Below are 135,806 nucleotides of genomic sequence, written 5' to 3'. Positions count from 1 at the left end.
CACCAACCCAGACGGGACCCCGAAATGCAAGTGACCGGCCCCTCCTCTCAACTTTTCACGTATGGCATACCACATGAAGGATTCTTGAGGTCTGCCCTTCCTTGCAACGAAGCTCGGGTGGAAGCTGCCTGCACCACGTAGCACGGTCAGGCGGGAATGACTCCAAGGGGACACGGACGGACGGACAAATAAAGGAGAGGTTGCCAGACACCCTCACAAGAAGTTGGCGTCCAGCTGCTTCAGCTTGGGCAGCATGTTCACGAGTTTACGCTTGTACTGGGGGTCGCTTGCCTGCAAAACCACGGGAAGAGGCAAAATCCGGAATTGAAAACCACAAGACTACAAGATCGAAGGAGGAAGCAAAACAAAGTAAAGCCAGGCTGCAGGGGTGCGCCTGACAGTAGCACGTACCGCCGGATTTCCCTCCAGGTAGATACACGTGAGGCTGTGCCGCACGGGGTCTAACACCCGGTCCAGTGCCGCGTCGATGGCCGGAATGCGGTTGTCATTGAGCCAGAGGTCCTCCAGCTGTGTGAGCGTGGCCAGGGCGCTGGGGTCCACCGCAGTCAGCCGGTTGGATGACACGTCCAGGATCTTAAGCCGTGTCAGGGGGCCCAGACCCTCCAGAGTGGCGATGCCATTGTGGCTTAGGTACAGCTCCTCTAGGGCCGTGCACGCCTCCAGACCCAGCATGGACGTCAAGCTGGAGTTGAAGGCCATGAAAGGGCAAAAGGGGTTCGGTGGAAGATGTCAAGCTGCGGGGTTCAGAACAAAAGAACAAGGCAAGCGAACCAAAACATTACTCCTCGCCCCCATAGCTGGAGGGATGAAGGAATGGATTCCGCCTAGCTGGCTGCCCAGTGGTGCGTGGGAAGGACTTGAGCACTTAAGCTTATGTGTGTGCGACAAAGGAGCAAAGTACCCTAACCCCACACCTGGCTTGCCTGGAATATGCGGTCCACAGCCTTCACGGATCCTTGTCCCAAAAGGCGCCACCCCGCACAACAGTCGCCCCCCAACCTCCACTTTTTGCAAGCTGTATGCAGTGTAGGTCCGTCCCGCGGCCGTCTTCCACCCCGCCGGCCTTTCCGGTTCCCTCTTCCCCGGCCCCCCACACCACATCATTTTGTACCGTACCCACCGGTTGCTTTGCAACGATATCCTGCGCAGGTTCACCAGAGTGGTCAACCCGTCAACGTTCGTAATGCGGTTGCGACCCAGCCATAGCTCCTGCAGCCCCGTCAGGCTTGCGATGCCCTCTATGACGCGGATGCGGTTGGAGCCCAGCTCCAGCAGCGTCAGCGACGTCAAGTGAGATAGCGCCGCGATAGCGGTCACCTTGTTGTTGGCGACGTACAGCTCTTCCAGCTTACTCGAGTTCAGGTCCGCCAGGGGGAGCAGGTTGCGGATCTGTGGCCGGAAGCGGGCGTTGTGCAGGGTTGCGGCCGGCGAACGATACGCAGGGAAGGATGCGCGAAGGATGTGTACGTATGGTTGTGACACGCTTAGTCCATCGCGAAGTAATGCAGTTAAGGGCTGAAGCTTAGGATTGCGGGAGCATGGGAAACAAGGTGGCAGCAGCAAGACGGCGCCCTCGGGGGCCTTCTTTGAGGACTAGGATGCAGACTAGGGTGCTGAACGTTGTTGCCGGCTGGGATGAGATGAGGTCTGAAACACGATGGATACAGGTGCGAGCTCTCAGGGCTTCGGTCCTCAATCCGTGCGGCTGGCTGCACAGGGTCCCTTACGGCGCATTGTGACGCGGATATGTCGGATACACGGACGGCGGCCCCGAATGCATTCCTGACCTTGCACACAAGACACAGCCCGAAGGACCCCGTGCACCCCTCAAGCCAAGATCTCATGCGCAAGAAAATTTAACAGGTGGTGATGCAGACAGCCACGTTCAAGTCTTTGGCGCGGCGCACATCGCAGTTCAGGGCCCGGCCTGCATCCTTGCAAAAGGCAAGATACATACATGACGGCGACTTCTGCCGTTGGTGGACTTGGTGCATTGGGGAGTTATAAAAACACCCAGAAGGGCAAGGTCGCCTGAGGACACTTGGTATAGGCGATAGATAGCAACCGTACCAGAGTAGGAGGAAGGCTAGAACACGTGCTCACACCTATTCGTTGGAAAGTTCCCAACAGATGCTTCAACGCCGGGGCCAACCTACCTGGTTGTAGGAACAGTCCAGCCTCCGTAATTGCAAGAAGCCTTGCAAGCATGGTATCTGCACGCGTGAGGATTTCCATAGCTCAACTTTCGTCAGCTGCGCCCCCATTCAAGTGTATGGTCAGCTTGTGCATGCTGCTTTTACGCATTTCCCGCGGTTCTCGCCAACGGTTGCAACCAAAAGCAAGGTTGCACCCTCGTTGGAACCCGCGCTTCCCCGTGCCGCCTCCCGGAAGCCCATTCTCTCCCCCGATCCCCAGGTCAGCGTATCACCGTCGATAAATGGTTGTCTCTAAACTCGAGGTCTTCAAGCGCGCCCTTGCATTCGCCAGTGCTCCAAGCCGATACGTTCGCAAGAAGGTTCTGGCGAAAGTTGATGCTACGCAGCCCTGAGCAAACAGTATGTACAGCTATAGTTACGCAATACATAAGTTAGCTAAGGATGGGATCGAATACCTTGGAGCTGGAGTATGCGCGGATCGATGGTCCGAAGACGGTTAGCAGTCAGGTCAATTGCCTGATGACAAGTAACCGTACAGGGTTAGGAAGACACCGACCTCAACCTCGATATCCATCATACATACCGTGAGCGACGACTCAATGTCCACACTAGTCAAGTCCGGAAGATGGTAATTTGTAAGATCTAGCTCCGTTGTCATTTTCATTTGTGCATAATTATCCCCCAGCATTCCAAGGATTTTTGGCTGCCTAAAGCCCTCGAAAAGAGGGCGATACTTTACATGACGGAAGCTTGGCGCAAGCACAAGGTTATGTAGGTACAACGCTCTTATGCATCTTATAAATGCAGGTCACTACACATTAGTTTAGCGCTTGACTGTACATATGGGGCCGTGGGATTGCATGACCGCTGGCAGTGCATTTGAAGTGAAGGGCGATCGCATTTATAATTTTGTCAGGTACATAGACAACCAACTGTCTATTGAATGTGGGACTGCACTAATACCTCGTAGGACAAATTATGAAAGACGTTCGCCTTGGCCACGGCCTTCGTCCTGTGTATCACAACGCGGGCTAGCCTATGACGTTTGGCACTTTTCCTTCACACATGATATATGGCTGCTTTAAATAATAGTATGCCTGCATGATGACCTAAAGATGGGAAACTTCGTGTCAACAACGGGAGGGGCCTTCACACCATCCGACGCCTTCTTTTTGTGTGAAGCGACCCGAACCGGATCGCTTGATATTGTGCGGCTCTTCCTTAAGAAGAATCCTGCATTGGTGTACGCAACGGATGCCAGTGAAAAATCAACACCCTGGCACGTCGCAGCGGCTGCGGGCCACGACGTGGTCGTTAGGGTATTAATCGATACCACCCGTGCGAACTCCTTATCCAACAACTTCGATCCTGTTTCAAAGGTTATCAACAAGCAGGTCAGGGGTGGATTCATTGCCGTGGCTAACTGCTTTGGAAAGCTCAGCACGCACACCCAGCAGCGTGCGTGGCGTGGGGCCCGCCCCAAGCTCTCTGCCGCCTTTCCTTTGTTCCCCCTCCCCAGAATGCCAAAGGACAGACGCCCCTCATGCTGGCGTGTGGCGGTGGACACAGCATATGTGTACGACTACTCCTCGAAAGCGGCGCGCTTTTACTAGTTGCAGATGCAACGGGACGGTCAGCGCTTCACTATGGTATGTTCCGCGGGCAGTTATTGCTTCACCCCGCTGTTGGCCTTTCGGCGCCGCCGCACCTCTGAAAGCTTCGAGTAACCCTCCCTCCCCTTCAACCGTGCAGCGGCCCTCCATTGCCGTGCGGACGGCAAGGGCAACGACTGCGTGGAGCTGCTGCTGGCGCACATGCAGCAGCAGCTTATTGCGCAGGGCCCGGCTGCAGCGCCCCCCCAAGTGCATGCCAACGTCATCCGAAAGTGAGTGCGTACCCGGGGAAACCCCTGGGTAGACGTGCGGTTGCGCCGGGGCCTTTCCTTCAACACTTTTTTCCATTCCAGATGACGGCACCTGCTAACAGTGCCTTTTGCTAGCTGTGCAGTGATAAGCATCGTGTGTGGGGGGTCCATGGTGTCCCGCAAATCCTTGTGTAAAGCGAACCCTAAGCCCCCGCACCACGGCGACCTGCGGTACGCGGTGCGCGCCCGCATGTCCTCCCTGCCCCACTCACCCAGATTTGCGGACACGGGCGACATGTACGGCAGGACCGCACTACACTGCGCCGCCTGGTCAGGCAACACACGCGCCGCACACGCGCTGTGGGCCGTGGGCGCGGATATTTGCGCCCGTACGGAGACAGACTGCTACGACGCGGAGTTGCCCTGCAATAACGGCACTACACCGCTCCACTTTGCAGCTATGCGCGGTCATCAGCCCGTGGTAGTGCTGCTGCTGGCGGCCTGGCATCGCATGGCCACGCGGCCCGGGTCGCCGCTTCCACGGCCAGCTTTTGCGAGGGCGTTGCTGCAGCCTCTCAAACTTCACGACCCAGCCTCGCTGCCGCTGCCGGGGCTGCCGTCCGCAGCGGCCGAGGGCCACGAGGGTCAAGTGCCGGCAAAGGAGGCGGAGGCTCAAGGTGAAAAGGATCAGCAGGACCAGGGCCCGGAGGCACAAACTACCAGCTCAGCTCCTGGACAGGCTGCTGGCGAGATGGAGCCAGCAGAGGCGCAACTGCATAACAAGGTGGATGGCCTGAAGCAGCAGCAGCCGCATGGGGATAGGAAGGTGGACAGCGAAGAGCGGGGTACGGACCAGGACAAAGTGGGTGAGAACACATCTGGGCAGGACGGTGCTAAGGAGTTCTCAGCTGGCGCCGGAACCTGCGGGGAGCAGCGGCAGCAAGAAGATGCTTCAGACGGAGTGCCCGCGGCACCGGCCGCCGGGGAAGACCAGCGGGCTGCGAATAGGACGTCCGCGCCGCAGTCGGGGCCAGCTTCGGAAAGCGGAAGGGCCGATGGCGGCGGCGACGACAGCAGCAGCCAGAGCGTCAAGAGCATGGACGTCACTCGGTCGGCACCCGCATTGGAGCTTCCACCGCCGCCCGAGCCGCGGGCGCCCGCCATGGACCCCCGGGTGATGGTGCGTTAACTAAGAACCATCCTTGGGGACAGGACAGGGAAGACTTGCAGGCCGGTGAAACGGTGTTTGTGGTGGCGCCCGTGTGAGCTGTGATCACTCCGGACATCCGCGCTGCGTTTGCGACAGCTGTCATAAAGTTCGCCGTGAAGACGTAGGATTCAAGACTGGGGCTTGCACTTTTTGCACCCGCTGCTTTACAGATGCTCGTGCGTTCTTTGTTTCAATCGCATGCACGTACACGAGTTTCACGTGGGCCCCTCTCTACACTTGGCGACCCAAGGGGGGGTGCTGCTAGGAGGGCTTGCCTGCGCGGTTAGCATGGAGGGAGTCAGGTGACCTCATCCCACATACCCTGAACCACATGTCGTACTTTCGTAGGTTGATGCGTACGGGATGACGCCATACACCATTGCATGCAAGCGCAAGCAAGAGCGCGGCTCTATGCTCATTGAGCTGTTAGACCCGGCCACGGACTTCGGTGGCGACGAGACGCCCTCGGAAGGTGACGATGGTGATGGCGACCGCGGCAGCGGCGCGGAGGGTGATGGAGGTGACGGGGAGGCAGCTGCTCGCGGGTCATCCGACCTGCTTAGGTACAGCGGCAAAGCTTACGGCGCAGACCCTGATGGTGACGACGACGACGACGCGGATTCGGACGCGGCCGCAGCGGGACCGCTTCTCTTATGGGAGGGCGTGGAGCTCGTTCGCGACATTGCGGCGAACCCGGATTCTTTTTTCAAGTTGCAGCAGACAGTGTCGCTTTTGCAGCCGCAGCTTGAGGACGACAAGCCCGGTGCCGGAGACGGGAGGGGCAGGTCCGCGGCTGGGATCTCCGATTCCGGCAGCGGTAGCACCCTTCCGATTGGTCGGGCAGCGAACGCCCCCTCGAGGTTGCCGGTCACCACCACGACGGAGGTTGTTCCGGACTGCTTCCTGTGTCCGTTGACCTGCAAGGTAAAGAGAAGAATCGCGGGGCCGGCGGGGCATTTGGCTGTCATCAGGAGGTCTGGCTTTGGGGGGTGTGCCTGGCGACCACGGCAGGCCAGCGCGCCATGACGACAGCGTACAGCGTGCTCTATCTTGCAAGGTTGGGGCAGCGGTTAGTGGCGGGCCTGCGACGCTCTGCACGTTTACAGAGAAGCCACTGGCGTACACGAGAGCGCCATTAACCGCCCACTCTGTTTCGTACAATCTTACATGGACCTTATATGGATCGTGCACTTTCCACTTCAGGTTACGTGGTTTGTCCTTTTCTTTTCCGTGCCTTGAAATTCGATCTAGGTATTCCGAAATCCAGTGGTAGCGGCGGACGGAGTTACGTACGAGCGCGAGGCCATCGAACGACACCTTCATCACGTCAACACGTCCCCGGTGACGAAGCAGCGTCTGCCCAGCAAGCAGTTGTACGACAACAACGCCCTCAGAAACGCCATCGAGCATTGGTCCGCTGGGTTGTTGCCACCCCGGGGCTCGGGGACTGGAGCTGGGGCCAGTGAAAGCAACTCCCATCGGGCCACCAGCACAGCGCTATTGGGGCGGCGCTGACCCCCGGCGTTGCAGTGCGTGGGAGAAAATAGCTAAGGCAGCATTGCGTGGTGCAGTTAATTGGATGTATACGTTTTATAACTGCAAATGCCTTATGCGCCAGTTTTTTGAGTCCGCGTTCAGCATGGCTTGTTTGCGGCTGAGGCATTGTGTACATACGAGGGATGCAGGGGCGTTGAGTTAAGCGTAATGCGATGCATGGCAGGCGGACAGAATTCGAAGCATGGCTACAATTCCAGGGAACAACCCTTGATTGTAAGGGGAGATTGATGAGGAACACATATCTGCGGAGGACATGGTGGGAAGTTTCGGTTACTATGGGAACCAAGAACCATCCGAACACCCACCACGCTACACGACCACCACGATTACCGCCACCACGGGTTAACTGTAATTGTTATTGTTGGCGGGCATGAGACTGCATGAAACTGGGGTTATCCTAGGGCGAGGCGGGCAGGTTGGTTGTGACTAGGCGGAATTTTCCGCCTAGCTCCTTCCGACTACCCCACCACAGGGGAAAAAGTTCCGAAGTCAATATGCCCACCTCTATACGGCTCTATACGGTCTGCGCCTTCAGATTGACGCTCGCGACCGCGTTCCGCAATCGTTGGCACCCCTAGATCCGTGAACACCCCAAATTCGGTCGTGATATGATACCTACGGTTGGGACACCGATTGGCCCGGTAACCTAGGTTTTCATAAAAATTATCAAACGTTACGAAGTGTACCTGCAAGCAATTGTGAAAAAAATCTTCCTTCGGTAGATAGGCCGGGTGGAGGCTCCAGCTACCGCGATGCAATCCACTATTCCTGGACACCTAACGCCTCACACAAGCGACCTAATGCAGCTACAACCCCCCCCAAAAACTCTAGCACACCAGAGCGACCTCCTTAACTGGCATTACATGCCGTACCAACACGCACAACCAACTCTTCTGTGTGTGTGTTACATGGTTGGGGGTGCGTGACCCCATACCTGTAAGACTACCCATACGAGCCGAAGGCCCAAGGGCAATACTACAACGCCTAAAAGCCAACTCTTCTGCGTCCACAGACAACCTCGGTTTTCTATCGTTACTCTCCGAAAACCTTCAGTATAGGGACGCATCTGCGCCATGGAATGTTTCGGTGGGCCCCTTTCAAGCCACCACAACGGACATTCGGTAGTCAGCAAGCAGCCAGCGACCAGCGGTCCATCACACGCCATTGCGTGACAGCTGTGGAAAATCCAGGAAAGGGCCGCAAACCCTTAGACACCCCGGCTGAATCCGTTTCTTCGTGTTCCAGTAACACATAAGGCGTGCAGGCGAGGTCTTGGCCTGCGTGATCCGGCGTACAAAGAAGATGGATACAGGTTTCCCATTGCATTTATGCCGTACCGTACGGCGCCATGGAAACGGTTATCAGCACAGCATCTAGGGAGATCCACACTTGTCACTTAAGAGTGCAAAGGAAAGGCAGCACAGATACAAGGAAAAGCTTATTTGTTACAGAGGGCTATAGGGTATGAGATCCATCATGTCGAGCTAACGCCCTGTGTACGGCACGGCAAGTTAATACATCCGCAGGGAACTGCAGGAAACACGTTCACTACTCCTTCCCGCAATGATCACGCTCATCATGAGGTCGAAGTGCAACCACTCTCTCCTCCTGCTTTCCACAGACGCCTCCCAGGTTCCAAGAAGCACTTAGTCCTTCATAGTCCAACGTGCATATTGCTGTCCCCAAGCCTCTTGTCAAGTAGCAAAGCTCTTAAGCATCGGGCCGCTGCACACAGTGCGCACAATGCACGTTAGTCACCAGGCGCTCATCGCAGGCCATAACGTACGCAACCAGTTTATTGTGTCTGATCAGCTTGTATCAGCTTAGGTTGAAGACTTGGATCCTCCACGCGCAACCCTAGCTTGTGGCTCTATTCATCCATCTATCCAAAATGGGTTACTTCCATGGTATATTTTATATGGGGTGTCGTACACGGGATCCTCCGTGAACTCCGTGCGATCCCCATAACGCCCCATAATGCTCCCTCAGCCTCACACTGGGACACCGCGGCACGCCCTTCCTCTTCCCCTTGGTGCTTTCCGGCGTCGCCAGCAGTCGGCAGGGCGGCAGAAAGCATGTTAAATGCAATGAAACTATCAAACTACTAAGGGTAGCGCAACCGAGGTGTAACACACCGGGAAGACGGTTAGGACTCTGACCAATATAACGCCCGCCCATTGGTGGAGTGCTTCGTTGGCAGTCGTTCCCGTTGGGGTACGGTTAGGTGCCCCTGGCCAACGTCAGGCCCGGATCAATATGTAACAGACACACAAGTCAAAAAACTAACACGTCCCGAAATGGAAGCACGTACATATGCGGAAATGCTTGCATTATTGGCAAGGATATTTTATTCTGCAAATTTGCAATTGGGGCGAAGCATGAAGGCAATAAAGCTCAGCCAGTAAAGACATGGAACTATGGCTCCAGCCAGGCGGGGCAGAAGAGCTCCCTCTTCCCCTTTTCTCTCCCCACTGGGCTTAGGTAGACCGAATGCCGACACAGAAGACCTCCAACGGCTGTAGTCTGGGCAAGCGACAGTTGCGCGGTGCATAGGATCCTGGCCTTGCCATCAGCCGCAACAGAGGTATCCACTATCCAGCTTGATGCATCATATTACCAAGCCTCTCCTCACGTTGCAATTCTGCATCCCTTCCATCCATTAATATGCTATTCTTTTGTTCATCATCATTATGGGAGTGCATAGCGCTTTTCCAAACAATTCTCACCATATTTTATTGAAATCAAAGGCATCATTCCTTTCCACTTCGTATTCCTAAGCCAAGCCCGAACCCCCCGGGATCTCCAAACCATGCGTGTGTCCTTTCCTCAGACTGCCGCACCTGCCGGCTGCCGGCCATGACTCTTAGGTGGCACATACACATCCTGACATGCCTCCCCCTGAGGACAACATCAGCCTCGTGCAAGGTGCAGGTTATATTTATTACCAAAATCAAAAAGACTTTTGCTTTGCATGCGTTTATCCTCATAACATGGGTTATACTTCTTTGTTAAAAAGACCAGCAGGCTTGTCCTCCTCTTCTCCCCTCCCTGGTATCGCCATCATCTCCCTCAGCTTGCAAGTACAGTCCAGTAACCAGCAGGTTGCCGACGACATAGCAATGGCACTCGGCTTTCAGTACTTTCGTCCGTCTGAGCATTGCGGCAACTACACCAGGAAGGAGCTCATAATAGAGCTTATCCTCGTATGACTGGACATGATGGAACACGAACTAAGCATTGCGACAGAGGCTATACATAGTACAAAAGCAGACATATCCACACCTACTCGCGCATATAGGCTTCGGAGCTTACCATCTTGCAGTCCCCGTGCACATACTGACCTGCCGTAGCGGGTAGAGTCAACGAGTTGGGGGATGTGTGGGGAGGCAGTCACTCACAGCTGGCAGCTGTTCACGCAGCGGTGTCTAGCTCCGGGTAATGTTTTCCCGGCCGCATCAACACGAGCAGTAACAGCAAAAGCAGCAACCATAGCCCCCGTATTGTTAGGTGCCGTGGGGGAAGAGGAGTGCCCCTCCGCACATTTCCAACATAACCCATGTTAGTGCTCCTGACGGACAAACCAGCACATGTGAAGGCCGTCAGGTAGTCGTAAGCCTCCAGACCTTCAACTCAGCCAACTGCGGATTATTTTGGCGGGTCACGTTGTGGCATCTCGCCGCGGCGTCGAAACACAGCAGCTCTCCAGGTAGCCGCCGCCAGCGCCGCCGCCGCGGCAACACCCCGCTGCAAGCATTGCCGTAAGGAGGGACGCGGTCATTGTCGTCGCACCCATCCAGATCCAGCTGCTCGGGGAGGTCAGCCTGCAAACATCAGCACAGCCAAATAACAAATCAACATGTGCACCGGCGCGACGTGGAAACGGGAAGGAGACGTCATCTGCCTTGACATGATTAACGTAGTGTATGTAAAAGTAAAGTGCATGTACAAGTACGGCGCACATTCATTCCTTCGTACAACAGGCGCTTCATCCAGTCGCACACAGTCCTGCACACGGATGGCCCAGCCGGGATGTACACGACGGCCTCTGCCTCGCAGCGCCGTGCCGCGGCTTCTCATTCCCCTTTCCCGCCATTGCCTTGCACAGTCCGGCCCAGATCGGCCCCGGTCTTATCCCAGGGCCCAGCCGCTTTCCTCGTACGCACCCGCGGTAGGAGAAGAACGCGGTCTGCAGGACCACCGCCCCCATGAGGCCGCCGCCACTCACAATGCCTACTACGGCCGTGTAGGACGGCCGGAGCCGCGGGGCCGGCAGCGGCGGCAGCAGCGCACACAGCGCTATCAGCATGCTTCCAGCCTGGGAACCAGTTGGCGATGGAGGCGGGCATGGGAAGGGGACGGGAAGGGGGACGGGAATGGGGCCGGATACCGAGGCTACCTACAGCCAACATCGTTCGTTTTGTTGGTCCGTTTCCTCGTCAGTCACGTTGATGCGACTGTGAGGATGAACATACAGATGTACAGACGTACAGATATACAGTTTCACAGATGCCAGTCGACGGTAAAATCGGCAACAGCATGGGGTCCATAAAAGGGGCCGATTTAGGGCTCAACGTGGACGGCCCATTTCCGGAGGCGCTGCAAGTGGCCTCTCACTGGGGGGAGCCTCCCTTGCTACTTGGGACAGCCTTGGCGATAAATATCTTAAGATACCGGTACCCTTAAGACACCGCCACACACCCGGGCACATGTGTGTGTACGTGTGTGTATACGTGTGCGTGTGTGTGCATATTGGGGGAGGTGGGGCCCTGGTGCGGCTGGTGGAGACGACACCGCTGGCGGCTACAGCCCTCCGTTCATACTGCAAACGGTTCATGGCTAACCCCCTTAAGTAGCTAGGCAATGGCGACATCGTCGAGACACAACCTGCCCAGCCGCGGTCCCTCTCTCTCTTCACTTATTCCCACTTTCCCGACCCTTCCGCCTCACCAGCTGGCTGGACGCAGCGAACAGCACCACACAGGTCGCGGTGACCGCCAGGCTGCCAGGTCCTACAGCGCCCAGCAGCAAGCAGAACATCCCCGCGGCCCCCTGACTACCCCACAGCACCCACAGACGACCGCGCAACCCCAGTCCCAGTCTTGAACCCGTGCCCTGGCCGCCTGTGCTGCCGCCGCCGCCGCAGCAACAGCAGCAGCACCAGGAGCAGTGCTTTCCCCCGCCTGACGACGGCGCTGCGTCCCCATCCTCCTTCTCCTCCTCGGCCTCGGGCCCCCGCCTCGTCCTCAGCCCCGTGACGGGCCCCACCAGCCCGTTTCCGGCGGGCCTCATGACCAGCTGCATAAGCCCCACCAGGCTGGCTAGCCCGCCCGCGCGCACGGGACTGAGTGCGAAGCGCTGAGCTAGGTAGATTGGTAGGCTGTTGAGGGCTACTAGCTGAGTACCGAAGCAGCAGCTGCCGGGGTGGTTGGGTGACGTGGGCGGATGGGTGTGGTATTGAGTTGCGGGTGAAGGGAAAGCGGACGAGTGAGTGGCTGCAAGCAGGTCCAGGTCCTGGTCTGGCGACCTGGAAACCTAGCGGGGTTTAGGCAGCTGCAGAGTGGACGCGAGCGGCTGCGGGTGCGGGTGCGGGTGTGGGTGTGGTGGAAAGGGGCTCCAGGGGCAGGGTGGATGTTTGAATCCTAGATCCAAGGTTTTGGATTAGAACGGTGAAACCACTGGGGACTGGGCATGAGGGCGAGACGATCTCCCAACCCCACACAAGGCAACAGAGCCAGCACGCACAACACCACAAAACTGATCTCGTAAAAGCCGCTTACCCATAGCCTACCGCCAGCACCAGCACGTACGGATTCAACAAGCTAGCCTTGGCGTCGTACGTCTGTACGTAGGGGGAAGTTAAGGAGTGATGGTAGTGGCTGTACGAGAGGTCGTCTGCGACCGGAGACTCCTGCCCCTCATTCAGCGCCGATTCGGATGTAGGTGGGTTCCAGAGGGCGGCGGAAGTACCAAAGGCGGCGCTGCTTCTCTCCCCAGCCGGAGGAAGCCCCTTCTTCTCAACTCCAACTCGGCTCGGTCTACGGTCGCTGCAACCGGCCAGCATTGCCTGAAACCCCGGCACAGGCGCATGCTCGGCTTCCTCCATCACCATGCCTCCCGCCGCGTACGCGTGCTGCTGCTGTCGCTGCTGCCGTTGCTGCTTCCCGACCGCCGGGTCGGGGTCGGGGTCGGGGTCGGGGTCGGAATCTGGATCCACCTCTCGGAGGGTGGCCAGCTCTGAAACCATGCAGGGCCCAGGTTGATGCGGATGCTGTAAAGGAGAGGAAGCGCCGGAGGCCACCAGCCCAAGCCGAGCAGCACTATTCGTTGCTGCCGATGCGGATGCTGAGGATGGTGCATACGCGTTGACGGGGGATGCAGCCTTGGGTTGTGGGCTGCTGCGGCTGTGGTCCTCCAGTTGTTGCCGCCTGGAGGAGCTGATGCTTTCTCGGCCGGCAACAGCGCGGCTGTGGAGGTTGTGACTGTACTGGTTGGGATAGGGCTGAGGGTGAGAGTGCCGCTGCTGGTGCTGCTGCTGCCGGTGGTGGTGCTGCTCATGATGGTGTATATTGCGTGCATTGCCAAGCGGTGACAACCGGCCACTCAGCAGTGCCCGCGTTGGCGCTTGGGAGACGAGTGGGGTTAGCGGCGCCGGCGGTAACAGTTGTGGCGCGGATGGTGGCGGTGGTGGTGCAACAGATGCCTGCGGCGCGGACGAGGAGGATGCAGCTATGGGTAGCTGAGGTGCACTCCCGCCGCGGCGGCTCGATAGCGGTGCAGCGGCCGTCTCCTTCCCCGAGCACTGTTCCCCAGCTCCTTGGCCGTCCGTGGCGGTGTCCATGTCCGAGGGCGGAGCGGAGTAGGGCGCAGAGGACATGGACTGACGGCTGCGGCAGTCGGCTGCTGAGAAAGAGCCGTCACTAGCTGCGGCCACCGGTGGTCCCAATCGTATCGCTACTTTGTTGCCTCCTGGCGGTGCCGTAACCGCCTGTTGAGTCCCATGCACCGCCTGGGCCTGCTCCCGCTCCCGCTCCTGTGGACTGCCGTGAAGTCCCGGTCCCGATCCCATTGTCAACGGTGACCCGGGCCCCGCGTCCACTTGTGCTTCAGTGCGTGCTGCAGCTGATAGCGGAGTCGCTTCCGCTGTCGACCAAGGTCTGACAGACCGCCGCAGACCGCCGCTCATCTGCGTGCCTACGCTGCGCAGTCGCTGCAGCGGCAGCGGCGGCGACTGCGGCGCGGCGCCCTCCATCTGCACGTGCTCATGGTCCCCAGTGCGCATGCTGCCGCCGCCGCCGCCTGCACCGCTGCTCTGCAGCAGCAATGGCGGCGGTAGCGACGGCAGCGACGGCCTTGCTTTGTCCACCGGCAGCGGCAGCGGCAGCTTTCGCCGATCAAGGAGGTCTCCAAAGCGGGTGTCCTGACCGAAGGCAAAAGTCGCAAACGCCAGTAGCACGAGCGCGGCGGCAGGGACGTAGAAGGCCGAGCGCCAGGCGGCGGACGGGGCAGTGGGGTAGCAGCAGCGCTGCAGCCCAGACGCCAGCAGGGGTAACACAAGGAGGGCCGCCCCCGCCCCCGCACTGCCCCAGCAGGTGCACAGGGCCAGGGCGCTGGGCAGCTCGTGGGGCCGGATGGTGGCAGCCAACCAGAACCTGCAGCCGGCGGCGGGTCAGGTGAGATGAGCGAGGGGCGGCGCAGTGTGATCTGGCGAACGATTGGAAAGCCTGGGGGAGGCCGCCAACTGCCAACCCGACCCAACCCGACCCGACCCAAACAAAATCAAAACAAACCAACGGCCCCGCAACCGCCCGCCAGGAATCAGAATGCAGAACCCAAAGCTCCGCCGTCAAGGTCCCCAACCCAGTGCCGTAAGTTTAGCCAGCAGTACTCACAACCGGCAGAGTGGAGCACAGCTCTAGGCACAGGTACCGCACACTCACTGCGTGCATGTTAAGGCCAGGAGCAAAATCCCCGAGATGATGCGTATCAGGATGAATGCGGAGGCAGAATCCACAAGGGCCATGCAAGCCAGCGCGGGAGCGGTCAGCAGCAAGAGGAGCACCTGTTTAGCGAGTGTAAGCACGGGGGGAGTCCTGCTGGGTTTGCTCATCACGAGCGCATCTCGGGGTTTTTGTATGTATGTCTGTGTGCATGGAACTGAGAAACGAAAACATGACAGCTGAAGTAAGGTCGCGGGGATAGGTAAACCACTTATGCACCAGCTAAAAATACTGTACATCTACCTACAATGATTTAGGCAGACCAGTATACGCTCGAAGATGCAATATATATAGCTAGATAAAAACATAACTATATATTCAAGAACCCCGGAGCAGGGGGACCTATGCACGTGTGGATTAAGGTGTGCCAGAATAACGCAAAGACTGAAGGAAGACGGGATGGGGAACGAAGACGAGAAGAACGGAGCGGCCGAACCAGGCAGTGTGCAGTTGTGCGCACGTGCACACGCGTCCATACACACACGCATGCAGGACAGCCGGGGCCCACCTGGGTGTATCGGGGGCCCAGTCGTCCCAACCACCACGCGGTCATGGGAAAATGAACCAGGGCTGGCAGCACCAGAGCCGCCGCTGCCGCGCCGCCGACCACAGCTGGGGACAATCCCAAATCGGGTTGGGCGGCCGGCAGCAGGGCCTGCAGGCAGGAGGTGAAGGCAGGTTGGCAGCAGGGCCATAGGGCCCAGGAGGCTGGGAATGGAAGATTTGAAAACCGGGCCATCTTAAGTAAGGTCCGTAATGGCAAGGGGGGCAGGAATGGTGAGTCGCTCGTCACCCGCAAAAGGTAACCATCGTCACCGTAAGAGACCCCACCTCCATACCAGTCTCCCTGCAACGCGCTTACCGAGGACGTAAACACGGACATGCACGCCACGAAGATGAATGCCGTTGCTAAATGGAAAGTCCGCGTCGGGACGTCGCTCAGCTTGGAGAACGGCCGAAACCGATGCCAATGTACGGCACTTATATGTCGGCGCGAAGCTGCTGCGCATGCACCCTCATCCTGCTTCCGGTTGAACGCGGCCCCTAACTGTTTTTGTAGCGCTCCCGACCTCACGGTTGCGTAGCTGCCGCAGCTGCCGCGGAGGGGCTCCGGGCTGCCACCTCCGCCACCTCCGCCACCTCCGCCATCGGCAGCTCCGCGGCTGGCGGCGGTGGTGGCGGCAGCTGCACCTTCAGCGCCCACCGCGGAGGCGCTGACAGGGCTGCAGCCCCCACTTGCTGTCCGGGTGTAGCTTGCAGGTGCGGGTGGCAGGTGGCTCATCCCGATACTGCCGTAGCATGGTGTGGATGCTGATACAGCAGCCATGGTTTTATCTTCATTGCAGCTGCTGCACGCCACGTCCGCCACTGACCCCTGGTTCACCACGGCCACGGAGCGCAGCGACTTCCAAGACCGGATGAGAAACTCACGCGGTTTATGCAAGGCTACCGCGCCGCCGGCAGCGGCGACGGCTGGGACATCCTCAGAGGCCACTGCCGCTGGCACTGCAAGCGCAGCTTCTGACGTTCTCCCACTGCACCCGCCTTGCACCACTTCCTCCTCCCCACGGCCAGCAGCAGCAACCGATACGCGCCCCTTGCTATCCACGCCTTGGGGCGCTGAGACGAAGAGGCGGGGCAAGTGGATCATCGATTTGGCCCTGCGGGCTTGACTGCTGATCGAAACAGTACGGAAAAAGTGCCCGCTGGTGCCGAGCAGATTAGCTCCATCACCGCCGGGGCTGGGCCTGAGCAGCTCCTCATCAGGATTACCCTTTTCACTGACACCGGGCCCAGTCCTAGCCGCAGCCCTAGTGGCCCCGCCGATGCCCTTGAGCTCCTTCAAGGAGAAGGACCACAGCCGGATGGACGCCGAATGACTGCGTTTAAGAGGGGGTCTGACATGGGACAGCGCGTGGGGTTGAGGCTGGGGGGAGGTGTGGCCTGGCCCGCGTGTTGCGTAGGGGATAGTTGGCACGTCGAAGCCTGCCAATTCGTGTAGGTTGTGGTAGGGACGGAAAGCGCCGTTGTCGAAGGCGGTCACTGAGGCACTGAGCCAGGGGGTGCGGTGGGAGGTTGCATGCATGGCGCCGCCGCATGGGTCGTTCGGGACCATGACTGCTCCCTGGGAAGTGAGGATTTGAGTCGCATATGCGTGAACGCATAAAGGCGGGGGTATGGGTCGCGGCATTGCTGGTACTTGTTGTGGGGGTAGGCTTGTTGAGGTGGGAAGGTCAGAAAGCGGCGGAGCCAGGAGGGAAGAGCGGTGGACGGCTGACACGCCGGAGCCGGCGGTCATTGAAGAAATGCGGCGATGTGGCCGTTCTTGAAGGCGGTGTATGGGCACCGGTGTCCAAGCACGCCTGGGCTCTCCCCCGAATGTTGAAGTTGCTTGCGGTAGCAACTCGCTCGGCCTTGATGAAATGGGCTGGGATAACAAGCTGGTAATACCAGTTTCTTTTGTATTGGTGTAACTGGTAGCGGTGTGCACATCGCGCGGCCCTGCAGGGTCCTGCGCTGGGCAGGTTAATGGATAGTAACTGCCTTTTGCGTCAAGGCTGCGGCGCACACAGTGCGTAGATGGACCATGACGTGAAGAATTAACATCTACTTCCATCTCTCTAGCAGTCACTAAGCTGCATTTGCGAGTTATTTTCTCACAGCAGCAGCAGCAGCAGCAGCAGCAAGCTTCTCTGAATTCTGGCGTGGAGTTACGATTATCCAGCCAAACGTCGCATTGCCTATATAGCTTATCCAGTGGTGTGTAACATAAAATGTTAAGAAGACGAAGCAATTATTTTGGTAGGTGAAGATAACTGTGACTCTACACGTGGCCGTCTTTAAAGTACAACTTACGGATTGCAAACAGAGACTCATGTCCCACTGAATAGTGGTTGTGTGATCTGTATGAGATGTCAGTCTTATATAAATCCATTTATGTCCTGCTGGCGGTCCTTACTTCCACACGTACTGACCCTAGACATGGCAATATTTTACTACTGCAGAAGCAGAAATGCCTCAGAAATCCAAGCTATGACGGTGTGCATGTAGTAGAACGTTTTATCAATGAAAGAGCGTAAATGATAAACAAATCTTGTAGGTACCTATCAGCGGACAGGTAACCGTAACCAAGTTATATTCATCAGTACATGTAAGTTACGTACCGCGAAATGTACTTTTCTCTGTAAGTACGTAAAGTACATTTTCCCTTTCCAGAATTTTGTTCCAGGGTCCAAGCAGTTGGTCAAAGTCCTAGGAAATATATGCCTTTCTACGAAAACTTATGAGGTGTACGTTGTGCAGCGTTCTAGGTTCCTAATTACTGCAAGGCTTGTGAATGTTTTAAGTATACGGTGCTTGAATGCTAGGAAATGAGTTCACGTGACCCGGGACCCTGGAATTTACTACAGGTTGCAGTACCTAATAAAACCTGAGGAGTGTTCAGAATTTCTGAATTTTGACGACATTAGAATTCCAATGCAGACGACTTCTCAATTTGCGTTCTCAAACGACTTGCCGAACAGCCGATGCGCCATGACTATCCTCAACACAAGGCAAGCCAGCTTTGTCTAAGAACAATGGGTTATACGTTTTGTTTTTGTGATTAGTTCCGCCTTACTTGTATATATATGGCCTCGATTATTACCGAAATTCACTCTAGGCGCTTTCTGTATAATTAGCTGCAAAGAAATGTACATATCAGATATTAAAGGATGGAAAATGGATTTGTTGAATGACTTCATGTTTAGGAAAAATCAGGCGGATCAGGCCAAATCAAGGATTCCTGGCCCCAAGGATCCTATTCGCCCTGATTGGAGTCCAATTTGCTCAAATAAACAGCGAATCAGCCCGAGTCGCCCACATGTGAACACCTCCAAAGTGGATATGCCTTGATAGGTTGTCGGCAGAAGGTTTTGCTCCAGGTCAAATTGTGAAGCGCAGTGGGCCACTTGTATTACCCGTTCCAGTCTCTGCACAACGGGCCAATGACCTCCGAGCTCCGAGTTCTTGTTAAAAGAAGGGCGGTCAACTTTGTCACCAAAAGATTTTAGCTTAGGCGGAAAGCAACCAGACATGAAGCACTGACCTGACTCTTGCCGGGACAACCTGGCTGAACCATGGCAACATGTTTATGCTTGTCGACAATAGAAATTTCCGGAAGAATGGTTTTCCCCATGCATAGGTTGGCTATTTTTCTCCGTCTGTAGCTGGCCGCTGGGGGTTGATCGGAGTTATAGTTAGGGAAGAAATAGCAGCTTTTGTAAGTTAGAAGACGCGGAGGGATGGAGATCAGGTAAGTTCTCCTGGGCGCATAGCTTGTGCAGGCTTTCAGTCGGATTACACGTCTGGTGACCGAGGTAACTTAAGATGTAGCACACATATACACACATAACCGGCAAACGTAACTGTCCCGTGCGTTGCAGCATAGCCATAGCCACCACCACCAGACCTACAACATACCTTCCGAGTGCTCACTCTGAAAGCCCAGACCTTCCCCAGACAGTGTCATGTCATCACCATCCTATCTGCGAATACCTGGCCGAAGCCGGGCAATCCCCTGTCCTTTCTCGACCATCCTATCTGCCGCTGCGACCTAAAGGAGGTGAATTGTAAGCACCGCCGCGCGGTCAGCTGGCCTTGCGGGCTGCCCAAGACAGTGTCAAGCCCTCACGCCACCTGGTCTAGTCTTCAGGCCCTGCCACACTCCATCATGTTATGACCGGTTGCGCCTCGAGAAGGATGACACCACCGCAGCAGCAGCAACAGCAGGACGGGAGCCAGCACTGTAAGCCGGCACGCAACATGCCCCTAGGCTAGTTAATAACCCCTGACACGTCCCACGAGGGCTCTTGCAGGCTCCTACAGCACCAAAGAGGACCCCAACCAAAAGCTGAATACCCTCAACGTGTTAATTCATTTTCCGCCTCCACTCATGCACGTGCGCACTGCCAAAAAATGCCACGCCGATCCGAGCAACCCCTCCGCCACCTGGAGGATAGATCTTTGCTCCCCTGGAGGCCCCAGGATGATACACACACACACCTGATTGATTTTACACAGCGGGCAACAAACTGTCACGAATTATTGGAACGGGAACGGCATCGGCATGCCGCCCATCGGGCCCTGCATCCCCATCGGGCCTTGCATTCCCTGCATTCCTTGCATCCCCATGGGACCCGGCATTCCCTGCATTCCCAAAATGCCCTGCATCCCCAGGGCCGCCGCAGCTGCGGCCGCGGCCTGCGGCATCATGTGCTGCCCGCCCGCTCCCGTCAGTGCGTTGAACATGGCTGCCGCCGCAGCTGCCTGCTGTGGCGCCATACCGGCAGCCATGCCCTGCATTTGCATGGCCAGTTGCTGCTGCTGCTGTTGTTGTTGTTGTTGTTGCTGCTGCTGCGAAGGCATGCCCGGCTGTCCCACAGGTGTCTGCATGGGCGGCGGCGGCGGGAGCTGTGGAGGCTGCGGGGGCGGTATCATCCGCGGCGGCGGCGGGTACTGCTGCTGTTGTTGGTGCTGTTGTGCTGCTGCTTGCTGTGCAGCTTGAATTGCATGATCCATCCTTAGGGGAGGCGGTGCCGGGGGCGCAGGCATTGGCCCGTGCTGTGGCTGCTGCTGTTGGGGTGGCTGCTGCTGTAGTTGTTGTTGCTGTTGTTGAGGCTGCGGTAATTGCTGCTGCTGTTGCTGCTGTTGGTGGTGCTGCTTGTGCTGCTGTTGCGACAGTTGAATGGGAGCCTGCTGCTGCTGCTGCTGCTGCTGTGATGGCATTTGTTGAGTTTGTTGAGCTGTGGCGGCCTGTTTGGGACGACCCGCATTGCGGATGGCTGCTGAGCTGAGCAATTGCTGGTGTGCACGGCGGGTGTGCGTCGCGAGGTCCTCCTCGCCTGGTATAGCGGGTGAGGTGAGGTGGGGACACAGCAGAACGAGGCGCCATTGAGGGCGGTACAAGGCTAGCGAAGACAGGGTAGCACAGATCAGGTTCCCTGTGTGACTTAGCAGTCGCGTCCCTCCGCATGTCGAAGTTCTGGTAGAGCCCCGTTGTTGGCGAGAAAAAGCGCCCTGCCGCCCCTTCGAGCCGGGTTACTTCCCCTCACACTTCTGTGGGATATGAGTGTTGATCACTCTCCAACACCCGCTCCAACCGTGGAGGCAATGAGGTGCAGCCCTCCTTCGCGACTGCCTCAGCGGCCGCTCCAAGGGCAGGTCCGAAGGGCGCCAGGAGGGATATCAAAACACCGTCCCGGTTCCCTTTAGGTTAGCTGTCCCTTCGTTGAGATCCCTTGCCCCTGCTCGGGGCACGCTACATGGCCGGTATAGGCGGAGCGCTGTGGTGCGCATACCGTAAGATCCTGGCGGATTCACGGGTATACGCAGAACCTACTTTTGAAGCTTTGGAGCGTCAGCGGTGAGATGAAGACCTTGTGCTCACGTGACTTGGGTATCCGTTCCAGCCTTGCTATGTTAGCCTGGCAGCTGCAGAGGACGCGAGGAAGTAAGGAGAAGGCAGGGGACCCGAGGCGTGATCCAAGCGCTAACGCGAGGGAAGAAGGGGAGGGCAGGCAGCGTTCTTAACGAGTGTGGAACTGTGGAGCAGGCCTTGTAACACAGGGGAGCTCCCATGGCACGTCAAGCCAGCATTGGACTCCTGGATCGCATTGCCACCTAGGAGGAGCCTCCGCGATGCGGCGTGTATCACCGCCCAACTCACAGGAAACAGGTGGCCATATCCGTCGCACATGCCAGGCAATATGTGTGGAGGCAGGGGTACAGACGCGCATACACTGCGATAGGAAACTGACATGACACACAGAAATGCGTCTTGTGCCCTGGCGGGGGCTCGTAGCTGTACCCAAGGCAGGGCTGCGGTGGTGCCGTCATTATTTCTTAAAGCCTTTGATACGATCTTATATAAGAACTTTATAACGGTGGAACATCATTGCAGGGGCGCAGGCAACGTAAAGTCGTTCGTGGTGCAACCTAGCATAGAAATAATTGTGAATAGTTGAGAAGTTGCTTTTTTGAATGATTCAGTTGCACCGGATTAGGAAATGTTATTTCTGATTTCCTCTGGTCTGGCAGCAAGCTCTGTACGGACCGTAATTCATTGCTGACATGCCAAGCTGCATGATTTCCGCTAGACCTAAGTTCCATAACACGGTGCGATTTGATATTACTTTAGCTGTAACATGCGCACCGGTAGCCAGTTTAATATGCCATCTTGGGCTCGGTGAGGGTGCCCTAGCTTACAAAATCCGCCTGAAAACTACCTATCATGTCAGAGGGAGCTACACAAGTTGTGAAATCCTTGTTTGTCACCCTTCGGCGAGGATTTGCCGGCACACCTTGGTTCCACCGCCGCATTTTAGACGCTTTAGGCTTGAAACGTAGGCATCAATGCGTTGAAAAGCCAAACAACCCGTCGATTAGGGGCATGCTGTCGAAGGTGCGGAAAGTTGTGTTTTCGTCGACACGGGATACATTGCAGGCTAGGACCAGGGCGCCTCCGTTGGAATCGTGCAAGTATTTAAGCTAATCCTGAAAATGGGGCTGTCAACCCGCTCCCTGGTGCCCTTCTCTCCGCACCCATCACGCAAACCTGCAATCAGCTGCCGTTGATGTCGTAACCCTTACTAAGAGAATACCTAACCCCGCAACCGAACCGCCCCTTCGCTTACAACAACGGGTCATCCCCATGCAGGTCCCTCACTTGGTCATCATTGAAACGGACCGAATGCGTTACCTGCGTGAGATGAAGGAGTACTACGAGCAGCTGCCGCGAACACCCTGGGTGTTGCACCACAGCCCCCTTCAAGCGGCTGCGCTACGGGGTGCTAGCAGTGCCAACGGCACTGACCCTGCCGCCACTGAAACATCAGCCGCGGGGACGCTGACACAGCTGCCGCCGCCTCCGCAGCCAGTCCGTGTGACTCCCTACGCGATGCAGCACCTCCGGGAGCACGTGATGGCCAAGGGCATGGAGGGGTACGACACACTGGCTCCGAAACCGCAAGTGCCACGGCAATACTTCTTAGAACAAGCCAAGGCCCGTCGGGTCAAGATCCTGACGGAACGGGGGCTGTTTGGCGCGGACGCGTGCCGGGAGCATGCGGAGGCGCTGCGACCTAAGGCTTACCGCCGCCGCATCGGGCTACGAGATTGAGAGCTCATGGCCACTGTCATAAGCTTCATGTCTGCACACATGCACACACGCACGGGAAATGCACTTAGCAGGCCCATGGGGGTTTTAGGGCTTAGGGAGGGCCATCGGAGCCAAAACCGGCTGAGACGACGGAATGGGACCTGACGCGTTCAGGTTTGGAGTGAAAAGAACTGTGAAAGGGTTATAGTAGCAGCTCCTTTTCGTCGGTAGGCCGCAAGTTAGGCAGGTAGGTTGTCAGGTGGTATCTGGGTGGCGCTTGGCGGGGTAATGAGGGCTTCTTGCCGGGCCGGCTGGGATAATGAGCCGCCACTCCCATCATGCATGCTTCAGGTGCTGCCTTTGCCGCAGCAGGAGGATCGAGAGCTTTGCAAAGCTGGGGATTGTTGAATATATGGTTTTTAGTTTAGTTGCTTCCTCCTTGTCGTGCTTACCAGCAGCGGTGGTGGTGATGTTGGAATGGGGGATAGGGCTATGGGCTGGAAAGAGAGCTATCTTCTTGTCCAAAGGAAAAGGGGGACAAGAGGGGAGGGGAAAGACGGGGTAACACGGTAAGATACTGCCGGGTGGAGTGCTGCCGAGCGTTTGATGTGCAAGTCGGGACGCCCCTGTGGGCGCTGATCTAGGAGTGCTGGAACGCGCCCTGAATTACTGGAGGGTGGGCGTGGTCACATTATGTTTTGCCGTACCGGGGAGCTGATATTCCGAGGCCACGGTTCGCCTCTCAAGTCCGCGGGACGCTTAGCCCTTGATACAACCCTCCGCCGTAAGGACGTGGGGCAGTATCGCAGTTTGGCCCGCACAGACCTGCCTGGGTGACTTTCAAACGCTTACCTTTTAAAAAGGTGTCCCTCCAGGGCTCTGCGAGCCTCTCTCTGCCCGAGCATGCCAGTGGACGACATGGAAGACTGCCGAAACGGGCTCGCCTGCGTTGCGACGAGATGGGGACAGAGTGGCGTTAGCACCTGCCGCTTTCCATAGATTTCATCGGTGTTTTCAGTTCTTGCATTGCATCCACACCCGCGAACACAAAGCGTTGGGAGGCGGTTTGAGGAGGGGTTTGTCTGATTGACAGCAGAGGCTGCGGATCCGGAGGGACGGAGCTGCGATGGAGCCGCACTCAACGCTGTATTTATTGTGCGGTATTATATGTGGTAACGATGTATACCACGTGTAGTAGAAGGTATTACAGCTTTGAGCCCCAGACCCCCAAGGGAAACCCCAGGGTAGGGCCATCGAGCCACAACGGACCGTGCACTGTACTGGGAAGCTTAAGACGAGAACCCACACCTTGAACAGCGATACATACAGCTCATTCAGAAGTTTGAGAGGCTCTGTATGCGATGCCCCAGCAGCCCACCATTCAAGAGGGTGGTAGCCTGAAGACCCCACCCCCAAAAAGCAGCAGAACGCGAGGTGAGATGTGGCAGGCAGCGCGTGGGGAGAGGAAGGCGACTTTTCTTATCCGCCCTGTCAAACAAACCTACGGGGCTCAACAACAGGTTGCTATAACCTGTATGACACACTTCAAACAGGACGATTCAGCCCCAAAAACGTTCTTAAACACTTGCAACGGAATGAAACGAACAACCGCAGTGCAACAAGCTGCGGTACCAACCGCGACCCTTTACGCCTAACCACCAAGCATTTAACATTTCACTGGCCGCGGCGTCCGACCGCGGGTCATGAAAAAAGCCATACTTTTTCCCTCCGACGCTCCCTGCTCTGCTCTATCATCGTTTTGATATTTCAACAGCAAGGCAAATGCAAACACGTGAAGCGGTGAAAATCAAGACCATCATCTGTTTAAGTCTTCTCGAGCAAAACAAGGACGAGGTTCGAGCCTACTCCCGCCAGGGACACATACCTGCAGACACGCATGAGCTGCTTCTATATTTCTAATCCCGCACGTACGAATCGCCCGTGTCGGAGCGTGCATGCACGGCTCAGGCCCGGGACACATCGTCTTGTCTTCAGACCTGCCTCGCGCTAACCTAAAGGGGAACCGAAGGGGACAACCCTAGTAAGACCTTGCTAAATCGGTGCGCACCATCAACTCAGATAATGTAACTCGTCATGGGTTGTCGTACCCGTCCTACCCATAACCAGCAGCGGAAAAACATTTGAAGAGATTTGAAGGGTTGCCTGTGACGCAGGCGCTTGGGAAAAACCTGGCCATATGCGATATTAGATACCACATCTGCACAGAGGATGGAAATGGCCACAGCATACCTTCACGGGTCCCGAGAAACGAGGTCTCGTCCCGACAAGGCCACCTAGGGAAGACCCACCCCGCGTGACGCGCCCAAACACTACACACTTGGCTCCTGCACGCGCTTTCCCGCCCACGACAGCATTTGAAATTGAAAAAATAATGCCTTGTAGGGCCCATAGCACAAAAACGAAATGAATTAAGAGAATGGCGCTCTGACCCCGCTCATGTTCATAGGTTCTCAGTTCAAGAGCTACAACACGGTTCACAGTTGACAATGGCCCAACCCAGCCCCGCGCTTCACCTGCCTGCTAAGAACTTGCCTAGATGCCCTCGGGGCCCGGAGGCAATCGCTGCCCCGCCTGCCAGCCTGTGCCGTCCACACATTCTGGAACTCGCCAGCCACAATAAGGCCAATAAGGCTGTAAGGGTGCCACTAAGCCATATGGTAGTTCTGTCACGCCAAAGAATGTTGTGCCCGGCAGCAAACCCATGCGTGATGTGTCTGCGTCGTGCTATGTGTACATATGTCTGTCTACGTGCGTGCCTCCTCAACAACCCTTAAAAGCCTCCTCGCCCGCCACCAGCCGCGCCGCCACGCCCTCCACCAGCTCCGCCGTCGTGTCGTACTCCGCACACATGGATTCCAGATCCGCCGGCGACAGTCGGTCGTCCACAAACACCGCCCGCAGGGCCGCCTCGTCCGCTGCACTCACAGGCCCGAAATAGTGGCGCATCATGGACAGTGCCTCCGTCACTCGGAGGCGGCCCATGTACACCTGCATGCAGCAGCGCCGCGTGATTGACCGTGAACACCCGAGGCCACCGACAACATGGCATGGCATGGCAGAGCAGGGCTGGGCTGGGCAGGGCAGGAGCTGCTAAGCTGAAGGGGCATTTCGGGTGTACGTTTGGAGACATGTGGGCGTATGGCGCATGGACACCGGTTGATTGTATGCGCGTCTCGCGCAGGTCCCGGCTACCTTGGCTTTAAAGGTGACGGGCTGCGGATGCAGCAGGGGGCCCCGGCACCACCGGGCAGTTCGTATTCCCCTTGTGCTCTGAGTCGGTTTCGAGGTGCGGCAGGGGAGAGGGGACTGCATGAATGACACTGCTGCGCGTGCACGGGTGCCGTGCGCGGTTTTGAGGACTTTATACGGCGGAAACGTTTGCCTTTACCAGCTGAAGTGTGGTCTGCTTTGCCCATACTTTGCAACTCACATCGCACAGCGCAAGCGGCATCTTTATCTCGGCACAGGGCAATCTGAGCACCATGCCCACCACCACCGAGGCGCAAAACGCAGTACCTTCAAATATACTGAACCGCGGGAAGAAAGAAGGTATACATGAATGTGTAGCCGGTACAAGTAGCGCGCGCGCGCGCGCGCCTTCGGCCCATCCGCCCCCAGAGCCCCGGACTACGTCACCAACCTTCTTGTTAATCCTCCCTGGACGAATGAGCGCAGGGTCGAGCTTCTCCGGGTGGTTCGTGGTCATGATGACGATGCGGTTGGGAGTGTCCACTACACCATCCAACACGTTCAGCAGCCCCGCTAGGTTGAGGTCATCATCGCCCTTGAATAAGCCCTTGCCAAAGGCACCCAGAGGAAGCGACGGCCCGATGGCAACACCTGGCCGCTCCCAGCCGCTGCCGCTGCTTACAGCGGCGGCGCCGTACGAGGCAGCGGCAGCAGCAGCGGCGGCGGCGCGGCGCGCGCCCGAGGAAGCTGTTGCGGGCTGGTTCCGGCTGCTGCCGCCGCCGTCCTCCGCTTCCTTGTCGCTATCCTGGTCGTCTGACTCTTCGCCGTCGTCCTTGGTGCTGGAGGCGTCGTGAGAGGAGTCGGCGGCAGAGGCCTTGGCGGCGATCGCCAGCTTGGCAGCTGCAAGCTGCTCCGCCAGCGCAAGGACCCCGACATTGTCGAGCGCAGCGGCGGCGGACGGCGACGCGGAGTCTTGGTTTCGGCGCTGCACCACGCTGCTTGCGGCGTCTACATCCTCCATGACAAAGATTGTCTTTTCGAACGGGAGTGAGATGGCGGAGTCGGAGCTGTTCTGAATCTGTAGCTTGTTGTCGAACACGATGTCCTGGTGAGGAACCGAAAGAGGGCGGGACAGGGGGAGGAAGAGGTCAATTAGAGGTGAGGAGCACGGCCTTATAGTCGTTGTTTGCACACTTCGCATCCTGGCCCACACGATGTTTGTCTTCTCTGTCTTTACCCCAAAAAGATGAAGTCCCCTCACGACCCTAGGGTTCCCAGCTCACCATGAGTTCCTGGTTAGTGGAGATCTTGGACAGCGGTACTGAGATAATCGAGCGCTTCGTGTGCTGCGCAAGCGCCTTAATTAGACTGGTCTTGCCTGATTAGGCGGGAGGAGCGAAGCGAACGGAATGAAGCAATGGATCAATCAGCGAGGCGCGAACGAAAGCAAAATAGTAATGGTTAGTTCGACTGTGAACCGATAACAAGTTTGAGAAAAGGAAAAAAAGATTCGCATCAGCACCTCCAAGTTGATCTCCAACAAACAGACCAAAAGCTAGACGTTTGCGAAACAATGCAGCTGGTTAGCTGTGTGCTCCGCTCTTCCTTGACCTCTAACCAGGGGCACGGCAGGAAGGCCTGTCTAGCGGTGCGCCGGAAGTATCAACAGTGAGATTAGCGGACGGTACGGCCTAATGGACAATACGGTAAGCAGGGGTTAAATTTGCAGGTGGCGGGCCTTACCTGTGCCGGGCGGGCCGTAAAGCAGGAAGCCCAGCTTCTGTGGGTAGCCGGGGATGGCGAACTTGCCGGTCTTATTCAGGAACTGCTCCACCTGTGCGCGGGTTTCGATGAGGGGTTTTGATTGCCCGGTTGGATAAAGGGGCGAGAGGGCGGAAGGACGACGACTACGACGGCAGTGGAGATGCGGCGGTGTACGACATCGCGGTGCGTGCGAGCAACATGGCGCGAGGACGAAGGGGCATTTCCGGGGTGGGAACGGCTGCGAGGTGGTGAATTGATGGGCTCCAAGAATACGGCTGTTGGCCCCCCCGGGACCTGCTTTTCATATCCCGCCTTCGCCATTGATCGCTTATCACATATCGCTCGCCTCGTGATGCAGTCTATTGTACCAAAACACACACGCTCGCAGCACACGCACCCTGTTGCCCGGCCCTCAACCAAACGCATATGCACGCACACACATACACACATACACACACACGCACACATACACACGCACACATACACACACACTCTCACGCACCAGCTTAAGAATGGCCTCCTTGTCAGGATGGAACAGAGACGCGAACGTCTTCTCCTCGCTCAGCTTGTAACGCTTATACACGGCGGAGGGTTTGGAGCCGGAGTCCCCATCCGCAGCTGCGGGCTCCCTGAAGCCCGACAGCACTGGCATGTACAGATAGCGAGCGGGGTCCACCCGAGCGGATTGCTCCCGCCGGTAGACCTGTGTGGGAGCGGGAGCGGGAGCGGGAACGAGGAAGGAGCGGTAGGAGAGGGCAGGGTGATATAAGGCATGAAAGAGGAGGCCTGGCATCTGCGACAGAGACAACCGTCAGAGTTTGAAATGAATGGCACAAATCTATGGAAAGTTCTATAGAACTGCTTTCGAGCATTTAAACACAGTCAGGGGAACACGGGCACGTAATCGCCGCGTGTTGCACGTAACGCACCCAACCAACCCACCCACGGAAGGGGCCCGTCCACCATCGCGAACCATCGAGTGGTCTATCCTGGCCTGTGACCTGATCTGTGCGAGTCTAAGGAGTCCATCCGCCTTCACCGCAACAAGCCACCACTATCATCCACCCAGACACCCACGGTTACCCCCACCTCCAGGGCCTCCTGCAGGAACGTCGTGATCCGCTTGTTGCCGTCCTTCTCTCTCGACTCCAGGTGGTAACGCACTTTGGTGGTCTTCTGTTTGTCATCCAGATTCTCAGTATTCAGCATGAACCTTCGCACGTGTGCGGTCATCAGGCAGATACGGCAGGCAGGCAGGCAGAAATGGCCAATAACGATTTCTCCCATCGAGTCGATCATGTGAGTGGCGACATGCAGGCGCGCGTTTTCGTGCACCCGGGCGAGCTCCCGGACACAGGGGGCGACCCTCGACACGGTTTTTTAACGTGACAGCGAGGGCTTTTTAATGGACTGTGTGTGGACTAGCAATGCATTTATAGCTCAGCAACTCAGCAAATCAAGCGGGCTTGATGATGTGTGTCGGGGAGAAGTTCGTCCACAGCCCTCCCCATATTGCCGCCGTTGAACCCCAAAATTGCCATGCCCTGGGACAATCTACCCCTGCAGGTCGGTCGTGGGGTGGTTATTGCTATGGTGGTGCACCGTTGAGGGCGGGCGGGACTGACCTGATGCCGTTCTTCAAGGCAACCCACTGCCCCGGCTTGGGCATCAAGTTGAAGCTGTACGCATGCTCCTTGCCTCTATCGTCATCGCTGCCGCTGTCCGTTTCATCCTCGCCCTTGTCCGCTGCAGCGACCTTGTTGTCCACATCGCCGTCCGCTGGCCTCGCGGGCTTCTTCCGTATGGCCACGTCCGCATCCGTTAACTCCCGCAGCGTTTGGACTTCACGGTTGATGAGGTTAAGTACGGCGCGTTGTAGGATGCTGTTGGGTGGTTGGCTGTCCGAGTCGTACCTATGGGTTAACCAAAAGGAAGGAGGGGGAATTTAATTGACCTAGGAGGCGGGCTCTGGGGCTTGTTGCTGTGGTGGGTTGGGGCCGGCCTTTCCTTATTGGTCTGTCCTGTGCATGGTCCATACGCCAGGACGGGAAATGCATTAGGACCCGCGAACACCACGTACCAGTAATAGGAAGAACGCTGGGTGTGCTCGATGCAGCGAGTGACGCACTTTGTCGCGGCCTTTGAAGGCCAGACACGTTGGGGCAACGATGTCAACACCGGCACCAGGTGCTTCAAGAGAAGAGGTACAAGCAAACAAAATACTACGTCCAGGTACGTGTTCCCAGTGCTGATCTTGCTCATGAGGCCATACTGTTGCAGCGGCAAGGCCAACGGGATAGGGGAAGGCCCAATTGGGCCCAGTTGTTCATTAGTCACTGGTGCCTAGCTTCCTACCTTTGAAGGAGCAAATTTTTAAAGTTATTGCGCCATGTTGAAAATTTACCTGAGTAATAAGCTCGGGAGTGATTTCCATGATAGTTGCCCGGTCTTAGAGGCTGGGCTTTGTTCCCAGAGCGATGTCCCGATGCCAATATAGGTGTTGCGTACTAAGGAGAATTAAAATGATACTGAAATGGCTCTTGTAAATTTGTAACACAGATATGGTGGGGCTTCAGAGGTCCGTTTCCTCTAGTTGTAATAGGGCAATATGTTGCAAGCCAGGGATAGGCTTTTCGATGAGGCAATTTTAAGCTGTAACTCACAATTCATCATGATGTTGAGGTAGGCACAGGCCAGGTCAGTGGCTTGGATTTGCCAGAGCTGGCTGGGCCCGCGTGGCCGCCTGGAAGTTGTACGGGATGCATTCCCACACAACCTGGGCATGTACTCAAAAAATGGAAACGCCTATGCATGTTAAGCAGCATTGTAAAGCCTCATCTGACATATCTTTTGCCTAGCGACCTGCCATCATCTTGGCGGCCATCAACCTGTGACCGCAACAATGAAGCCACGTGCTTGAACCAATTGACAAAAAGGGTTTTCGGCTCGTAATAATGCCGTTGTGTTACAGACGGTATGCTGGCACGTCCCCATTGTTTCAAGCTGAAACATGAAGGCTGTTGCAAAACAATTCCCATAAACGCAGGGTTCGCCAGCCAGACTTTTCGGCAAGCAGAGCATTTGCTTTGTTTTTCGTCTTTAACAACAGAAACAAAACAAGTGCCAGAACAGTTTGCTCGCAAATCCTTTGACCCGCCCGGGAGCTTGGGGAAAAGCTTGACACCGGCCCACAATTGCAATTTTAGCACTTTGATCTGAGCCTAATTCGTATTGTATATTTAAAAGATCAGGTGAAGATGACATCTTCACCGTTCTTTGCCGTAATGGCCAAATGTACAACGGTTAGCTGCGAATGGCGATACATCCCTAGTGTGCTTTGCAAGCCTGTGATGATCTGCTCTTTCAACTTATTACTTATTTTCCACAAGCTTTTGAACACATGATTCATTGAGCAATCGGAGACGTCACGTACTCCAAGCCGCGTAACGGAGGCAATTCTTCCAAAGTATAGGCGGCCTTTTCGGCATCTCAAGCCTTGCACGGAGCACTCGTTTCGAAAGCGGATTGGTCATTCCTCGGCATTAGCCTGCTTTCGGAAGTTCGACTAAACCCAAGCGAAAGGTAAGAGACGTGTGTCTCCGTGACAAACATTATACGGGATACTCAGTCTTTGATTTGCAATTTGCGGCCGTCGGTAGGACGTCTCTCTGTCTAGGAAATTGAGCGTAAGGCAAAGCTTATGGCGTCTGCCATAAGCGGTCACAAGCGACACTGCCTAACGAATAAGAATTATTCTCTCTCAGTGCTAATTTTGCGTCTTCGGGGTGCTCGTGGGGCTGCGGGTAGGCTATTGCCCTGGGAGCTCCAAACGCTGCAGCTCACAGCAAATGAGCTCGAACAACCTTTCAGTTTTGCAACAACTGTGTTAAGCTTTTGGCTCAGCGTTCCTTGCATTGATTTCTTACAATTCCGGCTGGGCCCTTCCGTGCTTCCGGTCGTTGTACTGGACGTGCTAGGCGTGCCTGCGGAAGTATGTAAGTCAGCATAACGGCAGCAAATTGTCGCGCTCCGTTACTCATATCCCGCTGTCAGGTTATTTTAGCGTACACTTACGCACCGGCTCCGATGGAAAGCGGCGAGGACAACGAGACTTGTTGGATATGCCTCGAAGGCGTGGAAGGGGTCGACATCAGCCCAGGTCCCCTCCAAAGCAACCGCCTGATCAAGCCATGCCGTTGCCCTCGAGTCGTACACAGCGTATGCCTGGCGAAATGGCAACTCAGCCAGAGCGGCAAGAGGTCAGTTACCCAAAGCTGGTAATCCGCCTGCACGTATCTGTACTTGTACTGACCTGCGATGCAACCTCTAACATCCCCAGGTTTTCCTCTCTTTCCTTCCTTCCTTCCTTCCACACCCTCTCTCTCTCTCTCTCTCTCTCTCTGTGTGTGTGTGTGTGTGTGGCAAGCAGCAGTGGCCTTGGCGGATGTGGCCTCAGCAGATTCCTCTGTCGCGGGCAACTCCTCCATTCCTCTGTATTGTTCCTCCACCGCACTTCACTGTGTCCCCACTGCGTTTCCCCACGGTGTTGTTGGCTTTGTGCGCCGCTTGTAACGCACAACCCAAATCCGGCTGCTGTCCATCACAAATCTCTGTCTGATCAGAATCCCCCGGATCTGACGCACAGTCCGCGGAAAGGTCCCGAGCGCCAGAGATTCCCGGCCACCCCGTGAACCCCCTGGGCCCTTTCTCACGCCCTGCCCACTCCGCTACGATAACCCGCCCTCACGCGGCGGCAAACCCGCCCCCAGCGAGGAGAAGTTTTGTCGCTTCTGCAAGGAGCGGCTCCCTGACTGGCAGGCCAACTTGGCCCTGCCCGGCATGGCGGCAGTGGAGCCCGTGATGTCGGTGCACTTCAACGGCCAGACCCACATGGTGAAGGTGAAGTCCGGGGAGGAGGGCCGCATGGCCTTCATCCAGGACGTCCGGCGGCTGCTGCGACTGCGGGACAGCCAGGAGTTCTCCATCACCTTCGAGTGCAAGGTCCCCGGACATGGTGGGTAGGAAGGGACAGACTACAGCGAGGGAGAGGGAGAGGGAGAGAACTAAGGGAGGTTGAGGCTCTCGTACGACATCGGAACGCGGGAAAAGCATTTACAGTTAGCAATCCAAGGGAGGGGGAAGGGAGGAGGAGGAGGAGAGGACGGCAGAGAATCCTCTTAGTTAGTGCGCGTTCTGATGTCACACTTCCTCCACGCGTACTTCCCCTCAGGCATGTTCCTGGACCTCAAGGGCCTGTCGTCGTACGATGCGGCGGTTTTCTGCGCCGCCATGACGGCCGTAGAACGCCAGCGCCTTGCTGCACAGAAGGCCGCACAGAAGTTGGTTGCCACATCTGGCTCGCGGCACGCCACCGCTGCTGTTGCCGGCACGCTGCTGCCCGTATGCTCCTCCGCCACACTCGCGACAAGCCTAGGGGCCGCAGAAAACAGCTCGGCTTCGAGTATCCTTTCTGGCGGCAGCAGCAGCAGGGGCAGCACTAATAATGGCGGAGACAATACCCAGAGAGAGACAAGCGCGCCTATCTCCGCAGCCACCCCCGCACCTGCCTCAACCTCGGTCCCGACCTCGTCATCGTCTCCGTCGCGGCAGAGGACCCTGCATGGCTCCAGCGCTGGTGCAGCGCAACCCGACCCCGACGTAAGGCCCAACAGGCCTCGTGCTGGCAGCGTTAGCGACGTCGATGGCCTCCACCCCGCTGAGAGTGCCCAGCGCCAGGCCGCAGGGCCGCAAACAGTCAGCGGCGGCATGGTTGTCGAGGCGGCGGCTAGTCCGTCGTCTGCCTCCGTACCGGCAGGTTCAGCTCGTCCCGTGCGCCCGCTGGGCTTGGTCCTCAGCGCAACGGACGGTGGCACGCTGGGCGGCGGCGCGGCAGCTGTAGCGGCAATGGGCCGTGCGAGCAGCAGCGGCCGTAGCGCCAGCTGCCCGCCGCAACAGAACCAGCAACAGCCGGCGGCCAGCGTCTGCCCGGCGCCCCGCGGGCCGACAGGCTGGGGCACTCACACGTACGACAGCGCGTGTGAAGTGGAGTCCGCGGCAGCCATGGAGAGGGCTGGCGCCTCCGGTGCACCTCCAGACGGCGGCGCCTTGACGGCGGCCGCCGGCGGGATTGGCGACGGGGATGCCCGGCATGGCAAGCCCTTTGCATGGCACGGGTTTCGCGGTATTGCGACGCAGGGCGACAGCGGCAGCAGCGGCGTGCCGCCGGCCGTGCCTGTGGACCTTTTTGAGAGGCGGCGCGGGGAGTACGGCAAAGGGACGTGGCTGAGCCGGTTGATGCTGTGCGCCAGCTTCGGCGGGGATGATGGTGAGCCGGTCGGTCATTGAGGGGGCGTGCAGCGGGCACAGACCTGACTTGCGAAGATATGTGCGCACTCGCAGCTCAATTGCCCGGCATTCGATATCTGTTGTCCCAAACAGATTGAAAAGGAAACAATCAGAAAATTATCAGTGTTCCTATAACCCAAATAAGCACTGTGTCGTGACGGAGATTTGAACTAAAGACCAATGTATGTTGTTGTGTTGATTTTGTTGATGTTGATGTCGTTATTATTGCGTATCATACGCACCATGGCAGGAGGGCATTGGCAATAATCAGTGGTGTGCCAGCTTTTGGGCGGCAAATTGCGGAGAAGCAAGTTATTTGTTGCCAAGAAACAATTTAGGATAACATGTGAACGTGGGTGGATTGCCTTCCGCATCCGTGAGCAAGATGCGTTGAGCATACCCAGCGATGCCCCCTGCCGGCCGGCATTGTCGCGGTCGCTTCTTCCGCCGTCTTCCTCTTCTACCGCTTCTGGTTCTCGGACGCGATTACGCTGTCCGTATCCGTAACTGCGTGCTATGTTCTACGCATGTGCGTAATGTTATTGTTGGTTCAATATACTTACAAGTCGTCGTACGACAAAACCCAGGTGACCCTATTCCGCCCCCGGGCCCGGCCGTGTCGGGCATAGTAGCTGGCCATTCGTCAATTTCCCGCGCGATTCCATGATTGTGATGACACGATGGTGGGTGTTATGACGTCTTACTATTTTTTCATTCGCGCAAATCATAAAACCAGCTGCGCGGTGAGCTTTTACTGCGGGTTAGGGGGCACCCATGCATTTTTGGTGCTCCTGGGCTCCTTGGTGCGGACTCCGTTGAGGTCTACAGCACCAAATACACACAGGGACGGCACTATCGGGGGGGTGGTGGGAAAGAAGCTTTTTGAGGCAGGGGTTAACGGTCGTGGCGGCTGCTGTGTCTCCGATGCGGCTGGTCGGATGGTGTGGCTGTCTTCGGTAAGCGCCTCGAGTGCACAGCAAAAGAGGGCGGGGACCCCGTAGAGCGACACATGTCGCTGTGACGTTTATGATGCTCGCTAACAGTGGGTAATAATAAGCGGGGCGGGGCGGGGCGGGGCGCACAAAAGGAAAAGTGCTGCCGTGGCAACATGCATTTGATTACATGATGAATGCTGTGGACGGCGACCCCCCGCCGCTGGATGTTGCAGCCCTGCATGCGCCTGCCGGCCCGACCGGGACTGGGTTGGCTGTGCGCTGGCGCTTCAGAACTCGATTTGCATGGGAGGTGAGGCTGTGAAGGATTGTTGTCTGAAAAGCATATGATAGCCTCCTTAAGGTGGAAGTGACGGCTCGGGAAGTGGATTGCGGTATTTGATAGTCACCTCACGGCGGGTATCGTAGTTGATGCTCGCATGCTGACCGCCTGCGACAGCAGTGGTTGCTTTTCGTTGTTGCCTTCTCTAAAATTCTTCAGGTCCAAGCTGGTGGCAGTGGTGGTGATCACGAAGGGATTATTCATGAGCTCGCACGGCAGCGCAGTGGCCATGATGCGTGCCAGCATGGAGCCCGGGATTTAGATGCCGCCCGTCGATGTGTGTATTTGGGGAGCTGCCCGAAGTTGGGCCGCTGTTACAGGCATGCTGGAGTTAAGACGCTGCACAGGAAAGTGCTCTGGAAAGCGTCATAATGGATGCCCTTTGCTGCACATGTATATGTACTGTTTCGTGTCATGTTTGTGGCAAAATGCGCAGGTATGGTGTGGAGTTGGATTGAACTCCCATCCTATTTTAGGACTATGTTTCACAATCCGCTTCGTCAGAACGTTCACGAATGTTTACGAAGAATGGGACACGAATAATGCTGGCCACCTGGCCCAGGGTTGTACTGGGGCTTGGGTAGTCGCGCGACGTTGGCATGCCTAGTACAGTCAGCAGGTGCGTTTCCTGTTCGCATAAAAGCCTGGTGGGAGAGCTTATGATGCAAATGATAACAGCAGGGCGCTTGGCGCAGAATAACCTCACATAACATTCTGAGCAAACACTGTAACTATGAACCTTGCTCGCATATCACAACTCTCCAGTGTAGCAGAAGTAGAGCAGGGTGGCAGCCTAAACCCCAGCGCCGTAATGCCCAGCGCCATTCCATTACCCATGGCAAAGAAGCCATCGCAACAGGCAGTGTGCAAGGTGTAACCAGATACGCTGTGAGCCGACCGGCACCCTCTACCTCTTTGCGCCCAGCGCACCTAAACGCCAAAGAGATTAAACGCCACCATGAGGCACATGGCAAGGCGCTGAGGCGCACCGCAGTACCAACTTAAACAAAGTGCACGTTGACATCAGTGCAATGCCGTGTGCATGAATACCAGGTCTCACTGCGCGGTCTTGAGCTTCTGCTGCTTGAGCCGCGCGCGCTGCTTCGGGTTCAGCCGCCGGGCAGTGGGCACCGCCCCCGCCTGCCGCAGCGCGTCGACTGTTCGTGCGAGGGAGACCCGCCACATGCTGTCATCATCGGCATCACCGCCATTGGCGTTGCTGCCGCTGCCACCTTTCCTCTTCGAGCCCGCGGTGGCTCCACCAGCTTGTGACGCCTGCCGAGCCTTACAGGCGCAGTAGATCGCCTCCGTCTGCTCCCCCAGCCCAATGTACCAGATGCTGTGTAACCGTCGTGAGAGAAAAGGGACACGGGAGCGAGCAAAAGGTACCGATGCTTTTGCGGCGCTTGTGCAGACCTTTAAAGACCGCCTGCCTGAACAAACGGATCACATTCCTAGCTATCGTGCAAGCTCTGTTGCGCCTGTGGGCTCAGTAACCGGTTCCGGCAATCGCTTTCCGCTACAGCCAAATAAAGGTAGCTTGCCAACACAGGCAGCGCGCAAACAACAACACCTGATACTTGTCAGCCTTGCAAACCTATGCTGGTATATTGTCTATTCGTTCATGTACCCACCGCATCCGGCAGACTGTACCCGCAGCACTCCTATTGACATGATCGAAAACATGTACAACCCATCACGGGGGTGCGAGGCTCAGCAACTTGCCAACCCTGCCTGCTTGACACCATCTGCCCATCAACCGACCTTCCCGCCCACCGGGGACCAGCTGTGGGGGTAAGCTGCAGCCAGGGTCGCACCTGAAGAAGGGCGACTCCAGGTGGCCCGTGCCCTCCGGGTGCTCGTAGCTGTAGCGTGCTTGTGGGGTCAGGAAAAAGGGGCGCTGGGAGGCCGCGGTGGTTGTGGAGTCCAACAGCTGGCCGAAGTAGGCCTGCATCCAGGCGCCAGGGCCAGAAGCCAGCAGGCACGGTGACCCAACAATGCATTTTGACTCCTGAATATCTGCATTAGGAACTCATGTACCATGGTGGTTTCCTGCTGCCGCCCATCCTGTGGTCCTGCCCCACCAGTGGGAGGATACCGGTGGTAGATGCGAGCACCTCATCCGACCCCTATTCGCCGAGGGTTGCGGGCTGGCCAAGGACGGCAGGAAAAAGCAGGGGTCGGGCTAAGGGTAGGGATAGGGGCCGAAGCCGGACTCCAAGGCAAGGCTAATATGTGGTTCCAGCCTCTCGGGCTGTACACGACCAGAAGCGAATTGTACCTTGGTGGCCACATAGTTTGGCAGCAGCAGTGCCCAGGGCTTGCCCGATCGAAGGCAGAACTCCAGGATGCGCTCCTTGTGATCGGCTGGCGGCCCCACGGGCGTCACATCAGGTGGGGTAGGCACGTTTTGAGTGAATGGGCGCCCGAAAGGAGCGGAAAAAGACACACGTCCAAATAACTTTTACATTCCCCATTGTGCTGCCATGTAGGTATTTCTAGTCGTGTCGACCCGGTAATTTAGGTCGTATAGATTTGAGAGAGGGATCCGGGTTACGATGGATTGCTGTAATCTGAGCAAGCCCAAGCGCGGGACATGAAGTAGCACGCTGACACGTTCAGTACTACGCGATACTGCACCTAAGCAAGGGTTGCGGAACCAGTTGGGAATGCGCATCGTGAAAGAATGTTTGTCCCGAAGCTTACCCGAGTACGGCGGGTTGGTCACTAAGATGTCGTACGGAGGCACGTCTCCGCATTTTACGTCCTGATAGAAGTCCCTGTTCCTGTGTACGTGTTTACCGGCACCAATGCACGGGTTACAACACTGGCCATGCCAGAGGTCTTCCTTGGCTGAGTTCCCCACGACGTGTCCTCTTCCCTACCTAGAGTCTTACCTGTGGATAAAGTTCATGAAGCCCAGATGCTCATAATGCCGTCGGATGCCGCCTTGACAGAAGAACGGATCATATATTGCTAGTTTTTGTCTCGAAATTTTAAGTTTCTTGCACAATAGGCGCAAAACTGGCGCAATGTCTTGCACCGCTTGCAGCGGGCTCTCAAAGTGGTCATTGTAATCAACTGAAGGCAGGTCACAAATCCACAGTCCATCAGTCAATCGGCAACTCACGAATTGGATGCATCTTGTCGCTTTACCTTCGAATTGCCAGAGGTTCTTGGTGGCACGCTGCGTCGCCTGCGAGCGGCTGCTATGCTGTGCGCTGTGGCCGTCCCCGGTGCTAGTCTTCGGCGTTTTGTTATGAACGTTGTAATCGTCTATGGAAACGCTATCTGCCTTCCGCTTAGGTGCCTTGCACGCATCAAGTATCAAACGGGAGGGCTGCTTGCCCTTAGCGACTCGCTTTCTTCCGGTTGGATGACCCGTTGAGGCGGCGGTTTCGCTTTGCGAGTGCTTCTTTGTGTTTCCTTTCTCGGAATTGTGCTTTGAAAAATGGCTAATGAAGTCAACCCCGTCATCCAGGTCATTCATTCATACGAAATTACGAGTGCAGCGAAGCTTAACCTCTTAATAAATTCTATGCCCGTCAACGGTGATTAAAATGTACCGTGCAGGTTCTAGCACCTGAAATCGTTTTGTTTTACTTCAAATACGACCCGAAACGGACATCGTACAGAACGAAACAATCCTAAGGCAGCGAGGAAAAGCCATTCTACCCCGTCCACCGAACCCAGCCCCACAAAATGGAGATTCAAAACCAGGGTCATTTCGTAAGCCAGATCAAGCATATAACAACCAAACGTCTTTGCAAAGGTCTCACAGATAGGTCCCCTTGGCTGTTTTGGTTCCCAGCGCACGACAAACGCTGAACCAGCTGTACACCACGCCCCTGTGTACGTACACGGCATCCGCCTGGCACATTATGAACAAGTTCGGCAGCTTCGAGTCATGACCCTCACACTCTTTTGAGTCCTCTACTACCTAAATCTCAAGTCCTCGACTAAATAGTTCCCCCTTCTGGTCGCCAAGTGTAAACAGGTCAATCCGCCGCACGCCTGCGAATACGTAAGCCTCCTGCTGTCAAGCACTTCCATCTTCCTCGCCACTTTCAGCACGGCCAACAATTACCGCTCACGTCAGTCACGACACCTCTACACCCCATACAGCGCCGGTAACAAGCCCAACTACCAACAACGGCGGCAACGCTGAGCGACCCACCACAACCTAGATTAGCTGCACGAGGTTGCTTCCATTACCTTACAACCGCCGCCCAGCCCGGAACCAGCAAGACAGTATTGGGGGACCACTTTCCCGCGTCCCCAAGCGCTCATGTAACATCCCGACTGCCCTGAACGCGCTAGGCTCGTCCATCTTCATGTATTGCCGTCGCAACCGGCCCCTGCCCTGTGGACGAATAACCGAGGAAATCCACAGCCGGTGGGCCATCGGCCACGCCTCGGCAAGTTCCGGCTGCTTCAGTATCAGCAAGCGGACCTACCGGTGCTGCAGCCGCAGCCGGTCCCGCCGTGGTGCCTGGCGCGGCAGCATCAACCAACTGGGCATGGCCAGTACAGTTTAAGCTTGGAGTCGGTACTTGAGAGCCCTGCGGGGCGCCCTGGTATCCCACGTTCATATCCGGCTGCAGCAGGGCATGCTGTCGAAGCTCCACCAAACGCTGCAGCTGCAATTGTAGGTCTTGGCCTTGCATAGGCTGTGGCTGCGACACAGGCTGGTGCAGCTCCAGCAGCGACGGCGAGGGCTGCGGGTCCTGGCATACCGGCTGCTGCTGCGGCCCACTCGACACGGCATGTGTGCCGCTGGGCTGGTGGTGCAGGGAAACGGGTCTGAGGAGTGGCTGCAGCTGGAGCCTTTGCTGAAGCGGCACAACTTCCGGCGCCTGCTGGGACAGCTGCAGAGACGGAGGCTGAGGCAACTGTAAGCTCACCGTTGGCGGTTGCTGTTGTAAGCATTGTAGCTGTTTTAGGGCGTTCAGTCGCTGCAGAAGCTCGAGGCCACTCGGCTGCTGCTGTTGCGGCTGCTGTGTTAGGTGTGCTAACTGCTGTAGCTGCACCAACTGTTGGAGCTGCTGGACCGCCTGCAGCGGCTGCTGCTGCTGCTGCTGGAAAAGCAACAGCTGAGGTTGCTGAACCGCTTGCATGAGCGTTGGCTGCTGCTGCTGTGGCGGCGATTTAACCAGACCGCCGAGCGCGAGCAAGCTAGGCTGGGCCAGCGGAAGGAGGGAAAGCGCGGGAGATCCCCCCGCCAGATGTCCCGTACCTGATGCGAGACCGAGCAGTAGCGCCAGAGAGCTTTGCCCCTGCGGAAGCGGCCCTTGGCCCTGGGGGCTGCAGCCCGCATCGCTGTATGACCCCGCGCGTGAGCCGCCGCCGCTGCCGCCTGTTCGGCTTCGACCCCGTCCTCGCCCCCTGCCCCGGTTTCCGGAACCACGGCCCTTGCCGCGCCCACGACCATTTCGGCGGCAGCGCCCATCCTCATCATCCTCGCCCTCGACATAGTCCTCATCGTCGGCATCATCCACGAAGAGCGGCCCAGCCTCTTCCCCTGCGTCGGACTCTCTAGGAGCCCTAGTGCTTCGTGTGGGGTGCCAAATGCGGGCTACTTTTGGCTCCGGCTCGGGGGTGCTACCCGTCGTAGATGCGTCCACCGAGGGTACAGCCCCTAAGCTTGGCCCGGAGCTTCCAGCACGTATGCCGATACCGGCGCAAAATTCAGGTGCAGCGTCTGCCTCCAGTTTTACGCCATTGTATCCCGGCATCTCCATTTTGGCGCTGAAGTCCACGTGCAACGCGGCCGCGCGGCCTACGCAATCTGCTTCCACTGATCGTGCTGGGGTTTCTATCCCGGGGGACACCGCAGCCCCTGGCACAGGCTCATCCATGACCGCAGCTGCAGCTGCCGCCGCACCTGCAGCCTGGGCATCATGGATACCACCATGGATACTGTTCATGAGCACAGCAGCTGATCCATTGTACTCGCCCTCTTCATGCATAATGGCCTCCCGAATCCTTTCCGCCATTGCAGGGAAGGCTATGTCGCTGGTTTCCCGTAAGTCCAGGAGCTGCAGCTCGTTAGGGTTCGACATCGCGGAGAGCACGTTGAAGTACGGCTCCTCGCTGGGGTTAATTAACACCTGCGTGCAATCTCGAAAGGTCAGGAGACAACCCTTAGTTCAACCGTCAAGCGGCGGAGAATCGCCGACTGAAATGGCGCAAACGAAAGCGTTTAGTGCAAAGCTGGAATTCTGAATGGGCCTTGGAAATGGTGTTGCGCATTGCGCAATGCAATGGGCCCGACCAAGTCGGCGAGACCCAGGAGCCCTCGACCCGTTCCAACCCAGTTCCAAGGGTGTAGGTAGAACCCAACGCTATACATCAGACACAGCCGTCACCACAACATTTATGTCGATTCTTCTGGACGCAATTAGTCGCTAAGGTTCTTTCCTCGGTTTAAGCCCGCAGCAACCGGCGTACCTGCGGTACTGCATTGAGGCGACCGAGCGTCCCCAACATGTGCCGTACGCGGCGAAAGTACTCCACAGATGCGGACTGCTGGAAGCTGATCCCGGCCCAGACCACCATGTCACAAACCTGGAAATAAAGAATGATGAAATGGAGGGCCTGCAATTGGCATGGTCTGATAGCAGAGGGGTCGTGGCTGAAGGCCGACGACCTAGACGGGGGTCCTGAAATCGATATCCCACGCCACTCTGTGTACACCCACTAATTGGTTCCCCATTTGTGATGCAACGTTACAGCGATACGTTAATACAGCAATTTGGCCAGGACATCCTGCATGTTCCGTACGACCTAATTGGGCGGTGCGCCGACAGCAGCAACAGTGCTGGGCACTGGACCGATAGATAGTGTGGATACCTTGAGGTCCTCCTCCAATACGTCAAAGACGTGCTCCGGAGTAATGCAATCGCCCTCGTCATCATCGTAAAGCATCACCTGCAGATTGCCAAAAATGGCCTTGGGTGTTCAAGACCTGACACTGGGTGGAAGAAAGCTACTTAATCCTACAACAAAAAAGGCCTCGGCATCCTATTAAATTTTACCCCGAACTTGCTTTGGTTGTATGTTGTACGTTGTATGCTGTATGTTGTACAAACAACTAGCTCGCCGGAACGAGGTAATGGAGGGACACCAGGTAACAGCACATTGCTTCCTTCCCGAGGCCTGTTCCAAACCCGGCCGAACTAAGTGCTACAATCTAATTAACGCGCGCAATGGGACGAGCCCTTGGCCCCACCGGTGCCCACCTTGAAGCGCAGCTGGTCCTGTCCGCAGGCGCTGCATGGCACTGGTTGCTGCGCCCGCATGAGGCTGATGTTGTGGCGGCTTAGCGGCTCCACAGCGTGGCAGGTGGGGCATACGAGCTGCCTGTACGCGGAAGCACGTCATAGCCACCAAGACACCAGTCATCTTCCAGCGGTTTTCGCGTGAATGCTGCAGTGAAATGCAGGGTACTACAGAAGGCAAGGGCAACGGAAATTTAACGACCCTTCCCTCAGGAACATCCTTACATACCATACCAAAGGCTGAAAACACACGAGTGAAACGTTACTCATGGACCTTACAACTCATTCGCCCACCTGGGATAATGTTTCCTAAAAAAAGCCTACCTGATGTTGCCGTGCATCTCCACGGTTGAGCCCTGGGCGTTTCGCTCATGATGCCAAGTGTCCATGCCCACCACCTGCCGGCATTTGTGCGTGGGTTTCAAAAAGGAGGCCAAACGATCGACGTGAGACAAATCATCGGCAGTACGTCCGCAAGGCCTGGGCAAATACGAATACGGCGGAATGCAGCAGCCAGCCACCGTTTTAAAGCAAGCGGACTCCCTGGCTTCACGCGTCATAGCCCACCTACTCGAGCACCAAACATCACACGCTCTAACAACAGCCCAACGTCTAAGTTGCGACCTAACACTTACGACCCAAATCCCAATTTGCTTGGTAATCATGTGTACCCATTGAGTCGTGGCTTTCAGAGTCGAGTATTAACCTTGTCCACAACTGAATTTCACATACCTCTGACAGACCATCGATGTTCAGCGTGTAATGTCGTTGCAGCGCTCCGAGCTGTAGCAGCTGCGCCATGGCGTAGTGGCCTGTAGCGGCTCGACTGGCCTGAGCTTCAGAGTAGATCTGTGCAAAAAAAGCCTGCAGTGGCAGACGAGTTGGGGAAACGTTCGTAGTCATTTACAAACCCAGTTTTTACTTGACGCACAAAGCAATGCCATCAGGCCCCATATAGCGTGGACTCCGCGACGCCGCAGAGACCGATGACACGAACGGTGAAGCTGGAGGAGTCACGCGGCGTGGTGTACGAGTACGATTCAACATTGGCGTGAAGGTCATTCCAACCTGCATGCAACGCTCCCGCCCCCCCTTGCCACTCTAGCTCGCGCTACCTGCACTTCTGCACGGCGCTGCCTGTAGAAGGAGTATGTGAACAATTTGATACCATCTTGCACCTTGAACTTCTTGCGCGCCCGCTCATACAGCCCGTTGCGCGTGCTGAACATAGACATGCCTGGTGGCAAACGGGTGCGAAGAGGCAGCCACATTCTTATCATACATCCGGACCATGATCTCACAGTGGCATGGGTGTTTGAGCATTGTTCCGCGCTGTTATATGCGAGGAGCTGTGCCGCCAAAACCAAGTAGGCGGGTAACCCAGGACCTTCCACAAACGGAAGCTCGAAACCCGTCCAAAACGCGTTCCCGCAAGCTGGCGTTTACCTGAGGCCGCCGATATTCCACTCCCAGTAAACATTATAATACGCCGGCATCGCTCCACGATATTAAGGACGACATCAAGCGTCACCGAGCTGCGCAAGGACATGACCGTTCCACAGGCGTCAACCAAAAGGCCGTCCCCGCGCACCCCGAAGCTTCAAAGGCTTCAAAGGCTTGACAAAACTTATCCATCGCCGAGTTCAGGAGCACGCGCAAGCTGGCCCCGACGGTCACGATACCTGCGCTTGGACCCGACTTACTCTCCAAAGCGTGCTGTTGGCCGCCGTTTACGGAGTTCCATAATATCTCACACCTAGAACTTTGGCTGGCTCATCACATCCAAAAGAGCAAGGTGTGCGCCATCAACGAGGTTACCCTTCCCGCAGGGCCAGGGCCTGAATGAAACCTATTTGTGCGCCATTTTGCACTACGGTCAGATAGGAATGCAGCCGTTCCCCTGGTCCTCGCGTTTCCAATCTAGGCGAATTTGCGGATTCAAGGTAACTGAGCCCTTTGCCAAAATTATCCGGTGCTAAGTATAGTCTGCAACCCTTTATACTGAGCTATATAGTTACCAGGAGATGAACGGTATCCATGCATGATGCATCACTACAATAAGCAAGAGTTCATTCATGTGGTGCCAGCCAACTACTGCTGTTCCAATATCAGAAACTAGCGTCCTGCATCGCACCATACCATCATGCAACGGTGCTTGGCATGTCGCCAATTGGAATCTTCTTGCGCGCCATGGCTGTACGGCAACCCAGGTTGGTTACCTATTACCCAGAACGTTAATCGGACAGGGTGATTTTGATACTGAAATGCATGCTGAAGCTAACAATGATATAAGGGACTCTTTTTTGATCATCTGATAAGCTTGGCCATAAGAAGGTACTCCAGTCTGCGCTGCGCAGGTTACTTCGCCAACTTTCTTCTGTATCACAATTTAATTCCCGGCGTACTCTACCACAATGGAAAGGCCATATTAGGGAAGTATTAGTCGGAAACTCCGCTGCCGAGTCCGCGACAGCCGGCTGCTGCAGCAGGGCTGGAGCAGCCATCAGCGGGAATTTATATGTTCACCAGTTTATTTCAAATCTGACGACCTTTCGACGGAATTACCTCCGGCATTTCTTTGCATTTGCCCGCCAAAGCCAGTCGTATGAAATTTCGTCAAGACATGCCTGATGCAATGTATCCCATCGCCTTGGCTTGAGTTGTGGACTCTGCTGCATGTCGCAGCGGGGATGTGCTGGCGGTTCTTAAAACTTGTTCCTCTCGTCTACTCTTCCTCCCGCAGTGCTTTGGCAGCGCCAATGGGGTAACTATGCTCTCCTATCTGGATAGGCCATGATGTGGTTCATCTTCATGGCTTGCTCTGAGTCGTCAGGTGCATAAGACTGTCCATGCACCGTGGACTGACTGTCCAGCCAAGGAGTGCAAACCCGCCGCTGAAATCAGGCCACCTGCTCCTATACCCTTATAAAATTGGATTTTTTGTCTAGTAGCCTGCGTCTCCACCTTCAGATGTACCGTTGCTGTGCGTAAGCTTCAGTTTCTCTGGATTGAGCCCAAACGTACCGCACGAAGGGATACATAAAAATGTTTTAATGCAGTGTTGTGTGCACACCTCCCAAACATGCCTCATTCAGCCGCAACCACCATTGCTGTGGCCTCTGCATAAGAAACGCGGGGTCAGTGGAGATACCTGCAAACTTGCAAACTTGGCTTGAAGTGCTTTACATGACCGCTAGAAAGGGAAATGCATTGCTTGCCGGATACTTGATAAGAGAGATCATCTGGCGTTGCAACATTCCCATCCTTGCTTCCTGGTTTTCGCTTTGCTTAGTGCCGTTGGCGAGGTTGACTTCCAAGGCGTGCTTTTTCTCCTGGTACTAACGCGGACGTGCCCGTTGTCATTAACTGGACATGCAAGTTCCGATTGATGTGGGTCCGCATCCTGACATCCCCTGTCTTCTCTTGGATTCGATGCACTCTGCACTGTGACGTTGCATGGGGAAGCAACGATTGGCAAGTGAATAGCGGCTGTACTCTGGCCAAATTCCTTACTAGCTGCACTAACTGCATTGTTTGTTGATACTATGTAGAGTAGCGTTGTTACCGTTATGCTGTGCTGTGTTACCTCTAGCTTTTGCTGGGTGCCATAGCTCTATTTCTGTCATGGATGCTCTTTACTACTAGCACACAAGCCCATCAGCAACGTCAAAGCCCTCAAGCCATCAGGCCTGTGTCATCGTCCAAACCGGTGTCGAGTTCCTCATGGCCTGCAACTATATACCGTTTGGGTTCGTTGGAAGTTGGGCTCGCTGATCGAGGTTGAAGGTGCAAAGTGCCTAACAGCGGCAAAATCGGAAGGAAAAAACGCGAAGTTCCCGTCACATTGATAGAATGTGATTGGCAGTAAACCAGCCGGGGCTCCCTTGGCCCGGGATGTAGTGAGGTGTGGGAGCCTTCCAGCAACCCGAGTCATTTAGCAAAGCGGTGAGCGAAACGAATCAGCGGCAGCAGAATCTGCGGCAGCAGCGGAAGGGTCAGCTACCAAATACTACGGATCCAACCGCCAAGGACAGCTGAACGCGTATCTTTATCACCCTTGCTAAGGACGCTTTCGAGCGCCTGGATTGAGCTGGACTGAACGCTTGCTAAATCATGTTACAATTAAGGGGCTGGACTCTCCATTTAAGCTGCGGCCAGTGCCAAGGTTCAGCGGCATGGTCCCAACACAGTTCCCCATCCTTTCCTCTCCACAGCACCTGCACGTCGTTGTCGCTCTTAACCTCTTGTCACAACAGTTCCCAAACGCCCGCACGCCTGCTGTAGGAGGACTAGATGCATTGCAGTAGCCCACCCCAGCTGATTTCTCTTTGTTCGCCTATTTTGTTCCACAAAACAATGTCCAGCCAAAACAGCAAATTGAGACATTCATCCGTCCTAAAAACAATAGAATCCATAGTCTTCCGGACACCCGGCGAGGCCCGCTTCTGATACCATCGTAGGGCAGGAATCGCTGCCGTATGCACCAGAACCTAGGTTGGGCCACGCAGGCATACATGTGCACCTCTTATTTTGGGCTTATTGATGCTTCGAACGCTCCACCCCCAGGCTCTGATGCAGAATACCCTTGTCAACCGCGCCTACAAGGGCTGTGCACGATGGGGCCTGCGCTCTCTGCTCCAGGGCTAATTAGTGCAGAGCGATAAGGCGATAACCATGGGAATACAGCGGCAAACTGCATGCGAATGTAGTACAGATAGTACACCCTTAGCTAGGATGGCAAGAGATCTGGGTCCAGGGAGGAACAACCAACATGCTGAGTTCCAGGACCCTTGCACGGTGAGGAGAACGATTCCCAACGGTACGAACGCTGGACCTAACACAGAATGTCGCGTGGATGCCCAACCCATGTCAAGAGGGACCACGGGGGCCCCAAGTTCCACAAGGCTTTCTGTCAACGCAACAGCTGCAAGCAGCATGAATCATATGAGCGTGCATGCGGCTGAACACCTGTAACATCAAAGCCGCAGTACCGCAATCGGCTCGGGCGTAAGCGGCACCCAACCCGGCCATATACGATCCAATGCATAACTAAAAGACCTAGCCACTTCGGACAACAGAACACACCCCGGATCAAGACAACAGTGCAGCGATAAACAGCACCAGTTTACCACCGGCGCATAAACGGACAACCCCCCAGCTAGTACACAGGTGCGGAGGCTCTTAGGCATGGTCTGCACCGCCACCAGGACTCCAAGTGTGCACCTCAGGCGGGCTGCCCTGCAGCTAGATGCAACAGCATCATTTGATACCGCATCAAACATGCAGAATGCCGATGCATAGATGGACCAAGCTCCTAAACCCTCGCGAGTCGAGATCTGCTTCGCCCGCTTCCAAACGGCGTTGCCTATACTGTGTGCCATATCGCCTTCCAATGCAGTCTCCAAAGCTGCTGCACACCGCGTTCGACGCATCACTCTGGCCTATGCAGTCTAGTCAATGCGGCCCGTGCTGAAGGTGCTACCCTATTGAAAGGTTTTCGTATGCCCACACAGTAGCCCAATGACGCCTGTAATCACCCCAAGTCCGGGTCCGCATCTGTGAACGCGATAAGAGGTCCGTTAATCGAGCTCATTCGGTCGATCGAGTAAGTGCTACGACGCGACCACGCACGAAGGTCGCCGTCCTAAACCACGTGCACTAAGTAATAAATACTTTGTCCATTCAGCAGTACAAACCAGACCTAACCAGCAAATCGCACACGCAAACCAGTCAGCCGCCATTGTCAGTCGTATGGGCATGGCGAGCCGCAAAAACGGGAAAACGACACCATAAGCGTCCTCGAGTCAGGTGTGCGCGCACTTCTTATGTTGGCACCGGGAACAGCTTGACCTCGCGTACCTGCGTCCATATCTGCGGTATTGCCAGAATACGATGCCTGACTATAATGCATACCTGCAATACATACATGCTTTCCAACACCAGAAACAGAGGGTGCTCTTCCACTTCGTCGCTCTGCGTACACAAACGTGAAGATACTACCAAACCCCCAAACGGCACACAATACAACCTGCGGGTCCCCCCAACTGCTATCAAACACCTGCCACAGCCCCCATATCCAAGCTCAACCACCTGCAGATATACTCCTATATCGCGTCCTCTATGGTGTCATCTCATGCTCATACGGTTTAAAGTTCTGGACTGCAATCTACGTCGACAATTGAATTTTTTTTCAAGCTTAGCATGCTGCCAGCCGCGTCCATCCATACTGCTGTCCCCAAAAACTTTACGCACTCCCAAGCGTCCACCCCGCCGTCACCAGTCCGTCTTACAGCAAACTGCGCGCGGGACATGGACTTGGAAGCTACTGGATAACGCGCATATGGAAGTACAGCCAGCAAGATACCGAATACGGCAGGTGGAAACACCAATACTGCGCAGTGTCGCATGGACGTGGGTGGCAGGGGCCAGCCTGCCCGGCAGGGACACGCAGACGCCAGCAGCCTAGCACGCTGTCCTCACCTCCCTCACATGAACTACATAGCCGCACCATGCGATCCACCCGGAAGGGCGCCTTTGCATAGCGCCCCATTTCGCCAACTCTTCGCTTGGTGACCGGGAACAGCTCCCACGCGCCAATGCTGCACCGTCCGAAAAGCGCCATAGTGGAAGCCCACTTTGTATGCTCGGCTCACCAAGGCGGACTTCTATAATAGCGCCCCAAGGTAACAGCATGCCGATGTTCGCGCCGGACGCCTGGCGCGGGTCCCTTCCCAACGCGAAGGTCATGTTTTGCTGATAAGGTTAGAGCCTCGCTGCAGGCGTCACTAGTCGGCCATATCCTCGTCGTGCGGCAGCCTTCCCTTGACGTACTCCGTAACCTTAGTGGCGATGGCGCCGTTAGCCAGCTTGCGTGCAAAAGCCGAGTTGACCGACGTAAACGAGCGTTGCGTCGCGACGGCGTGGCCAGCCGCTGCTGCTGCTGCTGTGCCCGCTGCTGTGCGTGCCAGCGCGGCGTCTGATCCCATCCGCGCCAGTGATGCTCCGGGCCCCCCACCATCCTCCATTGCCATCACACCGTTTAAGTTGCGGTTGACCAGGCTCTTGGTTTTGCCCAAGCCGCCCGTCGGGGTGTGAAACAGGCTCGAGGGATCTACCAGCTCGGCCTCGCGAGCCGCCAGTGCTGCACGGCCAATGCCAGGGACTTTGCCAGGGCGATGATAGATAGTCATGGACTGCTGCATCAGGTCCTCCCGCAGGCCGCTACCGCTGCTCTTGAACGACGAAGACAAGGAGCTCTCGCGCATCAGTGGCCGCGTCATCATCTCATCGGGCGTCATCATCCGAACGCGGGCAGTGGCGCGAGCGCCGCCCATGGCGGATGTCGGGCTCGCGCCGACAGCAGTGCCACCGCCGCGAATGGACATGCCGCCTGCGCTGCCCCCGGTGCTCCCTCCTCCGGGTGAGTCCAGCGGCGGATCGCTGCCGTACATTCCATTCGGCGACTGCGTACCCCCGGCGCTCAAAGGGTCCCGGGTCCATAGCTTGCTGAACACCCGTGCGCTGTTAGCACTGCCGGCAGGTGCGGTCATGAGTCCCCGATAAGAGCTGGACATGCGCAGCGCAAGCTCCTCCGGGGTCATGTCACCGTACTCGCCACTCATCAACTGCGGCAGCGGCATGGACGCCTGCTGCATCGCGGCGGCCGCAGCGCTCTGGGCGCTCGCGCCCTGACCCGCCTGGCTGACACTATTGCGACGGCTGTGGCTGGGGCTGTTCAGTCGGCTGCTAGGCCGTGGTGCCATCAACTGCGCCTGCAGAACGAGGATATAAATGTTTTTAGGAAAACAGGGCGCGTCAAAGGACGGGAGAGCCGCTTAGTGCGTGGGTACTCTAATTAACTCAGTGTACAAGTAGTAATCAAAGGGGCAGCATCGCGCACAACGGAAGAAACCGTCCGGGCAGAGAGCAGAAGGGATGAGCTAATCAGCTGGAAAACTGCAGAAGCGCGGGCTGCACCAGCTGCAGCGTCACCTACCGGAGCGACGGAAATCTCACCGGACACTAACGCCTCGATTTTGTCCCTGTCTCCCTACAAAGGCAGGCTGCACCAATAGCCCTACTATCACCCTTCCCTTAAGGCGCATCACCTGCAAGGGGCTGAGAAGCTGAGCCCCCACCGATACGGAGGGCGAGCGCGTGGGTGGCAGGAAGGAGTCGTCCGACAGCACTCCGCTGGCAGGCCGGTGGCAGCCTCCCGGCATTTCCGGGGTGGGTGGCTTTGGACTTACGGGTGGGGCGGGCATGTGCATCATGCGCGTTGAGGATCCCGACAGGGCCACAGCGCCAATGTTGACCGGCGGCACCATAGCGGCCACACGCAGCCGGGGTGGCACAATTGCGGCGCCTTGGCCCGGCGGCATGCCGCCAGCACCACCTAAACCGCCGCCACTGTGCGCCTGAGCACCCTGAGCGTACGACGGTGGATTCGTGCGACTCGCCATGGGCGTCCCCCCCGGAACTGTCCCGTTGGGAGCCCGCGCGGTAGACGGTGAGACGGGCATGTGGTCAGTGCTGGAAGCGCCACCAGCCGACACGTCGCTCATCGCCTCCGTCGGGTCCAGAGCTAACGGCGGCACCGGCCGGCTGGTGCTAGTGCTGGCCGTATGACTGCTGGTACTGGCCATGTGGCTATGACCTTGGGAAACGGCATGGGTCAAGCCGCGCAAGCCCTGCAGGCTGCCTGCAGGGGCCCCGCCCTGTAAGGAGGGGGTTCGGCAGCAGATAGGCAAGAAGGTTTGAAAGGGGATGTGCAAAACTTTGGTTGATTAAGGTTGACAGATAGCAAATAGGAGTGCCGGCGGTAGGCTGGAAACTAGGTGAAAATGCTTGAGGAGAGATGATATGCCTTGCCCATGCGTCCTGGTGTAATCCTAGGAAAGACGCTACCCGCAGCGGAAAACACGCAGCGAACTAGGCAGAAGCCATACATACCCTCCCGCCTCGTGGATACCCCTACCGTATGCCGCGCAGTGTGGGAGGGTCCTCCTTACTTATAGCTACGCAGAGCTTTCAATGCAGAACACCATTTGGCCCCGATGGTTCCAATCGGGCCCTGATCGCTGGTCCCGTAACCGGCATTCGGGCTGGCCAGGCCAATCTTACTGCTTTCTTACGGCGAACCCAGCTACATGGAGCGCTTCAGGCACTCACCGAATGTATTTGTAATGAACGGGCCGCCCCACTGCTGCTGGCACTGGCGTTGCTGCCCATGCTAGGGTTCTGGCTCTGGCTGGGAGAGCGATCCATGTCCGTGGGACCGTTGTTAGCGCCGCCACGGTTTCCAGCGCCGCCGGCACTGGCCGCACCACTGCCGCCGCTGTATAGCGACGCCGACGACGTCACGCCAGGCGGTTGCGGAATAGAGCTTTCAAACGCCCGTGCCGATGGATCCGATATAGAATCATGAATTCGCCCAACTTCGGCACCTGAGCCCGTAATAGTGGCGTCCTGTGACCCCTGAGACGGCTTTTCATGCAAGCTGACGCTCTGCTTTAGTGCCATGTTGGGTGAAAGCGCCTGCGGACGCGCAGCTGATCCAGACTGCGGTGGCTGCTGCTGGTGCTGCTGCTGCGAGTGAAGGTGGGACTGAGCTTGCAATTGGGAATGCGAGATATTCCCATGCGGGGCCCCCTGCCTGAAGGCGCCGCTATCCGCCGTGGATTGTTGCTGAGCTGACAGAGTCGTCGCAGACAACGCACTGGCCGGCGGTGCGGGGACGGGCATGAACAGGCGGCCGCCGGTGCCCATGGACATGCCCATGCCTGAACTCGCTGCCCCTGTTGACCCTGCCGCCACCATACCGGACGCCGAGATGGAGACGTGGTGCTGCGAGTGCGGCACCAGCATGCCATTAGTAGAGGTGCTGGTGGCGGGATCCCGAGGCCCCGTGTCGCCGTTGGTGTGCGACACGCTGTTGCGCAGTCGCGACGGCCCCGGCGTGGACGTGGACACCTGAGTGGGCTGTAGGTGGCGCATCATGTAGGGCTGTACCCAGGAGTGCTGCATTAGCTCGAAGACGGTGGGCCGTTGGGAGGCGTTCTGGGGTCCGGCGAACGCATCGGGTTGAAACAGTGTCTCAGGGAAGGGTTTGCGATGAGAGCAGGGAAGCAAGCACTTGAGATTACGGAATAAACCTTTCCGTTCAACTCGACTTTTGCTGCACCGGCAAACGCTCCGCCAATTCACTGTTTGTCGCACGTCCTTTTGTGAGCCCGCCTCGATCTCCCATCACAGCCACTGGGTTGCTTTGTATAGAAGCCATTACCTTGGGGTGCATCTTCCACAACACATACCTTGCACAGCGCCAGCCCAATAAACTTTTTAGCGTCCTCCGCCATCCAGCTCGGGAACTTGGGTTCCTTATACATAATGTGCTCGTAGGTAGCGGCTCGGCTCTCTTGCTCAAAGGGCGGATAGCCCACCAGCAGCTCGTACGCCAGGATACCTACAGCCCAGGAGTCCACCTACGGAAGAACAGAGGAACGATGGCGGGAAGGGGAAATACTGATCTGGAGCAGGTCCGGAAATGCCACCCTTATGGACGCCACCAGCGGAAACGATGAGATCAGGCGTACCGCCAGCAACCATGCGGCACGAAAAAGGCCTCGCTCATGAACAAAACACCTGTTTTTCCGCCATCTCGGGGCTAAGACCGACATGATAAACCCTCCCGTGTGAACCGGCATTCCACCGACATCAATCGGTCTCACCCCTCTTAAGTCTCACCTGTGCCGTATAACCCAGCAACACCTTGTCTTTGTTCTCCTCGGGACGTCGCTTATCCGGACACACCAGCACCTCCGGGGCCATGTAGTCCAGCGCTGAGGAGATGGACACGATAAGAAACGCGTAACCGTAAAGCGCTCGGAAATTCACACTTATGGACATACCTCAGGCATACACCAGCCCCCTCAAGCTTACGGTCGTCGCCCCCGTCCCCTGTTCGCACATCGCCAAACTCCAGCATACGCTTCATACTTACTTCCAGCTCTCGTCACGGGTCGTTCGTGGTTTATATTGATGGAAAGCCCGAAGTCCGCCACCTTGATGGCCTTGTTTGGCCCCAATAGGATGTTTTCCGGCTTGATGTCTCGGTGGATAATGCCCTGTAAGGACCAGAAGACCGGGGTTGGAGTCTTGACCGTGTGGTAATCGGACTGCTGACATTTGCCGCATTTCGAATGCCACGCCTGTAACCCTTTTCAACGCCCAAGTCCATTGCCGCCCGCCTCTGAGGGCTTCACTCCGAATTAAACCCTCTTTCATCACGACCTGCAAGCTCAGGACCACTGCCCTCCCCTGAAACTCCCAGTCCATCCTTGTTTCCATCTTTTACCTATGCTGACAGTCACCCCTGCATACGCTAGCGAGTACTGTTAAGGTTACTTACACCTAGAGCCTAGGCGCTGTTTCAGTCCTGTGATTAATACGAGGCTGACGGACCAATCCTGTCCTATTGCGCTTGCCCGTTCACCCGTCCGCCATGCAGCCAGCCTACGGATACGCACCTGGTTATGGAGGTATGCTAGTGCGGACAAGAACGGCACAATAACATCGCGCACGGCATATTTCTCCTTTAGCTGGCCGCCTCCTTTCTTCAGGTCCTCAAACAGGTCTCCACACACCGCAAACTCCTGCACCATGTAGACGTGCTTTTCGTCCTCAAAAGCCGCGAATAAGTGGATGATGTTCTCGTGGTGCAAATTTATGTGCAACCGGACTTCGCGCTCCACTTGGTATCTGCAGGCATCCCGGGTGCGGAAGGACGGTTTGCGAATAAAAGCTCCAGGAGTGGGTTTGGACATCCTGCCATAGGAGCATGCGGCTTGGGAGGGAACATGAGGGCAATCGGGTGCAGATTTTGAAAGTGGCTATCGCGTGGCAGTGGTCGGCATGATCGACCGGCTGCATCGTTGGCCCAGGACAAGTCATAACTTCACCCTTCCCTATTCCCCTCCGTGCCAACGTACCGGTTCAGCACGCTGAGCTTTCGCTTCCTGTACAACTTAAGGGCGACTTGCACGCCACTTATCTTGTCAGTTGCCATATAGAGCAGGGAAGTCTTCCCGCGGTACAACTCCTTATGGAGTTCAAATTGCTCAACGTGCCTGCGTGCAAGCGTTACACTCTGACCGCTTCCTAAGGTGTTGGTTAAGGAGGCAAGCTTCGAGTTCGTCCTACCATTCGCCGCTGCGAGCCATAGCCGGTGGGAGGTTTGGCGATGTACATATTGTACGTTGTTCTGGTCCCTCCGAGACGTAGATGCCGTCGTTTGGCCGGAAAACTGCAGCGACACAGTGAACAAACAGCACGCCAACGTCTACGTCCGCAGCAGCCCTTGTAGATACACGATCATTGGCCTTTACTTACAGTGCATATTTGCAGGATTAACTGCAGGCGATGGCTCGCCGCCATCGTCCGGCCCTCGAGCATCCTGAGTGGCCATGCTGCCCTGTGCAGCGCCACAGCGCTGTCACCTCCAGAGGATGAGCGGCCGCTCTCCGGCTGTATAGCTAAAGATATTCATGCCAGAAACTTCTATCCATCCTACGACGTGCTGAGCTCAAAAGAGCATGAAACGGAGGAAAGTGGGGCAGGAAGAGGGTAACCCCACTGCATAGGCACGCAGATGCACAGCAAGGACGATACGCGCATGAAGAAAAATGCCAGTTTGCAGGGAGTTGGGCCTGCCAGCAGGACTCCGCAAGCTGCAAGGGGTCACGACGCTGATACCAGAAACATTTGCACCTACCTGACTTTAAATCTAGGAGAAAATCGCTTCGCCAGCCCCTAGGCCTACACAGTTTGTGCCGCGCGTCCAGTTCGCTTACTGCCGAGCCGTCACCCGCACGCCATAGAATGCAACAGGCCGATGCTTTTTTAGTATCGCCATATAAGGCCAATAATACGAAGCTCTACGGAGCAATCACCGATGCTAGCGAGCGCAGCTGGACCTGTCCTTGAGATGGGAAAGAATTAATAATACTGCATATCTAAACAATAACTTGCCGCTGTTTTACATAACATCTACCGATAGAACTGACCTATCCATCGAAGATTTTCGTTGGTCAGGACTTCCTTGTACGCCACTGTCCCGTACACGGGAAAGGCAAATATCCATTGTGCCCAGTTGGAACGGTGAGCAATATGTGCTTAACTGCAGCTAAAAGCGAACACGTTTTGACGTCCAGGGAAACCGGAAGAGCAGCCGTAATGAACTCTCACAAAGGACGGCGCAAGACAACATGCTAAAGTTCAAGGGTTGTCAGCACTTTAGGCAACGCTTGGTCTGCGCAACTTTGTCCGGTCGTGCCATTCGGATTGATGACATCCGCGCCGCCGACCCTGAGAGTCCAGGGCTTCGCGATTTTGAGGCATCGTTCCTGCGCTTGCTAGAAAAGCTTACGAACGGCTGTGTAGTGGAAATAAATGAGACAGGTGAACGATTGTCTCCATTGAATGCAGCACTGGGGCTTTGGGCACTTGTAGGTTTTTCTCAAATCCTTGTCCCTTTTCGCCCAGTCACGACGAGAAACAACATAGATACTCGGGATTAGCCACTTGAAGCTGGACTGATTCATAATTCACTCCGCTACCCGTACCTTCCTTGTAGCTAGGAGTTCGAAACGCAGTTTCCTCGCAAACGTTGGGCCTTTTGATCGCCCCGACCGTTGTCCCTTGTGGCGTTGACTCTGTCTTGGACATATGATACATGATCGGCACTTTGCTCCCAACCACAAGTCTCTCATCGCGTGCTTCCTATACCCGGACACCACACGCCTTCTGTGGACTCCTAGACAACTAAACTGTGTGGTTCTCCTTCCTTGCAAACCCCGTCGCCGCTGCATCCCGTCTCAGGCACCTCCCTGCGCTACCGACCGGGCGTGGTGGTGTGCGGCGCCGGGCTGAGCCATGACTGCGGCACCTCCCGCAGCATCGGCTATTTTCTTGAGCCACTGCTGGTGCTTGGGCTTTACGGGAAGAAGGTACGGATAAAATTGTGTATCAATACACTGAGCCGATTGCTTTCGCGGCTCTCCGTGGCTCGGTCACGTCATGGCCCTGGGCTTACCAGCTCACCGTAAACCACTACTTACTATTTTAGAAAGTTTTCCATCCTGCGGCGGCACCTGTAGCGCCCGTGTGTGGCGTGACGCTATCAGATCACCCACCGGGCTATCACAGCTCCGGTGCTGCATAGGGATGGGGAGGGGAAGTGGTCGGTTTGTGCGCCACGTCTTGCCATTGGGCTGGCAGGTTAAGGTTGCTCCGAGAGCAGCAGGATTTATAAAATCCATCACGTACATCTGGGGGATGCCAGCGGGGGATACGAGGGTTCGGGTCGGCCGTAATGGGCTCGCGTGGGGGCTCTCCTGCAGCGGCTGCCTGCGCGGCTGCTGTACAGGGAAATACAGTCTATTAGTGAGTGGCAGCTTTAAGGGTTACCATCATCAATGGGTAAGGCCACAGCTACAGGGCTGGGCCCGGGACACGGCGGCGCCTGAAAGGGAAATATTCCCTTTCCGACCCACTCCTGGCCTACCTTGGCTACCGCACCGTGGGGTTAACCAGGTTGACCCACTTGAGAGCTGCCAGCCATTGCACACCACATTATCCGCGTCGTAATGAGTCCTTTGGACTCACTACTAAGTGGGAAGACTTGAGACTGTCATAGGGGCATGCGGGGCCTCCCAAATGCCCTCGCCTCTTCCTTGCCGCAGCTGCTATCGATAACCCTCCGGGGCGTTACCAACGACGAGACGGATCCGGGTGTCGACACCTTCCGCACTGTGACGCTGCCGCTCCTGCGCAAGACGCTGGGTAAGGATTTTGCAAGGACCGTGGCTCCGGAACCACGGGAAAACGTTTTTGCCTGCGGCTGCTGTTTCTGCCTAGCCATATTTTGCCATGATCGCGGGGCACTGATTATAGCAGTGCCCCGGTAAGGGCCATGATCGCGAAGACAGATTTTCGCGTGCCAGCCAGTTGATTGCCCAAACTGTTACAACGACTCGCAGCGAAGTCTTGAAGCGCTCTGTTGGAACCAGGAGGGATGTGGAAGTCAACTTGGCACTACAGTCATATGCGTGTGTGCTACGCCTCATCCACGTCTATTGAATCCTCGTCCACCTGCCGGCCATGTCTCCAGGTCTGGATGACGGTTTAGAGCTGCGGGTGGTGTCGCGGGGAGCAGCTCCCAGTGGCGGGGGTGAGGTGGTGCTCCGGTTGCCGCTGGTCAAGCAGCTGGGGCCCATCAAGATGGAGGATGAGGGTAGGGAGGGAGGGAGGGAGGGAGGGAGGGAAGCGGGTGGGAACTGGAAGAGGAGGGGATGAGGCAAGGACGGATGGTGCGGAACGCAGGTACCGACGGAATGGTGCTTGGGGTTCAGTTCGATGTTACATTATGCTTTAGCTGCATAGATTTTGTGGCGGATGGTGGCGCATTGGATCTTGACACAAAAGGCCGTGGACTGGTTTTACGAGGCGTTTGTCTGCATCCCGTCCGCAAGTCACGTGGCTTCCCCTTCATATCTCTCTCCCGTAGGCATGGTGAAGCGAATACGCGGGGTCGCATACAGCATGAAGGTCTCACCCCAGGTGCGCGCCGCGGGACGTGCACAGAAAATGTGTACGGCGATGGTACAAGGCAGACAATTCTGCTGTAGAGTGGAGCAGGCCGGAATGCATGGTTCACGTGATCAGCTTGCCCGAGCTGGCGATGAAGCCTGCTACGTCCGTCGTCCTTGCAGCTCTCTACCGGGCAGCTATTTCAGTTCCGCAATTTGTTTGTAGGATCCCCACCGCAACGGCTGTAGTGACTGGGACTGCTGCTGCGGCTGTCGTTTAACTTGATTGGCCAATGGCTCTGCTGCTGGTGCTGCTGCTGTTACCCGTGGTATGCCCTGGTTAGGTGACGAACCGCATGGTGGACGGGGCGCGTGGTGTACTCAACGCTCTCCTCGCTGATGTGTACGTCTTCACGGACGCCACAAGTGGGGCAGCTAGGTGCGCTAGGGGTGGGGAAGGAGGGGAGCGTGGCTTTGAGCATTGTGCGAGATGATGTCACCGGCCAGGGTCCCACTCTCACAGCTGGTGGGGAGCCATCAGGTGAATGAGCTCATGAAGACGCTCTGCTTGGCTGGGAGTCCGTGGGAATTCGTTTAGATTTGCTCCAACATAATCGAGAACTTTGGGGAGCGGATGGATGCAATTGTGTCTTGAAGAAGAAAGCATCGTGCAGTGCGCACCGGGATTGAACTGGTGGGAGCTTTTGACGGCGCCGTCGAGTGCCGTGACCACGTGCATAGCGAAGGTCATGCTGATGGGCGCCGTTGTGTGGCTGCCGTTTACCCTGGCCCTTGGGCTCGCCTGCCGCCCCGTATCCGGTACCCTTCGCGGCTGAGCTGCGAAGTAATACCTGGCCGAGCCTTTTCTCACACAGCCTTCACACCCAGTCAAACCAACCTCCTGCACTTGCAATGCAGTGGCAAGAGCCCGGGCTACGGCATCACGCTGGTGGCGGAAACCACTTCTGGTTGCCTCCTCAGCGCGGAGTCATGTTACGCAGCGAGGAGGAGCGAAGAGGTGGGGACATGTGGAGGGCTGTGGGCGTAACTGGGCGCACCTACCGTTGCATTTCCTTGCTATTTTTGCTTACTTACTGGGGTGGATGGGGACGCGAAGGTGCCGAGAATAGATAAGACGTGTTATGTGGATTTCACCAGGTTGATTTGGGGGCCCGGCTAGGTCAGAGCGGCCTTTGGGTTGTTAAAGAGAAAGCGTGTGGAGAACGGAATGCTGCCTGAGCTGTGAAGGGAGGGTTTTGCGGGACGTGAAGCAGCAGACGGAGGAGTCTTGACTGGCGGTAAGCTATACACGCGGCATGGCTTATGCGCATTTTGCGTTGTTTCGTGCAAACGGGCGGCCCTTGCTTACCTCCTGCTTGGCAGTCGGCGGTTGAAATGGTGGAGCAACATCAGCAACAAGTTCCGGAGGACATTGGCACCATGGCAGCCCACCTACTGCTGGAGGAGGTGCGGCCGTGTGGGGAGGGGAAGGGGGGTGATGCAGGACGCCTCGGAAAGAATCAGAGACGATACACAAATGGGGGGGGAAGACGCTTGCGAACGGGTCTTGCTTATGGGAGTGATCGCGGAAGGGCTGGGGAGGAAGGATGGAGGGCGGTGTTCTGTTGCCTTGCAACTGCTTTGCCACCTGTCAGATAATATGTCTTCTGGCGACGTTGTTTGCATTGGAAAATTGCATATACCAGTGTCTGGTGCATCTGGTGGTTTAGTCCCCGTGTGCAATCGGGCCATGGCGTTGCGCAGGTTCGGCGCGGCGGTGTTGTGGATGGCGGTCATCAGGGTCTGCTGCTGTTGCTGTGTGCGCTTGGGCCCGAGGTAAGGCGGGGGGGAGGGATGGCACCTTGGCGCGGACTCTAAATCGTTAGGAAGAGATCAGGGACGGGGACGGAGGAGGGCGCATACGGAGGACTCTTAAGCGTAAGTGTGCCGTGTGCCGGTTTTACCTCAGAATCAATTTCATTGCTAAGACCATATAAATCATAAAACGGGGCCCGGATGCCAACCGGCGGCGTGTGGATAAGCACAGGTTGGAGGCCACTATTTCCGATTTGCTTAGGGTTTCCTGACGGGATCCCTCTCTCCGCCCTGCCCTGCCACGTCCTCGCAGGAGGCGAATTCGGTGCGGCTGGGCCCCCTGACCCCTCACGCGGTGCGCACCCTGCGACACCTCCGCGATTTTTTCGGCGTGACATTTAGCTTACGGACGGAGCGCAGCTCCGGAACCATCTTTGCGACCTGTGTGGGTGCTAACGTGCGCAACGTAAGCCGCCGGGTTACATAATAATGGTCGCTAATGAACTCGGGATTTACGTGGCAAGAGCACCCGACGTGGCACACTGTAGTCCCGCTCGGCACGGCGAGGGCGCGGTTAGGCTGTGCGTGAGCTATGTGAGGATAGCACGCGGAAGCGGCCCCAGGCTAGGTGGTGTGGCACTGCAAAGCCAATGAGTATGCCAGTGGCAATGGCAGTGGCAATGACGTGACTTGGCTCGACAGGACTAGACGCCGCGCATGAGGGATGGACTGACAGTCCTTGGAAGGTGTCCTCAACGATCAGCGATGAGTACGGCAAACTTTGGGACCTCAAAGGATGGCGGCTTGCAAATGAGGTTTTTCTAAGCTCGGATGAATGCGCCTTCTTGGCGCAGTGCTTTTCGAGTGGTGTCTTCGATGGGTTGTCGAGGGTATAGAGTGGCGATGTGGCACAGTTCCTTCCCCTTTCTCTTAGCACGTCAGGCTAGATATTTTATTGTTGTATAACGAGGATATTGTAAGCTGAACGTAATGTGTTTCCTCCAACAATCTTTTGACACGTCGCGCATACTGATTCTGCTTGGTACGGTATCTCCGTTTAGGAAGTACAGGCAGGGTTTGCCCTAGGCCACCAGGAGGTCGCATGTTGTGCTATGGTGTTTCTCTTTTTTCCTGGTGTCTGGCCTGTACAACGTCGGTTTGCTCGAATGTGAAGGGATGGGCAACCCATGTCCACTGCTCGCGACCGAACCCTGCAGATGTTCCTGTGCACCTGCACGGTTACTTGGTAATTAAGAATTGCCTAGGCTTTGACGGATATATATGTCGCGCTGCATACCCACATGCCATGCCATGTCATATACCACCATCCTAGCTGCCTAACTTCGCGGTCTCCCTGCGTCTCCTTACAAGCAATTTTGCCAAATATGTCCGACATATTGGCAGAGTCTGCCAATTATCAACTCGTAGCTGCGGAAGGCTGTTTGTGCGGCTGTTTGTGCCTGCTGTAGCTCAAGGACCTTCACGGCGGATCACCGTCAGAACCAACTAACTCAAAAATCTTATTCCGTACGACATGAAGGTAACCACCGAAACTAGTCATTCGTGCACATATCAGTCAACGGCTTCGTCGCGCGTCATCAATAAAACTGGCGTCAGGACGTATCGCAGTGTGCGGTGTTATGTATGAGAAATATAAGCAAGGCTTTGGTAATAATTGTAGCTTAGATGCAGCAGGAGCGAAGCCTCTAAGCTAAGTTATGTTATGTACGGCAGCCGTATGGGTTGCAAAAATTTCGAATTTGCTATTCATCTGACAGCTCCATATACTAGGTTAGGCACTACTGGTAAGGCGCCACCATTGCCCCCGGGGGATCCCCGGATTGAGACTTGTCAAGGTCGAAAATTCTTCCGATGGTGGAAGGTATTGCGCCCCTAGTTGATGGACGGTGGAGACCTGGGGTAAAGCTAATCTGCGAGCCGATCAGGAATGGAATTGGGCCGCTGTCGACCCGGCAGATTCCGTTGGATGCTGGTGGTGGGTGCGGAACCTGAGCGATCCGCTGAGAAGTTGACAGAAGTTGACTAGGGTGACTGGATGAGGGTGCTCCGAAATACCGGGGAAAGCAGGGTTTCGCAGGGTACCTGCCAGGGGCGAAAATATACCCCCCTGTTTCACACACACACAAAGCTCCTTAGTTCCGGCATTCTGCCCACACTATTGGAGCTTATTGTTGATCTCACTTCTAATTCCAAGACCCTACCGACTACTTTCAAGACTCATCGACGCCCTACCACAACGATTCGACATCGCTGCGGACCGTAGGAAAGCACCAGGAGCCCCAGCACGAACGAACAATGATGGGTAAGAAGGCAAAGTCAACGGGAGATAATGTGGTCAACGCAAGAGCCGCCGAAGCAGCCGGTGAAGGGGGATCGGGCCAATTGCCGCCAGCCACTCAATGCGATCTAGAAGCCGCCTGGGAGCTTTTGAGCGGGAACATAGAATAGGCCACCCTGCAGCAGCTCTTGCTGGGCGTCTTGTCAGCCGCGCAGGGCCCCCCATAGCAATACCCACAATCTTCCACATGGCGCATGGGGGAGACATTCGTCTCCCCCATAGCAAATACCACAGCCCCCCACCCCACCCCGTAGCATTCCACCCCCATACTCCTATACCATTTTCCCCCTCCACCCCCTAGCATTACTCCCAATTGTCTATGTGGTTATGGGGGTAGAGAGCGAAATGGCCTCCACCATCCTATATCCCTTTAGTACTCTCTCAGTCGTTATGGTCTCACTTCGAGATAAAAAAGGGTTTGCGGACAGAATCGAGCCAACCAAAACACCTGATGCCAGCCCCACTTTTACAGCCTGCCTCCAAGCAACGCCCAACAACTTGTGCATCATGAGAGCATGCCGGTGCAGGTGTTGAGGGTAACAATTGTGCTGCCGGGTTATACAATGCGCGTACAATGGCACCAAAAGCCTCCTTCGCCTACAGCATGTGTGCACCGCCCAACACAATTAACGGCTCAAGCAGTGCAAAACACATCACCTGCCCCAGGCTGCCCACTCTAACTTCATTGTACAGAATGCTGGCGTGTGCAGCTGGCATGTCATGCAAGCTCTGCTGCAGCGTCTCCAGTGGCAGCGGCAAGGCGTAAGAAGAGTGGTCAGGTGTGTACGTGGTGTGTGCATCCTGGTCGTAGCAGACCACGTCCTGGCAGACCGTTAGTGGGAATTGGTGCACCCCACGGTGACGCTTAGGATTGGACGGGCCCGGGAACAGTCGTATGACGCGACACCCCCTCCACACACATCTATCTCACCTAGAAAGGTCACTCCTGAGGCATCTCGAGTTACCCTATTACGGACCACTCCCACAAGAGGTGGCGCATTGACGGGCACGGCGGAGAGTCAGATGCTGTGAAGGCAGCTGCGAAAGAGCGCAGGCGGCAGTCGGGTAGTGTAGTGGGGTATATCCGGGGGCTCCGGTACTGTCCAGTATGTCAGGAGAACCGGCACCACGACGAGGACGGAGCCGAGGGCACGTTTGTTCACTTCATGTGTGAGTGCGAGGTCACTGAGCTCCCCAAAATCTTCACGCCCGCTGAGCGCAAAGCTAGGGCGCAGGCTGCGGCGAAAGCCAAGCCCAAATACTTAAACAATAAATCAGGTACAAGTTATTGGGCCATGACAGCGCCTCTGGTTACATGGGGCTGTCCGGGCCGCGGTACGGGTCTCACCCCCTTACTAGGAACCTCTTAGGGCCGTTCCCGGCCAAAACAGTGTTATTGGGGGTATATGCGGGCAGCACCGGTCGGCCGCACTGCGACGCCATTCAGGCTTTTGCGCGCAGTGTTGGAATGTGTCCGGGAAGTGGCCCTGGTGGCCCGAATGGATGGGATTCACGCGCGGGAAACCAGATACCACAGCGGGGCAAAATCCTCCAAAGCAGCTACCGTTGATTTCACGAGGGTAAAATAATGCCGAACATTGCTGGGTCAGTGAACCATGGGTCTCTCTTACGTTGCGCCGTGGCAGTGAGGCACTTAGATGGTTCCGCCCCTCGGCAGCACATGTCCGGTAACAAAACATATGCCAAGTTCAAAGCTACACGATGCATCAACAGCAGATCCCGCAGCACTGTCCCCTGTCATCCCGCAGACGGCAGCCGTACCCCCACGGAATCGTTGGGTGCCAGCGCTCTTCAGTGTCGGCCTTGCATAGCTAGGACACCCCGTCTTCCAGCCATAGACCCTGAAGAGTGCCAGCTAGGACAGGGCCCTGCACGCGCCCATAAACACATGCTAGGACGCAGGCTCCCGCGATCACTTTGCTGACAACCGCATATTTCACATCTCCATGCTAGCCGCTGGCTGCTCGTACTGCGCTGTGGGGAGCAACCTAGTATACATGCATAATTTTTTCAGTTGCAAGAGGTGTTCTGGTCTTGCCTTCATTTGAGCTGGGCCTGTGAGTCATATCTCGGACAGAAGGCACTGGAGCAGAGGTCGGCAAATCCGGTGGGTCCTGCGGGTCCGTACCACAGTACCCGCAGCCGAAATTCGGGTTAAGGCCCCGGCTGCGGGACCCAAATGACCAAAATTCGACCAAAAGACGTGATTTGCAGCCTCTATTGCGGCCCGTAGGGCCGCGCGCTGGACGTGTCAAAGTCAGTAAAAGACGTCACGACCACCTCTACACAATTCTGTGACGGTTATCATTGATAAATTATTACATTTCTATCGTCTGTACCGATGGCTTGCAGCTGCCGCAGCACTTGACTTGGTCTTTGGCATACCAGATATTGGTCCCATGTGGCCTATCCCATACATAATCTTCAGCATATTGCTTGTATTTTCAGCATGCTTTCTAACTGCTGGCCGCGGCAAGTCGGCGGCATCTCGCCGGGGAACGAAGGAAACACGTGCGGTATTGCATCTTGTGCTGAATCTCCAGCGGTCGACAGCGCACGTTGGCCGGCATGCTGGCCGGTCGTAAAGCCACTGCTGAGCCCGCAGCAACAGATATTGAGGCGGAAGAGCCGTTACTTGGGCCATCGGGCAGCGCCGGTGAAGGTCCAGGTTTACTTTTCCCAGCACCACCACCTCCCAACTTCGGAAACGCCAGCACCGTGGCCCTTCCTCCACAGAAGAAAAGGCGCACTCAAGCCAACACCACCGCCACCGGTCCCACTCAGCAACCAGCACCTCTCCTGCCCGCCACCCCCAACACCACCGCCCCCGAACAGCAGCCGGCAACACTCCTGCCCGCCGCCACCCCCAATGCCAACTAACCCGCAACGGAAGCGCACCAAGTCCACCAACAAGATCGATGCTGTTGGTGTCCCCCCGGGGTTTGAGCGGCCTCATATTCCCAACGAGGACATTGTTTGGCTGACTGACGCTTGTGGTGGTGATTTCAAGAGCTGGGCCTATGCACTTCAGGGCTCGACGACGGTCATCTGCTTTTTTTGCGACACATATAAGAAGAGTAACGCCACCATTTCCCGCACGAACTGGGATCGCTCAGCTTACACCCGGCACGAGGCCTCCCACTCCCACAAAGCGGCTGTAGACCAGTATGCCCAGGATCATCATCAGCAGCAAACTAACAAGCACCTGGCCATGACCCAGGTTGCCGACAATGCCTTGTTGGCTCTGTTTGGTGGCGCATACATGGTCCTGTACCAAGCCATGCCTTTCACTCACTTCCCAGTGATCTGTGAATACATGGACTGGCTTAAAGTACCAAACATCACCACACTGTACAAAGATCCTCGAGCACTTGGGCGTATGGCAGCTTGCATTCACGACCACTTGGAAACAGAGCAAGCGTCGCGTATCGAGGCTGCCACTTTCATCGGCGTGCAGATGGACGAATCAACGTGCATCGCAGGTGCGCCTTGCCGTACATGTGTTAATAGTACAGCTGCGACCACCTGCCATATGGCTGTATTTACCAAAGCGTGTGCACAAGCCAGCGATGCACCACATTAATCTTATGATGCCTAAGCTCGCACGAAAGCAGCACCTGTTCTCGGAGATGTGGAAGCTCGCGCTGTTCTGTGTGCAAATTAAGCCCACGTCGGTCAATTGCGAGCGCGTCTTTTCCGCCCGTACCGTCATGAAGGGGGACCGGCGGACACGCTTGTCAGCTATCCGGCTTAACGAGAGTCTTTTCGTGAAGCTGAATACGTCGGGGTCTTTTAAGGAGGATGCAGTGTTGAAGGGGGCTATGGCCAAGTACAAGTCCTCCACTAGGATGCACCTCTACACGCACATCGCCGATAAGGTCGAGAATATCCTTCGCGACCCGCGCTTCAACCGCATGCGGTCGGCTTTGTGAGGATGGATAGCTCGGGGGGCGACACTAACTTCATGGCGCAAGAACTTGCCCGGCGACGACTTCCCCCCCTGTAAAACGATCAGTCTGCCATGTGTACGGAACGTGCAGCCCTGAAATGCTGTTTTTTGGCGCCGGAAGGCGCCCCAAAATTTTTTTTAGGTTTATTGACCGAAATTATGCCCTCCCGCAGCCGTAGAAACCGATTTGCCGACCTCTGCACTGGAGTAAAATAATTCTTCTTTACATACGTCGTTCTTTATTACTTCCTTTAAGACAAGTTTTCGCTAAGCATGGATGAACATGAACCCTGTCGATCCATATTACTGACGTAGCTAACTTCATCGTACGTAGCTAACTTCATCGTAGCTAACTTCTTCACCACCCATCTCTGCTAAGAAAATTTGGAAAGTTTTTATTTGGAAGCAAATCAATTTGAATTGTAAGCGTTGAAGGTCCCGGTTACCTGGATGGCGCGTGAACCGTTGTTCCGGTTAACGCTCTGCGTCTTTTACACCTTCAAGCTATGATTATCCTGGTTCATATAAGCTTAACGAAATTAAAATCATTGTATATCCATATACATGAGCCGGTAGGGCTCCGCTGCGAAAGCTGGGGCGACATTCACATCAACTAGCCAGTTTGAACGCTCTATGGTACCAACACTTCAGAGCCGCGCAATACCAGGATTGCTAAACATTCTACATGATGTGCAGTTGCAGTTCCATGAGCATCCCTGTCCCTTGTGGGGATCAGCTAGCGGAAACATTGCCCCTAAATCTAAGGGTTGCCATTCATGAATTCGCGGTCTTCGCCAACTGCAGCACAAACTTTCGCACTTAAACCTGTAATATGTACAAAATGACTGCCTGTTAACTTTACCAAGTTTATATACTTTAGGTTTTGGCAATTGGCCGGTACGTTTCGTTCAGATGTTACCCTGTCAGACCTGTGTCCCAAAGCTAGGCCCGTAGTCGGGCACCCTAACTACGAAGGCGATCAGGTGAACCACACAATAAAATCACACAAAACATCTGCAACTGTGTTGACGCACGCGCAAGAAGCACCTTGCAAAACATGTCGTTCCTCCTCCTGACTTCAGTTATCATCGCGCTGGTATCAGATCCAGCATGTGGTTCTTCAAATATCGGACGGCTTCAAGGACTCTACATTGGTTGGATCGCGCACGCAAACCTTGGCGATGAGCTGGTGCTGGACATTTTTGGATATTTGCTGCGCGACGTCCTGCTGGAACCTGGCATGTATCAACGGGCGACTTTAGAGTATCAGAAACCCTTCGTTTCAGGTCAAATCCAAAGGCTCAACTTTTCGGCTTACGGCTTTGCGGTACTTGGCGGTGGCTCGTTATTGGAGGCTAACCACAATTTGAGGACCGACCAATGTCACGGTGTGAGAAATGCTAATGTGCCGCTATATGTTCATGGAACAGGCACCCAGCTACCTCACTTGGAGTTCAACTCTCTGAATCTTTTGTGTGTACAGCCGCCTGTTTGGGGAGGTGTGCGCGGGCCCCTGACAAACGCGCTTCTGGCCAACATGTCGCAGCATCTCCAAAGCAACATTACTTATGAACTACCTGTATTTGGGGACTCGGGAATCCTCGCTGACAGAATTTTCCCTCGCGTGTCCTCCGCGGCTGTTGTCGCGAAGCTGGAGGATGCCCTTGGTACTGTGAGTTCTGACGGCGTCATCTGCATCAGCGGGGCCGTACGATCGGGCCATAAGGATACATCAAATTTTAAGGACACCGCTGATTTAATAAAGGCATGGGTGAGCAAATACATTGTCGTATTGCTGCCAGTGGACCCTGAAACAGCCGACAGACAGGTGGTCGTACACTGGAAATTGCTGACGTCGGACCCCAAGGCCAACGGCAAACTGTTTTTCAATCCGCAAGTTACCAATTACGGCGTCTGGCTGGCCCTCTTGTCCCGCTGTGATTTGGTCATAAGTAGACGGCTCCATGCGGCTGTGATGGCAGCAGCCGTCGGGGCGCCGTTTGTCGTGCTGTACGAGAATGCAAACACCCGGCTATACAGAAAGGCCAAGGATTTTGTGCTGGGGACCGTGGGGTCGGACGGTTGGGAGGAGTTTTTTGTACGGCGGGGCGATTTCAACGGATCGGTCGCTGCCTTGACCAGCCTCCTGGATACGATGCGCCGGCGGCATCCCCGGCAGAAGGCAGCCTTTGGCCGCGCCATAGAGCACGCACACTCGGTCTACATGAGCAGCTTGCGGGCGTTCGTCCGAACAGTCATTCCCGACAACTTGCGGTCCTTTAAGGACGTGCACATTCGTATATCTCGATACCTCGACAGCGCGAGGTTCGATTTAAGTTTTGAGTAAGGGTCCCATCGCATCGGACGGACCGTGTAACACGCTGCCTCTTCTCTTAACGAGAAGTAGCAGGAGGAGGTTTTTCTTGGCTGGACGACGGCACACGAGGGCCACCGGAGGACCCGACTCATGCCAGTGCGGTATTCGGTATGGTTCCGTTCGCACTAGGTTAGCCTCCTTAGAGCGCTGTATGTATTTTGGGATGTATATATATGTACGGATGGTGCTTAGCTGTTGATAAGCGAGGGGTGTTGTTCATGTCGCGAAGGTGGGTACCGGGGGAAAATCGGTTAGCTCTCGGTTTCGGTTGCGATGCCCTAGAGAGGAAGCGATAGGACCCGCTATCGGTGCATGCCACACGGATGTTTCTGACCGTGTTGGGCACATCGTGGGGACATCGCCCACGCCGTAACGCATTTCGGGAGAATCGTTGGTCATGTGTGGGCTGAGTTGAGTTGAGACGAGTCGAGTCGTGTTGACTTGAGTCGAGCTGAGTTGATTTGAATGATCGAAGTTAAAGCCTCCACGGTCAGGTCAGGAGAGTTGGGGCAGTTCTGTTTACCTAGGGCCTCAGCACTCACACGACTATTTTGTACAAATCTCCCCCACTCCGCAGAGCTCTCGTCGGTTTCTCCGTATTTCTTTCATTTTTATTTGTCTTGAGGTTGCGTTGTGGCGGTTTAGCGCGTGCACATCGTTCAGCTACCGGTGGGCTGCGGTCCGCAGTGCGCACCTGCACTACTGGGCTGCCCGCTCATCTCATTATTAATACTGAACACGTAGCACCGGAACTGGATAGTCATGTGTCATCTCTGGTTTACGCATTTGATGATTTGCGTGTTTTAAGCAGCAGTCTACGCAGATGTGCCTTTGGGGGCCAGGCTACAAGGTTTTCCAGGTCTTACAGGTGACAGAGCAGTTGATACTTGGGATAGCTCCAAGAGCCAGTTCGGATCCGTTGCTGCACTTTAAAAAGCAAATCCTTTACATTGTCCTCCTTCCCGTTGGCTCATCTGGCAGGGGAATTAGGACAGGTTTTGATTTACGTGTTCGGTGCTTACCTCAGCTGAAAGCACTTTGGTCGGAGCATTAATGCTCCGACCAATGATTGCTGTCATTCTGTAAAACAAATATTTGTTTTACAGAATGACAGCAGTTTGGCTTGGTTAATTACCTGGGCTGCTGATGGTCACTCCAAGTTGCTTTCCTAGGGAAACCCTTCTCCGGGACAATGACGATGATAAACGGGTTGGGAATCGACATGGACCTCCCAGTATTTTTTATCACAGCCGTTCAAACGCCTTCCGTATCCGCCAGCCCGTGAGCCCTATCCGCGTCGCCAGCAGCCGCCCGAAACCGTCCACTATCATGCACGTGGTCTGGAGGTCAATCCAACCCGCCCTTAGGTACCCTCTCAGGCACCCTCAGGGAAAACATGCCGTTGATGTGTGTGCATTTCGCCGTTGGCGGGGAAAAGCGGGCACATGGCCACTGACCCTCCTCCGAAGGGGGTGGGGTGGGGGGACTTCCTGGGCCCAACTGATGCCAATAGGGGCGGCCAATCGTGGCCAATAAGCTGCACATCGTGATAGAGGGCCCTACTCCTTACGGCGCACGTCGCGATGTCGGGTCGCTTATTGCAGTCCTTAGCTAGGTGTCGACTGTGTGCGCTAGCTAGCGAGGGTAAGACGGGGTAGGCGATAAACTTCAGAGCTATGAGGAGCATTTAAGGTTTAGCACAGTGGCCTGGCTTAATGGCTGATTGTTGCCTTGGCTATCTTTTGTTCATTTGCAGACGGTTGCAGAATGAGCAGGCCAACAGCACTACTTGCCGCTACGCTAGTTGGATAGGGACTGTTGCCAGGCACGACGACTCGGATATCCTCTGCTGGAGGTGTCTACTGCTGAGAGGATTGTATTGTGTGCAATTGCTGGGGCGGTGATAACTGGAGGCGTTAGTTAGCCTGCTGGCCCCCTAGGAAATTTGTCGCCTATCGCTTGAGGTTTGTGTGCCAGTCTGCTTGCGGTGTACCAGTACGCTGTACTTGTCGTTGGGGCTCGAAGTCATGGTCCGGAGCCCAGGGTCTTCGTTTTTGTTGGTGGGACCGAGGTGGGACCGAGGTGGGACCGAGGTGGGACCGAGGGGGGCCACGTAGGAACAGTTCCTGCGGACCCGCCCGCAAGTGTGCGGAACTTAACAATTGTAATTCTTAGTATTTGCTCAACGCTTCCCTTACAAAGCCTCCAGTCATGCGGCAGTCTTGTAGGCCGAAAACCCAACGTTGTCTCTGCCGAGTATTCCTCGTGTGTGTGCGTGTGTGTGTATGTGCGTGCGTGTGTGTGTGCGTGTGTGTATGTGCGTGCGTGTGTGTGCATGTGTGCGTGTGTGTATGTGTGTGTGCACGTGTGTGTGTATGTGTGCGCGCACGCGTGTGTGTGTGTGTGTGTGCGTGTGTGTGTGCGTGTGTGTGTGTGTGTGCGTGTGTGTGTGTGTGCGTGTGTGTGTGTGCGTGCGCGCGTGCGTGTGCGCGCGTGTGTGTGTGTGTGTGCGTGCGTGCGTGCGTGCGTGTGTGTGTGTATGTGTGTGTGTGTGTTTTATATACATTGTTGGGGGTGCGTGACCCCATACCTGTAAAACTACCCATACGAGCCGAAGGCCCAAGGGCAATACTACAACGCCTAAAAGCCACGGAGAAAAGGAAACACCGCACATCAGCCCAGGCTAGCGTCCAAAGGGGGTAACTGAGTTTCGGTGAGCTGACATACGTTCCAACATCCTCGCCAGACGTGCGGCTGGTTCCCATTTCATGGCCTCATCAACATGCTCTGTTGATGATCGAATCCCTCTTCAGCACGAATATCATTATAGGCTGGGCATTCCAATAACACGTGTTTTTCATCCTCGATTTGGCTATTTCTCTTGTCCGGCGGGGTTGTAACTGTTGTAAACGGTTTAGGGTCTGTCCTTCTCCCTCTGGTTGTGAAGTCCTGCAAGTGCCTTCCATCCTCCTTTCCTTCCCCGCATCTTACTACTGTAATGCTTGCTCGTGTCTGTCTGTGTTCAGTCTTCTGAAAAAGCATAATTACTTGCAGTTACATTTTGGTACCTTATTTTTCGACCAATTGACGACCTCACCTCCAAACGAGAGGAGTTCTTTGTTTTCTGCCTAAAGGGATGTTGTTCGCAGGTGACCGCAGGCATGACCTCCGGTTACGCCACCGGCTTTTGCCGGCGGCTCAAAACTTCAATTATTTTTGCAACGGATATCCTTATTCCATATCATGCAATCGGATTCATGATTGACATTTTATCTCGCCGGTCAACTCTAGACAGGTACTGATCATACAGTAGTATGACGGGACGATGACGGTCGTTGGTGGCGTCACTTGGTTCCGGGGCAAGCCTGCAAACCAGGAAAACTTCAATTATAAACATGAAATTACCTTTCCAAAGACATGCACCAATTGTTTCGCCGCGATTGACTCCGAAATGAACCCTAGCGCACCTACCCAGACCCTGCCCGACTGCTAGCTTCCTTGTAACGCTGGCCAGCGGCTCCTACGTGCAATTGGCGTAACGCATTTCATCTTTTCGAATTTATCCCTGGGATTCCTCTCGCTTTCCTCGTCTCTGCCGTCCAAGGGGGGCGCGCGTTCCGTGTCTGCCTTTGCTCGCATCCCGGACGAGCGGCTGCGACGCGCGCCACGCCGAGGGGTAGATTTCGGATTTTATAGATAAAATCAATCTTGATTGATTAACTATTCAAGTGATAAATTGTACTTCATGATGTTCGGTTGGGGTCGCGGCAACGACTCGCCGGAGCAGCTTGCTGCAACGTCTGAGGCCGGCGGGGACGCGCGTTTGACTCCTGGCCTGGCCGCCATGTCTGCTGGATCTGGTGCCGTCGGCTGGGCACCCCTTCCAGTCGGCAATGATACGCCCCGCAACAAGCAGCAGGGACAGCCACAGCCCTTCAAGCTGAAGGCTCATGACGTCAAGACATACTTGCAGGTGCCATTGCATGTCTGTCTGTTTGTCTGTCTGTGTATCTGGGTGTGGTTTTTACGAGCTGGGAAACACCGGGGCATTGATCGCCCGCATTCCCGCGCATATACGTGACCTGCTCATGCATGAGGTGTCTGTGCAGAATCCCCCAGCACGCGGTAGGGGGTAGCGGTGGATTCCCACATAGCGCCTCCCCACATAGCGCCTCCCGGGGAATCGATGTTCATGATGTTCGAACGTGCAACTGCGGGCCAGCCTCCCGGCGCTCCTCGCGTCCTTCATCCCTCGCCTTATACGAGGCCACCGCATTGCGATCTGACCTCCCCACACCAATCCATATCTGTCCTGGCCCCACCTTCCCCCTATGTTTCAATCATCGGTGGTTCGTCTTACCTCCCTCCCATCCCTTCCCTCCCTCCACACCCTCCTCCCTCCCCTCCCTCCACACCCGCCACCCTCAGGACCGCAGCACAGCGGTGGTGGACTTGTGCAGTCACGTGGACGCCCCCGCGGATGTGATATTCGACCTGCTGGCAGACCCGCACCAGCACGAGAGGATATTCGATGCCATCGAGGTGGGGAGCAGGGTGGGGAGCAGGCTAGGTTAGTTACAAGTGCCGCGCGAGTGCGGGGGGATCCGTCAAATCCGGGAGGCCATGGACTATGTATATTGAAAGTTGATTCCACCGTTCAATCAACAGTGGTTTCTGGTGTCTGCTACCTAGACACCATCTCATCCAGTCACCCGACATCCGTAGAGGCACATTAAGCCATAGGACCTATTGAGATTTTTGGGTTTCGAATGGATTAGTAATTAATAGGTACTAGTTTGCCCAGACACGCCCGCCAGCAACACAACTCACATGTGGGTGTTCATATCGCATATCGCCGCCGCCGCCGCCGTCATCGTGCGCAGTCCGCCAGTGCCGAGCTGGTTTCGGAGGAGGGTCCCGTTCGGAAGTGGCGGCTGGACTACCGGGCGAGGTGGAGGTTCTGGAAGGTTGGCGGCGTGTGTGACAACAGGTTGTGGATGACGACCGATCGGGAGCTAGGAACGGTGAGGGGGGGTGGGGGCATCCCGACATGACTGTGTGTTTTCATGATCTGAACCACCAGGAGGGAATCGCCGCAGTTGGTGGCCCTGTGTGGTGGTTTGGTGTTTGTGGGTACTTCAGCAGGCAATAAGCCGGGCGGCCGCGGCTATGTGACATGATGACAGGCAGGGCCGATGTGTGTGTGTGTGTGTGTGTGTTTGTGGGGGGAGTGGTTTGCTCTTGGGAGCTCCCCCCACCCCCACACACGCACATCATCACATAGCTCAGGTGTGCATCCGCAAGGTGCCAGGCAGGGGTTTACCCGACACACGGCCGGGTGGTGAGGGCGGGCGCACCTGGTGGCGAGGGAGTCGTTTATTTCTTCCCCAGCCACTAAGCTTTGGTACCGCACTCCTCTTACCACTGACCCACGGGTCTCTACTCCCCTTTCCTCCGCTGGTCTGTCCTTCCCCCCGCGCAGGTGTCCTTCGTCCTGCGGGAGCCCGGGTTCCTCCGCAAGTACGAGGGCACCTGGACCATAACCGGACCCGACGGCAGGGGCCCCGGAGCCGGAAGCCGAGGTGCACCTGGGGGCCCAACTCGCTCCAGGGGGCCAGCCGCCGCCGCCGCCGCTGCCGCCGCCGTCGCCGCCGACGGTGGAGTCGCCAACGCCACCAGTGACCAAGCGGACGCCGTTGGGGATCTGAGCCGCCTAAGACTGAGGCGAGAAGCGGCGGGCTTGGCGCCCCCGTCACCCTCCGCCTGCAGCGACACCTCCTCGGAGCCCCGCTCACATGCCTTGAGGCTGTCCTCCAGATGCAGCAGCGCGGGCAGTTTAACCAGCAGTAGCAGTAGCGGCAGTTTGGAACGCTGCAGCGCGGGGAGCGCATCTGCAGGCCGTAGCAGCAGCAGTAGCAGCGGCAATAATGGTGGGGGCGTCGGCGATTTTGCTGGGATGTTCGCTGCCATAAACAACCCCTTCACGACGACAACGGCGACGACGGCGCTGCCGCCGCTTCTTCTGACGATCTTTCGCAGCGTGCCAGGCAGTGCTGCCGCCACCTCCGCCGCCTCCGCCGGTGCGGGTGTTGGTATTGGTGTTGGCGCCACTGGTTTCGGGGCCTCCCATGCGGCGCAGTGCGCAGTGCAGCCACCGCTGACGCAGCAGCGGCTGCAGGCGCCTCCCCTCTACCCCACGACTATCCGGGTCCGCAAAGCCATCTCGCCGAAGGTCAGCCCGCCGTACCCCATTAACCAGGTGAAGTACGGCAGCGCGCGCCGTGTGGTGCCAGCTTCTGAACCGGTTGGTTTGAACCCCTCGAAATGAACCCCTGGGGGGTGGGCGGGACTGGTTTGAAGGGGTTAGTTCAGAACCGCCACGCCCCTCCAGCACCATCACATATAAGTTGCACGGCACCTAGCAGCTGCCGGCCCACTGCTTTAGGGTTGGGCAGAGTGCTGCCTAATGAGGATAGGACGGCTGTAAGTGGACAGTCTTACGTGCGACGACCCCCAAGTCCTCGTAGGATTCTCTCTCGCCACCCACATTGCCGTGCCTGGCTGCCATCCACCCAAACCCCCCCTCACACACAAACCCCACCACCACCATCACCATCACCACCACTACTACCACCGCTGCCACCACTGCCGCCACCACCCCCTTCAGTCGTCAGCCGCCCTCCGTCCCTCCTCCTCGTCTCTCTCTCTCACCCCGCCCTCCCCCGCCCTCCCCCGCCCTCCCCCGCCCCAGGTGCTCAAGGGCCACGCTGCGGGCCAGGTTAATGACATGCTGCAAGGCCTGCTGGTGGCTACAGCTCGGAAAATCGAGGAGGAGGAGCAAGTACTGCTGGGGCTGGGGCCGGGGCCGGGGTTCAAGGGCTGGTGAGTTAATCAGTTGCACGACGTAGGACGGCGAGCGCGGGTGACGGGGTTGGGGGGGGGAGCTGAGGGGATATGGTCGTGACAAGGCCCTTCATGAGTGGGGGCCTCATCTGAAAAATCCGAGGTATAGCCTGTTCAAGGGAAAAGGTGAAAAACCGTTTTCAAAACACCAGCACAGTCGCGAGGAGTGTTGCGGTGTATGTGTGCATATGTAGGGGGGCCCGACAGAGAGGGGACTTTCGTAATGCTGTCCTGGCTCCCGATAACGAAAAGTGTGTTTTTGAGGGCCTCGGGCGGGTTTTGTTTGTGTGAGTACGGCATGTTTGGGGTTTGCATGGGCGGACGTGCTGGCTGCTCTCAAGTTGTGTTGTATATAGAGGTATTGAAAACAAAATAAAATTTTGAATTGTTGGAAGTTTCAATAGGTTTGAGGTAGTGTGTAGCGAAATACGACAAACCTAGGTTCCCTATGTATTGATGACGATAGTGATGGTGGGGTTGTCCCCTTCAGGTTGTCCAGGGTGGGTGCAATTAAGTGGGGGGACTAAAAACGCACGACCGAAACGATCAGGCTGAGCGCCGTCCATGCAGAATTGTCGCCTGCTGCCGCCCGCATGTCTTAGCCCCTGGACTGGCTCTGCTTAGCTGCGGCACCTGTGCAACCTGGACGGGCTAGAGGGAAGAGCAACGCCGCCTGGTCGCCAACACGGACTGCCTGTGCCCCCAGAGCTTGGTTGCGGTGCACATATATACAGACACACACAATGCACACGCACACACACAGCACACACACACAATGCATACACGCACGCGCGGCACACATGTGACTCTTGGGGAATGTGCCCGCACGGCAAACGGCCCGTGGGCTGCGGCGCCGTTGGACATGCTATCAGGTGTCGGGGGGGATGTGGAGTGCCAACCACTTCCCGAGGAGCGCCCACGTCCGGAGAAGTGCATGTGCATGCTTAGATGTTGCATGCACGCCGGAGGCCTGCCAATGCGCGCATGCATTCTGATAGGGCTTACGTACGGCATGCGTACGGCAGCTTAAAAGTTAATGGTGCATGCAGCGGGGCATATTGATTCTATTGAGCGTTCGAACGATCCGAGCGTTTACGAGGAATGTTAGTTGCAGTTGCGGTTGGCGGTTGTACGTATGACACCATTGGGAGGGTACAGATTCCTGGTTGCAGTACATCACCGTACCCGAACGAGGTGGGGTGGGGAGGTGGAGAAGAACATGCCAGTGAAGCGGGCTGGAGGTGTTGAAGTTGTTCGGGACATTCGCTTCTAGGTAGGTGGTACGCACACCACGAAACTGCACCTTAGAGGGCCCAAGGAGAGGGATGAGAGGTAAAGGCGGAGGAGAGGATCACTGATTTGATTCCGACGGGGAACGAGTACTGCTGGTGGTGGTGGTGGTGGTGGTATTGGAGGTTAGGAGGAGGATGGGGAATATTTCTCATTGCTGAATTCATTGAGTGCGTTAGGAGCGGCTCCGGCGCAACCGAAACAACTCAACATGGATGCGCACGGCAACGTACAGCAAAGCTTAGGTCTGCTGTACGGCGCTGCTGAATGATAATTAGTTGATAGCCGTTGATGGTACGTGTCTGGCGTTGACGCTTCGGAAGCACTGGAACACCCCCCGTGAGGTCGGAGGGGGGGGATGTCCGTCGCACCTGTCGCGGCCGCAGCGCCGGGTCCCCTGCCTCCACCTCGCTGCCGGCACCTCACCAGCAGCTACCTCACCAGCAGCTTCAAAGGAAAGAGGCGCTGGCTGAGCCGCCTGCATGACATTCTGTGCAGGTGAGCCAAACTGAGTGTGCTGTTGGTAGCAGTAGCGGCGGTGGTGATGAGCTTGAGCTTGGTATGAATAGAATAGGAGTGGTGGTGGTGGGGTAAGGGAGGTTATGGATGTGTATATACATACGGATTAGGGTGCCCCTCTAGCAGGGGAGAGCAGGGACTGCCCCGGGAAAGGGGGCCGCTGGCGAAGTTAACCACCCTGTAACAACATACATACATACGGACAAATCTTGCGGAGTGGAGAGGTGTGGAGGGATAAGGGCATAAAATCTAAACCTGAAGGCTGTTGCTGCTGCTACGGTTGGTCTGGACTGTTGCATGGCTTCAACGTCCATCCCCTTTCAAATACTTTTTCTCCAATTTACACCTTCCTGCTAATCAACTATTTCACCCTGCTTTGTGGCTTTGTAAGTCCCTGGTCACCGGCGCCGACTTCTTTGCAATATCTCTAGCATTATAGTACAGCGGGTTCCGCGGTCTACTAAAACCTGGACTGCTCGTTCGCCTCGTCGTCACTGCACAGTTGCATTTGTGTGGCCGCTGTCGGTTTTTTTACCTCTAGAAGCAAAAGTTGCTTTTTGATTGCGTCATGGCTTTTACGGCCGAAAGGACGTATTACGTACAGATGCGAGTTCACACGGCAAGTAGGTCTCTCCCTCCCTGGAGTTGACATCGAATGAACTTCGACCTGAGAAGTGGTGTGTAGCCCTGTCCCTGTCTGTGCGTAAATGATAGCGGATTTCGTAGCTGGCGGTACTGTGCCAAAAACGAATGTGCAAATGAACTTGCCCTGCGCGAGGTGGCAGGCATTGCGGTAGAAGTTGTAAGGGTTGAAAGCTACAGCGCAATGCTCTGATGCTAGCGCCCCAGAAAACAACCAAAGTCTTGTTACAGACGCCGCCGCAACCTCGCTAGTAACGCTACAACATATTCGTACAAGCAAGCCATGCTTAACGTATAGCCCTAATCTACTCTTTCCCCCCTCCTCAACACACACACAGGCTTAGCTGTGGAGATCAGACATCGGCAAACGCTTCGGGAGTTTCGGGTTGTACCGAAACTCCTGAAAACAGAAATAGAGTTCCCGAAGCTGGCCGGCTTGCAAAAATAGGATTATACGCCGTATTCGAAAGGTGTTATGCGGCCCGACGACCAAAGTCCGACAGAAATAGACCCGTTCCCGAAACCAGAAATACCCCATTTGCCGATGTCTGGTGGAGATGCCCAACTGAATTGTTAACCACCAACTAGCAACTGTCGCCCACAACCACTAAGATATGAAAGGTCTTAGGCCGACCCGAGAGCCGACGTGAGACATCCGACTCCAATATTGTGCATATCCTTCTTCCATGCTTTCAATGCCGTTCCGACATCATTACTACAAATGCTATCGTTACGAGTTTATTTATTGGGGCCCCGAGCCGCACATAGACTTCAATAACAGGGTTTCCGCAACAGATACTAACACACGCACACATACCCAATACAATCCCTTGTACTCAGACGAATCCGGTCTCCCTGCCGTACAGCGGTCTACCGTACAGCGGATGGTGCAGGCTGCGTATCTCGTGGCTGATGCGGTACAGCAGCACCTCCTCATCCCCCTCCCCCTTCCCATCACCCTCAGCCCCCGGCTCCGTCGCAATTATGTCCTGAAAGCGGAACTGCCGGTTCCGGAGCGCGTCTTGAAGGTTGCCGTACTTGTCCCTGCGGGGGAAAGTACGAACGGCATGGCGGTTGACCGTTTTTGGGCGGGGCCCCAGCGCGAAGTGCCCAGGGGGGCCCCGACCTGTAGGATTGCCCATGTCCGTGTGTGTGTGTGTGTGTGTGTGTGTGTGTGTGTGTGTGTGTGCGTGTGTCTGTAACGGACCAAACATAATATCTCGCCTGGCTGAAACGCGTTATAGGTACTATATAGCATTCTCTATTGCAAGGTATCTCGCATGTAGCCAACAAAAATTGTAAGAGCGCAAACAAGTTTGGCTGCCTCAATTGACCGAGGCCAAAGTCACATCAACGCCTCTCGCGCTAGATTTCATCCCGAAAGGTACCGCGTATCTCATAATGGAATTCTGAGATGACGGCGTATGATAACTCGAACTCCCAGGCCTTGAGTGTGTAACGGACCAAACATAATATTTCACCCGGCTGAAACGCGTTATCGGTACTATACAGCATTCTCTATTGCAAGGTATCTCGCATGTAGCTAACAAAGACCGTATGAGCACAAACAAGTTTAGCTGCCTCCATTCACCGACCTCAAAAGTCACATCAACGCCTCTCGCGCTAGATTTCATCCCGAAAACTGCCGCGTATCTCATAATGGAATTCTGAGATGACGGCGTATGATAACTCGAACACCCAGCTTGTGTTACCATTTGCCGGCATGGGCAATCCGACTTGCCACCAGCAGGCCAACATAATTTGCTTTCATTTCTCTATGAAATACACAAGCTGCTTGTTTGTACATTTACTTTGGCCAATGCACGGGGCCTCTGGAGACTTGCGGTGTGCCCCGATGAAGCCCGCGGCTGTGGGGCGGATTGCTGAGGCCGCTGGCGCTTCGGGGATAAACATCACAGACAGCACCGAAATTCACCCAGCTTCCGTTACCATTTGCCCGCACGGGCATTCCGACTTGCGGTCTGCCGCACTGTCCATGCGGCATGCACCCGGGATGGATGCGATTCGCGTGGAGCCCGCAGGCGGTGCTGACGATTCCGCCGGTGCAAGCTTAGCTCTCACACCAACAACGCAACAAAGCACATCTCCCACTGCGTTGACACTACCCATCAATTGTCACACTTGCCACCCTTGCTACCGGCCTGTACGGATGCAGAGGGGCCCCGCCCTTTTTCCGGCTTCCTTGAAGCCGACACCCAATCTTGTCCTGCTAACCGCTTCCCGCTTCTGAGCCCCATAGCGGGCCCCACCTCACCTGTACGGGTGCTCGTTGAACGGCGGTCGGTTGGGGTGGTGTACGGCACGGAATGTACGGGAGAAGTCCGCCACGTACATGGCTAGGTGCCAGCCGCCGAACAAGGACGTCACTGCCTTTTGGGGGTTCAGGATGAAGCGGTTGGGTGGTGCCACATCCTGACATCGCGGTATAGGCTCTTCGGTGGGGTGGGTCCCTGGCTGAGAGGCCGTGACCGTGGGGTGTGTGTATGCGTGCTGTGTGCGCCGTCTGTGTGTGAGTGTGAGTGTGTATGTGTGTGTATGTGTGTATGTATGTGCCGCACTACTGCGGAGTGAACCCCGGATGGCTAAAACGACCCGAAAGGTGTGAAGGTGTGCATCATCTCCCTACCCCCTTTCCCGACCCCAACTGTCTGTCAGCAGCAACAGCAGCGGAAACAGCAGATGGGGGAGTGCGGTTGGGGGAGTGCGGTTGGGGGAGTGTGGTTGGGGGAGTGCGGTTGGGGGAGTGCGGTTGGGGGAGTGCGGTTGGGGGGAGGGGATTGCGACCCTCGCAAAGAATCTCTCCGGCCGATGGTGTCCCCCGGGGCCTGTCCTCCCTCCCGCGCCACCAGGAGGCTGTGCCAAGTATACCGTGATGGAGTGTTATCTATCGGCGCGTATGTATGTATGCATGTAGCGGTGACGGAAGTGGCGTTGTGCGGGTGCCCCACCTCCCGGGAGCCGGCTCCCAGGCGGCTCTGCTCCACAAACACCAGCTTCTGACCCGGGCCCACCACCACCTCGGCACGGAGGGGGAACCGGGACCCGCCACCGCCGCCACCGCCGCCACCGCCGCGGCCACTGCCCCTACTTGTGGCTGTAAGCGCTGCCGCCGGGGTCGTGGTAGCGGTGGTGGAGGTGGTGGAGGTGGTGGTGGGGTCTTGTTCACTGACGCGGCAGCGGGCACCCAGCCTGGTCGCGTAGAAGGTGGCGATGTGGCGCGCCGTGCCAGGGAAGCAGGGCAGCTGCACATACGCGATGCCCCGGCGGCCCCGGGGGAAGTACGGCAAGGAGGAATGTACGGCGAAGGTATTGCCGTACGGGTCGACGACCTCTAGGGTATCGCCTCCGGCGTGGGTGAGTGCCACGTCCCTGTTGAGGCGGTGACGGGGGGTGGGGTGCCAGGGGGTCTTTGGTGCCTCCGAAGCGGCCTATGGGGGGGGGGTTGTGGGACCGAGGGTGGAATGCAGGAATGAAGGGCGAGCAGTGGTGGCTGGCGACTAGATGTCAACAGCGCGCTCGGGGGTTGTATTTTCCGGCGCTCATCACCACCCGGTAAAGCAACACAAGTCCCTCCTCCCTCCTCCCTTCACTGCCGTCCCCACAAAGCCCGCCGGCCTCCACTCCTCCTCTCTCCAGCCCCCTCACAAAATTCGCCCTACCCCGCTGGGTTTGGATTCGTGGTTGCTCCTTCCTCGCCTAGCTCCGAAACCCAACCTCCCACCCCACTACCCACCCCAGCAGCTTCCGTACACCCTCCATCCTCTCCGCCACCTCCGCCACCTCCCCCGGCATCACCAGGCCCACCACGGAACCCCCGGAGGGCAGCACCTGGGGCCGCGGGCCGCGGGCGATGTGGAACTGCCATCACCCGCATCACCACCAGGAGGAGAGACACAGAGGGAGAGGGAGGGAAGGAGGAGGGGGAGGGAGGAGGGAGGGAGGGAGGGAAGGAGGGGGAGGGAGGAGGGAGGGAGAAAGACATTCGGCCAACCGGTTGTTGTTGTTGTTGATGATGATGATGATCTTGAAATGTTATGATATTGTAATGCGGAGGGAGTAGTTGGGAAGTAAGGTCATATGGCGTATATCCCTGCCTCACACAACCCCCCTCGTCCTCTCTCCCCCCCACCCCACCCCCTTGCCTCTCTCTCCCTCCCCTGCTACTCCCGTACATTCCTGCTCTGGACAGCGCGGTACGGCACCATAACGGCGGTTACGTGATCCCCCGGATTCCCCCGAGGGGGCCACCCACCTACCCACCTATCCGCCATCATACCCACACACACAACAAACTAGCACGGCAGTCAGCACCCAGTGCCTTATCACCCTCCACCCCGCCCATCCCCCCTTCTTATTCCTAGTTACACAGCACCGACTCACTCACCTGTTGCCTTCCGCAGTTGTACCACATCACATGCAGCCCCCCCCTCTGAGGCCCGGAGGTGCCAGGGTCGGCGGTGAGACCCAACCCCTCCCCGTAGAACAGCCGGGCCACCTCCAGATCCGGGACCTGTGTACGGAGGGTGCGCGCGAGGGGTGGGGGGGGAGGAAGGAGGTATGAAGAGGAGGAGGACGGGGGTCATTATTTGCAAAGTCAAGGAGGGTAAACAATGGCAGACGTGTCCAGATCCGCAGACGGCTGAAGGAGTCCACAGCAATGGCGCAGCTGCGAGATATATGTGTGCCGATATGTAGCGTGTCGTGCGCCACCATATAGTCGTTGTCCGCCATCAATCTGAGCATCTTGATGTCCAGGGGGGGAAGGGTGTCCAGAGGTGCGGAGTGCGACACGTGAGTAATCTAGTTCCTGGTTCTGAACCAATAGAGCTGTTTTGGGGCCCTTTCCAAGCCCTGGACCTTTTGTTTGCTTTGAGGTTCGCCACCGAGTGCACCACACAGGTTTTCCACTTGCTGCCTCCCCGAATCACACCTCGTCCCCAAAACCCCTTCTCCTCCCCTCCCCCCTATCACCCCCTTTATCCCTCTCCCCCTCCTAGGGGTAACTCCCACCTCCAGATTGATGTGTTCCATCATCGCAACATTACCAACATCCTGACAAACATCCTCCTCCTCCTCCCCCTCCTCCTCTTCCTGCTGTTGCCTCTCGGGATGCTCCCGGGTGGTGCTCCCGCGCAGCCCAACCTCCGTTCCCAGCTCGGCGCGCCAACTACCACCACCCGACACCTCCACGGGACCAACCTCCAACCGAACGTCGAAAAACGGCCAACGGGATCTGCACGACGAGGACACCCACAGGAGGTAGTAATTGCAAAATGGGGGAACGTGATGAACCGGTTTCGCAGTCCCCACATCACCGGGGTGGGTCCACCACGGGACACCACCACCACCACCACCGCCATCACAAGTGCCGAGGGAATAGGGATGCGGCTTCAGGCACAGCACCGCACCGGTTGCAAAGCGGGAGGGAGCGGAGCGGGTAACCGAGAGGGAGACGGGGCCGTGGTGGGTGCCCAGATGTGGACCACGAAGTGGGGTGGGGCAGGGGTTGCGGCCGGTTCGGCAGCGGCTCGTGATGAGGTCGAGGCCCCCAGGGGGCGGCATGAGTTGTAGCGGGGGTTACCGAAGGGGTTTGGGAAAGCGCGTTCCGGAATGCGGCGACCCTGGTGTCGGTCGAAAGGTGTCCCAGGAGGCTAGCAGCCAAGCAGGCCGCGGTAGGAGAATCCGCGTGTTCCAGATGCAGCCGATGTGGGATATTAACATTCACATGTGCTTTGCGAGGCAATTGATGTAATACATATGGGTTATAACGGTTATCTTACAGATGGGTTCAATGTATGGGGAAAAGAGAGGTGAGAGGGAGAGGGGCTGTCGCGACCACCGTGGATCAAGGCATGCATGCGCAGCAGGGCATGCCTTGCCTGGAGGCTATGACAACTGGCTTGTTAGATTCCGGAGTAGGCATGGTTGAGGTGGGATGTGGGAGTGAAGTAGCTGCAGACGCCATGCGGGGACGGCCTGCTTTAGGAAGCCAAAAAGCTAGCTGTCGTATTGGGAGACACGACGAGGTGGCAAAAGCACAAACTGCGCAAGGCTGTTTGTCTGTCGATAAGTTCCGTCGATATCTTCCTACTGAATTAGGTAAATGGTAACGAAGCGAGCAGGAAGGATTTGAAAGCATAGACATGGACAGGACGAATCACCGTTGTCCCGATAAAATGAAAGATGACCAGGTGTGAGCATGTGAGACACTCCGATGCAGCAACACATACGTGACTCCGTCGGTGCATAGGATGGCCCCTGGTAGTCCAAGGTAATAGTACTGCAACGGCTTTCATCAACTAATTCCGCTGAGGCCTACGCAACCAAGCAAGCTTTTAGCTTCCCTTTGTATGTACATTGCATGATTAATAATTTAATATGCGACTGCAAGCTGTACGTAGATAGCGCTGGTGTAGTTGTAACATGCCCGTTAATCAGGGTCCTCTGGACATATACTCCGTCAAGCTTTCCCTTCATATATGACACGAGATGGTGAGCTGTTTTGGAGGTGAACGCACCTTCTGCGGTTGCTTTGGCCCACCTGCGGCTGTCGACGACACGCTTAGCAGTCGAAACGTCAAGAATAGGCGCAGCGGCCGCGAGCCGCGCCCCGTGCGGGCGCGGGATCCAGCTGCAAACCAGGATTTGAATTGTCATCCAGCGGCCGAGGCACACAAATCTGGCAGGTGCGAACCCAGGATTGTACTGAAATCAAAACTCGCAACTCTCCTCCGTGCATGGCATTTATAAAGCCTGCGCGAAAGGATGAGAATGGCATATGACTGCAATAGTAAGGGGCTGTGGGCAATCCCTTGCCCACAACCCTTCCTACCGCAGTCACATGCCATTCGCGTCCTGTTCGAAGGTTAGCGTTTCCCACTTTGCTTCCTGCCCTCTATATCCCTTGTTGCAAGGCTTATAACGCGCCCACACACCCGCACCCCTCTGCTCTCCTTCCCGTGCAGTCTGGCCATCACCTTTAGTGGCGGCGGCTTCCTGTTGCCGTACTTTATCGGCGTCGCCGATACGCTGCTACAGCTGGGCGTCTTGCGGATCGGCAACACCGCTACCACGTACCTCGAATCTGTCCCAAGCCCAAACCCCGACTCCAACCCTGGCCCCGGCTCAAGCTCAGATGGCGATCCAAACCACAGCCCACATACCAACCCCGGCTCCGAACCTTCCAAAAACACAAACCCCACCACCGACCAATCCCTTTCCCCTAGTCCGCTACTCAGCCCGCCTCTCAGCCCCACTCGTCCCACACCCCTGGCGGGCTCCTCCGCGGGCAGCCTCATCGCCGTCAGCCTCGCCTGCGGCCTCACACCCACGCGGATACTCGACAGTTTCCTCGACTCCGTACATGACTGCCGTACCAACGGTTCGTACCGCCGCCTAGAGGAGGTGCTGCTGCGTCAGCTGCAGGCTAGTCTGCCAGCCGACGCGGCGGAGCGGTGCGCGGGTGTGGCCACTGTCAGCGTCACGCACCTGTTCCCGCGGCCCCGCACGCGGCGAGTGTCCTCCTTCGCCTCCCGCGAAGACCTCATCCGCGCGCTGATGGCGTCATGTCACATTCCCACCTATTTCAACGGGGATGTGACCACAACGTTTCGCGGCAAGAGGACGGTGGACGGGGGCGTCACGGAGCTGCTGCCCACGCCTGTAGCATCACATGCCTTCCTGCTCAAGGTACGGGGTGTACATCACCCGTAGGGTACATGGAATGGCCTTTCATCAAGCCGCCTCGGCCGGCTGTATCCGGCTCATCCCAGCAGGGCCGCACCCCACTCCACTCATTCGATGGGTGAACAGCTCCGAATCCTCTCAGGCTCCTCCCTTTTCTTTTTCCTTTTCCTTTTCCTACCCGCCTCCCACAACCCACATCAGACCTCTGCCCATTTATCTCACAACCCACACCGGTCTCACGGTTTCCGGAAGCGACGCTGAAACGTGGTCTTGCCGCCCTGTGTTGCTGGTCTTAGGGTTGCTTTGCCCGCACGCTTAATGGCCGCTTGATACCCCTTACCCAGGGGGTATTAGCCCCCCCCTTTCTCTCCACTCAGCTATATTCCCTGCTTTACAACCCGGGACGCTCCCACTTCCCTAACCCCGACCCCAACGCTTCAGGTGTGTTGCTTCCCACGTCAGCAAGTGGCCCGGCTGCCCATCTTCAACCGCGCACGGGCCCTTCATCAGCTGGACTTGGGAATTTCTCCAGACGCCTTCGGGCCCTGGCCGTACAAGTAAGGAATGGAAGGAAAGGGCGAGGAGCAGACACGGATTCAGGACCTTGTCAGTACGAAAGGGTGGTAGGCGGCCGCCGGTACGGAGGGTGATTTTAGGAAGGAAAGGGAATGTGGGCGTAGGGCGATGGCGATGGTGAGCACGCGGTTGGCAAAACCTTCAACCTTGATGCGCAGCATGAATCCGCGGTGCACTTCTACACGGCGCATTGTTAGGTCAGGGAACTTCGGCCTCCCGCCTGTACTTCTACGTGCTTTTTTCTCCCATGTGCTTTATGTTGTGCTACAACGTCTACAGCGAAATCCACCCTAGTGGGAGTACCATTTGGATGAGTGAAAACCGCCTGGCCTCCATGCAGCGGTTAACCCCCTTCCAGCGAAGTCCCACCCTAACTCCTGTCCTCCCTCCCCCTCCCCACGGTCCCGGTTCCTTCCCGGTCCACGCACAGCTTCCGCTACATGCTGGCAGCGGCCCTGCACCCCCGTAGCTACCGCTTCATCCGGGTGCTGCTGGAGGCGGGGCGCAACGACGCGGGGCGCTGGGCGGTGGCGGCAGGCATTGCCGAACCCAACCAGCTGAGCGGCCTCACGCCGCTGCAGCTGCCGGCGGTTCTGCTGCAGCAGCCGGTGCAGCAGCCGCCGGATGTGGGGCCAGGGGCTGGTGCGAGTGCGGATGCCACCTGGACGCCGGAGGCGGGTGGGAGCAGCGAGGTAATGCATGCGGCTGCGGCTGCTGCGATCGCGGCAGGAATGCAGGTGCCGGTGGCAGGGCAGCAGCAGCAGCAACAACAACAGCAGCAACAGCAGCAACAGCAGCAACAGCAGCAACAGCAGCAAGAGCAGCAACAGCAACAATAGCAACAATAGCAGCAATGAAATAAAGAAAATGAGCGGAGCGGCCGCGGATGTGTGCAGGACATGATTTATTTCATTCCTTTGTTACGGTGTTTCGCATTCTTATAGCAACATTGCTTGTTACAACGACACTTCTGTCCCATGTTGGTTTCCAGACCATGCACGGCTGTGCACGGCAAGTCGTTGAAGGGGACCAGGATGTGATTCTTTCGCCTGGAAGGATGCTACCACATCACACGGTGGCTAGCGCGGTGGCCACGCTGGTAAATGGTTCTGTCTGTGGTCATTTCCCGGCCCCGAGCAGCTGGCATTGTAGCATTAGGTAATCTCGTCTGGCCGCTACAGTATTGGTACCTGATTTGTTCGGCTCGCCGTTGCGTCATGAATGGCGAGTAGATCTTAGTCGCCCCCGGAGAAGGGGGGCCTGCAGTGGAGTCACAAACGGTTTATGGTTTTTGGACGCTCCTGTTATTCCGGTTGACGAACATCCTGAGCTGCAGTGCCCACCTTGGATCCATCTGGATCTCAGTAAAGGATCCGTGTGCATCGAGTCGATGGCTTGAAATGATCACACGGCCATTCATTCCAGATGACATTCCTCCGCTTCACTAACAGGACGTTAGTGAACATGTTGGCGTACAACAGCGTCAGGTGACATGAATTGCGCTCTGTGGACCAAAACGTAGTCACCAGTTCGGCTTGCTTTTGCTTAGCAAAATTAGCTACCATATTGCAATTTTCGTAGCAACAGATGATAAACCTGACGTCACAGTTTACAGGTGAAACGCCGTTGCCCAAGTTTATAACAGCGCAGGTGCACAAAGGTATCTAGGTTCGTGTGAATTGCATGCAAACGGTGCGCACTCCTGCTGCACTCCTGAATGGAAAAAACTACATGAGCATGCTCTCCCGTGCCGTGTGGCGATGCCACTGATGTACACGCCATGGATTATGAAGTAATCAAAACTCGGGACCTCCCTCTACCGAATAAACTGCCGCTCGACCTGAGCTGGTTCGGCCACAATCCTTCGGGACCTTGCACACCTACCCTGGCCGCTGGCACACGTACGTCCCGTCCACCCCCCTGCCATCGCCCCTGACGACATTGAGGAACTGCTTAAGACTTAAGTAATACAGAACGCCCACCGCAACATCTGCGAAATCTAGACTGGCTGCGCAATTCTAGCCCGGCCGGCAACGCCACGCCAGCATGCAATCGTAGCGAACGTGCCGGTCGTTGTGGCCCCAGTAGCTCTCGTTGGCGCACAACAAGCATTTCCCCGCGGCCCGTGCCCTACCGATGCGTAAACCAGCGTTGCCTATACCATCACATATGCGCATCTGTAATAGGACCAGGAAGAACGAAAGTGTGGCTACGTCCCCGCCATTCTTAACCAAAAGACAGACAACTTCTCGGGCCTTCCCTGCGTCGTAATATTCGTTTCCATCTCAACAGCCCCGGCGGCCCTGAAAGGCTACTAACCCAGAGCCTATTGGCAAGTGGCAGCGCATCCTGCTGCTCACATCACGCGTCCGATTGCCTGTGGGCTCTCTGTGGTACTCGTTGGTAGAACAGGAGGTAGGGCCTCTCCCGCAGCACATCCCCCTCGGACACCAGCAGCACGTGCTCGTCGTTGAAGCGTAGCCAGCAGCCATCGGGCTGCTGCACGTCCGCAATGTAGTGGCCACCTGGTATGCGTAGGGGGGGAAGGGCACGGAGGACGGCAAGTGCAGTCAGGAAGCCAAAGTGATGAGAACCCAGTCAAGGCTTTGCTCAACAGACCGGGACACCAGGGAGAGCGCTTGGCCTCATCGGGAAGTATACGTATGCTGGCGCCCGTGTGGGGTGCGCGTGTTCCCAGGCCCGCGAGGGCATCACAAGTGAGTTATTGGCACGGCCAGACTTAGGCTGGTCTGGTGATAACACTGCATTTAGAAGGTTAAGGTCCTGGGTTCGGTTTCTGGGCAGATCCCCGACATTGGCCGGGCGAATGAGATTATGGCTAGCTGCTGAGACGTGGAGACGCGGCCCAGTTGATGGACTAAGTCTCGCATGCTGGATTGGTGATGATTACTAAACCCCCCGTACGGATGTTCGGGTGACTGGATGAGGAGGGATCTGGATGGCAGGATCCAAAACCGGCTTGCACTTTTAGTTCGGGCATAATGAGTTTTCAATAATATCCATGGCCCCCGGGCTTTGACGGACAGGCCCCGATTCGTGGGGAACTTGTAACCCTTAAAGCAGAAGCCCGGCAGGCGCAAAATGAAGTGCCGTACTAAGACCTTGCCTGTAGACCAAACTAGCCCACCTGCAATGGACCGGCCATGGTGGTTGATGGTGGCGAAGAGGCGGTATTCCGCATTGGCGCGGTCAGGGCAGTCCTCAGCTAAAACCTGGTGGCCGAGGCAAAAAGGGAAAGGGTGTCAGGCAACATGATTCACGGGTACGTGGAACGGTGCCAAGACAGGTTACGTTCCCTTTTTACCGAGCCAAGCGCAGATGGTCAGCTCGTCCGTCAGCTCGTACGCTGTGCTTTCAACATTTGCCACACACAGATACTGGCTCCGCTCCACTAGAATTCAAAGCATTGCCCGCGTAAATCCCAGCCCGACACCTCTCCCTCCCTGGCCTAAACCTCGATGGCCGCCTCTTCCGCGCAACAGCAGCGGACCAGGTAAAGCTCCGGGTAGCTCCTATCCTTGCACCACTTCCCTAAATCCCATTTCCATAGGTTTCCCATGCGTGCGATGATGCAAGCGTGGTCGTATCGCACACCTTGCCCTCCAGTCGCAGCAAGCAGTTGAACGCCACTGACTTCTGCAGCTTGGTGTAGTGGCCGCCACCCGCCGCCGTGTAGGTGAATCGCTTGAGGTGCAGCACCAGCACCTCCGGCAGCCGGTATAGCCGCACGTCCTTCTTGGCGGGAAGCATCTCGCTGGCGCCCTCGGGCTTGTACTCTGGGCCCGGAAAGCACGTGGCAGGAGGGAAATGAAATGATGTCGGCGAGTATAGAATACATGAAATCGGCACAGGCGCGGCAAGCGCGGGAAACGTTTACTAAACTACTGATACAGCACCTAGGCTTCAAAGGCAAGAGCCAAGAGCAAGGAAGAGAGGACGCGGAACACATGGCCCAGCAGAGGCTGCCAAAACGCCACGTCAACAGCTTCAGCTTCAAAACGCCACGTCAACAGCATGGCTCTATGCGCGCGAGGCAATCTTCCAGGAGCCTCCAAGCACGCACCGATGTTCTCCGGTACCGAGTGGTGCCTCAGCGCATCCTCCAGTGTGTTGACTCCCTCCGCAGCGATGTCCAAGTGCAACATGTTGAAGACTTCGATGGTGGCACTGGGTTTGTAGTTGGCGTGGGGCTGCTGGAAGCGTATCGTGCTCTTGACCAGGCCGGAGAAAATGGCGGTTACTGGGGATCGGGAGGAGGCGTCATCGGCGGGGGTGCCCACCTGGCAGCGGCGACAACAGCAGCAGCAGTAGCAGCAGTAGCAGAGGCAACGGTAAGTAGAGGCAATGGAAGCGATAAACAGTCGCCGCGGTAGCAATTAGGAAGGACTACGCTCAGAAAGGACTATGTATGGCTAGCAACAAGTACGTGAAGTGCCGCGAGTTGTATAAGGCAAGGGGAGCCCTCTACAAGATACCAGGCGGCAGTGCGAGGAAAGCGAGACACCAGGCGAGCCCCTGCCGCTGCGTGGGGCTCCTGTCATGGATGTCAAGGCACTAGAGAGGAACCCGATATCCTCCCTCTCACCTGCCGAGTGACCGTCGCTTTGTTCTTGCGCCCAACCTGCGACCATTCCTCTCCATCGTCGCTCCCTGGGGGCCGTATAGGAAGGCAGTAGATTAAAAAGGACTCTTGACGTCATATGCAGCCTGCAACGTGCATCTCAAGAGCTTCAGGCGCAAACCAAGACACACCACTCTTACGAGCTTCGCGGCGCCCACAGAAATGCATCCTGTGGTCGGCCACGACGCATTCCGAATGTGGCGGGAGGCAAACCAACAGGAGGCAGCCCTCCTTCACAAAGTGCACCCCTCAGTGCAATCCTAGGACACGCGTACCTCCTGCCGCGGAGGCAGAGGCCGCCGCCGGCGCAGCTGCCAGTCCATGCGCCTTACGAAGCCCCAACACCTCCTCGTGCACCCGGTTCACGAGGAACTGGAAGAATTCCTGCGCATCCTGCTGCTCTTGCTCCACGACGGACTTGGACAGCACCTGGGAAGAGACCATAGCGCAGTTCGTGACGTTACAAATGCAACCAAGGCAAGGAGCAAAGCGGGCAGTAAGGAAGTGTCAGGCAGAACAGAGAAAAACGCGGACGGCTGCAACAGCGCAGAGCAAGCATTTCTAACCTCTCGGTACCGCAGGCTCGGGCAGTGGCTTCTAGCCTTTATCATGTCAGCATCATGTCACAAGCCTTAGACTCGGACCCGGGTGCACATACCGGCTCAACTTCTTGCCGCATCATCAAAGGGCCCACCCTTCATCGCCATACCATCTCCCAACGGAGACCCTTCGTCCTACCTTTGCCATCGTCTGCTTTTCAGCGATAGAGATACGCGGGTTGAAGGCAGCTGCGATCCCACTGAGCATAGAGGGTACCAGCGGTTGGCCGCCCAAGACCACCTCCTTGCCAGACGCGGAGGGCCCGGAGGAGGGGGCGGGCGCTGTGGGTGCGGTGGGTTGCAGCACCGGCTTTGCGGCGTTGTTCCTACGCTGAGCGGCTTTCTTACCGCGGCTAACCTGTAAAAGAACGGCGCGGCAGGCATTGGGCACAGCGGGCGAGGGTAGGAAGGTGGGCTCGGTACGGCCATCCCTGTTGGGCCAGCACCTCTCAGCATCATCATCTTGACGAGGGGTTGGGGCTTCCTTGCACGGTACCGAGTGTCACATGCAAGGTTGCATCTCCTCAAAATATCCGTTCGGACACCAGGTCGATTCGTGCGAGGCACCCGTCATGTGGGGTCTCCCTTAGCTCTTGCTCAGTGCAGCCGTCCCAAGCCACGAGACTTTTGTGTGCTCATCGCCCACCCTAGTCTGGACCGCACTGTAATAGGGCGAGACGAGGAACATACTGATATCGTGGTTCGGCCTTTTGCGCCCAAGGAAGACGCACAGCCTCATATGTACCTCGCGCCAAGATGCAATGCAGTTTCACTTATCCCCGGCCACACGAACAAAGATGCCCGATCGGCAGTTCCCAAAAGAGGTGGCACTGCACACATCGCCGCAGCAGCCGGCGCATGGACCCACCTGCACCTCTGCCCAGCCGTCATCCTCGGCGGCTAGTTGAGCCTCATCGCGCCCGCTGCCGGCAGCGCCGGCGCTCGATGGGGTGGTAACACCTGGCTGCGGCGCGACCAGCTCCGCTAGGAGCAACGCCAGGCCGTGCAGAGTGGGCGACTTGCTCGGCTCTAGGACGGGTGCTACGGCCGGCAAGCGGGACAGGACAGAAGCGAAGGGGGCGCAAGCCAGCAGGGCCTGCAGCCAGACGATACGTCGGTGGCAGGCAGGTTTACCAAGGGTCTACTTATTGTGAAAGATGCCTTTGGAGGGCCTTTGGAGCCTGTTGCTCAAGACACCATAGGATGCCATAAGTCGAGCTTGCAGACATGCTGCCCGACACAAGTACCCAACTATTCCCGTTCACCGTGCATGCTTGGACCCTAACCCATGATCCAAGCCACCAACCTACCGTGCATCTATGCCCAACATCTCCTACCTGCATCGTAGCGTTGATAAAACACGTATTCCCCGTGTTCTTCAGTCCCCGCGGCAGAATCCGGAACTTGCCAGCCTGCTGCTGCTGCCGACTCCCCGCCAGCAATTGTTCGGCTGTCGCAGGCGTCAGCAGCTGCCGCAGCGCTTCCATGGCTTCCGCCTCTGAGGTGCTCGCCGCGGAAATAATCAAAGCAGACGCACCGCTCGCCGCGGCGGAGGCAGACATCCCCGCCGCGGCCACAGCAATTTCCGTCATTTCCCCGTCCTCTCCTGCAGTGCCGAGCAAGTCCCAAGGGTTTCTACCCGCCGGAATGGCAGCGGCGCCATCGTCCTCCCCCTCCTCGACCTTCTCCTCTCTTCCCTCAGGACCGACCGCCTGCGAGGCCGCCGACAAGCCGTCCTTGTCCTTCGTGCTGGCCCCCGAGTCCCGTGCCTGGAAAGGCGCCTCTGGAGTTGTAATCTTCATATCGGGCGTGTCCGCTTGTGCAAGTGCAGCGACAGCGCTGCTCACGACTACCACGCCAATGGGTGCCCCCACGCCGTCGTCAGCCGGAGCTGGTGGCGCCGCGGGCTTCCCATGTATTGCCGTGTCCTCTACGCCCGCTTCAGCCACATCCGGCACGGAGGTCTCCACAACCGCTTCAACTTCCGGTGCTGCGGCTGCGGCCACCACCGGCTCCGCTCCTACGCTTGCAGGCGCGGCTTTCCCGCCCATCTCCGCAGCTGGGACTGCCGCAGCAGCCACCTTGGACACACTGGAAGGCGCCTCCACGGCGGTAGTTGCCGCGGAAGCCCCCTCGCACACTGCTCGCTGGGGGGATTCCGACGCCAGGAGTGGAACAGCACCGTCGGGCCCGGCTTCAATTTCCGTAGCTGCGCCCGAAACCTTGACGTCACCAGCTGTCGGGCCAAGAGGCGGAACACTCGGGCTGGGGATGGTAACAGTAGTCACTGCAGCCGCCACGGCCGTCGGCAATCCCGTTGCTATGGCGCAGGGCTTCCCTGAAAGCTGAGGCCCGTGCTGCTGCGCTCCTGCGGTTACCGGTGCTGCTGATGGCGAGAGCAACGAACGGTGCGGCGGCAGATGTTCGTCACGTTGGCGCGGCGGCGGCGCCGCAGCAGCTGCATCGCCATGTTTGCCTCGGCCGCGGCTACCAACCGCTGCCACAGTCGCGCGGGAATGGGTGTATCCCGTGTCCATGTCTCGGGGACCCTTGCTGGGGTTCTTGCGTTTAATTACTTGGGTCCATAAGATGCTACCGCCTTCGCCTTGCCGACTGGCATCGCCTTCCCCTTCGCCTTCGGCTCCTGGCTCAACAGCCCCAGCGTGGCTTTCCGGCGCAGGTGGCTGCTGCTGCGCTGCTGCGGTTAACGGTGCTGCTACTGCTGCTGCTATTATCGTTGCATCGTTGGCCAATGCAGCCGGGGATACAGCCCCAGGGCCCGAAGAGTCAAGGACATCTCCAGTGGCAGCTGATCCCGCCGAGGCGTGAACTGGAGCAGGGGCCGCAGCAGGAACTGGAGCTGGAGCGGACTGTTGAGGCAAACCATCGCTTGGAGCGGCTTGCGCACCGGCGGACGATGCGGCTGCATGTCCTGTACAGGTAGCATCTGTAAAGTTGGCGCCGGGTGCAGCTGATGCCGGGGACGGGACAGGGAGCGTCCCCTGAGTCGGAGACAGCACAGCCTCAGCGCCGACGGACAATGATGGCGGCGCAGGCTTCCCTGCGCTGGAGGTCGGCCCCGACGGCGCCGACGACATCCCAGGACGTGAAGCCGCTGGGGGGTATCCGTCTTCTGCGACACTCGTGGGTGTGAGGACACCACCGCGCGCGCCGGCTACCTGTGGCGATGTCGCCGTAGTGCAGTGGTGGAACATGACCTCAGGCGGCTGGGCCGCAATCCTTTGCGAAGCAGGTAATTGCCTAGAGCCGCGCCCTGGCGTGCCGCGGCCCAGGGCCGCAGGGCCTCGCGGCGCGCGGCCACGACCTGTCTGCGGGGCTGCGCTGCCGGAGGGACCTGAAGCCGCCAGGGCGGCCCAGCTACGCGGCCCCGGAGCCGCAGCTGCTGGCTCGGACGCTAACGGCTCCGCAGCAGGGGAGGCTGTTGCCTCCACCGCCGCCGGGGTCGGCAGCTTAGCAGTAGCAGCAACCGGGACTGGCGCCGGCGCCGCCGGTGTCACCGTTGCGGCTGGTGGGAGCAGCTGTTCAGGCGCGCATACTTCCCCTGCTGCTGGGCTGCCCTCTGTTTCGGAAGCTGCAGGAGCACTGGTTGGAGCTGCAGCCACCACCGACACCGCCTGCTGCGCCTTCCTGACGCTGGCATCGGTCGGCAACGCGACAGGCTTGGAGGCCGTAGCAGCCGACAGCCCAGGCCCTGCCGCTGCACCTGCGGGGCCCGGCGTGGCATTACCAGCATGCGCATTGATAGCATGCCTGGTGCCGGCCGCCGATCCGGTAGGCGCGCGCTGACCATCCGCAGAGTCCTTGGTGTGTGAAAGCGCTATACCTGCCCGAGTCCGTGTGGCCGGCGCCTCCTCCGTGGAACTCGAAATGGATGTGACATCGCTCTGGTTTGCTGCGGAAATCACGTCACTAGCAACAGGAATCTGGCTTCTGGCCGACTCCCGTGGGGACGACGCCAATGCTGCGGCGACGGCCGCCACGGCAGCCGCGGTAGCCACGTCTCCCGATGGGTGGCCCAAAGCAGATTCGGCCACCGCAGCGGCTGCTGCCACAGCACGTGCCGAAGTCTTCACGGCCGCGTGCTCCACTTTAAGGCAAGGTGCCGGCGCAGATGCTGGAGTGGATGCTCCCGGTTGCGGGGCCGTTAAGTCCTGCTGCCCGTGGCCCTTCTGCGCTGCCTGCGGTGCGGCTCTCAACACGGCCGCGACTGGGGCAGCATGCCATTTCGCAGCAGCTGTCTCGGAACCCGCCACGGGAACTGGTGCCGCAGGGGCCCCCTCGGCCAGTACGCCAGGCGCCTCCACACTGTCACTGCGTCCAGCAGTTTTGCTTTTGACCTCGCTGGCTAATGCAGCTGCAGCAGAGGCCGTGGACACACCCGGGGTTACGCTGGGCGGCTGGCGAGCGGACGGCTGGTGGGAGTGCCGCAAGCCGACCAAGGTAGCAGCGGCAGCCGCCGCGGAGGTGTCTGAGCTGCCGCCCTCGGAGTTCGGACGATGGGGAAGTGCCCTGTTAAGTTTGAAGGTGCGGGAACAAAGGGGCGGCAGTGGGTCATTATGCTGAGGCTAATGGCCCGGACAATACCGTGCTGCATTAACTGGTATGGTAGCCCAGCTTACAATCCGTTGCTGGCCGATGCTGACCCTCTTATCTCTTCGTTAGAGACAAGCATTGCGCTCATAAATGGCCGAAGTTATACAGCATGCCTTCAGCATCTCATTCGGCACTGCTGCTTCGTGATTATCTGGTTGCCAAGTAGTTAAGATTAATCCCATGGTTTACCTAAGCAATTGCAGATGAGACAACTTTGTGTCCAACTGGACTCTTAAACGCGTAGCACGCAAAACCTTACTTGGTCTGCACACCGCCAGTAGTTAAGATTAATCCCATGGTTTACCTAAGCAATTGCAGATGAGACAACTTTGTGTCCAACTGGACTCTTAAACGCGTAGCACGCAAAACCTTACTTGGTCTGCACACCGCCACTGCTGGCCGGCGCCGCCGCTACTGAAGCCCACTTCCGGCTCGCCTTGGGCACGTCCGAGCCGTTCGCAGAGCTTGGCACTGCGGGCACGCTGGGGGCTGAAGCCACCGCCGCCGTCGCCGACCTCTCTGGCGAATGCTGCTGCCTCTGGGCACGCGATCCATCCGGCGCCGAGGCATCCGCGCTTCCCGCGCCGGCCCGTGGCGACATCTGTCGCTGCAATTGGGTCGGCGCCTGTTGCTGCTGCTGTGACTGCTGCGATTGTGCTCGCGCTACCTGCACGTTATCCACTTCTGCCGATGTGACCGCCTGCCCCGACGGCTGGGAGTCTGTGCTACCCGAAGGGCCCAAAGCCACGGCCGAAACGCCAAACCCAGGGGGTGGGCACCGCGTGCGCGGTGCATTGCCAGCTTGGAGGTGCGTTGTCCTGTTCCGGGTCTGCGAGGAGGGCTCGGATGCAGCCGATGTGGGTGAATGTGGAACATGGTTCTGGCGTGATCCCGAATTGGCTAATTCGCTAGCAGCTGCCGGTGCAGGGTGCATGCCCGATGATGCTGCGGCTGCTGCAGTTGTTGAGGTTGCGCCAGCAGATGCCTTTGGCGCCGCAGTTGCGTGGGTGGGTGGAGCAATGGTATTCTGGTTAGGGCCATGGGCGGCGCTAGGTGTGCGGCCGCCTGCCGCGGATCCTGCCGCTGCAAAAAGCGCTGTTGCGGGGCCCTGTCTCCATGCAATTCCTCCCGCAGGCACGGCCTGCTTTTCGGCAGGGGCCTGAACCACACCTGTGCCCGATGGGACCGCATCACGCTGCGGGGCGCCATGAGATTCCGCGGTCGGAATTACAGGAGCCGTCACTGCCTCAGGGTCATCCATGGTCACATTCTTCTCGTGCATTTTGCATTGGGTCGGACCTCCTGCAGGCACCTCACCCAAACTATGCGCCGCTGCAGGCGCATGAAGAGCCACAGAGCTAGGCCTCGTGTCACTGTAGTTGCTGCTGCCGCATGCGCTGCCACTACTGCTGCTAATAATGGCCGCGGATCCCATCAAGGACGTGGCTTCCGCGATTGTACGTCCTGATTCCAGAGATGCTGCCAAATCCAAGCCATTTACCTCCGAATTGCCCGTCACAGGCGCAGGTTCAGGTTCAGGGGCCGTCCGCGCATCTTCATTCTGAGTGGAAAGTTCCGCCTTCGCGACAGGTTCAGGGGGCGCAGGTTTATCTAAAGACACCGGCTCGAGGGCAGTGGCGCTGTCGATTTGCTGCTGGCTGGCACCAGCGACCAGCACGCCCTCGTCCCCCTTCCGTGCGCTGCTCCCAGGAGCATGAGCCTGGGCAGCTTCGGCAGCCTCCTTACGTGATGACTGCACATTGTTAACTGTGTTCAAAGGCTGTTGCCGTGGCCGCCCCAGGCTAAGGATACCAGAGTTCGTAGGCTCGCCCAGTAAGTTAGCATTTGGGGCCAGCGGCTGTGGCACAGGCGGCACACGTGACGCCCTGCGTGGAGCACTGCTGCTCGCGCCAACGCCGGCCATGCCGCTGCCTCGGCCTGAAACAGTACTGCCGCCGCCGCCCCGCCCCGGGCCGCCGCTACCTCTTCCCGCCCCACCACCGCCCCGACCCGGACCTCCACCGGAGCCCCTCCCTGCGTCTGCATGACGAAAGTCAGGCGCACCAGGAATCCAAGCACCGGCTTGCTGCGGGGCCCGCGTGGCATTGGGGTGATAAACCGTGCCGGCCAAAGGGCCACCACCCCCTACTACAACGCCCGCAGCACCCATGCCCATGGCGCTGGTTTGATGGACCCCAGCGGCTGGGTGAGGCATGTATGTATGGGGCAGCGGGTAAGGTGGCTGATCAATTGGGTGCTGCGGTCTTGCAAATGCCGCGGGATGGTGATAGGGGGTTGGTACTGGCCCACCGTGCAAGTGCTCCGGCACGCGCGGTGGGGCCTGCATCATGTATTCGTGAGGATAATGCATGTAACCAGGATGCCTGTCCTCAACAGGGTTGAACGGGGCTCCAGGTGCCGGTCTTCGGAAGCCAGCATGCGGGTGGTCCCGTTCATCAGGCTGCGCGTAACCCTGATGCCTCTGACCTGGATGATGCGGGGGAAATGCGTCATTTTGTTCCACATAGCTGCCATACGGCCGGCCTTGGTGCTGTCCTCGAAATGGAAAACCGCGATCCCCCTGGAAATGACCTTGCTGTCGTCGACCATCAGGCTGTTGTTGTTGATTCCTGTTATAATTGTTGCTTGAGCCTGATCGACCGCTGGCGTGGCGTCCTCCGCTTCCGGCTTGCTGCCAATGAGACGAGCTCCAGCTTCCTTCCCCGCCGCTCATCTAATATGTGAATATCCAGGTAGTGCCTGGAGTTGTAGATCGGGGTGGCCAAGGTAGGCCGGAGCTAACCGGAGCAGCCGGCGCAAACAGAATAGGCTCTCTAGCAACTCATAACATTTTGATGCATGTCTTCAGACCACAAACAAACGACAAAAGATCATGGCGTCTCTGGGTGGCCGGAATGAAAAATTTACTCGGTATCATACGTAAAGCAGATATCGAAAATCATTTTATTGGACAGATTCACGCAGCTTGGTAAACGGATGTGTAATTAATTTGGATATTTAGTTTGTCCTGCGCGTTTTGTCATCTGTTCATCGTCCGCAATCACAGTGTTTGTACCATTCACCCATGAATGGAGAGAATTTTACCTTTACATCATACAGTAGAGGATACAAATATGTTTCTACAAACTTAATGCATGCTCGCATTTTACGATTGTCCATAAGTCGATTCACGGAACGGGTTCTCTGCCTACGACACCATTTTTTTGAGATACGCATTTGACGGCGTTCACAAGAACACATATGCGCATGAGTCCAAGAACCCAGCTGTGCAACTCAGTTATACAGCTCAGGCCGAGTTTCCGCCTAGGCACGTCCCAAGGGTCTGGCCGTAAAGGGTTGAAAGCAACGCTGCGCAAGCATGATTGTCCGTCAAAAGATCTTGAAACCCTAGTATCTAGCGATTATGCCTGATGTCTTGATGGGGCCTTCTGTACGCCTGCTAGTGCCTGTTAGCTGTACGTCAGTCGGCTGATACCGTGATACTCGGCCGTCAAAATGCCCACTGAAGTGTGAGCACCAGATCCCCTGAAAGGCACTTGTCTGTGGCACCGCACCAAACACAATAAACAATGGGACCATAAGGTTGCAGAAACAGGTTTCTTCTCCGACAAAGGGATACGGCTGCTGCACCGTCTGCGGCAAACCTGGCCCCATCTGAACCTGAACATGGCGGTTACTAGGCTCCGCCGGGGCGCCCCGAAGCCCCGTACACACGGCAGCTCCGCTACTGCCAGTAGCAGCGGAATTCCGAAGCCTCTGTCTTTGCAACGAATCCTTTCCTGGGCGCTAAGGTCCTCACTGCTGTTGCTAGTTGTGCTCGCGCTCGCGTCCTACGGTGCCGAATCCCGACGGCTTCACACGACAGCCGGGAGGGACCCACTATCAGGTCACTCCAATGGCACCACCAACGTGTTCAATGCTGTTGTCTCCAAGCCCAACATCATCATAAGAGTGAATGAGGACCATAGCAGCACCAGTGATGGCCCCATCGCCAGCACTAACAGTACTGTACCCGCCAACATCACGGCCGTCAGGGCATACGGCGGTGATGATAGAACCGGCGCCGACATGGGAAATGCAGATCTGATGGGCCCTATGGTAACTGGTGATGTGTCTGGCTTCTTTCAGCTCTTGCCGCCCAGTTCATCCTTCCCTGTGTCAGCCTACAGCATGCGGATTGACGACATGGCCGGTGGGTGGGTAGCGGGTCTGGCCGGGGAGTGTGCGGGGAGGCGTTTTCAGACATTCCCATGCGGGGGTTGCATGGAGGCAATGAAGCTGTTGGCTCTTGTAGCCATTTTCGAGGTAACGGCATTCCGTACCTCCGATCACATGACTCCTGCACACAGGTACGTGGCATGATTGTCAGTTATCCAGTTCCCTGTGCGCGCTTTACATCTGGGTGCTGCTATTTGTTACATTTTACTTGCTGGGTGCGTGCTCGGTGGCGAACGAAACAGGCGATGACGGATTCGCAGTCAGCTACTAGCGCCAGGACTTCTCTCCTGAGCCGTCACACAGGACCGAAGCCGCAGCCAGCCATTTGCCAATACTCGTGACGGGCATTTCGCAGGCATATTCGCTTATGACGGCAGTTCGGTTATTACGGCTTGAACCCTAAGCGCTGGATGCCGCCTGTCGCCACACGCTCTGCTCTCCCTTCCCTGCCCCCCTCCCTGCTGATACTGCCGTACCCAGGCTTAGTCACGCCGAAGGGCTATCCTCTGGAGCAACACATGGTGGTGACAGGCGATGGCTACAAGCTGGGCACCTTCCGTATTCCGTACGGCAGGTCGGGCCCCAGCGCTGCGAGGCGCCCGCCCGTCCTGTTGATCCATGGTATATCGCTCGCCAGCACATGTTGGGTCGTCAACGGTCCGGAGGAGAGCCTCGCCTTCCTCCTCGCTGACAGAGGTACGTTTGGCAGCCCGCGACAGCACCGCTCCTGCAGTACTGAGGAGAGCAGTGTACGCACCTTTGCCTCAGGAGGGTCCGGATCAGGAGCGCGCATCTCCAGATTGTACATTAGTTAGCGACGAGTGAATAGCAGAGAACTAATCATACCTGTTGTTTGTGTTGATGTACTACCTTGCACAGGTTACGATGTCTGGATGATGAACACCCGCGGCAATACCTTTTCACGACAACATGTACGCTATCGCGATGGGCAGCAGGCCTTTTGGCGCTTCTCAGTGGTGAGCGCCCGTGCTGCTGATGAGCGCCCGTGCTGAGGCTGCCCAGTGCTGGCTGCGCCTATTCAAGAGATTGGGACGAGTCGGGCTGTAGCACTCGGAAGAAGGACACTTGTTGTACATGCATACATGCATACAGGACCATAGATTTCTGTTGCTACCTGGAAGCAGCGTCCGTCGCTTTCAGTGGGCGCGTGTTAGACTTAGCAAAGCACCGGAACCCTCGGGTCCTGTTACTGCTGCCAAAATTCAGTGGTATGTTATATGAGTAGTGTCGGTCACTCTCCAACAGCGTGCCTGCTCTGCTGCCACCTGTGCCCGGTGTAGCGGCTGAAGGCAACCAGTCTTGCGTTGCGCAACTTTATCATGTCGACCGCGTAGTGATACCCCCCGCTTGCGGTTTGGGTTGCAGGACGAGATGGCTAAATGGGATTTGCGCGAGAACATCAAGTATATCCAAGACGTGACAAAGATTGCCAAGGCAGGTGCAGCTGCTGTCCGCGGGTGTATGAGTATGGAGAGCCCAAGCAGGACAGCCGCCTCTAGCGTGATATATTCCTCTGCCTATATTGCGGCTTAGCGATGCGAGGGTGTCATCTGGCTATTCGCTGGACTACAGCTTCACCCTTGACAATCCTGCGAGAGCGCATGTCTTCCTACGGAGCATAGGAACGCAAAACGCCTCTCATAGTTGCGCCTGCGTGTGGGTGTGGATCCAAGTTACGTGTGCCTGAGCGCGTGTTGCCAAAGCGTTTCCTCCATCTTCCGTCGTCCTCCCGGCTACATTGCAATTCCTCGAACGCAGGTGGGCCTTGTGGGTCACAGTCAGGGCGGCACCATTGCGCTGATGGCGCTCAGCGACGATCCCTGGCTGGCCGACAGCGTATCGGTGCTGGTGGCGTTGGGGCCGTGCGCCTACGTCCAATACATGACTTCGGTCGTCCTGAGGAACTTCTGTCGCCAAGCAAATGTGAGCGGTGGGACCCTGAGGTGGGACCCTGCATGCGCAAGTTGCTGTGACGGGGGTAGGACCGGAATCACGTGTTGCGTGTCCCACCACTCAACAACTGCACTGAGGAACGAATGGGATGGCAAACGGGGACCGCGTCATGAACTTGGGTCACCTCTAAATGAGGAGCATTCCGCATGTGTCAGCGGCGTCAGCCCAGCCCAGGCCCTGGTGTCGCACCCGGGGGTGCGGAGTGGTGCGGAGTGGAATAAGTGTACAGCGGTGGGTGGACTGGCAGCAGGTGGAATCACGCAGGTGGTCCACGCAGGTGGTCAGGGGCCGCGGGCCGCCTCCATAAGGCCAGCTCGCAGCATTGTGAAATGCAATCCCGAGGCAACGTTCGGCATTACCGCTACAAGCTCGATATCGATCGCACAGACAAGAGGAACCGATCATCCTAGGAACCAATGGGTACGGCAGTAGTTTGCCGCCATCACACATCACACATCACCGGGGGCCCCGCAGCAGAAGATTGTTACACGTGTTCCGTTTGAAGCCCTTTGAAACACGTAGGATTGGCCCACTGCGGCATCACTGCCGGATGTTAACTAAGGCTACACGAGGCTATGGCGGCGCCCTCGGATCTTGCTCCCTGCAGACTAGCGAGGTCTATAGGATGCTGCCCGCTCAGGAGCTGATCTACATGAGCACGCAGATGCAGCAGACCTACCTGGACGGCGTGTGCCAGGTGCCGGGGACCATGCTAACGTGCCTGGTGAGTGTGTATGCGCGCAAAGGGGCCTGAGGGCACGGAGCCGTGTACTTCGTAAACTCCCGCCGTAGCGCGTTCGGGAAAAAGGCCCGCCGGGGTAATGATCGAGAGCTAACAGATTGATCCTTGCTTCATGCTGTTTGGTTCCCTACTCACAGACCACAATGGAGGGTATTTTTGGCGCTTCACGAAGGATTTCCGCCGCACAGTACAGGTACGGCCCGTTCTATGTACTGCCTACAGTGTACGGTCGTGCTCATGGGCTCATATCGCAGTTGCGCCCATTGGACTTGGGATCTTCCAGTCCTACCTATGTATGCTCTGCATCCTGCGTAACACGCTGCTTTGCTGCCGCACGGTCGCGTGGTCCTTTTGAATGCAGGAGGTACTGGCAGATCTGGCCCTCCTCCACAAGCCTAGGCAACTCCATGCAGTGGGCCCAGGTGAGTGTCTAGGAAGCCACCACCAATGGTGACCTAGCAAGGGATATGTTCCTACTAGCTAGGACGGGGCTTGCTGGCATGCCTAGCCCTGCGTACTTACGTACGCCCCGCTAGCGGCGTGATGGTAATAGCTATCGCCCTGCAAAGCGAGTCTCGATGCCTGTCGCGATATGCAACATGTCGGCTGCTTTTTAATTCAGAAGCAAAAATTGAAGCAAAATCTGTCCTTGCTTGCTGTGGGAGGTTATCAGGCCAGCATGGCGGCAGGCGGTGCATTTCCTGCAACTGCATTCCTCTCCCGCCGCGTGTTAACTGCCAATCGGCCATCACGCTTGTCGCTGTACCGCAAACTGTTATCCCCCCAACGAGCAAAAAGGGACCCAAGTTGTCGCCGGTGACCTCACGCGCCCGCAGATCTACAATGAGCCAGGAACCAGATTTTTCCATTATGGCTACGGGCCGGAGGTGAAGACGGGGGCTACAGAAGGGATTCCTGCCAGGAAGCGGCCCTGCATGCACCTGTGCGCCATCATGCCATGCGTGCATGAGAGACGACCGGGTCATCGGGGAGAGAGAGTGTATGTGTGTGTATGAGCGACCGCAGCGTGCCTGTATTACACGCATCCATCCAATAGCTATCGTCAGCAATGTGCCAACCGATGCTTGAATGTTTGGGCTAAAAGCCCTGAGCCCCGAGTCTTCTGCACGCCATGTGACGTGACACTTGCGACGCTGGACTGCCCAGCAGGAACAGTGCCCTGTCCGATGCAGCCCTAACCTTCCCTTAAAAACCCTAAACCCCCCCGGATGCTGAATGGCTGCAGTACAAACTGGAGGACGTGAGGGCGCCTGTGGTCATGGTGTCAGGTACACGCTTTGCTCGCTCTTAACCTCAACATGGCACGCTAGGGACTAAAAACGCCATTTAGGATTGTAAAAGGATTGACATGGGATTTCCGTATGGTAGTAGTAAAAAACCGTACGGCGCTTTGGTAATGCGGCGTGCAGGTGGTAACGATGTTCTTGCTGCGACGCGAGACATTGCCGAGCAGAAGAAGAGGCTGCGGAACGTCCTTCGCAACGAGCTGCACATCCCGGACTACAGCCATATGGGTGAGGTGCTTTGATCCCGCGAATGAACCCTCAAGCCGGGCCGAGTTCCGCTTTCGGCCCTGGGTCCTCTCGCCTCGCCTCTTCGTGCCTTTGCCCTGCCTAAGGCGTGCATGTTGAGAAGCTGCCAACCGCGGCGCCAACCGCGCGCTGCAGGCGTTTACCAAGAGTACATAATCATACGCATGCGGTGTGAGCCCTTGGGCAAAGTCGTTCCCCTTTAGATCCCGTTAGATCAGCATAGCTGAACATTTTTTCCCACTCGCGCCGCGTCTCCGCCGCCCGCCGCGGTGGTGTGCGGGATTTTGACAGTTTTCCCACGGGTGATGTTGTTGAATTGCATTGCCCGCAGATTTCATCTGGGACACCGGTGCGGTTCGAACAGTGTATCCCATCGTTCTGGAGTCCTTGGCAGAAAGTTTTGCTTAGTGCGTGGATGGAGTGCAACAGTGATTGCCTAGAGGACTGTTCCCATCCCGCCTGGAGCTGGCACCCGCCAACAAGGGGAAGGAAGATTTGCACGGGGGAAACCTGATGCTGTCCAACGCCTGTGGTGTATCGTACAAAATATTGTACGGTAGCAATAAGTTAGGAGTGACGGACACTCCTGCACAGCTAAACGCGATCGACAACCTGCGTGATGAACTTCGATGAATGTTTAATCCTGTGTTGGGCGGTGATGACGGCTGGGCTTGTTGGATAAGCAAGCAGAAATGTTTTAGGTTTGTGCAAGGAAAGCTGAACGGTGCGTACTTGGGCGTTGAAGAAGGTTGTGGCCAGCCAATCCTGGCCGACAGCAGCAGCAGCAGCAGCAGCAGCAGCAGCAGCAGAGGACAAGCGATTGCCACTGAAGCCACGTGTACGTGCGTGCCGGGCCTTGATCTGTTAAGGCGGTGATGGTGAGGCTGGGCGCGACTAGGGGCCTGTAAGCTCTTATCCGCTTCGAACCGGTCAACTTGCTTTCACCTAGTTTCACCCAAGGTGAAATAACAAACATTGGATCCTAAAACTGTTTGTGAACTTGGTCAAAGTTGGCAATTTACCTCTGTACAGCGTATGTTAAATCAATCTAAGACGTATACACGGGCAGTCTTGTTAGGAAAATCTTCTTCTGTCAACGTGCACCAGCCGCCAGCACAGAAGCACGCAGCAGCTCAGCAGGCAGGTCTGATGGTTGCTTCACTGAACCAGGTGTAGGCAAGGCACTTCTTATGCATGGTTAGGAACTTTTCCATTACATGCCATTACAGCCAACCCAGTTTTGTCCCAGCCGGTCACCGATTCGTAGGGGTAGCCTATCGGTAGCTAGGTGATCCACCGGTAGCTAGTTTCCCCTACCCACCCGCGGGCAGTGGATGACGAGTCACCGCCACGTCATGTGCAGGCCTGCACATGCGAGCCTAGGCTCACATGCGCCTTACCGTTTCAAAGGTATTCAGGCACAGAGACTTATCAACATGAAAACATTTTACATTTATGGGCAATTGCTGGTGAACCTGGAGGCAAATGTAGATTTATATAGCCGCTTCGCAGCCTGTAAGGTTTGACAAGGCGTTGTCTCGATACGGCTTTTAGTAAACTAACGTAAATAAGCTCTTTTGCACTAATATGCTGTAACAGTGTATGCCGTACTGTACGATAGCTACTAAATTGCAACATTGGATGTCCAACGAACCCGCCCTCAGGCACCGTCCCAGGTGGTGCCATCAGAGCGCACATCTCGCGCTGTGAAGAGGAACTACTCAACATCCCACTTGTAACTGCGTGGTTACGTGGGTAGCTGAGGGTTGTAGCCGCAAACGCAAATCTACGGTACCCACTGTTGCTGATAAGTCGGACACGCAGCACGCGGCCCAAAGCGTGCACACTGGTGCACATGACAACAACAATTCAGATACAAGGAGAACAGTGTGAGATCCGCTTGCTAGCTCCACCTCTAAATTAATTGTAGTCGCCTCTCAAGTCGTGTTTATTCAACTAACAGCAGATAGAGATTTGGACAGCGTTTGGGCAGCCATACATCCCTGGTGGCGACAGATAGGCTGTGACCAGCGCAGCACCGTCAAAACCACCGTACCTTTCACCGTAGTGATTCATGGCATCGGATAATAGGTTTTAACATTGCGATGGGGCTTGTCAGGGTGTGCTATGTCGTCGTCAGGCAGTTGAAAAGTGGTCAAAACCAAGTGTATCGACATCGCCCGTCAGGGCACTGTCTGAAGTGAAGTCCCCTCCCAGCCCGTGAAAGGCGAATTTTCAACATGCCGTCTTTTATCCAATGCCGCAGACATCGCCAAATCGTTCTTTGGTTACCGCAATCAAACCTTCTTTCGATCTCCCCCCTCATTGCCTGCGACAACCCTGAGCCACACCTGACTCGCAATGGCGTTTATTAGGCTTCGCCGAAGCGTCTCGAAGCCCGCTACCCACACCAGCACCGCTACTGCTGCCAATCACAAGAGCGATGGTTTAAAACCTAGGCGACTTTTTTACTGGGCGCTTCGATCCCTGGTGCTGTTCCTGCCAGTCGTGCTTGTGCTTGCGTCCTTTAGGGCCGAGAGCCGACGGCTAAAGACAGCTGCCACAGGTGGCCTATCAGTAGGGTACGGCAATGTCGCCCGAGAGACCATCCCCATAGAGGCAATTGCAGAATACATCGTAGGCAACATCAGCAGCTTGAACTTTAATGATATTGACTTCGTTGGGCCCATGTTGTCCGGCGATGTATCCGGCCTTCAGCAGCGGTTGGCGCCGTATGCAACCGTGCCGATACCGTCCCGCTTACTGAAGATCTACGACATGGCCGGTAAGTGATCACGGCAAGCCGGGGGCGAAACCCTTCAACATGTCGTACGTGCATAACGAGCCATTCGAAATGGGAATAGCTGCGTGAATCCATGGTGAGGGACATATGTGCGCGCCAGTCGGTCGTTAAAACTATTTTTAAGAGAGCATCATACCATTAAGGCATTGTGCGGCATATGCCATTATCCATGTTAAGTGTTACAGAGTGTGTGTTTTCTGGGCCATTTTTTTCAGACACTTGATTACTGAGCTGGGATTTAGCACCTTGGAGCATCCTACACCATTACCACAATGTACTACGCCATACAAACGAGTCCTAAGGCGGTTTTGGATCCTGCCATTTAGATTCCACCTCATCTACTCACCCGGCCATCCGTAGAGGCAAAGGGTTCAGCAATCGCCTCACCGATCCAGCGGGGTCCATCAACTGCGACCTCAACCCCACGTCTCAGCAACTACCCATAACCTCACGCTCCCGACCATTGCCGGGAGCCTACCCAGGAAATGAATCTAGGACCTTCAATTCCTAAATGCTGCGGTGCCACCAAATCAGTCCATTCATTATCCCTGTAAGCACCTGTACGCACGATAAAATGTGGTGAAAAACCTCCCGTACACTTTCTGCCGTACGTAACGTAGGAATCAAAGCTACAGTCATGTGACGCGACAACATGCTTAACCAAGCCCGGCCTCCACCCTAGCGCAGCTATGCTTTCTATGGGCTTCCGTATCCACCCTCCACCCACCGGTTTTCGGCTCATTGATATTCAGCAGCACGGCGGGGGCATAGAAGGACTTGCCGTGCTAGGTAGGCCCAACAGGGCCTCAGGCAGCGGACGGCAAGTAATAATCCATTTGAAGCGAACTTGCTGTGAGCGAGCTGACCCCCTTTCGCCGGCCCCGCCGCACCCTGCATCCCCCTCCCTTTTGTGGGCCCTGAGACAGGCTTGGTAACGCCGAAGGGCTTCCCCCTAGAAACTCATCACGTGCTGACGTACGACGGCTATATCCTCAATTGCTTTCGTATTCCGTACGGCAGGGCGGGCCCTGGCACTGCCAAGCGCCCGCCCGTCCTGCTCATCCACGGTATCTCGCTCGCCAGCACCAGCTGGGTTGTCAACGGTCCGGACGAGAGCCTCGCCTTCTTCCTGGCAGACCGGGGTACAGATCTTTTGGGTTTACTGTCCACGGGATAGATGTGCACGCGAGGCTTTGGGAGCGGAGCATGAGCGCACTGCACATGGGGTTGCACTGGGGTTAATTGCCAAGTGTTAAGTGTGTTGCGCTGGGCTCGCACGCCAGTCAGGGGACTCGTTCCACCCGGCCCCCGGCAAACGGGCAGCGTTTCTGGGCACGAGATAGATAGACTTCGGTAGGATAGGTAGGATAGGGCTTGGTCATGTTAAGGGGTATGTCGGGGCCGAAACGGCCCTCAGTTACCCTCCCCCTTAGCACACGCAAGGCTGCAGCCAGTGGACCGCGGCCTGTGGCAAAGTTATTAGGATTATTTATAGATTTGTAGGTACGGTAGGTTAGTGAAACATAGGCCGTCTGGGATTATTTATAGATTTGTAGGTACGGTAGGTTAGTGAAACATAGGCCGCCTGGAATTCTCGGCGGCGTGCTGCACACACCGGGGTATGTCTTGAGGTTGTATTGCAATGAATTGTGCTGCTGACCGGCTGCTATTGCTCAAGAAGTTGAACATGCCTGCATGCGGAAGCGTGTCTCATGCGTCCCAGCAGCCACAAATGCATGCACGGGACTGCGTGCTGGGCCAATGAGGGCTGCCGCCCGCATCCATAAGTACTTGCCATGCTGGACAATCGGCACTGACGTACTGTCGTACTAAATATGCGGTTCAGGCTACGACGTCTGGTTGGCGAATACCCGGGGAAATATCTTTTCACGGGAACACGTCCGTTACAGTGACAAGCAGACCGAGTTCTGGAACTTCGCACTTGTGAGTGGCTTATGTTGGGTAATGGGTTCTCTAGTGTGCGACTTCTTTTGACTTGAATGTTGACTTGGCGCATGTTAAAGTTTGACCCACATCCTCGTACTCCCATCCGGAGAGTATGTACCCGTACAAAGTGATGTGTTCCATAGGGGCATGTACGGTGAACACCAAGTGCAATGCCCTGATTCCCTGCGCTAACGAAAAATACATGTTGCAGGACGAGATGGCTGAGATTGACCTGCCCGTTATCATCCACTACATGAAGAATGTGACGGGCATGCCCAAGGTAAATGCAGCCGTTGGCGGTAGGCAGCTATATAGCGGTTGCGCAGGTTTCCAGCAAAGGCATGGGGACGCCGCTTGCCGGGTACCTGCAGGCCGAAGAAGAGTGCCTCCAAAAACAATATGACGATGGGGGTGAAGGGGGAGTTATGGCCGCTGGGAAACGTACGCCAGGAACCGAACGTTGCTGGTGCAGCGTGACATGGCGGAGTAAGATCTGACTGAAAGCTTGCTAAGCGACCTACTACGAAGGACACAGCACTAAAAAGAGCAGGCCAACCCCATACATCGCACCATACCCAACAGGCACAATCGCTGTGTATGCCGAACGCAGGACTTTGAAAACCGACGAGGTTCATCAAAGTCTCTGAGCCCCTTGAAGACTTGTTTCCCTTCCTCGCGACCGGGCATCTTCCCTGACCTTACAATAAACGTAGGGAGCTGTGTACTGCACGTAAAATACCCAGAAATCTTGTTGCGATAGACCCCCAGAAAAGACCTCGCCCCATACCGCTTAACCCAATTCTCTAGGTACCGAGCTGAGGGGAGGTACAGCAGAGGAGACATTCCTTTGCATGGGGGATGGTCAGGGAACCCCTCGCCAGGCACGAGGAGTTAAGAGTAACGAGGAACTGATTCAGTTAACCCACAGGGATCAAATGGTCCCTGGTACGCACCGGGGCTCGCTGTTGCGAGCATGCTGGGTATCGACACAATCGCAACCCCGGATGTCTGCGGTTGCTTCATTTGCAGGTGGGAATCGTGGGCCATAGCCAGGGCTGCACCATCCCCCTGATGACGCTGAGCTCCCAGACCAACCTAACGGACAGCGTGGGAGTGGTAATTTCGCTGGGGCCAAGTGTGTTCATCACCAACATGAAAGTGGGAATCCCAATCGCTTATTCTCTCATAGTAAATGTAAGTGGCGGGACTTGGTGCGGGAGGCAGAGTGGCAGGGCGAGTCGCGGACAGGCGTCGGAGGGCTGAGAGGGCCGTTTCCTACACTCGGACGGCTGGGAATGGCCCCGTTTTGCGTGTTGCTTGCTTCTCTTTCACCGTCTTCAAACTATGTATGACCATCACAGCTGGGTATGGAACTTCCTGGGTACGGAACTGCTGTCGTAAAGCGCAACATGCACTGCTGATTCCTGAAGTTAAATGCATAAGCTTTATTCAGGGAGACTGTACACGCACACACGATAGCACGATGCCGATGGTTGGCTACTTGCGTGGGGCTGGTGAAGAGTGTGAGCCCAGTGATACATGGCACGTATAATGCATCGTGCACTTGCATCGTGGGGGCGACCGTGAGAACCCGTAAAAACCGTACACGGTTGACTACACAAGTAGTCCGTACCGTACTAGTCGGCACTAGTAGGTCCCTACAACGCACCTCTCTCATAACTGCCTACCCTCACCCCTGGACCCTGCATGAGAATGACGTGCTTGATATTCTACCTATTCTATGTGCCCTTTCCACGCGATCCTGTTGCAGGCTAGCGTAAAAGCCAACCTGCTGCCGCCCCAGGAATTCCTCTTCATGAGTTTCCTGCTGCAGCAACTCATCCCCAACGGCATTTGCCAACTGCCAATACATACGTCGATTTGCGCGGTAAGCCTAACTGAAACGTACAGGAAAGCTGCACGTGGTGCTCTTGCTCTTGCATGTTGTTCACAGGCGGTATATGCTTAGGCGTTAGGATGCGCAAGGGCCGAAAATGACCTTATGCGTGTCTATCCTATCCCTCCATGCAGGCTTTGAGTGCTCACCTCTTCGGGCCGTCCCGCTTCATCACCAACGCCGATTATAAGTACGCACGGCTCTCCCGGACTCCGTTGCTCGTTTGAAGTACGATTCTTGTGACATCCATAAACAACCCGGACATTAGCAAAGCATGGGTTTGGGAGAAGAGGGGGCCTCATTGAAGGGTACGTGACCACCCACACAATCGACCTCTGATAGCGATTCATTATCACCCACCTGCAGCGGCCAATGTTGAGGCCTTCATGGCTTTAACAGCATCCGGTGCAACATCCACGGTAATTCGTAGGTACCGTAATGAACACACGCACCAGCTCACCATACATACGGCTAATCCAAATTGCACAGCAACCCGCTGCGCAATGTCCTGGCTGATGGCACACTTAAGTAAGTACTTAAGCTTGGTTCCCCATCACCCGCATCAGGAATTATCATGTCCGCGAGGTAAGGGGAACACCCGTTGTGATCGCACATTGTTCGCACCCGCCCTTGCCCTGCGCGCACATGCGGTGCGAGCTTTGCCTGCAGGAGGTACTGGCACGGCTGGCCTTCGTCCACCAGCCTTTACAACACCTACCAGTGGGTTGAGGTGCGTGCCGCGTCATCTATGCTCAGAGCTCGACCAGGCGGCTGAGTAGTCCCACGCGGTTGCCTGCCTGCCTGCCTGCCTGCCAAGGAAGTCACTAATTGAGGTCAAACGTAACCCCGCCGCTCACGCTGCTCAGAAACAAACTAGCGACCCATTTCTCATTGCAGCATCTCGTGACAAAGCCCATTCAGAATTGCCAGCGCGCGGAATATGGACAGCATTCGTATATGCCGCTGGGGAGTGCGAAGGTACCTGCAAACCAACCGGTGGTGTAATTCCTTGACAATCCGTCTCCCTCACTCCTCTAACTGATCATGGTATCTTGACCTGCCTCACCACGCTTGCCCCGCAGATTTACAATCGGGTTGAGCCCAGATTGTTCCGCTTCAACTACGGCTCGGAGGTGAGGACAACGGGGGGCCCCAGGTGCCCAAGAGCAGTGTGCGTCCGTGCCTAACCGGTACATGTGCAAGCCTTCGTGCGTACACTTGCGTACTTTGGTGAGCACGATGAAGCCGTGCTGGACTGCGCAAATCACCGTATGTCCTTCCCTGAAACAACCATGTTTGTCCACTGACACGATGCTTCCCCCCTCACTAAGTGCAGTACGTACTGGAAGATATGAGGACGCCCGTGGTCATCATAGCAGGTACATAATCACTTCACCAGCTATTCTTTCACGCGTCCATAATAATAATAATGCTGTTACAGAGTGGGAGGCTTCTGGGCCACTTGAACACATTCACGCGTTCAGCCATGCGGGTTTCCTAGTCCTAGTTAGGCAACTGCTGCAACGGGTATCGCCAGGACATACATTTCGCTCCCGCCTGACAGCCCGCTTCTACCATGCATAACCCACCTCAGTCTAGCGAGCCAGTCACCATGCACAATCGTAATTCTTTCTTTGGCAAGCTATAACGCCTGTGTCTCAATGACGCGTTGATGCATGCTTGCAGGTGCCATCGACATTCTTGCAACGTTGAAAGACATCGCCGAGCAGGAGCGGAGGCTCATTAATGCGCATCGACGGACGGTGGTCATTCCGGATTACAGCCACATGGGTAAGTTGAGTGAGTAGTGGAATCGCCGCGCCTCCTCCGCCACCGTGTAGCGGCTTGCCTGGCGGTTTGGCGGCGGGATGTGCATGACAGGAGTCCGCGTGGGCTACCGGGGATCGAGCGCGAAACACGATGATTACTGAAGCTTAAGTACGTGAATCTGATCAGAGCACCCGTAATGCTGCCCGGACCTGTACGCTGTATGCAAGGAAAGGTCTGATTAGGGTACCACCGCTAGCCCCATACCACCGCCCAAACAGTCCAAAGCAACTAGGCATGGCCAGCAGTAGGTGGCAGGACAAAAGTCGCAGAGGTGGAATTAGCCAAGTGCAGGTACCCCTACTAGCCACGTACCCCGCCTTAAGATCCCCACCCCGCGTGCCAGGACCCTCCGAAGTCTTGGATGGGCAGGGGGACCCTTATGACTCATTACGAGTGGAACAGCCGAATACACTCATGCCGATGAGGTTGAAACCACCTCAAACCAGGACAATGGCTGGGTGGTTAACTTCGCAAACATACCCTGCCGCCCAGCTAGAGCCTATTTCCTCCACACTGGGACGGCCCAGCACATACGAGTTCAAGCCCGCGCACAACGCCCCCACACTGTCCAACACGCGTGCCCCAGAAATGCGATTGCATGAAACCGTCGCCATTGATCCATAGATCTCCACCCGAAGTATTACACGCTCCTGGACGGCATGCCCTAAGCCGCCGTATCCCGCTCATGGGGACGCGGCCCCCTCTCTCCTGCGCTGCCATAATTGCCCCCTTACATCTCCATGGCGCTAAATGCCACCAGCGCCAGGACTTCCTAGACCACCTGTTGCACTCCTTGTGGTGTTCATGACGCATGGTGCCATTACTCACCCCAGCAGGCCAGCAGCCTCGGCCCTGCGAGGCCCTGCCCGCGTCTCCCCACCTCTCGCTCCACCTCAACTTTGCCCCGTCCCCGTGTCCCCGTGCCCCGCTTCTGCTCTTGGTGGTGCGTGCCCAGATTTCATCTGGGACAGAGGGGCAGGGCGAAGGTCGCACCCGCACGTGATTGACGCGCTGAAGGAATTTTTAGGGTAGGCACCGCGCATCAGCGACGGCCCAGAGCTGCTGGCCTTGAATGCAACCAACATTAAGCGAATGGTGTGACCACCCGTGAAATTTGTTGTTCCAACATCTTGGGCGTACGGCCAAAAGAGGGCTGTCGTGGTATGCGTGCGGGCGCCCAGCATTTGGACGGAAGGGGACCCGGACGTGTGCCCGGTCTTACATGGTCAGAAGTATTTGCAGATATAATGAGCACTGGCTAAACTGGAATGGGTTTTGCTTGAGGGCCTCTGGATGGAAGACGTTCCGGCTTTCGTGTTGCGCTGGCAAAATGGCTTCGGCAGGCCGACAGGCGGTTGACTATACGTGGCGTTTCCACGATCAAGCGCGTCTGTCATTTTGGTTTACTGAGTCGATTAATTCAGCGGACACTGCGTGGGGTTGTGCCCTAACTGTGATGTGGGTTTTCCTTGGTTTCTCATTGTTTCTGCGGCACGCCTTCTCAAACGTGACCGTTTTATGATAGCAACTTGGAGAAATACAACATCGAATTCCGTCGTGTGGAACACCTGGATAGATGTCGTGAATTCTGGGATAGTGGGCTCGCATTAACTCAGTAAGTCCCACGAGCAGGGGATCCGCACAGTCGTCATCGTGGAGAAGGCAACGGGGACACGGAGCAATAACCCGATATAAATGTTGTTGATTTTCATTATTGTACTCCCTACCCTAGTAACGGTTCTTGTCCTTACCTCTTATGGCCTTTCGTTGACCCCTGGGACAATTTTTGAAGTGATGAGGTGAAATTAATGTAAAAATATGTAAAAGACCATGACAAGAATAATTCTTAAAGTGAAATCTTGAAGTTTGCTTCGTTTCGAGCAGGTGCTCGAAGTAAAATACGGCGAAGCGGTAAACGTACGAGACGGAGCTTGTGTGGGCTCAACCACGACAGAGAATTGGAGCTCGATTTTGACTTGCAAATCCCCACCTATCGATATATCCGCGAAGTTGCCTGTTTATGAAACCGTAAGATATCTAGCCTTCGGGGCGTCCGCACCCAGCTAAAAGCCGACCCCGGATATTCAAGGCTGGTCGGCTGGATTGAATTGGAAAGATGGGTTGTGGTAGCTCAATCAACGCATCTCCGTCACAGGTATCGGGGAACAGGCTGAAGCGGGCAATTTTAGCACTTCTTTCGAAACTGGTGATCAAAGCGCTTTTACAAGTGTCTCAACACTCTCTCTGCTTAAATCTACTTGCGCTCTTTGCCTAACTCTCATACAGGCTGCCATTCCTTTGAAGGATGTCTCCAAGCAAGGAAGCGACAAGAGTCCATCTGTAGACGTGACACCGCGACGGCGGGATTCGGAAGATAGAAATGGTGATTCGGCGCCAAAACAAGAGGTCAAACCTCCCCCGCCACCTATATCACCCATATCGCCTTCGAAGTCTGGGCGTTCGTATGCCTTCGATGACCGATCAGTCAGGTTAGCTATATAGGATATACGGGCACGGTGGAATTGTCATAACTCGAGGCGGAACTCGGCGGTCTGGGCGAAATGTTGCTCAGAGCTAGCGATTGTCGCATGGCCGTCACGTAGCCTCCACAAAGCCTTGTATAAGCCATGTCAAGGCGCCCTAATACCTGCAGTACAACTTACTGTTTTGTAAGCACCTGTCACTTCCCGTGTGACAACTATCCAACAGGAAGTCGCCTGGTCGCCTCACTAAGACGTTCTCACTACACCCACAAGCTATGTCTGTCGAAGAGCAGACAATCAACGGTGAGGCGTCCAGTGGCACCTGTGATCTGGCATTTCAGGGGAAAGGACAGCGCCCCACGGGTGGTTATGGGGAATGGGAGGCCATGGGGTTAGGGCTGCGCACGACTTTCTCGATCCCCTTTGTAAAGGCGCTGGGACAAGTGTGTCAGTGGAAAAGGAATGGCGTTGGCAAATACGTAGAGATCGGCGTTGAAAGGTACACCGATTACGTCGAACGTTTCCTGCCATCCAAAGGGTCAGCCCTGGGGGCTTTGCCTATCCCGGCATGAATGAATCCGGGACACGGGACGAATATCTGTTCGGAGTTCTGTGGCAGTTATGCCACGTGTGCCACCATCCTGCCAGTGTTGCCGGTGCCAAACGCCTATCATTTGCACCTTGTCGACTTTCCTTTATCCCCTCGCCGCTCCTGCCCGTGCACGCCGGCATGGCAGCTGTCAAAACCAAGCTTCAGCGCGAATGGGCACCAGAGTACGAACCGGAGGAGATTAGGCCGCCACAGGAAACACCGGACGTACACTCCGAGCGCGCAACGAATGTCACATTAGCCATGATCTTGAAGGACCAGGAGGAATTGGCACGCAAAACGAAGATTATTTGCACGGTGGGCCCAGCGTGCTGGTCGGAGGAGGGGCTTGCCAAGCTGCTAGATGCGGGATGCAACGTACTGCGTCTCAACTTCAGCCATGGCGACCACGAGGGCCATCTGGCGGTGCTGCAGCGCTTCCGCAAGGTGGGTTTTAGGAGGTAGTGCCAGCTAATACATTTCATGTACAGCACATTACGGTTTGGCTCTAACTGACCTTCGAACCTACGTGTGCATTATGTGTGGCGCTTTCATACCTCGAAACCATTAATTAGCAAAAGCAAGTCGCTATCCTGGGCACATTCTCGTTTGGCACGCACGTGGCTTTTGTATGCGTACATGTGCCTGCTTGGGGGCCCAGCGCTGCGGGCCAACGCCACAGTCCTTAACCAGGTAGCTAAAATAAGGCACGGATGCAAGCTACAGACGACCCAGAACCAGCGAATTGGTATTTGTTCCAGGTGTATGCGCTGCGGCTGATCCCGTCAAACGATGGCATGGCGCGGGGGAAAGGGTAGCGAGCTGCTCAAACGTGTTCTCCAAGGAAAAGGATTGGCCCTTAACCTATGTGACTTGGGACCCACCACGGCTGCGCAGGTGTGCGAGGAGAAGGGCAGCTATGCCGCCTGCCTGTTGGACACAAAGGGCCCCGAGATCCGTACCGCCATGCTGCGGGGCGGCAAGGATATTGAGCTGGTGGCGGGCCAGAACATTTTTGTGGAAGCAGTGGGCGCGGCATACACCACCTGGGAGGGTTTCAAGGACCCTGAGACGGGCGAAACCCGGATTGGTCTGTCATACGACAAGTTGTGTGCTAGCGTCAAGCAGGGTAGTAAGATCCTACTTGCAGACGGCAGCATCACCATCCGCGTTGACGAGATTATCTCTGCGCGCGTCCTACGGGGCACGGTGCTTAACAGCAAAAAGTTGGGTCAGCGCAAGAATTGCAACCTGCCAGGCGTTAAGGTGGACATTCCCGTGCTCACAGACAAGGACGTAAATGACTTGCAAAACTTTGCCGCCAAGCACAAGATGGACTTTGTGGCAGCGTCCTTTGTGCAGAGCGCAGCAGACGTGCGGTACATTCGCCGTACTTTGGACGCGGCGGTCGGTGGCCAACAGGTCAGGATCATTTCAAAGATTGAAAATTTGGAAGGGCTAAACAACTATGACGAGATCTTGCGGGAGAGCGACGGCATTATGGTGGCGCGCGGCGATCTGGGCATGGAGATTCCTTCCGAAAAAGTAAGCGTGTGACTAAGCAGGCGGTTGTACTCAACCACCGAAATGGCTGGGTCTCAAGAGTCGCCGTACGGCAAAGATGACACAACCACTTGTGCGCGCCTACAAAATGAATGGAGGCCCATGTGGGGTTGCTATGGATAGATATAGCATAGGGCCGTGTTGCTTGGCGTATGAATGCGGGCCTTTGCTCTCCCGGCATGCTCCCGCTTGCTACATCAGGTGCCCGTCGCACAAAAGATGATGATAACTAAGGCCAACATCGCCGGCAAGTTCGTCATCTGCGCGACCCAAATGCTGGAGTCGATGGTCAGCAATCCCCGCCCCACGCGCGCCGAAATGACTGATGTTGCCAACGCTGTGTACGATGGTGTGGATTGCGTCATGCTTTCGGGTGAGCTTGGATGGTGGCCTCATTATATATGCTTCAGCCCTGGCCGCCTGATGCCCTGAGTATGATATTAATCGACATTGTGGTCCACATTGCATTCTATGCAAATGACTTGTCTCGCACCCTTTTACTCTCCGCAGGCGAGAGCGCCAACGGCGACTTTCCAGATACGGCGGTGCGGACCATGGCTGCCATCGTTGCAAATGCGGAGGTCGGCGTGGACTACTATTCGCAATACAGCTTTATCCGGTACGGAACCTGCGGAGCGCAGGTCAGCAGCCCTTCATTTGCTGTATGAGGCATATTGCATCCGCAGCGCATGCTGCTTGTCGTGTTGTGCCCAGAAATGCGCCATGTCCCTTGTGCTCCGCGTATAAGGATGGCCAGGGCAAATACCCGTGGTTTCCATCCGATCCGGAAGGCTTGGTATCTATACCAATGCTGAGTTTACTTCACCACTTCAGGTATTGGGCAACTAAGGGCAACGAACTGGCGATGGAGCCCGCAGAGTGCATGCTATCTTCAGCCGCATCCATGGCGGTTGGTTTTACCGAGGACACGACGCCGGAGGTGCGTTGATTGTGTTGGCGATTCCCACGCGTTGCGTAACGTTGCCAAGCGTTCAGTCCTTCGAATGTGGCCCCGCTGCTTTGCCATGTTTTGCACAATACCTACCTGCATGTACCTTAAGCGCTTTGTGCCGGTCCACAGCCGTCTGCGATATCATTGACGATCTTGGTGAGAGACACCGTCTGGTCCTGTGAATTTTCCATGCGTAGGCCTTCAGGCGTGTCGCACGAAGTACTGCCGTCACGCTTGTTGTGGTGCTGACCGAGAATGGTCGTGCTGCCAACCTGATATCAAAGTATCGCCCGCCATGCCTCGTGGTGGTGGCCAGCACCAACGCACAGGTGAGTGAGTGTCATAAGTCCAGACCGACGAGCCGGACAGGGGTCTATTGTGGGTTTTGTGCGGCGAAGACCTTCACGCCCGCTGGGTCGTCTTGCCATATGGAAATGAGAAGCATTTTGCCGCGGCGCCTGCCATCTTAAATGGATAGCGCAATTTCATTGAGGAGCACTCCCAGGTCGAACGGTGTGTACGATGCAGACATAAATTCGCAACCCATGCGTTCAATTCATTGGTTGACTGACTACGTTGGCTGGGGAGTTAACCAGATATCTCCTGCCCCTAACCGCGACAGGTTCTTCGGCAAGCTAGCGTCAGCTTCGGCCAGGTGCCACTACTACTGGAGAGCCTGGAGATTGAGTCAGAGGAGCTAGCGGAGAAGGCGTTGGAGAAGGTCCGCAGCCTGGGCCTTCTGCCGCCCTTTGCGCACGACTGCCGAATGATTGTTGCGCGCGGCCGCCACACTGGCAGCGCTGACTCGGACCCCATTGTCACGGTCGTCAAGCCAGGTGGCTCTGGCCTTAAACGGAGAAACTGGAGTACAGGCAACACGCTATACACGCCATCGGGTGTGCCCATCCAGCGGCCTGGCGTGCGGAGCCTCCGCAGCACGCGAACCAATCTGCCGCTCATTACCGCGCCAGTAAAGCATGGCCGCTCCACCAAGCTGGTGTGCACCATGGGCCCGGCGTGCTGGTCAGAGGAGACCATGGGCAAGCTGCTGGACGCGGGCATGGACATTATTCGGCTCAACTTTAGCCATGGGGACCACAAGGGTCACTACGAGGTGCTGGAGAGGTTCCGGAAGGTGAGCACATCTGGAGTGGGCATGGTGGTTTAACGGGCTGCTGCGGGACGCGGCCACACAGGAAAGGGGGCGGCCATGCAGTGACACATGAAGTTCCCTTTGCGCCTCTCAACTACCATCGCAACGCACCTGCTGTACTCTTGGTGTCCCTAGGTCTGCAAGCAGAAGCAGGAAGAGCTCCAAGCGCAAGGCGTCAAGGTGGTACCGCATTGGGCCTGCCTGCTGGACACCAAGGGCCCTGAGATTCGCACTGCCATGCTGCGGGGAGCCAAGGATATTGAGCTCGTTGCTGGACAGAGCATCCTCATCGAGGCAGTCGGAGCGGCGTACACCACCTGGGAGGGCTACAAGGACGAGGAAACCGGTGAGACCCGCATCGGTCTGTCGTATGACAAGCTTTGCAGCAGCGTGCAGCAGGGCAACAAGATCCTGCTGGCGGACGGCAGCATCTCGATCCTCGTAGAGGAAATCCTCAGCACGAAACTCCTCCGAGGTACCGTGCTGAACACCAAGAAATTGGGTCAACGCAAGAACTGTAACCTGCCGGGTGTGAAGGTGGAGATTCCGGTGCTGACGGAGAAGGACATTGATGACCTGCAGAACTTCGCCGCGAAGTATGATATGGACTACGTAGCCGCGTCTTTTGTGCAGAGTGCGGCTGACGTCCAGTTCATTCGTAGCGTTCTCGACGATGTGGGGGGCAACCGCGTCAAGATCATCTCTAAGATCGAGAACGCTGAGGGCCTGGTGAACTACGACGAAATTTTAAAGGAGAGCGATGGCATTATGGTGGCGCGCGGCGACCTGGGCATGGAAATTGCGGCAGAGAAGGTTCGTGCAGCGTTGACCCTTTACAAGATATCGGACAGGGATGTGATTGATTAAATGTAGACTGTCAACTCATGAGCGGGCATATGAATCACCAATGGCAACCGCAAGGATCCTGTCATTTGACTTTCAGTATCTGTGGACAACAGGTGCCCCTGGCGCAAAAGATGATGATCACCAAAGCCAACATCGCGGGCAAGTTCATCATCACCGCCACCCAGATGCTTGAGTCCATGATCACCAATCCCAGGCCGACTCGCGCCGAGATGACAGATGTGGCCAATGCAGTGCTTGACGGTACCGACTGCGTCATGCTGTCGGGTAAGTCCCATGAAGTTTTACAACGAAGAAGTCTTGAGTTAGCTACACGGCGTCAAGTGCTTGGATAGCCATGCCAGACTGCAACGGCAGCATCTGACGTGTCCGGACGCATTTGGGGCATTTTCCCGTCGTCTGCAGTGTATGCGCTGAGGCACGCCATGGTGTTGCAACGGGCCGCATCCCGCGCTGTAGTGGGACTGCATGTGCATTAAGACCTTGTGCTTACGTTTCCGCAGGCGAGACTGCCAACGGCTCCTTCCCAGAGGCGGCAGTGGCCACCATGGCCGCCATCTGTGTCAATGCAGAGCATATGGTGGAGGTGGGTGGGCCGCTTGGGTGAAAATTGCCTTGGCCTCACAGGCTATCTCATCATCACGGACCTGCCGGTTACTGCCTGAATGCCCGCAGACTACAAAGCGGTTTAATTTTCTCCGCAATCATACGCCAAAACCGATGACGGGCGCTGAGGCCGTGTGCAGCGGCGCCGCCATGACAGCCATTGACATTGACGCGAAGCTTATGGTTTGCATCACCACATCGGGGCGTGCGCCGGCGCTAGTGTCCAAGTATCGCCCGCAGGTTCCCGTTATGGTTGTCACGCCGGACGTGCAGCTAGTGCGGCACTGCAGGTGGGCAAGGACAAATACATGGTTTGGGCTGTGGCTAGGGCCGTTTCGTTCGTGCCTGACCCTTAGCTGGAGTACGTTGCTGCTGCTCTGCCGGAGGGTTATGGTTGCCATACCGCACTTATGACTGCACAAGCGTCACTTATCTTGCGTCGCTCGAGGGTTTTATTTGGGAGCATCCGAATGCTTGTAGCTGTTATGTGTGTGGCTCCATCGCGAACACCGGTTGCTGGCACAGGTCCATATTCGGGCAAATGGGAGTCCTTGCCAAGGACGTCGAGAACGTGAGCATCAGCGAGCTCGTGGAAACGGCGGTTTCAGCAGCGCGCGCTCTGGGCCTGGCGGATGTCGGGGAGGGCGATCAATTGGTGGTGCTGCAAAGGCGCAAAGCCAGCTCAGCGACGCAGGTATGCCGCCGTTGTGCGGTCTAGTTACTGGGAATTTGTGGAGCCTGGTTCCGCCTTTGAATAACGGAGCCATGAGATCTGACCGATTGGTTCGTGGCGTAGTAAGCGCCTAAAATTGCATCTTATTCTTCATAGTGTGTGGGCGTTTAGCAACCCTCAGCCTTCGTAGCACAGACATGTCAAGCCATCCTTGGATTTACCAAGGCCATATGCTTATTGTGACATGAGTTAATAGTGTGACGCAACCGGCCGTATCCTGGACAGATCTACGATGATCAACGCCTGGTGGCCCGTGTATTGGTGTACGGGAAGCCGACGACCGCTGAGTACAGCCACACTTGCTACCCTGGGGACACAATTGTCTTCCACAGGTACGTGATGGGTTGGCTTTATTTAACAATGCTCTGCAGCTGCCGTAGCGCGTTGCGATGCTTGTAGTGCTTCGGGACAAATTAAGGGATGTAGCGAGGAGGTTTCCTGGGTTGTGTGCCAACATCTGTTCACACAACGCCTACGCAGGTCTACCAAGGTTGGGCTTGACACAATTCTAGAGCAGGAGAAATGGAAGTTTATTGTACGCAAGACCAAAATCATTTGCACGGCGGGCCCAGCGTGCTGGTCGGAGGAGGGGCTTGCCAAGCTGCTAGATGCGGGATGCAACGTACTGCGTCTCAACTTCAGCCATGGCGACCACGAGGGCCATCTGGCGGTGCTGCAGCGCTTCCGCAAGGTGGGTTTTAGGAGGTAGTGCCAGCTAATACATTTCATGTACAGCACATGCAGTGCCAATTGATTTGCGGACCCTTCTGTGTGTGTATGTTGAACGTAAAGTTGCGTTCATCTTGTGTAATGGGCCCATGCGAGCCAGGGTTGCAAGGGGATACCTAGGGTGTCATACCCAAAAAGTGTCATCCCCTTTGGTAAACCTTTCGGTTCCCAAACTTGATGAGCCCTTCCCCAAAGGGGACAGGGGGCCAACGGAAGGGGAGTCTGCTCCTTTTAGGGGAACAAAACGGGTGGTATCTCTGGACACGGACAGGCTGATGGAAGAGTCAATAGAAAAATGCACAAAATCACGGAAGGAAAAAGGAGGAATAACTGGAAATACAATGACGAAGTTAGGTTCACACCGTCGCGACATGATCTGTTTGCGAATTCAGACTATCCGAAAGACTTGCCCTACTTAGTTGGCAGTAGTATGAGGTCATAGCCTATTTTGCTTGAAATCCGATAGGCACTCTGTTATATACGTTGGACATCACGTATAGCGTGGTTTTCGTTCTGGACAGCTTGTTTTTCGCACAGAATTTGCTTGTCCTCTCCTCACATGTACCTGTACGCTTTTAGCAGCCACCAACACAAACAAAATGCGTCAGGAACCTGAGCATCTCGGCATTGGCAGACAATCCTAACGCCGGCTGCGGGGGTTACAATTGGCGTTCTCTTGTGCCAATACTGCACGGGCTTTAAGGCCGCTGCGTTTACGGTCTGCTGACGGCCGACACCGCTTGTTATGCAGGTGTGCGCTGAGAAGGAACTTCACGCAGCCTGCTTGTTGGATACCAAGGGTCCCGAAATACGCACCGCTATGCTGCGAGGCGGCAAGGACATTGAGCTGGTGGTCGACCAGAAAGTGACCATTCACGCAGTGGGAGACGAGTACACCACCTGGGAGGGCTACAAGGATGAGGAAACGGGCGAGACACACATTGGACTCTCGTATGCCAAGCTTTGCAGCAGCGTGAAGCCCGGCAATCGCATCCTGCTAGCGGACGGCAGCATCTCAATTCGCGTGGAGGAGATCGTGGATGACAACAAGCTAATTGGCACCGTATTGAACACCAAGAAGCTGGGTCAGAGGAAGAATTGCAACCTGCCAGGTGTCAAAGTCGACATTCCGGTTTTAACCGAGAAGGACAAGAATGACCTGCAGAACTTCTGCGTCAAGCATAACATGGACTTCGTGGCGGCCTCCTTTGTGCAGAGCCAGCAGGACGTGCTCTTCATCCGCAGTGTCCTGGACGACGCAGGCGGCACGAATGTAAGTTTGAATAGTTGTCACAAGGGCAGGCCTTAATCCGTTCAGCCTGGCTCATAAGGATGAGCGATCGACTGGCGGTGCCTGTATGTCATGCGTTATAAACTCGTATTTTTTAGGCAGCGTCCCTCCTGCTGGTTTTATAATGGATGCGGCAGGTTAAAATCATTTCCAAGATCGAGAATGCGGAGGGTTTGCGGAACTTCGACGAGATTCTGGAGGTTACGGACGGCGTCATGGTTGCACGCGGCGACCTGGGCATGGAGATTCCTGTGGAGAAGGTGAGCTTAGCCTTCCTCATTCGACCTGGCGGGTTTCGGGAGGGGTTGCCATTAAACCATTATTTCCAGTCGGTCATGATTTAGTTGTTGATGCGTGGTAGGAAACGTAGTCGCCTACATGTCCATGCCATAACTCTGCGGAGATGGAGTACTGTTCCACTCAATTCTTCTATTGTCGTATCATTCGCCAACTGCCGCAGGTGCCTTTGGCACAGAAGATGTTGATTACGAAAGCTAGCATCGCCGGCAAGTTCGTGATCTGCGCGACCCAGATGATGGAGTCCATGATTACGAACCCAGTTCCAACACGCGCTGAGATGACTGATGTGGCAAACGCCGTATGGGACGGAGTGGACGCGGTAATGCTCTCGGGTAGGTTATCGGATGTGCCGTAATGCCAGGATGGGAGCTAACGAAGTAATTGGGGCATCTTCCAAACGCAAATCTATTTGGTATGGGTTGGTGGGACTTCACCACCGCCGTAACCGATAAATTTGCCTTACAGGCGAAAGCGCGAATGGCGCGTACCCTGCGCAAGCCGTCGAGACCATGGCCCGCATCGCGCGTTCTGCGGAGATTGGTGTCAACTTCTACCAGTCTTTCGACTACATCCGGAAATTTACGCCCAAGCCTGTGGGGCCGATCGAAGCCATCTGCTCGACACTTGCCAAGAATGCCGTTGACATTCGGCCCGGTGAGACCAAGCCAGACTCATGATGCAGGCGTGAAAGCCAGAAAGTGTGGCGTGTCATCCAATAGTGATCAGACAAGCTGTTTGCATGTCCTGTCTGCCTGTGCCGTCTGGCCAAGTCCGCAATTTTTTCCCACAATTCCACAATCTTTCTGACACTGGCGACTGTATGTTTCCTGCTTAGTTCACATTCTCACATCCACTAATGCTGTGTCTATAGTGCTGAACGGCTCATGTTGCCATGCTGAAACCCTAACCAACCCGCCAGGCATGATCGTCGTATTCTCGGAGGGTGGCAAGGTGGCTCGCTTACTGGCCAAATATCGGCCCTTCGCGCCTGTGCTGGTGGTCACAAGCAACGCGTCGTTGGCACGATACTGCGCCGCGTTGTTTGGCTGCTATCCCAAGCTGCTGCGGATGCCCATCCGGGATGTCACAGGCATGCAGACAGCGTTGGTGGAGGCCATGGCTTATGGCGTGGAGCGTGGCCTGTGCGTCGCGGGCAAAGAGGCAAGTGGGGTCCGCGCTAGACGATTGCCTGATGAGGGTAGCCTGGAGCCTCCATTGCCGCAGTCCTTACCATGCGGCCACTGACTGAGGAACCAGCATTCCGTTATTTTAATAAACGTGAGGCAGTTCGCGGTGATTAAGGCAAACAACATCGTGGTTGGCCATGATTTGCACGTGTCTTGGACGGTATGAAAGCAATCTGTATGCCTAGATTGAGTCGCTGCTCGCCTGAGGTTGTGCCCTGACACCCCGATAGGTGCTCGTGCTGATCAGCAACATGGTAGCGCGCGGGGGAAGCCTGGACTCAATGGACACGCTGCCAGAGCGTGAGAGCTTTGTCACTATCGCACCGGGTGCCCTGAACATGGACGCGCTGGGCTCGTTGGCGTATAGCAGCTCCGCCTTGGACCCCAAGTTCGTGGCCAAAACCATCTCTTTGCGGTGCGTGCAAATGTCCTCAAGCAATGCGCCTCTGGGTGCGCCGGGGCTGCCCGGGTTTTGAAATCACGCAGGGGGTCGGGGTCACACGTTAGGGCAGTGTGGAATTAGCTACGCCGTTTGCCACCTACAGGCCCTTAGATACTACGCACCAGATAACAATTGAGTACTGACACAGTTGGGAAGTTTTTCTCAGTGCGATTGCTTTGCTATTTCTGGCCACCACCCAGGTCTACGACCATTGACCTGCCCATGCTGGTCAGCAGTGACAGCCCGGTCCGTAAGACAAAGCTGGGCTTCACCGTGGGTCCCGCCTGCAGCGACCACGAGGTACGGCTAAGGAGAAACGGTGTCTACGTCAATGCGTCAGGTGCACTGATACGAAGGCATCTGAGGTTGACAAGTGTCTGATGGTCGCTTGCCTTGCGCCCCTGAAGGAGGCGGCTAGGGTCCATAACGTAATCTGCTACGTCGGGTTTCATGCTGCAGGTCCTGAGGCAGCTTGTGACCAGTGGCGCTAACATCGCGCGGTTTAACGTCGCGCATGGCACTATGCAATGGCAACAGGAGATGTACGTGAAATTGCGGAGGTGCGTTTATTGCCATTCATGCATCGGCATGAGGTTTGCAGCAATTAAGAAGTGGCGTTTGCCTTATGTAGGGCAACCGTTTTGTTGGGCGAGATGTACCATTTATGTCAAAGAACTTGCGTGCCTGCTGCTTAGAACCCATGCGCGTATTGGACTGCGTTGACATGGCTTGGACATATGTGCTTCCTTGTCTTAGTCGTCTTGACTGTGGCAAGAGCTCCGAACTGCTTGGTTCGTTACCCATGCCTTAGCTAGTTGACATATGTCGACATTTCCCTTATTAATGCGCTAGCCGCGCCATGCCCTGTCCTACCCAACCATTGCAGTATCTGTGCCGAGGAAAAACGAACAGTGGCTGTGATGCTGGACCTGGAGGGTAGCGTCATGCGCACAAGCTATTTAATCGACCGGGAGACGCGGAAGCCCATCGATAAGATTGAGCTCCAGGTGATTGCAGCTGGCCGTGGGCCATGGCTGCATTTCACCCGTCGTTTGCCGGAATGGCGGCACATAGTAACCGCATTTTCCTCGGCAGCGAGCAAGCCTTGCATCCAGTTGTAAGCTGTGCGGAGTTGATGAGTTAAACCGTGTGACCACGTAATGTGCAGGTGGGGGACAAGGTTGAGATGTACGGCACAGATGATACATCACCGTCACACTTCGTGGGGTACAAGGCTGGTGACAAGGTGGGTTTGGTACGCCAACGCCAATGCAGGACACGATTTAACCATGCATCTTCGTTTTACCCGGACGTGGCTTAGTCATGGCGTAGACTTGCAGTGCTCAAGGCATGGCATTAGCCCAGATGAAAGTAATGCTCCGGTGAAAGCAAAGGAGTAATCATCATTTGTCTGAGATGACCATAATCGCTTCGCGCGCGATTACGGATGATGGTACGTACGGCATAGCACTTCCTTCAGATGCCTGCCACATCATTTTGGTCCCTGAGATGGATGAAATCTTGATGGAACTCGACAATACCCGTGAACTTGCAGGTGCGGATTGGCGTATCGCTTGCGGATCTGCCAGACTGCGTCAAGGTGGGAGGGCTAATTCGTATCCAGGACGGCCTCATCAACATTGAAGTGACGTCCGTGCGGCCCGGTGGCCCTGTCAATGGCGTTGTCCTCAACCACGCCTTCCTGTATCCCCGGAAGGTAGGCATGTGGGCGCGTCTGGGACACGTTTGGGTCTCGCAACACGCTACTTCAGGTACCGGCAGGGGTGATCTCCGTTGATTTTGGGTTTTGTAAGTCATAGGTGCTCGCATCTCGAGCGCTGAAGGAGCTGCGATGGACTCACTGGACTCGCTGCCCAAACTTGCAGTGGAGTATGCTCCTCTTATTTTTCTCATCTCTGCCCTGATCCAAACCCTTGACTCTGCTGCCCTCAGCCAGTGCACTTGGTGGGGGTCACCATCCATGCAGCGGTGCCTGTCGCTGGAGACGTGGAGGCCATCTCAGAATTCGCCCTCACAAACCAGGTGAGTGCACTGGAGAGCGTTCCGGGAAGCGTCCGTCCGGCTTGCCGGTGAAGGCATGCTGTCTGTGTTTCTAGGATCATAAAAATTCCATCCTGCTATGTGAAGGCACGTACACCCATTCCTTGCGTCTGCAGGTCGAATTTATCGCAATTGGAGCTAGTGGCCGGAATGACCTGGCAGCTGTTCGCGGCTTCCTTGACGACAATGGAGGCGAGACAATTAAGCTGGTGAGTAGCCGCGAGTGTTGGATGGAAATTTGTAGGTAGTGGCAAAAGTGACCGAGGGGCCAGTCATCATGTGTATTGCATGCGTCTGAGTGCTGTTATGGTGTTGTATACACCTTTGATGTGTTTGTTTGCTATTGCTTGAGTATCTAAGCAATTGGTGTCTTGACATCGTCTTGGGCTGGTACAACGGCGATAGCGGCGTGGAAGCAGCATGATTCATCAGTTGATGCCTATACTTCGCGCGCGTGAACCTTTTTCAGATCGCCAAGATTGAGAGCGAAGACTCGCTTCGTAATCTGGACGAGATCTTGGAGGCTGCAGACGCAGTGATGCTGGCCCGCGGCAAGCTGGGAATGGTGGTGACACCAGAGAAGGTGGCGCTTGCCCAGAGCGTCGTTGTAACAAAAGCAAACGTTGCGGGTGCGTGCGGGCGCGTGCTGAAGGGGCTTGGAACGTGTCAGGAGCAGAGTTGGAAGGATGCATACGGTTCCGTCTTTTTAACCACAACTGCTGGCGTATCGTTTACTTGTCAAAAACGACGGAATTGATTCAAAGGGTGAACGCGCCTACACAGCAGCTCGTAACATGTGCTGTCCCATCCTGTGGGAGCTCTGCGGCGTGTTGTGGCGATGGCTGCCAATCTAAGTGCACAAACCATGCTGATCACTGTTACCAATGTCGCGCACCTTCTGCTGCAGGCAAGCCGGTTATCATCTCCCGCCAGATGCTGGAGTCCATGGTGGGCAACCCCAGGCCGACCCGCGCCGAGATGACGGATGTGGCCAATGCCGTGCTCGATGGCGCCTCCTGCCTTATGCTGTGCTCCGAAACTGCCATTGGCGCCTTTCCGGCAGATTCCCTCCGCACGGCCGCCAACATTGTGCGCAACGCGGAGCACGCCACCAGCTACGCATCCATGCACTCGTTCATCAGGTGCGCGGCGCTGACCACGTTGTGAAGCTGCTGTGGGACACGGTTGTTATCCATGACTTACGGTCAGCATACGTACCAGGATAGGATTGAGAGATGCGCTCAAGCCGGTACGTGTACGCCCAGCCGGTTGGAATCAGGACATGGATAAATACTTGGCATTCCTTTATGGTGGTTCCCTAAACACAGGGACTTCTCTGCCAAGCCATTCAATACGGTGGAGGCGGCCGCGGTGGCGCTGGCCAAGGCCTGCATGGACGCCAAACTGGGACTGTGCGTGGTGGTGTCGGACAACGGCGAGGCCGCTAACATCGTGACAAAATACCGGCCGCCCGTACCTCTGGTGGTAGTGTCAAGCCATCAGTCCGTCGTGTCGCAGCGGGAGGTCTACTTTGGACAGGTTGGTTCACTTGCGTACCAACAACGTCACGCGCTGCCGCCTTACAATGAACCATACCAATCTTTGCGATGAGACTAATGGTTGATGAGTAAACTGCATACGCCCAGCCAAGAGTCTTCCTGTTATCGTTCCAACCAAAGGCCGTCATCTTCAGGGGCTAATGTCCTACAACACGACAGTGCCCTTTGATTGAAGCAGTCGTAATCGTCCGTCTTCCTGAAGTCACGCGTATTGCTTGTAGGGACCGACATTGAGCTGACATCGCATAAGGCTAGTGCTGGAATGATGACCGTTGTTAGGTCCCCTTTTGTAGTGGGTTCATGTAGGCTTGGGGTTACGTAGCACCCGTGGGACGCAACTCGCAGCGACGCTGGTTGCGATCCTGTGGCATCTGCTGGTGTGCGCTGATGGCAGCACGGCGCCTTCTGTTGTGGTTGTGCCGTTTCCTGACCTGCAGGTTGGCTACCTAGTACCCGAGACAGTAGTACATGGAGACATCGCCGAAGTGCGTGGCTTAGTGGCCGGCGTGGCTGCATTTACACAGTCCAAGGGTTTGTGTGGCGACGGCACTACCCTGCGAGTAGCCGTCATGACCGGTAGCGCCAACATGGATGTGGTGTACAACGCCATCGTGCAAATTCTGGAAGTGTAGGCGGAGAGTCCGGTCAATCATATTGCAGAAATCAGTAAAAATAAGCCTTCTCCTGTGGGTTCCATGTCGTGGGGCACGATGTTGCCAGGTAATCATTCTGTCGGTTCTCGGTTATCCGTCTCTGACATGTGACCATCCTGGTCGTACTGGTTACATTATCCTGGGACAGTTAGCGGGATCCGCGTGCGTAGTAACGGTGGGCCAAATAAGGGGCCGCCTCTTCTTCGGAAGCAATGGAGATGGCTCGTCCATACGTTCTAAATTGCGCACATTCGTATAAATCAATTACTCGGTTGGGGCTGTGGTTGGCCCGCGTGACGGCAGGCAGGTGGGGCACCTGCCTCTCGCTTTAGTATGGATTCCTTGCAAGTGCCCCCAAGCGTACAGCGAACTCCGTTATGTGGCCTCCCGTTGTGACATAAGGTGTATCTGGGCATGGAGCGGCGCGAGCCCGCCCATGCCCACGGGGCTGTGATATGCCCGGTGTGGTCATGCCTGATGTCGTGATCTGTGGGTTAAGCACTTCCCGCCATAACTGGCCGCCGAACTGCAATGGGTTAGAAAACACGCAGCATTGGTCTATGGTCGCAATTTATTAGGCACGCGCCATGTCAAGAACCTCATGCCTTCGGACCTGTGTCTCGTTATTCTTTTGCGCTTCAGTGTGAGCAGTGAGGATTTGTGGCACTCTGTCCCAGTGCGGTATAGCGTCATGTACATGTGCATCACTTAGCGTAATGAACGGTTATAACTTTGCGGTAGTGATGGCTGGCGGAGTGACGATTATGTCATTTTGGACGTGCTGACAACCGGAGATTGACGGACATAATTAAAATCGGAAGCGTATGCGTGCACGGATTGGTAGAGGGGGCTAGTAAGGTGCCGCTCCCCCAGCAGGATAATCATGGTAGTTAGTTGGCCCAACAGGGCCTGTCTGCGCAAGGATGGCTGAAGTGTAGAGTGGGCAGGTGTTATTGGAGTTACGAGCCCAGAAGATTGCGCCTTTTCATATCGAATCTGTTTTATGGTGATGTGCGGCACAGCTGTCGAGGACTGTCGTCGCGCCTAGCATTGTCCGCCAGTCCTGGACGTTTATCCTGGCGTACTGCTCTGGTTAAGAATGATTACCGCCCTTGGGATTCTTTCGTAGTTTGGCAGGCAGCGTCTTTCATGACCGGCCGCTACAGCGGTGTAGGGCTTCTTGGCGTCGACGTGGAGATCAATTGTTTCGGATGTAGCATTGCCGTTGCGTTTCGAGACGCAACTGGCATAAGATTATCGTGTGCACTGCGATGTAAGCCCTGCGTGTCCTTTCGTGCGTACTATTACAGTGTAACCAAGAGCTCATCAGCTACCTGTTGCTGTGCTTCGCAAGGCGCTTGCTATCGGGCTAATGCATCATGCATTGTGGTGGGAGCGAAGAACAAAATATCACATTAAACGCAGGGCTCAGCGGCTACTGCCAGTCATATTAAGAAATGGCTTGAATCCTGGGGGCCAGGGCCCCCCTCTACACCCTACTTTCCCCCCTCTCGGGGGGGGAGAGTACCTATACCTGCTATGGTACCTCTATGGCTGTGGGTACGTCTACTTACACCACGTAAATGACGTGCACACACCATACAGCGCATTCGCGCAGATTACTCGCATTCCATGCGTCCTACCCAGTGCTCAATTCACTGCCAGGATATTCCCTTCCGCTACCGTTCGCGCATCTCCCCGCCCCCACTTTCCCCCCGATGTTGTCCCCCACCCCCCACCCCTCAGGTCTCGGCCTTTCGGTCGCATTGGCCCTCGTAACGCCTCCGTGGCGCAGCTGCTGCCCTCCGAGGCATCATGCGATAAGTGTCAGACCGGAGCTGATCACCTCATGAAGTAAATCCGAACGACACGCCACCCGCACGCCCGCGTTGCAGAAGGCTGCAACGGAACATCTGTTTTGAGTCGGAATTGCGATTGCCAGTCATACCGCCACCACACGACTCGCCGCTTTCCGCAGCCTGTTCATCACTGCCACCCCGGCGCCCGTATCACGCACACCCTCTACCACAATTACCGCTACACCCACTTCGTCCATGTGACGCAGTGCGGCGTAGAGCTCGCTCGCCACCGCTGCCGGCCGGGACACGTGGCCCAGCACGTACTCGTAGGGAGGCAATCGCTGCGGCCACAGGTCGCCTTGTCGTGCCTCCTCTAACTTATCCTGCTGCCTGGACACACCAGGCTGTAGCCCAGGTGCCTGCTGCTCACTGCGCGAATCAAGGGCCGACCCACCGTTAGCACAGGTGCTTGGGCTGGGGCACGACAGCAGCGATGACGACTCGGAGCTATGGCGATGTGGCATCGGGCCGGTGCGCAGCCCTAGAAGGCTCGTGCGCAGCACTCCCACCTGCACCACGGGCCTAACAACGGTGGGCATTTCATGAGAGTTAGGATCTCCCTGGCCCTGAGGTTGCTGCTGCTCCATCGTCCTCGCCTGTGTCCCCGTGCCATCACATTCGTTGCGACTGGCAGCAACGCCGGCATCCCTCCGCTGTGCATGGAGCTCCTCCAGCAACAACTCCGTACCTATCCGCAACCGCGCAGCCAGTGCCTCATCGCTCACGCTAGCCGCGGGTGCGTCCCCTGGATCCAGCAGCAATACTGGCGCGTTGGGGCTGTAGTGCCGGTACTTCATACCTGGCGTCGAGGGCGCCGCCTCCAGCTGCGGATCCACAAAATCGCGGCGGTAGAGTTGCAGCCCCTCCAGACCGGGGTAGCCAGCCAGCTGCTCGTGTGTGATGCCGCCCGGCCGGAGGATGGCAGGCGGGTTCCGCAGCCCGTCCAAGACAGTGCTCTCCACGCCGTAAGTGCAGGCTCCACCGTCCAAGATGAGCGGCACGCGGCCGCCCAGGTCATCCAGTACGTGGCGAGCTAACGTGGGGGACGGCCGGCCCGAGGAGTTGGCGGAGGGAGCGGCAAGCGGGAAACCACAGGCGGCGATGAGCGCCAGCGCCACTGGGTGTGCGGGCATGCGGACAGCCATGGTGGACTGGCCGCACGTCACTACGTCGGGCACGAGGTGGCTTCGGGGGAGGAGGATGGTTAATGGGCCTGGCCACAGGTCGCGAACAATAGCCTCGTAGACGGACGGGAGGGCCCAGCCAGGGGGGTAGAGCGACGCGAGCATGTCCAGGGAAGACACGTGGACGATGAGCGGGTTATCGGCAGGGCGGTTCTTTGCGGTATAGACCCGACCGACTGCACAGGCGGAAAGAGCATTCGCGGCTAGGCCATAGACTGTCTCCGTTGGAATTGCCACGACCTCGCCCGCGGCCAGCGCCTCTGCGGCGCGCGCTATGCAAGGGTGGCAGGGTGGCTGGCCATTTGGAAACGTGGTATCGCAACTGAGTTCAGCGGGTACCAGAGAGAGGACCTCCGTCTGCAAATCCCCAGGTATCGGCGTCGCCGCAGTCATTGCCGTAGCCTTACGCCGACTGCTGACCTCTACCGCCGCCGTTAACCTCCCAAGCTTTACGTAGGATGGTAATCGGCAAGGATACGGATTATTTTGGATAGTCCAATTGAATTTGTAGCTGGCCCGCGCCGTGCTGATCGACTTCCGGTTGCGTTCCGGGTTCAAAGCGTGCATATACCTTTCTTCGCATGCCTTGCAGGCCATAGAAAGTTAATATACGCTGCGTCAAGCAACCATCGTGTGAATGGTTTTGTCCTAGATGGATGAGCTTGTCAGTATTATCGAATTATTATGAGCTAGGATATTATTCTACTAATCCTTATCCATGCATGCATTTCAATACTTTTAACCGTATTGAAGAAGGGTTTCAAAACCATTTGATATGCCAACTGCTATCGTCTTCGCGAATGTAGTTAGCGTTAAGATGCCAACACAAAATCTTTGGCAGTAAGCGATGCCGCAATTGGTCTGGGACTCAGGATTACGCAACCTAATACCGCTTGCCAACGACGGCAACGATTGACAGTTGCCTTGCGTCGCACAGCATTAACCGACTTCCGTGGTCTGAGGTGCCCCAATCCCCATTTCCGCAGATCCCCACCACTGACGACGTTGGTAGCTTATTCATCACGCTCATCACTTGCCACAATCGCTAACCTTTCCCGAGGAGAATGGTGGATCAGGTAAGAAGGCTTCCTAAGCAACTGAGGTGCTCACGCTTTCCCTTCTTACAGAGAATCCGAAAGGACTTCAGCAGGGAGAAGCCAACTCAATTTACGATTGGGCTGCTGCAGCACCGTGTGCACAACCCCACAAGTCGAAGTATTGACACTCTTGAGTTCACTGTTTTTTGCGTCTCCCCAAACCCTCATGCAACCAGCAGTCCGGCACGAGTCAAACGCATAATGCCTCGCACGGCAGACGCACCGAATAGCAAAGCTGCGCGATGTGCGCTATGAATCCCAGTAACACAGTTATTCATTCGATGACGTGACGAACTATTCTCAGCAACAGCAACAGCGCGTCGCAATCCCATAGTATACCAATTGAGTTCCAAATTTCCATGATGCGCGAAAGTAGCGCTTACGACGTGCACGCGAACCCTAGCCACGCAGACTTGAGCTCCTAAACCATCTTCCAGTATCATTAGGTGTCTACAGCGCGACCGGTTGTCCATTTCGCTTGGGGGGTACACCGAGTCTACACACCATGCAGGCAGCTCACAGACAAGGTGGCGCGAGTCCACAGGATGCACAGGACTCCCAACCGCCCACAGCCCTACACACGTGCACATGCGTAAATTAGTCTCGTCGCATTGGGGAGACGCGCAACAGCACGAAAGCACATTTTATTGTATTGCCATTGAAGAAGGAAACACCCCCACGAGCTCGCACTCGTCCGCACCCCATTCCGGGGCAAGCGCCGAAAGAGACCCTCGACAACCCCCGTGGCTGATGCTGCCCCTGCTCCTGCTGGAGCGTCCTCTCCGCTCTCACACTTCCCTCCGATACACTCGGTGCCTCGCGCGCGCACCTGACCCCCTCACTGCCCCCCTCTGCCTCTCTCTTCGTTATTTTGCACATTCATGCGTTCAACTGACTGACCGCATTCATGTTCTCACAAGCTGCCGTACTCGTGTAAAGCAGTCGACTCATTTGTTCCGTACATAACAATGTAATAAAGTCTGCTGCGATATTATGGATGCACACCTTTCCCCCCCCCTCTCTCTTCCCGGTCAGCAGCTTCATATTCTTACCCAAGCCAAAAGGGCTCGACTTACTGCTCACGTTACCTAGCGAACAAG

General features: G+C 56.3%; 21 protein-coding genes across 21 annotated transcripts in view; 11 read left to right on the top strand and 10 right to left on the bottom strand.

Moving 5' to 3' along the window:
• VOLCADRAFT_103293 (uncharacterized protein) overlaps positions 1 to 2,960 on the bottom strand; it is a 4,005-nt gene extending 1,045 nt beyond the window's left edge. The window contains exons 1-7 of the mRNA XM_002947019.1: positions 2,761 to 2,960; positions 2,633 to 2,693; positions 2,450 to 2,565; positions 2,178 to 2,234; positions 1,142 to 1,410; positions 412 to 703; positions 218 to 291 (exon numbers count right to left, since the gene is read on the bottom strand). Of these exons, the coding sequence (XP_002947065.1) occupies positions 218 to 291; positions 412 to 703; positions 1,142 to 1,410; positions 2,178 to 2,234; positions 2,450 to 2,565; positions 2,633 to 2,693; positions 2,761 to 2,865 (974 nt within the window). The 5' untranslated portion in view covers positions 2,866 to 2,960. The remainder of the gene's footprint in view (positions 1 to 217; positions 292 to 411; positions 704 to 1,141; positions 1,411 to 2,177; positions 2,235 to 2,449; positions 2,566 to 2,632; positions 2,694 to 2,760) is intronic.
• A 332-nt stretch (positions 2,961 to 3,292) lies between these two features.
• On the top strand, positions 3,293 to 7,394 carry VOLCADRAFT_87318 (uncharacterized protein; the record flags this gene model as incomplete). The annotated part of the gene is made up of 6 exons (XM_002947157.1): positions 3,293 to 3,571; positions 3,697 to 3,826; positions 3,930 to 4,062; positions 4,318 to 5,221; positions 5,600 to 6,175; positions 7,281 to 7,394. 6 exons carry the CDS (start codon positions 3,293 to 3,295, stop codon positions 7,392 to 7,394), a joined length of 2,136 nt encoding a protein of 711 aa, XP_002947203.1.
• Positions 7,395 to 10,090: 2,696 nt separating this feature from the next.
• On the bottom strand, positions 10,091 to 17,104 carry VOLCADRAFT_87317 (uncharacterized protein; the record flags this gene model as incomplete). The annotated part of the gene is made up of 8 exons (XM_002947018.1): positions 10,091 to 10,149; positions 10,598 to 10,629; positions 10,972 to 11,123; positions 11,756 to 12,221; positions 12,586 to 14,457; positions 14,746 to 14,867; positions 15,314 to 15,460; positions 15,668 to 17,104. The coding sequence occupies 8 exons, from the start codon at positions 17,102 to 17,104 to the stop codon at positions 10,091 to 10,093; spliced, it is 4,287 nt and encodes a 1,428-aa protein (XP_002947064.1).
• A 2,783-nt stretch (positions 17,105 to 19,887) lies between these two features.
• VOLCADRAFT_87316 (uncharacterized protein) lies at positions 19,888 to 21,528 on the bottom strand (the record flags this gene model as incomplete). The annotated part of the gene is made up of 3 exons (XM_002947017.1): positions 19,888 to 20,345; positions 21,233 to 21,276; positions 21,512 to 21,528. The coding sequence occupies 3 exons, from the start codon at positions 21,526 to 21,528 to the stop codon at positions 19,888 to 19,890; spliced, it is 519 nt and encodes a 172-aa protein (XP_002947063.1).
• A 547-nt stretch (positions 21,529 to 22,075) lies between these two features.
• mrpL30 (mitochondrial ribosomal protein L30) lies at positions 22,076 to 23,813 on the top strand (the record flags this gene model as incomplete). Its single annotated transcript, XM_002947156.1, has 2 exons — positions 22,076 to 22,246; positions 22,502 to 23,813. The coding sequence occupies 2 exons, from the start codon at positions 22,076 to 22,078 to the stop codon at positions 22,961 to 22,963; spliced, it is 633 nt and encodes a 210-aa protein (XP_002947202.1). The 3' UTR covers positions 22,964 to 23,813.
• Positions 23,814 to 25,723: 1,910 nt separating this feature from the next.
• VOLCADRAFT_116304 (uncharacterized protein) lies at positions 25,724 to 30,350 on the bottom strand (the record flags this gene model as incomplete). Its single annotated transcript, XM_002947016.1, has 9 exons — positions 25,724 to 25,951; positions 26,394 to 27,257; positions 27,436 to 27,530; positions 27,896 to 27,986; positions 28,419 to 28,619; positions 29,006 to 29,129; positions 29,542 to 29,829; positions 29,997 to 30,187; positions 30,321 to 30,350. 9 exons carry the CDS (start codon positions 30,348 to 30,350, stop codon positions 25,724 to 25,726), a joined length of 2,112 nt encoding a protein of 703 aa, XP_002947062.1.
• A 1,652-nt stretch (positions 30,351 to 32,002) lies between these two features.
• On the top strand, positions 32,003 to 34,261 carry VOLCADRAFT_103291 (uncharacterized protein; the record flags this gene model as incomplete). The annotated part of the gene is made up of 3 exons (XM_002947155.1): positions 32,003 to 32,175; positions 32,686 to 32,930; positions 33,147 to 34,261. 3 exons carry the CDS (start codon positions 32,003 to 32,005, stop codon positions 34,259 to 34,261), a joined length of 1,533 nt encoding a protein of 510 aa, XP_002947201.1.
• Positions 34,262 to 36,224: 1,963 nt separating this feature from the next.
• On the bottom strand, positions 36,225 to 38,811 carry VOLCADRAFT_120421 (uncharacterized protein). The gene is made up of 6 exons (XM_002947015.1): positions 38,693 to 38,811; positions 38,434 to 38,617; positions 38,243 to 38,322; positions 37,818 to 37,903; positions 37,354 to 37,484; positions 36,225 to 36,875 (listed from the first exon to the last, which is right to left on the bottom strand). Exons 2-6 carry the CDS (start codon positions 38,448 to 38,450, stop codon positions 36,593 to 36,595), a joined length of 597 nt encoding a protein of 198 aa, XP_002947061.1. The 5' UTR covers positions 38,451 to 38,617; positions 38,693 to 38,811; the 3' UTR covers positions 36,225 to 36,592.
• Positions 38,812 to 39,311: 500 nt separating this feature from the next.
• VOLCADRAFT_116301 (uncharacterized protein) lies at positions 39,312 to 44,087 on the bottom strand (the record flags this gene model as incomplete). The annotated part of the gene is made up of 8 exons (XM_002947014.1): positions 39,312 to 39,407; positions 39,994 to 41,646; positions 41,987 to 42,133; positions 42,389 to 42,466; positions 42,778 to 42,898; positions 43,141 to 43,214; positions 43,549 to 43,680; positions 43,932 to 44,087. The coding sequence occupies 8 exons, from the start codon at positions 44,085 to 44,087 to the stop codon at positions 39,312 to 39,314; spliced, it is 2,457 nt and encodes an 818-aa protein (XP_002947060.1).
• Positions 44,088 to 51,975: 7,888 nt separating this feature from the next.
• alk4 (aurora like protein kinase) lies at positions 51,976 to 55,269 on the bottom strand (the record flags this gene model as incomplete). The annotated part of the gene is made up of 7 exons (XM_002947013.1): positions 51,976 to 52,875; positions 53,130 to 53,300; positions 53,587 to 53,657; positions 53,819 to 53,942; positions 54,345 to 54,576; positions 54,807 to 55,120; positions 55,207 to 55,269. The coding sequence occupies 7 exons, from the start codon at positions 55,267 to 55,269 to the stop codon at positions 51,976 to 51,978; spliced, it is 1,875 nt and encodes a 624-aa protein (XP_002947059.1).
• Positions 55,270 to 55,991: 722 nt separating this feature from the next.
• Positions 55,992 to 61,486, top strand: VOLCADRAFT_108909 (uncharacterized protein). The gene is made up of 10 exons (XM_002947154.1): positions 55,992 to 56,274; positions 56,695 to 56,822; positions 57,558 to 57,657; positions 57,986 to 58,108; positions 58,382 to 58,434; positions 58,748 to 58,842; positions 59,322 to 59,421; positions 59,787 to 59,870; positions 60,168 to 60,239; positions 60,532 to 61,486. Exons 1-10 carry the CDS (start codon positions 56,082 to 56,084, stop codon positions 60,703 to 60,705), a joined length of 1,122 nt encoding a protein of 373 aa, XP_002947200.1. The 5' UTR covers positions 55,992 to 56,081; the 3' UTR covers positions 60,706 to 61,486.
• A 1,811-nt stretch (positions 61,487 to 63,297) lies between these two features.
• On the top strand, positions 63,298 to 66,530 carry VOLCADRAFT_87309 (uncharacterized protein; the record flags this gene model as incomplete). Its single annotated transcript, XM_002947153.1, has 3 exons — positions 63,298 to 63,356; positions 65,434 to 66,080; positions 66,166 to 66,530. 3 exons carry the CDS (start codon positions 63,298 to 63,300, stop codon positions 66,528 to 66,530), a joined length of 1,071 nt encoding a protein of 356 aa, XP_002947199.1.
• A 1,074-nt stretch (positions 66,531 to 67,604) lies between these two features.
• On the top strand, positions 67,605 to 68,894 carry VOLCADRAFT_103287 (uncharacterized protein; the record flags this gene model as incomplete). Its single annotated transcript, XM_002947152.1, has 1 exon — positions 67,605 to 68,894. The coding sequence occupies one exon, from the start codon at positions 67,605 to 67,607 to the stop codon at positions 68,892 to 68,894; it is 1,290 nt and encodes a 429-aa protein (XP_002947198.1).
• A 3,775-nt stretch (positions 68,895 to 72,669) lies between these two features.
• VOLCADRAFT_116300 (uncharacterized protein) lies at positions 72,670 to 75,810 on the top strand (the record flags this gene model as incomplete). The annotated part of the gene is made up of 5 exons (XM_002947151.1): positions 72,670 to 72,897; positions 73,353 to 73,466; positions 73,808 to 73,948; positions 74,407 to 75,183; positions 75,676 to 75,810. 5 exons carry the CDS (start codon positions 72,670 to 72,672, stop codon positions 75,808 to 75,810), a joined length of 1,395 nt encoding a protein of 464 aa, XP_002947197.1.
• A 3,304-nt stretch (positions 75,811 to 79,114) lies between these two features.
• VOLCADRAFT_87306 (uncharacterized protein) lies at positions 79,115 to 83,659 on the bottom strand (the record flags this gene model as incomplete). The annotated part of the gene is made up of 7 exons (XM_002947012.1): positions 79,115 to 79,322; positions 80,554 to 80,711; positions 81,248 to 81,668; positions 82,033 to 82,127; positions 82,684 to 82,809; positions 83,310 to 83,532; positions 83,610 to 83,659. 7 exons carry the CDS (start codon positions 83,657 to 83,659, stop codon positions 79,115 to 79,117), a joined length of 1,281 nt encoding a protein of 426 aa, XP_002947058.1.
• Positions 83,660 to 84,778: 1,119 nt separating this feature from the next.
• Positions 84,779 to 88,930, top strand: VOLCADRAFT_103286 (uncharacterized protein; the record flags this gene model as incomplete). The annotated part of the gene is made up of 6 exons (XM_002947150.1): positions 84,779 to 84,791; positions 85,137 to 85,164; positions 85,265 to 85,988; positions 86,427 to 86,542; positions 86,992 to 87,239; positions 88,177 to 88,930. 6 exons carry the CDS (start codon positions 84,779 to 84,781, stop codon positions 88,227 to 88,229), a joined length of 1,182 nt encoding a protein of 393 aa, XP_002947196.1. The 3' UTR covers positions 88,230 to 88,930.
• On the bottom strand, positions 88,923 to 98,522 carry VOLCADRAFT_120420 (uncharacterized protein; the record flags this gene model as incomplete). The annotated part of the gene is made up of 11 exons (XM_002947011.1): positions 88,923 to 89,086; positions 89,710 to 89,794; positions 90,177 to 90,358; positions 90,646 to 90,862; positions 91,168 to 91,232; positions 91,479 to 91,632; positions 91,942 to 92,160; positions 92,671 to 92,898; positions 93,140 to 96,332; positions 96,791 to 98,274; positions 98,415 to 98,522. 11 exons carry the CDS (start codon positions 98,520 to 98,522, stop codon positions 88,923 to 88,925), a joined length of 6,099 nt encoding a protein of 2,032 aa, XP_002947057.1.
• Positions 98,523 to 101,152: 2,630 nt separating this feature from the next.
• Positions 101,153 to 102,566, top strand: VOLCADRAFT_46235 (uncharacterized protein; the record flags this gene model as incomplete). Its single annotated transcript, XM_002947149.1, has 4 exons — positions 101,153 to 101,351; positions 101,535 to 101,632; positions 102,042 to 102,125; positions 102,435 to 102,566. Coding segments are annotated over 4 exons (513 nt in total), but the record flags the coding sequence as incomplete, so codon positions are not given.
• Positions 102,567 to 108,670: 6,104 nt separating this feature from the next.
• On the top strand, positions 108,671 to 110,937 carry VOLCADRAFT_56661 (uncharacterized protein; the record flags this gene model as incomplete). Its single annotated transcript, XM_002947148.1, has 4 exons — positions 108,671 to 108,869; positions 109,574 to 109,671; positions 109,886 to 109,954; positions 110,704 to 110,937. Coding segments are annotated over 4 exons (600 nt in total), but the record flags the coding sequence as incomplete, so codon positions are not given.
• A 7,417-nt stretch (positions 110,938 to 118,354) lies between these two features.
• VOLCADRAFT_120419 (uncharacterized protein) lies at positions 118,355 to 131,903 on the top strand (the record flags this gene model as incomplete). The annotated part of the gene is made up of 31 exons (XM_002947147.1): positions 118,355 to 118,409; positions 118,547 to 118,655; positions 118,871 to 118,976; positions 119,118 to 119,144; positions 119,186 to 119,317; positions 119,611 to 119,985; positions 120,019 to 120,123; positions 120,277 to 120,954; positions 121,101 to 121,272; positions 121,509 to 121,591; positions 121,681 to 121,901; positions 122,137 to 122,305; positions 122,570 to 122,676; positions 122,825 to 123,035; positions 123,825 to 124,346; positions 124,502 to 124,624; positions 124,825 to 124,996; positions 125,130 to 125,318; positions 125,584 to 125,834; positions 126,082 to 126,266; positions 126,494 to 126,593; positions 126,753 to 126,853; positions 127,180 to 127,300; positions 127,462 to 127,539; positions 127,849 to 128,010; positions 128,247 to 128,336; positions 128,471 to 128,563; positions 128,824 to 128,983; positions 129,262 to 129,496; positions 129,683 to 129,893; positions 130,351 to 131,903. The coding sequence occupies 31 exons, from the start codon at positions 118,355 to 118,357 to the stop codon at positions 130,543 to 130,545; spliced, it is 5,538 nt and encodes a 1,845-aa protein (XP_002947193.1). The 3' UTR covers positions 130,546 to 131,903.
• A 605-nt stretch (positions 131,904 to 132,508) lies between these two features.
• On the bottom strand, positions 132,509 to 134,002 carry VOLCADRAFT_56845 (uncharacterized protein; the record flags this gene model as incomplete). Its single annotated transcript, XM_002947010.1, has 2 exons — positions 132,509 to 132,755; positions 133,125 to 134,002. The coding sequence occupies 2 exons, from the start codon at positions 134,000 to 134,002 to the stop codon at positions 132,509 to 132,511; spliced, it is 1,125 nt and encodes a 374-aa protein (XP_002947056.1).
• Between the last annotated feature and the right edge of the window lie 1,804 nt (positions 134,003 to 135,806).

This window comes from Volvox carteri (genome assembly GCF_000143455.1).
Source record: "Volvox carteri f. nagariensis unplaced genomic scaffold VOLCAscaffold_5, whole genome shotgun sequence".
Classification (NCBI taxonomy): domain Eukaryota; kingdom Viridiplantae; phylum Chlorophyta; class Chlorophyceae; order Chlamydomonadales; family Volvocaceae; genus Volvox; species Volvox carteri.
The sequence above is the reverse complement of the archived record's forward strand: the minus strand, read 5'-3'. Positions and strand labels throughout refer to the sequence as shown.

What these genes read in the sequence shown, in the direction of transcription:
- VOLCADRAFT_108909 (XM_002947154.1), top strand. Translation starts at nt 56,082, where the DNA reads ATGCTAAAGTTCAAGGGTTGTCAGCACTTTAGGCAACGCTTGGTCTGC. An exon ending in CAGCGAGGAGGAGCGAAGAG is followed by an intron (nt 59,422 to 59,786) that starts GTGGGGACATGT and finishes CCTGCTTGGCAG; the next exon opens with TCGGCGGTTGAAATGGTGGA. An exon ending in CCCACCTACTGCTGGAGGAG is followed by an intron (nt 59,871 to 60,167) that starts GTGCGGCCGTGT and finishes GGCGTTGCGCAG; the next exon opens with GTTCGGCGCGGCGGTGTTGT.
- VOLCADRAFT_120421 (XM_002947015.1), bottom strand. An exon ending in GACCAACCCGCCGTACTCGG is followed by an intron (nt 37,904 to 38,242) that starts GTAAGCTTCGGG and finishes TGGGGCCGCCAG; the next exon opens with CCGATCACAAGGAGCGCATC. An exon ending in CTGGAGTCGCCCTTCTTCAG is followed by an intron (nt 36,876 to 37,353) that starts GTGCGACCCTGG and finishes ACGGTTACACAG; the next exon opens with CATCTGGTACATTGGGCTGG.